At 34.4% G+C, this 131,043-nt stretch overlaps 12 protein-coding genes across 18 annotated transcripts; 6 read left to right on the top strand and 6 right to left on the bottom strand.

The window, feature by feature from the left end:
• The first annotated feature begins 6,656 nt into the window (after positions 1–6,656).
• On the top strand, positions 6,657–10,860 carry LOC145617763 (kelch repeat-containing protein At3g27220-like). The gene is made up of 7 exons (XM_081672515.1): positions 6,657–7,094; positions 7,569–7,757; positions 8,122–8,351; positions 8,439–8,609; positions 8,851–8,956; positions 10,085–10,291; positions 10,455–10,860. Exons 1-7 carry the CDS (start codon positions 6,882–6,884, stop codon positions 10,617–10,619), a joined length of 1,281 nt encoding a protein of 426 aa, XP_081528641.1. The 5' UTR covers positions 6,657–6,881; the 3' UTR covers positions 10,620–10,860.
• A 209-nt stretch (positions 10,861–11,069) lies between these two features.
• LOC145618328 (F-box/kelch-repeat protein At1g51550-like) lies at positions 11,070–14,639 on the bottom strand. The gene is made up of 2 exons (XM_081673104.1): positions 14,012–14,639; positions 11,070–12,393 (listed from the first exon to the last, which is right to left on the bottom strand). Exons 1-2 carry the CDS (start codon positions 14,559–14,561, stop codon positions 11,447–11,449), a joined length of 1,497 nt encoding a protein of 498 aa, XP_081529230.1. The 5' UTR covers positions 14,562–14,639; the 3' UTR covers positions 11,070–11,446.
• A 3,224-nt stretch (positions 14,640–17,863) lies between these two features.
• On the bottom strand, positions 17,864–24,265 carry LOC145617390 (non-canonical heme oxygenase HOZ, chloroplastic-like). Of its 2 annotated transcripts, none has more exons than XM_081672088.1 (9): positions 23,847–24,265; positions 22,684–22,890; positions 22,484–22,586; positions 21,972–22,051; positions 21,806–21,883; positions 21,443–21,534; positions 20,679–20,790; positions 20,442–20,567; positions 17,864–17,981 (listed from the first exon to the last, which is right to left on the bottom strand). In XM_081672088.1, exons 1-9 carry the CDS (start codon positions 24,138–24,140, stop codon positions 17,901–17,903), a joined length of 1,173 nt encoding a protein of 390 aa, XP_081528214.1. In that variant the 5' UTR covers positions 24,141–24,265; the 3' UTR covers positions 17,864–17,900. The 2 variants fall into 2 exon arrangements, with proteins under 2 accessions (XP_081528214.1, XP_081528212.1); XM_081672086.1 differs by lacking the exon at positions 17,864–17,981 and adding an exon at positions 19,615–20,195.
• A 20,228-nt stretch (positions 24,266–44,493) lies between these two features.
• On the bottom strand, positions 44,494–45,821 carry LOC145617530 (B-box zinc finger protein 32-like). The gene has a single exon (XM_081672239.1). The coding sequence runs from the start codon at positions 45,553–45,555 to the stop codon at positions 44,785–44,787; it is 771 nt and encodes a 256-aa protein (XP_081528365.1). The 5' UTR covers positions 45,556–45,821; the 3' UTR covers positions 44,494–44,784.
• A 10,489-nt stretch (positions 45,822–56,310) lies between these two features.
• Positions 56,311–61,773, top strand: LOC145617539 (RNA-binding KH domain-containing protein RCF3-like). Its single transcript, XM_081672249.1, has 7 exons — positions 56,311–57,084; positions 59,240–59,581; positions 60,029–60,280; positions 60,528–60,911; positions 61,001–61,080; positions 61,168–61,270; positions 61,413–61,773. Exons 1-7 carry the CDS (start codon positions 56,419–56,421, stop codon positions 61,551–61,553), a joined length of 1,968 nt encoding a protein of 655 aa, XP_081528375.1. The 5' UTR covers positions 56,311–56,418; the 3' UTR covers positions 61,554–61,773.
• A 1,174-nt stretch (positions 61,774–62,947) lies between these two features.
• Positions 62,948–69,562, top strand: LOC145616656 (GATA transcription factor 24-like). Its single transcript, XM_081671418.1, has 8 exons — positions 62,948–63,085; positions 63,611–64,157; positions 66,742–66,825; positions 66,904–67,037; positions 67,830–67,961; positions 68,602–68,707; positions 68,944–69,015; positions 69,149–69,562. Exons 2-8 carry the CDS (start codon positions 63,852–63,854, stop codon positions 69,209–69,211), a joined length of 897 nt encoding a protein of 298 aa, XP_081527544.1. The 5' UTR covers positions 62,948–63,085; positions 63,611–63,851; the 3' UTR covers positions 69,212–69,562.
• Positions 69,563–71,476: 1,914 nt separating this feature from the next.
• LOC145617452 (mannosyl-oligosaccharide 1,2-alpha-mannosidase MNS1-like) lies at positions 71,477–80,617 on the top strand. The gene is made up of 14 exons (XM_081672158.1): positions 71,477–71,888; positions 73,186–73,233; positions 74,090–74,254; positions 74,630–74,742; positions 75,787–75,852; positions 75,965–76,136; positions 76,696–76,785; positions 76,898–77,022; positions 77,138–77,203; positions 77,862–77,970; positions 78,047–78,145; positions 79,228–79,308; positions 79,392–79,562; positions 79,890–80,617. Exons 1-14 carry the CDS (start codon positions 71,739–71,741, stop codon positions 80,109–80,111), a joined length of 1,677 nt encoding a protein of 558 aa, XP_081528284.1. The 5' UTR covers positions 71,477–71,738; the 3' UTR covers positions 80,112–80,617.
• An 831-nt stretch (positions 80,618–81,448) lies between these two features.
• Positions 81,449–85,412, bottom strand: LOC145616715 (uncharacterized). Its single transcript, XM_081671461.1, has 4 exons — positions 84,926–85,412; positions 83,720–84,201; positions 81,794–83,590; positions 81,449–81,745 (listed from the first exon to the last, which is right to left on the bottom strand). Exons 1-4 carry the CDS (start codon positions 85,410–85,412, stop codon positions 81,449–81,451), a joined length of 3,063 nt encoding a protein of 1,020 aa, XP_081527587.1.
• Positions 85,413–87,516: 2,104 nt separating this feature from the next.
• On the top strand, positions 87,517–95,323 carry LOC145617783 (metal tolerance protein C4-like). The gene is made up of 13 exons (XM_081672534.1): positions 87,517–88,024; positions 88,153–88,207; positions 88,947–89,079; positions 89,220–89,275; positions 89,573–89,687; positions 89,772–89,829; positions 90,362–90,480; positions 91,469–91,588; positions 92,981–93,082; positions 93,188–93,260; positions 93,758–93,825; positions 94,725–94,785; positions 94,925–95,323. Exons 1-13 carry the CDS (start codon positions 87,736–87,738, stop codon positions 95,050–95,052), a joined length of 1,377 nt encoding a protein of 458 aa, XP_081528660.1. The 5' UTR covers positions 87,517–87,735; the 3' UTR covers positions 95,053–95,323.
• Positions 95,324–96,496: 1,173 nt separating this feature from the next.
• LOC145617662 (calcium-transporting ATPase 9, plasma membrane-type-like) lies at positions 96,497–109,272 on the top strand. Of its 3 annotated transcripts, none has more exons than XM_081672389.1 (34): positions 96,497–96,723; positions 97,176–97,447; positions 99,514–99,630; positions 99,733–99,772; positions 99,865–99,980; positions 100,056–100,187; positions 100,281–100,370; positions 100,587–100,656; positions 101,179–101,249; positions 101,370–101,453; positions 101,547–101,624; positions 101,704–101,775; positions 101,890–101,973; positions 102,049–102,131; positions 102,211–102,319; positions 102,387–102,442; positions 102,533–102,575; positions 103,120–103,203; positions 103,381–103,518; positions 103,699–103,764; positions 103,869–103,967; positions 104,183–104,293; positions 104,496–104,666; positions 105,447–105,506; positions 105,804–105,968; positions 106,068–106,184; positions 107,050–107,148; positions 107,250–107,387; positions 107,463–107,563; positions 107,698–107,743; positions 107,826–107,960; positions 108,053–108,160; positions 108,279–108,370; positions 108,633–109,272. In XM_081672389.1, the coding sequence occupies exons 2-34, from the start codon at positions 97,238–97,240 to the stop codon at positions 108,736–108,738; spliced, it is 3,291 nt and encodes a 1,096-aa protein (XP_081528515.1). In that variant the 5' UTR covers positions 96,497–96,723; positions 97,176–97,237; the 3' UTR covers positions 108,739–109,272. The 3 variants fall into 3 exon arrangements, with proteins under 3 accessions (XP_081528515.1, XP_081528514.1, XP_081528516.1); XM_081672388.1 differs by having other exon boundaries at positions 97,106–97,447; XM_081672390.1 differs by lacking the exons at positions 96,497–96,723; positions 97,176–97,447 and adding an exon at positions 97,454–98,827.
• A 465-nt stretch (positions 109,273–109,737) lies between these two features.
• On the bottom strand, positions 109,738–113,759 carry LOC145617965 (protein MANNAN SYNTHESIS-RELATED 1-like). Of its 2 annotated transcripts, none has more exons than XM_081672738.1 (6): positions 113,282–113,759; positions 112,844–112,982; positions 112,657–112,724; positions 111,478–111,563; positions 110,500–111,076; positions 109,738–110,286 (listed from the first exon to the last, which is right to left on the bottom strand). In XM_081672738.1, the coding sequence occupies exons 1-6, from the start codon at positions 113,471–113,473 to the stop codon at positions 110,008–110,010; spliced, it is 1,341 nt and encodes a 446-aa protein (XP_081528864.1). In that variant the 5' UTR covers positions 113,474–113,759; the 3' UTR covers positions 109,738–110,007. The 2 variants fall into 2 exon arrangements, with proteins under 2 accessions (XP_081528864.1, XP_081528863.1); XM_081672737.1 differs by having other exon boundaries at positions 112,657–112,727; positions 113,282–113,758.
• A 3,079-nt stretch (positions 113,760–116,838) lies between these two features.
• Positions 116,839–122,360, bottom strand: LOC145617450 (uncharacterized). Of its 3 annotated transcripts, XR_014107735.1 has the most exons (4): positions 122,009–122,360; positions 121,727–121,796; positions 117,936–118,044; positions 116,839–117,096 (listed from the first exon to the last, which is right to left on the bottom strand). XR_014107735.1 is itself a non-coding variant. In XM_081672156.1 (2 exons), exon 1 carries the CDS (start codon positions 119,093–119,095, stop codon positions 117,941–117,943), a length of 1,155 nt encoding a protein of 384 aa, XP_081528282.1. In that variant the 5' UTR covers positions 119,096–121,246; the 3' UTR covers positions 116,839–117,096; positions 117,936–117,940. The 3 variants fall into 3 exon arrangements, 1 of the variants encoding a protein (XP_081528282.1); XR_014107736.1 differs by lacking the exon at positions 117,936–118,044; XM_081672156.1 differs by lacking the exons at positions 121,727–121,796; positions 122,009–122,360 and having other exon boundaries at positions 117,936–121,246.
• Between the last annotated feature and the right edge of the window lie 8,683 nt (positions 122,361–131,043).

Raw genomic sequence — 131,043 nt, 5'->3', positions numbered from 1 at the left:
CATCCCTAACCCTAAACCCTAATCCTTAACCCTAACCCTAAACCCTAATCCTAACCCTAACCCTAAACCCTTAAGTTAAACCCTAATCCTAAACCTTAAACCCTAACTCTAAACTCTTAGCCCTAATCCTAAATTGTAACCCTAACCCTTATCATAAACCCCAAATTCTTTAACCTAAGCCATAACCCTAAATCCTAATCCATAACCACAAACCATAGCCAAATCATAAGGCATCTTAACAATCGTAAACCAAACCGTAAACCTAAACGAACCCTACCATAACCATAGATTGTAACCCTACGCTAATTCTAAACCTAAACCCAAACCCATACGAACAATCTAGGTGATGTCAAAAATGTTTAATTAGAAATTTATGTTAGGAGCAAAAATAAGAGTAGATGATAAGGATTGAATGAATTAACATATTCAATCAAATTAAATGTGAAAGATGGAGGGAGAAGTGGAAAATATTAAGGGAATTCAATTCAATATGTTGAATTAAAGAAAGGTTACTCGTACAAATTTAAAGAGCTATTTCAATTTTTGCAAATTTAAATTGAATTCTTGAAATAAGGAAGATGAATTTTAAGTAATTTTAATATTAAAAAATAGTTCAAATATTATTAAGGGCTTGTTCTGATTTACTGAACCAAGCCGAAGTGAATAGAACTGAACTAAATGAACTGATTGGAGCTGAACTGAAATTAATTGAACTGAACTGATTGGAGCTAAACTGAATAGAACATAATTGAACTGAACTTATTGGAACTGAACTGAACTAAAATTAAGCTGAAGAGATTAGGCTCTAAATCACTGCCGTTAATTATAAAAATTGTGGTTGTAATTTTTCAAATGACTACTATACAATTTTCATAGAGAAGTTCTACCATAACAAATGACAAATAAAATAATAAAAAAAAAAAAAGTTAATAGAAAGAAAACGGTTATGAAGAAATGCATATGAAAGGAGGACACGTGGCAAATAGGGGTTTGTGTTTAACTTGATACAGTATGATATCATCTCTAATACTTCGTAAAATGTTAAGAGTTGGACAGACTGACTAACCTACTAATGATTAAGTGTATATTTGATTATTTGATCACTGATACTACATCACTTGGTTAACAATTGATTTTGACTTGCAATATGATGGTGTACTTGGGAATTATGATGGTTGATTTAAGGCTAATTGAATGCTTTTTAGTACGGACTCGTGAGTTCTAACTAACTGGAGTAGCCCATTGAATGCTAGATGAATTGGGCTTAAAACCTTTTATTTTGGTAGTATGCATTTGTAAATTAAGAGGAAGCCCAGGTTTATCAATTTGATAAACAAAATTTGTTTATTAAATGGCAAAATGGTAAATAAAACAACATAAATGCCCAGTCATCATAATATTTTGGTAAATAATTGAAAATTTCATCATTTGGTGTACCTATCAAAAACTGTTTTAATTATCCGCCGGCGGATATTTTAGCAAAAGATGCTCGAGGAACCTTAAATTTTTTGAATATGTTTGTATTATATCAGTTCCTCCGAATATATGTATTAAGGCTTTAGAAGATGACATTGCAAACGTTAGTAGGGAGTATGTTCCCCAGTCTGTAATTTTGGGCTATCCACTAGGAAGCCAAAACAACTCTAACTTAATTTAATGATTTGCCCCCTATCTTTCAAAAAAAAAAAAAAAAAAAAAAAATTGTTTTAATTCAAAACTAGTGAGTGTCCCAAGCATTGTTTTATTGTAATTTTTTTTGTCTAATAAGGAAAAGTGATGTTATTGTTGAAGATATATAAAATCATAGTTTGTTATTATAGTCTCTTGTTAGTGCACCATGTATTTATCTTCCGATAGTTTGTTACCTTTATAAGCCTATTTAATGGCTCGTATAATTCAATGGAAAATCATCTAAAGCTCTTCAAGGCCAATTCTTATAGTTATGCCATCATTGGCATGATTAATAATTATGTCATATTTTAAAAAACTATCTTAAATAATCGGAAAAAAAAAACACACAAACACACACACATTTAAAGTATATTGTATTATTGTATAATACTACCTACATTGCTTTAGAGATATTTTGTGTACTACCTACCAACAACATTTTTAGGCTAAGATAATCTACAATTTAAGCGTGCTTTGGGGAAGTTATTAATCCGTGTGTAAATAATTAAGACTTTAAGAGAGATTTAGCTATAATGCTATATTATCCCTTTCATTTCGAAATTTTAAGAAATGATGTTATATGTTGTTGGATTGGCAATTAAGTTATTATTAATTTCACTTAAAAGGTAATTACATGTTTGATAGTATGAAGAGACAATTTCAATCTTTTAAATTACGAGTAGTAAATTGATTACGGGTTACATTGTCATACATGGATATGTAGTTATTGCATGAAATGAGATCATGAGATTGTCATTTGTCACATAGACTTTCTTATGAATGTAATTTGTAATTTTCATTTGATTATTCAATTAAGGGCATGTTCACATTTACTGAACTGAACTGATTGAAGCTGAACTGAAATGAACTGAACTGAATATTTTATGAGAGAGGGAAATTAGGAGCTGAATAATGCTTTAGGTATTTTTTCTTATGAGAACTTGAGAAGCATGGCCGATCTCCTAATGTACTTTTAATTGGTTTGATAACAATATAGTTAAACTAATGTGAAACAAACATAATTTTTCTACTCTTATCAAAATTTATTAGGTTTAAGTATTTAAGTAGGTTAAACTTGTGAACATTACTATATATGTAGAATAAGAGAAGTTGAGATTATTTTTACTTTTATTTTTTTCTTTTTTTTTTAGAAGTGAGATTTGGAATAATTATAATATTAAAGTTACACAAATTTTCATATGTGGCTGGTCGCACCGTGTAGCCGTCAGGATTACTTATTTTGGGGTTATTTATTTAAGTTACTCGGTCGGTCAGGGGTTACTCAGTCAATGCTCACTTATTCAGAGGTTGCTCTCACACACGCGCTAACCGACTGAGTTAACCCCGGAATAAGTATCCCTTTACCGACTAAGGGTCTATTCACATTTACTTAATTTCAGTTCAGTTCAGCTCCAATCAGTTCAGTTCAGTTCAGTTCAGCTCTTAATTTCCCTCTCTCATAAAATATTAATTTCAGCTCAATTCAGTTCAGTTCAGTTTAGCTCCAATTAGTTCAGTTCAGTTCAGCTCAGTTCAGTAAATGTGAACAGGCCCTAAGTACTTCCTAAACAAATAACCCCTAATTAAGTAACCTCGACCAAATAGTATGACCAACCACACAAAAAAGTACCGTTAAAGTTATTATTATTATCTATACATATTTAATGTCATAAGCACTATCATTACTAATTTTATCTAGATTTATGATGTTATACACATAAGTATTGTCTTCATTTTATTTAGTTGAAACATATATTCTATTACGTTTGCCATATAACTTTTAACAAGATCCCATATAATTATATATTATAAGGTCCAGGTAAAAAAATCATAAAAAAAGAGTCAAAATAATAAAAAAAAAATAAAAAAGAAAACTCATATGTGAAAAGTGTCAAAAGTCCAAATATAATAATAACATTAAAATAAAATGAAGCATATAATAGTTAATTTTAAATAGCAAAATTAGGAACAAGAATAAATTATGAGATATTTTGAATAATTGCTAGTTCATTGCAATGTAGTAATGACATACAACAACCTAACAACCTAATTTGATTATGCCATCATGATTTAATTCTACGTGAAACCTTTAGATGTCCTTGTATGCCAATTTCTAAAGCCATTTAGCAATTTTTATTCAATTAAATGTGGTTTTTGTTAATTAGAATATAGTATAGAAAAGAAAAAGTATGTTTACTTTTCTCTTTCATTGTTAAGTGTCCTAGTCTAATTACTTATTACCATTTCAAAGACATTTTTTTAGGGTATCATACCTAGTATACAAATTCTTAAATGGACCTGGTTCACACTAATTTATTGTGGACCACTAACATTAGAGAAACTATGGTTGTTTTATCAATACAAAAAAAAGTCACTGTAATAAAATAAAGGTCACTATGTTGAAAATAAAAGTCATTTTGGTAATATATAGGCTATAAGAGGTTAATTTTTTTAATAAAATATTTTATAAGGTCAATATTAATAATAAAGGTCACTATGTTAAAATAAGGGTCATAACGTCGTACTTCAAGTTCACAATTGTATTAATTATTATGCAACTTTTAATAAAGGTTACTATGTTAAAAATAAGGTTACTATGTTAAAAAATAAAGGTCACTATGTTCAATATAATGTCAGTTGCGTGTGTATAAACCTCGGGTCCACAATAATATGATTGTGAACCAGGTCCACGCAAGTATTTCTGCACCTAGTAATAAGCACAACTAATTTTCACAGTTTTGTCGGAATTAGCTGAAAATTTCAATCTTGTAATTTAATTTTAATTCATTTTAACACTAGTAACAACTCTATAAATACCCTTCAAACTCTCATTCTTAAACCACAACAAACTTACCATCTATCCTTTGTCCTACCACCCTCAATTTCAAACCCACCAAAAAAAACTTATCAATATGAAGTTTATATTTGCTATTCTAGCCTTGCTTTTAGCCATTATAACAATGGCACAAACACAAGTTCAAGGTTATGAACTCGACAATGCTAACTATGATGAGAACGATATTTATATTGATAATGCTGCTTATACTGATGATTTCAATCCAAATACTGCATCCCACTCCGGCCATGGCCATAATAAGTGTCTTAAGGCATTCCACAACCCTAAAATGCAAGCGTGCTCAAGAGATCTTCGAAAGTTCTACAAAACACATCAAATTTCCATCAATCCGGATTGTTGTTCAGCCTTAAAAAAGATCAGAAAGGCTTGCCCTATCTTCAAGTTTCGCCACCCCTTTCTTTTTGAACTTGTTAAATACCATTGTACTAGCCCACCTTCCCCTTCCCCTTCCGCTAAGTGAGAAATTAAACTAGTTGTTAATTTATGTTACTTAAGAGATTTAAGAAAAAACCTACATGCATAATGGTATGTATAGCATGCATGTCTCATGCAATCATAATAAATTATGTACTAGCGTTTTTTTTAACTAGTTGTAGGGAATTTTTTTTTGATTTAATCTTATTGTTGCTAAATCATGGACTTCGTAGTAGTGAGTAATCTTTTTTATATATGATATTTTAGTTCTTTTGCTATGTGCTTTCTAAATTGATTTTTCTTGTCAAAAAAAATAAATAAATTGATTTTTGTTTAAGCCATATATAATGGATGCTCTTGTTTGTCTAATGTCTATTTTCATATTATAGCCACACATAAAGCATTTTTAATACACGGAAATTATAAAATGACAAATTCTAAATTGATAATCAGCCTAGGGCCTGTTCACATTTTCAGAAATGAAACGAGCTGAAATGAATTTTTTATGAGAGAAGAAAATTAAAAGCTGAACTGAATTGATTGGAGCTGAACTAAACTGAACTGAAATTAAGCTGAACTAAACAAGCCCCTAGTCAAAGGTTGTGTATGTGAAGTTTTACTGTTTTAGGTACTGACTTATAGATCAACACATGAAACTAACAAAAACATAATTGAAACAATAATGACAACAAAAATCCTCGTCAAAAAAAAAAAAAAAAAAAAAAAAAAAAAAAGATATGGGCTGGTTGAGATCATTTTTTAAAATCAATTTTCATATAATATTTATGTTTAGATTTCCTTTATCAAAACTTATTGTAAGGAAAAACCAAAAAAAAAAAAAAAAAAAAAAAAAAAAAAAAACTTATTGTAAGGAAATTTTGTTAAGAACTATCTCAAAGATTATCTATTTTGCGAACAACTACCCCTTTTTTTTAAAAAAAAAAAATTGTAAATAACTACCCAAAGATGCGAAAACGTTGTCTAGCACTACTCATTAAAAGTTTCCATCTAATTTAACCGTTTGTAGGACCCACACTAACGTTTCCCCACCCAATTAACTCTCTTTCCCACTTATTCAAAGTCGTACTGTTAATCTCTCCCCCCCCCCCCCCCCCCCTCCCCTCCCCCTCCCCCACAAACATGAATAAGCATACTTTTTTTTGGGTTGGTAATGACCTTACCAGGCTGAACCCTCAAAGGTCCTCCCAACCCGGACTAATGTGATAGGCACTTTGGGAGGGGGGAAAAGGGGAAGGGTAATGAAATCCCCATCCCAAAGTGCCTCCAGTGCAATTTGATCCCTTACCCACTAGACCAAAGCTTGTAAAATAAAAATGCATGCTCTTAAAATAAAATAAGAAATGTTCAAAATTACTTATTTGAAACTATTGTCACTTTAAATCAGTTGGTCTAAATGAAATACTACAACATTAATAAATGCCAAAAGCACAAATCTCATGTACAAAAGTAATTCATTTGTAAACTTTATTCAATGGATAAAGAAGACATTGATAAACCATTCAAGGTAAACAAGAAATTCATAAACCGTTCACACACAACATGTGAGTATTCACCGATCTCAATTAGATTTCCTCGCTCAATTGATATCTCGTTGGAGCTAATTTTTTTTTTTTTTAAAGTTAAATAAACTTGAACTCAATCTTTATCCCAACCTTCCGCAATTCTCATTTCCGCATACCAAACGGCAAACACCCCGTTTAGGAAGAGAAACCAGAGCAAGAAAGCCGCGTAGTAAATAAACAAAACTACGTGAGTACCGACAAATCAAGTACCCCATTCCTGTGTGCCGCGCTTTCTCCTTTTCTTCTTCTTCTTCTTCATCATCTTCGATCTCTGCAACTTCACTCACTCTCTTTCTCTCTTCTTTCTCTCTCCTCTTACCTCAATCTCTCTCAATTTTTCTCTCTTAAATCATGCGATGAAATTCGGAAGACATACCCAGAAAAATTCATCATCATTGTCTATTAAACTTGTGATTTTGGTATCATTTATTGCTTTGATTGGAGCTGGGGTTGTTGTAGATCTCTTATGGGCGTCTTCTTCTTCGTCTACTGCTTCCGCTTTTCGATATGTTTCTGATAATTGGTCGTCTCAGCCATCTCTTAATCTTAACCTAACTTCTCTCCCTAAGGTTTAATTCCATTTCCTAATTCTTTAATTTTTGCCCTATTTGTTGTTTCTTGTTAAAATTAAGCTGCTTATGCTCCCAATTTCATTAGTTTTATTAATTTATGCTCTTATTTATCAATCTAATGTGATTTCAGTTTAATTGCCCTAGTTGATTCGATTAGTTAAATATGATATTGAATCCTAAATGTTATTGTAATTATATGTAAATAATATATGGGAGAAATGATTTTAAATTTGTTGATTATAGCTATTAAATTTTGAATGATTGTTTTGGCGGGGTGTTTGATAATCATGGATTATGTTGCTAAGATATTAGTATGAATACACGATTAGGGAAGGATTCGATTGATTAGCTATAAGTTGGTAATGTTGCTATTGAAATTAGGGTACATTGTGGAAACATTGTCAATTGGCTTGATTATCGTGTTCAAGTTTAATTGATTCTAGCTGTGCATTACCGATTTTCTTACTATAGGCAAAGGGTAAAGATAAAGGAAAAGATGGAACTCCAGAAAGGATTTTATCGGCTACTTTCGCGGACTTGCCGGGTCCTGAACTACATTGGGAGAAGATGCCTACGGCTCCCGTGCCACGTCTAGATGGGGCTGCCATACAGATTAAGAATATCCTGTACGTTTTTGCTGGATATGGAACCATTAATCTTGTGAGTATTTCTAGCTGTCTTGTATCCCATTAGTTGTGATATTTGATCTGTTTTTCTTTTCTGCAATGTATGATTACCTTATCTCGAACTTGTTAGCTTGATTGGAATGAGATGATTGTTTGGTATGGTGTGGTTTCTTTTTCTTGCCATGGATATAATATAGTATTAAGTTTGTCACTCTACAAATTCTTTTGGATGATGCATTTTGACAAATAAGCTAAAAAATACTACTGCTTTACAAGTGTTGTTATTTGAATAGTACGGAATATTAATCTTGATTCACAAGTTTGTTTTTAGTAGTTTCTCAAGATTTTGGGTCATGCCCTCACTCATCCTGTGTTGCTTATTTGCTTATGGTTTGCAGGTGCATTCCCATGTTGATGTCTACAATTTTATGGATAATAAGTGGGGAGAAAGTTTTCCTATGCCTAAGGAGATGGCTCATTCTCACTTGGGAATGGTAACAGATGGGAGATATATATATGTTGTCACTGGACAGTATGGTCCACAATGTAGAGGGCCGACAGCCCGTAATTTTGTGCTTGATACTGAAACGAGACAATGGAAAGACCTTCTTTCTTTGCCAGTCCCTAGGTAATTTTGTGATGCCCTTGTTCTCAGTGTCTGGTGCGGAATAATTTTTATCCTGCAATTTTAAGAATTTATAACTATTCTGTTCAGGTATGCACCAGCTACTCAACTTTGGAGAGGAAGACTGCACGTCATGGGAGGCAGTGGGTCTAATCGGTACACACCTGAATTAGACCACTGGAGTCTGGCAGTGAAGGATGGGAAAGCATTGGAGAAGGAGTGGCGTTCAGAACTACCTATTCCTCGCGGTGGACCTCACAGGTAATCTGATCATGTCCCTGTCAAAATCTCTCCTTTAACATAAGCAAGAAAACCATTGTATTTTCACTGAAAACTAGTAGCAGTAACATCAGCTTGTCAGTCAACTATTGAAACTGAATTGATAATGTAGGCGTTATAGATTTTATCCCATAGTTGTGTCATAATGTCGATGGATGTCTTCCCGTAATCTATTAATTTTAAATTCCTTAAATATCTGTGATTTTCTTCCCCTTTTTTCCAGGGCTTGTGTTGTTGTTGATGACAAACTAATGGTTATTGGTGGTCAAGAGGGTGATTTCATGGCCAAACCTGGTTCACCAATTTTCAAGTGCTCCCGTAGGCATGAGGTATTATGATTTAACTTCTTTCCAGAGTATAATGGATTTCTTGGTTGTTTAAAATAGTTTCAACCCTCTGTGATGTGATGTTTGGGGCATTGGGTGGTTAAGACCTTGAAAATTAGCTTGTTGCACAAGATTAAGTTCATTTTATTTCTGTGCACATGACACTGTGATTTCAATAACTATAAATCTGTTGTTTTGAGCTCTTGCATCTGCTGCGATGATTGTGGAATTTTTTTCTTTCATTTGAGGTCCTAACTTAATGTAACAACTTCAAGTTCTAATTGGTTTCTAAGTTTGTGTGCTTAGTACTGTATTGCCTAATTATAAGAAAAGGTGATTATCAGTTTGCACTGTGACTTCGCACTCAAGTGTTGGCACAAGGCAAAAATCTTTTAGTTGGCATTACAAGTTTTGTTAATTAGTTTACTGGTTTTCTTGTTATTTGACTTTAGAAAATTAGATTGAATAGCTCACTAATTTAGGCTGCCATTGCTTGAAACATCTTCCAAATTTGTCAGCCTATTGATTAATGAGAGTTCTGCAATATTCGAAACCCCACTGTTGGTTAATTATTTCTACTATTGGATGGATAGTCTCGTAGTCCTAGGGTTGGTGATTTTTTTTACCCGGGACTTCTAGCACAGAAGGATCTTGATGCTGGTGTTCAATCTTGGCCTCACGACTAAGGTCTGTTGAGAAGGACCTGGGCATGTCACCAGGAACTAGTCCAAATAAATGCATTTACATGTTCAAACTATTACCAGTGCAGGATTAGGACTTATTGACTTACCCATGAGTGTGTGTCCTCAAGTAGGTTCAAGGCCTTGGCGCCTTGCTGAGTCTTCTTACCTGGGACAAGCTGCTTAGTGCTAAATGAAGTTTTTTTTTTGGCATTCTATCCTAACTACTTAGGAGTTTTTGTGTAATGCTATTTGGAACAATAAGTGATGCTTGGTATTTAAAATTGACGGACTTCTAAATGTGATTGATTCATGATGTCCTGATTGGTAGTGTAACATGCATCTTGCTAAACCATGTACTGTTGCTCTGGTACAGTAATTCTTGACTTGTTTATAGTCTGAAAAGATAGGGTATTCTAGTCACAATTTTTTTTTTTTAATCAATGTGCAGGTGGTATATGCTGATGTCTATGTGCTGGACGATGAGATGAAATGGAAGACGTTGCCTTCCATGCCAAAGCCTGATTCCCATATTGAGTTTGCATGGACTATAGTTAATCATTCAATTATAATTGCGGGAGGCACAACTGACAAGCATCCTAACACGAAAAAGATGATCTTGAATGGAGAGATCTTCCGGTTTGATCTAGACACACTGGTAAATGCTCGTTACTATTGATTCTTAGGCTGAGTAGGAATTTCTTGCTATTCTACACACTATCCTGAAGTTTTCATTCTTACACTTTTAATTTTGCCTCAGGGTACTTAGTTACTTGCATTTGCTCATTTACAAACTTGTTTCATATTTTGGCATATTACAGAAATGGTCAGTGATTGGGAAGCTTCCCTTCCGTGTCAAAACAACTCTGGTTGGATTTTGGAATGGTTGGTTCTATTTTACGTCTGGTCAGCGAGACAAAGGGCCTGATGATCCAGGCCCCAGAAAGGTCATTGGGGAAGTTTGGAGAACTAAATTAAGCTTCTAGTCTAATCAATTATTTCCGGCTGTTAAATTTTAGGTAGGTCATATTCATCATGATTTAACCACTGTTAGATGTCCTAGTCTGAAGCTGTGGAGCAAATATATGTTCATTTTCTGCTGTTGTAATGGAAAGCGGGAGGATGAGAAAATTCAATTTGTTCATATTGATTCGTGTATATCTTGTAAACATATAAGAATCAATCAGAGATGGCTAGCCCTTTAAGTTCAAGGGCATTTTGTATTCATCTTTAAATACAAGTTTACAAACATCCCTTAATTTGTCAGAAACCATCTATTTTTTCTTACAGGTGATCTTATTTTTCTTGTGCACATCTTATATTCCTTGTTGGAACAATACGTTGATAAATCTGTAGGATATTTTTCTTTGTGCATATCGGTGCTCGATTTAGTAATTTGTGCCACAATTTTTTATTGTAAGCCATGCAAAATGATAGATCACTTACAAAATATTCACAATCTATTTATTTAAAGAGCTACAAAAATAATATACTGTATGTACAAGATTGTGCCTAGTAAACACGACATGAGTTGCCTAAAGCCATAGCTCATGCAATACTAGCATCAAATGCCTGAACATAAACCATAACCTGTCTACAACTGCTCATAACCATACTAAATTACAAATGTTATCTAACCATTTTACACACAAAACTGAAACCATCCCAAGTATGTACAACTTAAAAAGAGTTTCCTGTACCAAAATCTACCTACAACATCTAATTAAAATTGCTCGTATATCTACACGCCTCTCTCTGAACAACATACCGCATAGAGAGAGAATGGATCTAGTTGTGACGAGTTAGCTAAGGGTCAACCAGTCAAGCAAAGTTCCACAGCAAAGACGTCACCATCAAATCTAAGACCAGATGGTTCTGCTGGTTGAAGTAATCCATCGACCATTCCACCAAACACATACAATAAACGGCCTGTGTGGTCAGAGCATGCTGCATGAAAGGAGCGAGCCTTGGGTTTATATCCACGGGATTTCAGTCTTCTCCACATTTTTGATGAGAAAGGGTTCTTTGTTATGGTGTTCACATCTAACAACCAAAAGTCATTTTTTCTGTGCCTTTGGGAGTTTTCACCTCCATAAATAAGAAGTTTACCTCCTATGACGAGGGTCGCTGAATGACCAACTCTTGGAAGGTTGATTCCCCAAGGAGTGTTTGATAAGTCAAATCTAACCAGTACCCACTTTGGATGATCCTCTGAGGCATCGAAAATCCAGGCATCATTAAGGACATCATAACCCAATCCCCTTCCCCCAAAAAGCAGTGTTCGTGTATCATCAATACAAGTCAAAGTATGTCCCGAACGTGGTGGTGGTTTTGGGTGTGTAACAATCTCATGCCAAGTTCCATGACCAAAGTTATCTGACATTTCCAAGATCCACAAGTCTCCTAATCTAACACCATCTGGACCAATCCCTCCATGAATAAGCATTCTCTTGTTCTCCATGCAGCATCCAGCGTGGGCTCCACGTGGTGGTGGTAGTGGTATTGCTGAGCCCACATCAAGCAGCCTCCAACACAAGTTAATACCATATGTCTCATTTTGAACAATATTTCCAACCCAGGTATCATTTTGACGGACACCATGATCATTGATGCCTCCAAATAGTATGAGAAAATCACCACTTACGACACAAGTATGCCCAAAACGTCCACTAGGAATTCCTGAGGTCACTTTCTGCCATTTTGATATGGTTTTTAAATCGTAACCAAGATATGCGACCCAAGTATCATCAAGATGACGACCTGAATGGAAAAGAAGCAGAACAATGAGTAAATTTTTAACAAACCTATTTATCACTGTGAACAGAGCTTTAATGATGCTAAGTTGTAAAGTATCATCAAATGATTTCTGTTTCTTATAAAAAAATTATGGCAATGTTATTCCTGCATGTTACTGATGAAAGAAGTAGATCAGTTAAGCCTAGAAGTAACAGAGGCCTCTTTCACGAAATTTCTATAACAATTTCCACACCTTAAACATATTACGGTAAGACTAATCAGCAGGAATAAATCAGTGATGAAATTCAAAACAGCCTTTAGCAATTAGCACCAATAATTTGAGATGCTGATTTGTAGCCACAGGAGATTCACAATAAACATACACAGAAACATTATATAAGAAGAGTCAGTATGTTTACTCTTCAACTCAAAAAAAATGAAAACAGGTTCAATGATTACAGTGGTACTTCATCACCATTTTGATGTTAAAGGCAGAAGGGGAAAAAATAAATTAAAACACATCAAGGTAATAGAATAAAGCAAATTTATACTGCTATACTGCATAAAATTGTCCTAGTGTTAATGTTCATATTTGACCATGTTTCATTGTTTCCAAATTCTGCAGGCTACCGGCATCATTGCAAGAGTTCAAGTTTTGAACCTAGATTGTACATCACAATTTAGTGTGCAATGCGGGGTCCAAATAACATAGACACAACAACCACATACTTATAGTCCTCAAGTGACCAAAATATAACACACACACACACACACACACACACCAAAATATATATATATATCCCCTAATAGCTAAAAGCCTAAAATGTAATTGGTACACATGAAGGGATGAGCTTAGAACTTCAACCTTAACCCACGAAACTAAAACAATAAGCAGAACAACTTTTAGATTTGGATTCTGTTGCCATATTTACAGACTACAGGGTACACATTAAGATGTCAAATTACAAACACAACAATTGTATCACTCAATGGTACACATATGTCAAATTACGAACACAGCAATAGTATCACTCAAATTACACATTGGAGGGACACGACATTCATTAAATCATACCTATGATCTTAGAAGACTCATTTGCATCTGCTTTTTACAGTACATATGCATGTACTGATGTACACACAACTTAGGTTGACTTACTTGTTTGGGATACAATCAAAGCGCCGGGCAAGGATTCCATACCCATTTCGAAGTGTCAAGTGTCCAACACGGGTACATACGAATAGATGGTCGAACTAACATAGTCTATAGCATAGTTCTATCATTGTTCCAACTTCCAAAGCATGCCAATAAGTTCAACCTCAGCACCCTTTCAAGTTCACTGAACAAAACTCTCAACTAAATTATGCAGAAATACAGATCCTAGACAAATTACTCAAACATTACCTAATGCCATTATCCACCCAAACCCCTAAGGCCCTAACTAAGAAATGTCAGCTATTACCGAAATAAAAATCCCACATAAATAAAACTAACATTAAAATCTATCATATGGAAAAATGGGAATCCATCAGAAAAAAAACATGATCACAAACAATAATGAAATATAATCCTAATCCAATTTAATGATAGAAAACAACAAAATTGAAGAAAATTATGAAATGGGTATCAGAAAAAACTAACCTCCTTCACACCCACCACCAAATAAAACCAAGCAATTTGAGACAAAATTGAGAGAATGAGAAGCTCTAGGGCAAGGACCCAAATTATGAGCAACTGGGTCACTCAATTTTAAGCAAGAAACAGACCCCAATTGAGCTACCTGCTTGTACAACTTCATCCAAGGCATAAAATTAATTTCACCATTATTATTATTATTAGCAAAATACGAAGAAGATTTAAGGGCATCAACACAGGTGGGACCCCACTCTCTTCTACAAATAGACTCCCACAAACTATCAGATGAAGCTAAAGATTTGAACTTTTTGCAAGTTTGAGCAAAAGAAAGGATTGAATTAATGGGTAAAAGAAGTAGAATTGAGAAAAGATGATCTTGAACTAAGTTACAAATTGGGGTTTTTTCATTAGTGCTAGATTCATCCATGAATGAATAGGGGGGAAAAGGCAAAATAATGATTTTGTTGTTGTTGTTGTGAATAATTGAGTTGGGGTATTTTCTCTCTCCTAAAAAATGAGGAAATTTTGTTGGTTTCAGAGTAGGAGATGGAGCCATCAGTGCTCATTTTCTGGGTTGATTTGCTCATCAGTTCTTTGGCGTCTTCCACGCCTTTGCCACGGACCGCATTTTTGTACTAATCTATACTCTTGTATGTATAGATTATATATAGATTATTATAATATTGTGTTAAATTAACCAATCATGCATTATTTTCATGCATAAATTCTCCCATAAACCATCATGTCATATTCCTAACTTTTGGAATTTGTAACACCAAGTATGAGAATCTGAGTACCAATCACCAATTGTTTTAATTAATTTGGAATAGAATAATTATGGGTCGGTTCGATTTAAATTTCGAGTAAAACAATGTATTTGCTCCTATTAGTTAAAGTTGTAGAGGGGCCAAATTTCGAGTACAAAATTTTACATACGGATTACGTTTTTCACGATATAATGAGTCACAAATGACAATTACTCGTATGTAGATAGAATTTGATTTTACTAATTAGGCTCGTAGCACATAATTTACTATTTTGTTATTTACACTCTGTATAAATTGAGGGTGAATGAACTAACAGCATGTTTAATAGCGAAAGCCTATAATAATCAATAATTAAATATTTAAATCAACTAGTTTTAATTATTTCAATATAACAATCTTGGTGACATTTTTTATTAGTTGAGTCAAATTGAAAGGGGGCCTTCCCTATAAATGACCTTATTTGAGCAAGTTGAGCAGTTTAAAACATATCAATTTCCCTAAACATTGTAAAAATAATATTATAGGATACCTAACATATTCTCAAAGGCCCAGTAAAATATAAATTAATTTTGATTTTGTTTCAAGGAAAATTAAATTACCCTCACAAAATTCCCACCTAACAATCTAAATCAAATTTACTAGCCGTTAAAATTATATGTGAGTGTACATCTATTGTTAGTAGGAGTATGTATCTTCTTCAAATTATTCTAAATACTACTATATCAACCTCAAAATTTTCCTAATTACCTTAAGTAAATTTCAAAATTTACTAGCCGTTATATACATTTCCAATTTTACAGCAACTTAGCTAGCTAATTAGCTCCACAAAAATCAGTGACTAATATAGGACTAATATACTCTCATATATATATATATATATATATATATATATATATATATATATATATATATATATATATATATATATATAATATATTATGATCGTTATAATATCTTACAAGATTAACTGCATCTTATTACAGATTTTAATGAGAGAGAAAAGAGGGAAAATAAAATAAAAATCAAAGATTTAGTAAAATAAGAATGTCAAATTCAAGAAGATGTGCAGCTTGCAAATATTTAAGAAGAAGATGTCCTAAAGATTGCATTTTTGGACCATACTTTCCTTCAACTAATCTCGAGAGATTTGCTTCTGCCCATAAAATCTTTGGAGCTAGCAATGTTGCCAAGATGTTGAAGGTACCTTCTATTATTTATTACGGAGTAATATTTATATAAGTAATAAATATTTAAGAGTATCAATCTTAATTACTCCGTAATATATATTTTCATATTTTAGATGAAGTACTAAATATAAAGTATATTGATATTAATATTCTCGTGTAGTTTGATTATGACTTCTTATTTATATTTGTCGTACTTAATTAGGTTGGTTAAAAGTATCTTCTTTCTTTTCATTGGAATTTTGAATTCAATAATGTTAAAAGAAAGCAAATTTTGCTTTCAAAAATGACATTTTTTGTCATGAATTAAGTTAATATCACTATAAACCAAAATGTAGAATGATAAGTAAACCACAAGTTTACTTAAGATTTGACTTTTAATATTAAAAATATATTGTATTGAAATAGTACGTTCGAATGTATGCTTGACTTAAAGTACTGGTAGGAACAATTAGGTGTATAATACGGAGTAGAATACATATTTGTATGACGATTATGGTGGCTATTGATTAATTTCTAGATGGATTATTTTTTAAAATTAATTATAGAATTCCATAACGCTACATACTTTATGATAAATATATGACCATACATAAATTTATGAATTAGAGCATGTTTATGAATTATGAACTTAATTAAAAGTATATCAAATCAATTTATTACTAATAAACAAATTAGAGTAACACCTATTTTTTGTCTGAATATTATAATTTTGTCTATTCTACTTAATTTCAAATATGGTTTTTAGCCAAAAAAAATAATAGTTTTGATGTCAATGCAGCAACTTCCAGAGGAAAGGAGGAGTGAGGCAGCAGAGAGTCTGGTCCTGGAGGCGAGGTTGCGGGTTCGAGACCCGGTGTATGGAAGTGTTGGAACAATAACTCAATTGAGGCAACAAATAATGGAAGCTGAATATGAGTTGGCCAAGACACAAGGTCTCATAGCCTTGAGCCATGCACAACATGTGCATGAACAACAACAAATATATGAAGCTGAAAACAAACCCTTAATTTCTCAAATTCAAGATACCTTGCATTTTGATCATTCTTTCTTATTGAATGATTTAAATCAACAACAACAAAGTGATGATTACATTGGGGATTTGAGTGACATGATGAATCCTCTATTAATAATTTAATACTAATATTTAGCCCTTTATTCATTATATACTTGATAAAGTAGAAAAATGTGTACTTTTCTCATAAAATTCATATGCAACATATTTTTATTTATGTCATTTTCGTCAAAGTTACAGCATATTAAAGGGTGACACACAATGACAGAATCATAAAATTTTATTAACCTTGATCTGAACTTATTTTTCTTGAAATAAGTGAAAAAAAGGTGAACAAAATAGGGTCTTAATGATTTATAAAGATCATGCTAACTAAAACAAAAATGAGACAATCTTTTAAAGACAGTCAAAAAAAAGATAAATGAGACACTCTTTTAAATACGGCAAAAATAAAAATAAATAAATAAATAAGGCTATCTTTAAGAGATGAATATAGCATGGAGTACAAGTAATGATATTTTTACTCGATCTAGTAATTGAATTCAGTAAATTTTGGAAACATTATTTACAGAGCAAATTAACAGGGGACCATGTATATATGTATGTGTGTGTAACAGTAGATTCTAGAGCAAACAGATGCTAAACATATCCTTGTCTAAACATCTCTTTCAGCAATTTGATTTCTTGAGTGTTAATTGGTTCAAAAATACAATCACTCACAATAAAGACATATAATTAATATGAATGAAGACAAGAAAACACCAATACCCATTGACAGTTACCTTTATAACTGACCAAACTTGTAGGAAAATGGTGCAATTGTACCACCTAATATTAATACAGTTTGACAGAATTAGCAATTATAGGTTCATTTGTAGAGATGGATTATTTTGTTCTTAGGTTGGTCCATACTCCACAGATGATTGTCATTAGTGTTGGCGTTGAGCACGGGATTTTATAGACCCACACATCCAAGGCAGTGTGCCTCGTGCCGCTCGACCATGCCTTGTCTGAAACGATTCAGGAAAAAGTTGTGATATGTTGAACACATGCCGAACTCTCATAAAAGGAGCTCATTTGTAAATATTGTAAGTTGAATAAAATTAAACGGGGCAATATATCATGCTCATGCCAAAATTCAAAAATAATGTTTATGCACAGTCTATTAGTGCGTCTCTCATGTTGTGTAGGACTTGTACAAGCTTACACATATAATAATCAATTGAAATATAAAGTATGTTTAATACTTCGTATGTTTTCTAACATAAAATTAACAAGTATGAGTAAAATTTAACTATTTTGAAGAACAAATGTAACTATTAATCCATAAAAATAGGCTTTTAATTAGTAGAATAAATTTCCAATAAGTGAACATCAATTTCAATCCATAATTTTGAAAAGATTTTTTTTTTTTTTTTTTCCTGCATTACATTTTGTTTTTTATGATTTCCATCATAAACAACGATATAATTATTCATAAATAAAGTTTTTCTCACGTTTTAAAGTAGAAAAATTGGGTAGATATGCACTGCTACCTCTAAAAGCAAATTGCTCGACTTTCAAACTTGAGATAATCACAATGATAAAATGTCATTATCCAAATTGCTTTGTATTTTTATCATAGGCAATCTATATTGACTAAATGACATAAAACCAGTGACATTATACTTATCTTAAATTCTCAAGCTTATCAATTTAGATTCTAATCGCATCCAAAACTATTGCTACCTCACTACTTGGCCTTTTTTTACTGGAGTAAGATCTCACTAGATCATTGAAAGTCCTTCATTTTTTCTTTAATGACTGTCAATTTTTTCTAGTTATGATCATTAATCAAGTTTTCCATAATTAGTTTCTAGTATCATACAATGCACGGATCATTCGTCTTGTCAAGTAGAAATAAATGGAAAAAATTACACTAATCATAATATGAACTAAAGGAAAAAACTTTCGAGAAAAAATCTTTGGCATTGATTTATACAATAAATGGACATTTTTTTTTTTTGTAGGTAAGATGAAGGACACTATTAAGCAAGAATCTCCTACAAGTCAGTATAGATTAACAAACTAGACACTTTTGGAGAGGTAGAAGGGTAAAGGGATCTTTCTAATAAAGTGTCCAGGTGAGGATCAAACTCCCAACGTTAAGGCTAGAAGAAGATCGATGCTCTTCTTTCCGCTAAACCAAACTTAGTTTGATTTGTATAATAAATGCCTAAATGGACATAACAAAAGTGTTCTCCTTTCCACAAAGCTGAACTTAATTTGGTACAATAAATGAACATACGAAAGATGTGGTTTCTCTCTAAAAAACGTTCAAGTCGATATTATGGATATGATGGAAAGAACACGAAAGATTTGAGAATTGTTTCATTTTTCCTTGGTGAGGGGTTGTAATTCATTAATGGAATTGAAAATAAAGAGCTAGAAAGAATCAAATTCCATGTATGAGTAATCCCTAATGCAACACATTAATAAACAGAGAAGATTCTAGTCGGAAGATTCTCCATTTATCATCAAAAACTAGTTTGAGTGATGTTACGCTGAAAGGTATTGATTCAATACTTTTCACTAGCATAACATCCCTCAAACAACGGCTGCTGAGCACCTAGATGGCAAAAAATTATGAACACACACGCATCCTCGACTTTGACAGCCTGATAAGGGCCGAAATTCAACTTAACAATATGCCAATCAACAAGCTCAAAGTCACCGTTGATCCGAGAATATGATTAAAGATGGTACCTACTACCGACATGTAAGGGGGATCAATGCTTCAGCAAACAAGTGAGCATCTTACCTTACAAAGAACAAAATTTTTATTCTCGGAGTTTGATACACGCGTCACAAACGCCTAGAACTTAGACTAGTTATGGGAGCAGGATGAAAGATGTCTATTATTCTAAAATCTATACTTATTCTATAAAACAACTACTTTATATGAATAGGAGAAAAAGACACGCGCGTTGTGAAGAGCCCTAGCTTGTTAGCTGCTGTGAAGTTCATACTGCCACATCTTTAGCTAGACACGACAATGCAAACTCTCCCATAATACATTATTAAGGGGGTTCGGTTACTGATGAGAATTTCTCACTCGGGCAATTTAGCGTTTATTTCTGAATATTGTACAGCTGACCATTGTTAATTAATTGCTGAAGAGCAGATTTGGCTTCCTCAAGAGTCTCAACAACCTTTCCATCAAATGATATCCTCTGTATGTTGAACTGTAAGAAAAAAGAAGCCTTTAACACACTGTGCAGTGGACAGTGGTATTTCGAAACCAGGAGATTTGATGATATTGCTTATCACAAAGATGGGAATTATCTCAACATCCTTTTTTTTTTTTGGGTGGGGGGGGGGGGGGGGGGGGGGGGGGTTGAATAAGAAACAAAAACCAAAGAAGAAAGAAAAGGAGGGAACAAAAAAATACTGACATACAGGTTGAGTGAAGTTGAGAAGAATTGACATACCTGTGCCCCTTGACGAACCCTAACATCAGTTCCTCTGCTATCTATCGAAATGAGAGCAGCGTCATCTACCTCAATTTCGGTGGATAAAAGCTTTTTCAAAGGCTTTGAGAAGATAGCATTGAGTTCCTGAATATCATGACAATTCTTTCCATGTTACATATGCCTTCTCTAATAGAGTTAAAAAGTGAGGACTTTTGCATTAATTACTAAAGAAACAAGAAAATTAGCACAAACTACCTTTAGATACTGTTCACCTCCTTCTAGAGCAATCTTATCTGGTTTTAGGTCTTCGTATTCCTTAACATCAACCCAAGCGACTGTACCAAAGCCACCAATGAAATAGATATCACTGCATCCATTATTCAAAAACAAAAAATCAGCTACACGATATAAGATATAGTACTCATGATTTAAGTAGACTTTATCCACTAAAACCAACCACAGCAAATAAATAAAATACAAGGAAAGTAACCTACAAGTATCAAGGGTTCAGATCCTCTGCAATGCATAAAGTGACTGCTTAAAGGGAGACTGACAAGCTGATGAAAGACAGCCATTTAATATCAGAACAATGACATATTTTCGACTGAGCTAACTTACGTCCATTTTTTTTTTTTGGGGGGGGGGGGGGGGGGGGGGGGAACCCTTCTCATACTTGAAGACTATCGACAAATTGCAATATGAGGGAAAAAATTGATTTATCATTGTTTTTCTCCAAACCATAAAAAGGCAAGTCACACATTTAAAACTAGCAAGCCAACTCCTGATAGAAATACAATAAACAATGGACACATAGAAACTAGATACAGAGCATACTCCAATGTAGACGAAGGATGACGATTGGTAAAGATCAAACAATAATATCTCAAAAATAAACTGGTAGGTCCATTCAAATAAGAGATTGTCACAATCAGGAAAAAAAATATATATATATAGTTATTCTTATGAGAAATTGTGAGTTCCTGCAAAGTAAAAGAGTGATAAAAGAAAGAAAGTATTGCCTTATGCTTTGCATCCTGAAGTAGTGGAAGTTTCCCCACTGTTGAGAAGGCCCTTGTTGATGCTTTCTTATATACTGTTTATGAGCCCATTCCTGAAAGAGAGACAATAAAAGCAGTTATTGGTGAGCCATTCGCGACAAAGAAGAATCATTCTTCGCCCAACAAAACCAGTACATAAAACAACACAGAAAGGATGACCAACAGCGTATATTTGAGTATTTTGCTACCAGATACTAAAAAGAACTTTTTGGGAATCCTGCTACTATAATAACTCTTAGGCTATGGTGCATCAGATTTCCCCAAGTATAATCACACAGAAAATATAATTAAGCAAGCTAAGAGTACATTATAACTATCAATCACCTGTTGATCTTCCGGAAGTGGGTAGACATCGCCAAAAATTGTCACTCTTGCATTGGATAAGCCACTCCATCCAGGTATCTATGAATTCTAACGGTCAATAAATAAAACAAATGGAAAAGCGGAAAAGTTACACTATTAGACAACACATGGTATATGAAGGACAAACCTGAACAACAAGCGTACATCGTGGATCAGCCAACAAATTTCTTGTGTGGATAGCCAATGGTGAAAAAGAAAAAATTGGATCTGCAACAACTATAAAAGTTATGCTTCTTGGGCATAACACAAGCAGGAATCTACCAACATTAAGCTTCACTTCTAGGCTCTGTACGTATATTTCACTTTATTGTTTTCAGTTTCTTAGAGTTAGAGGGGGGTGGATGGAGGCATGACGACTAATAAATTGATCAAAAAAACAAATATTGAAATGCTCCTTTAGGCCAATCATATCAAGTACCATCAAACTAGAAGAGAACATAACCGACAATTTTATCCAATTGTAAATAGTTTAATACCGGAACTTATCATCCTGTTGTCAATTCATAATGCTATTGTCAGACAATAAGGAACTAACTTCTTCTGAGCTCCATAGTTCATTGTATTAGTTTATAGTATTTTACAATGGAGAGGTGCCTAGTAAACTACACAACAAAGGATATGCAACACACAGTCACTTACGTCCCATGGCATCAGGAGCAAAATCCACCAGAGAGCCAAATGGATAACCTTGCCGTCGATGATGCATACGAGACATAACAGTGCACAAATGAGCAAACCGAGCCTAAAACGAGAAACACAGAATATTAGCCCACATGTTTTTAGTTTCAATTTTAATAAGAAGGATGGGTGGGGGATGGGGGGAGATCACAGGAATTTACCTGTTCCATCAGATTACGAACTGCCAATGCTGGACTTGGTAACCCATGGGAGGATGTCGCACTTTGAACTCCACCAGAAATTGGCGTTCTGAAAAGTCCTGCCCTGGTGCCTCCAGATCCACTTCCTGATCCTGCTGGTGTTGACACCATCTTTGAGGCATCATTGAAGCTTCTCTTGAGACTTTGGGTTGGTTGACTACTAATAGCCTTCAGAATACGAAAGAAGACATCACAACAAAGCCAAAGCAGCCATTTCATACACTTGTTCACAGACTAATTAAGAAAAGAAAACATTCTACTTCTAATCACAAACCAGAGAAATCATATTCCAGCGCTCAGTCATAAGTAAGCCAAGGTATAGAATACAAAGACTGCAGTCTGACTTCCAGAGAATATGAAGTCCTTGTGAACGATTTGCTTATATTTAACATCATCCCACCCCCACCCACCTCTTCTCCCCAAGGAAATGCCACAAAATAAATATATAATTTAGTGTTCTTCTGCTCTCTTTAAGCAACTCATTCACTCAATAAACATCAGCCAATACAAAATTCTTTGCAATTTCCTCCACTTTAAGATCATACAGAATACAATAGATTGCACCCTCTTGCTGAATCACCATAGACACAATAATCAAAGAATTAACGCATTACACACACACTATCAAGGCAATAATTAGTCCAGTCTACAATTCATTATTTTCTCACCAACAAGGGCAACAATATAACATTCAATTTCGCAACAGAAAGACAACACTGTATTAGCTCACTCAGCTTCAAATCACAGGAGTAAGTTAAAGGTAAGTCACAGCCCTAACAAAAACCTTAAAAATATCCACCTTCCATCATATTGAAAATGTCAACTACTAAAAAAAATGCAAATTGAACCAACCCTTAGAGAAACATACATCATAAAACCACATTACTCCAAAAAAGGAAAGAAACTTTAAACCCAAGAAACACACACAATACCTTCAATCATCCCCACCAAGAAAATTATAAAAAAATCTCTCAAATTCCACATAACAATCATCCTTATGAACCAAACACATTTGAATGAAATCATTCAAACCACGTTATAAAATTTGAGAAATTTTCAGGGTTTTTGTTTTTTATTTTTTTTTTAATATGCAATTCAAAAAATTAAGAGAGAGAATAAATTACCTCGGGAAAAGTGAGAACATCATCAGAAGCAGTAGCATGGGCATCATCAGAACTAGGTTTATTCTCACTTTCACCACCTGAAACTTTTTTCGAAGCAGCCAAAACCCTTGATGACCCAGAAATCCCAACTCTCTCAGAAGTTAACCCCCACGAACCAAGATTCAAACTTTCGTTAATTCTCAAACACCCACTTCGATTATTCCAACGTTTGATCGAAAATTGGGGCAATTGACAACCTGGGTTGTTTTTTTCTGGGATTTTTGTCAGGAAAACAGAGCTTGAAAGGGTTTCCATGGCGGAAACTGATTAATTTATCTACCAAATAACTCGAAACTAAGAACTGAAAAATGATATGCTATGATTTGGAATTGAAACTCATCTTTTTTTAATATGCTTTGGAACTCTGAAGAGCAAAAAGAGTTCAGTTTTTCCTGGGAAGAGAGAGAATCTGTTGGCGGAAAAGCCCATATGAAAACGGGTAGGGCTATTGAAAAGGTTCGACCCGTATTTCATTGGACTGTTAGAACTTAGAATCCAAAATTGTTTGTGTTTGTTCAATTAATTTCTTTGGGCTCAACTCAATTTGATTCTAAAGTTTGATTAAACAAATTTCTTAAATTTTGGGTTTTTTGGGCCTGGGAATATTTAAGCTACAAATTGAATGAATTGAAACAACTAGAAATCTAGACCTGGACTTTAGTAGTATTGCAGTAATGAACGACGATATGTCTAGCACTCTAGCGTCTACTACTATGTCTATGTCAACTATGTTTTTTTTTTTTTTTTTGTGTTTAGAGAGCTACAAGGACGGGAATGAGAATCGACCTCATGATCACCTGGAATCGGAAGGAAAGCTCTAACACTCTAACCACTTGATTGACTTGAGCTATTCCTCACTCCCTGTCTATGTCACTATGTGTGTATAAAATTCAAGAAATTTGCCAAGTGTTTGATAACTCGATGATCCGTTTGGTAACCGGTGATAAATGATACTCCTATATTTTTTCCCATGATAATAAGTTATTGAGTTCCTCCCAAATTATCTCCTTTTCTTCACCAATTTCAATTCTATCCATTACTATATAGGATGCTATTGCGTGGTAAATTGGTAATGGTTATTATAAAGACAAATAAAAACACGTTTGTAGAAGAAATTGTATTACTATGGATTGTAGGATATTATTTTGCTTGCCAAATTACACACATCACCCCTACTCTATATTAAAACGATTATCAAGGCCATTTATTGTTTTTTAAAAATTTCCTCTAACTTAATTAAAAGAAAAAACAACATTTCAAATACAATGTACTAGGTACATCATTAATTGAAATTTATTAAAAATAAAATCCTCCTGATAATGTTGGCCTTTTGCAAGGATATACTGAAGATAAGCCCCTTCCATTGCCAACATGCATGCATGTAAGCCCATAATCCACTTCAATTATTGCCAACATTATCTTACATAATCTCATCCCAACTTCTTTACATGTCTTTACTATTTGTGATGACTTCACTCCTAGTTTCTTCTACATCTTCTTTTGTTGTCCAATCAATTTTAGCTTTCTACAACACTAATATATGACAAATTGACAACAAATTAGGCAAGTAATTTAGAATTCAAATTCACTGTTTAGCAAGTGTAGAGTCTCGTAACAAGGTTGCTTGGTGGAGAATTAGGATCGGATGTGGTGAGAAAGCTCATCAAATTGGAGCTCTACCATCTATATGTATTGGCTATATAGAATTATGACTATTTTTAACTCTATGATTTGACATATGCACTAGTGCAATTATGATGACTGACTAGCTTTTAAAGGGTGCTGGTTCAGTATCTACAGTCGTATGTCTATAGACATAGCTAACATAATTTGATGATCAACATAAAACAAATAAATAAATGTTTGTTGTAAATGGTGTAATATACGTGTTTGTTTTGAATTTATATTCTCAAAGTTGAGTTATAACCGTAATTATATTAATTAATTATAATAATATAATATGGTAGAAACTAGAAAGTATATAATGCTAGGTGTAAGATTAAAGCTAGAACAGTAAACTATTTCCTTTGGCTTTATTTCTGATTGAAGATTGTGATTAAGATGTGTATTAGTGAATGGAGAAAAGCTATGATTAAGATTTGACGCTTAATTAGACCCTAAAAAGCTATATAAAGCTACATTAGCTAGCCACAAGTAGGCAGCTAGTCAGATTAACCAACTTGGAGATTTGATGGTTTTAAATTAATTAGGTGTACTTAATGCATGTCTCATCCATGATAATCATTGATTTTTCAAAAATCACCCTAACAATTTTCCCTTGAATTACTATTAATTCTTTTATTCTTATTAATTCCCATTTTATATTACTAGCATTCTTTTTTCTTTTGGTAACTACTTTTGTTGTCATTGAACAAAAGTAAACAATAGAATATTTTATATTATCATAAAATCATGAATAAGAATCTGCCCTAAAACTGAATTGTAACTCGTCTTAAAAGTAAGAATAATTACCTAACAAGTATGATGTTTTCCTTAACTTTATTTAATAAAGCAAATAATATATGCTAATATGTTAAGCTCCCATATATGATGAATTGTCCCACATTTGATAAGAGTGGACAATTACATTACAAACTCGAAGTTATCTTACCTATTCTCAATATATAATATAAGAGTTCCGCCGTTTACATTTAATTGGAAATTGTGATTTTCAAGCGCTATCCAACCATTTAGGATTTCTCATATAGATAATCATTCACTGACTCCTTACATTCAAAAATCAAAATTACATACATATTTTTGTTGAAAATGGATATTATGAAACAAATAATGGGTGAACTAATTTGTATAATTTTTCTCCTAAATTAATTATTAAAATCTTCTCTTAAGCAATAAAGTTAGGTATTATTAAATTGTAAAACATATGGTATGATTAGGGTTACGTATGATATGATCAATGATGTCAAGAGATTAGGATACTAATCCTCTAAAATATTGGCCGAATTTGTGGATCATTATATGACACGCCAAATTCTTGATTAATTAATTAAACGTTTGTCGCCTAAGTTCAAACATGCATGGCATGAGCCACAAGCTGCTGATTAAAAGTCTCCCTCTAAACATTGTTTTATGAGCCTTTTTTAATCAACGTGTTTATTTAACTAACAAGTGGAACTAAGCTAGCTTTAATTTGGTGTTGATTACTGTTAATTATGCTTTGTTTGGACAATTTTGGTTTTTGGATTTATTTGGAAGTCCTTTCATTGTTTACTCGAATAAACCAAGTAATTAGACCAATTGACCTTTATCACAAATTGGATTATATAGTCAAACACGTATGCTCACTTTGTAAGTGTATGATATGATACGAGATTGATGCTTCCTCTTTGGTGCATGCTCGACACCATACAGTTTTTTTTTAATACAAAGTATATAGAGAGCCATAAGGACAAATGATAAGACGGAAGAATTGAGTGTTATGTCACAACTCACAAAGACTTACGTCACAACTCACAATGACAAGTATCATCAGCTCAACACCCACCGCATATATGATAGTATTATTATGTTCGATGTTTAAGGTGATGCACACTTTTTTCGGGGGAGATTGTCTAAAATATAGCTAGTCCTCCCAAAGAGTGAACTCTTTGCAATTTATTCCCAAAAATATAGTTAGATTTATGCATGAACGTTCAAGATATATACATAAAAGAGAACAAAACAATCGAGCATTTTAGTAGATTAAGAAGATCGATGCGAATTAGAGGAAAAATAAAATTAGAGAAAACCTAAGTTCTAAAAACTACCTAACTAGAAGTTGATTCATACTCCCTCCGTCCCCAAATGATAGTCACTTTTGCCATTTTTTGTGACCCAAAATGTTAGTCACATTGGCTTTTTTCAAGTACTATTAATATTATTTTTTTACCAAAATTCTCTCCCATTTGCAAAAATATTCATGCAAATTTAACTTTCCCATGTAAATTTTACTTTCCCATGTACTTTAATTACTTTCTCTCTTTACTTTTTTTTCATACCCAGTGTAAATTTACTTTTTCAATGTACTTTTGTTACTTCTTATTTATGTTTATTAATTCCCGTGATTTTCTACAAAAAGTAACTATCAATTGGGGACGGAAGGAGTATAATAATTCAACGTATGAAGTCGCTATTAGCCACAATTTCAAAAGATTAAAGTAAAATGCAATTCTTGTTAATGAAGAGTCAAATAAATTAGCAACAAATATCAACCGGTAGTTGAGAAAATATCAAGATTAAAATAATGAACTCCTAATTTTGTGGTGTTAATCTCATACAACAAATATTAGTTAATTAATATAATCTCAAAAGATCTCTTAATATTTAAATTCACCTTAAATTATATAGATTCTTATATTCCTTCAAATATCTTATCTAACGTGTGGATTGGAGCAATTTACTCCAGCTTGCACACATATTTGATCATTAGTGGGGGTTGAAAAGTTTAGCAATGTTAAGTAGGGTACGAACCATTCTTAACCATTCATTAATTAATAAAATATTGTTATTAAACTTGATTATATATATTTGATTAGGCCCATCAAATCTTCATAATCAAATTTTTTACGAGTAATTAAATCATATAAAGTCATTGGACATAAATTGTTGTAGGAGTAGTTAGTACTAATCTATTATCAAGCCCTTCTTTCTTTCCAGCCTAAGCATGCTTTGATTGAATATTATGTCCCCTATAAATTATAATTATAGGAAAAAATGTTGTACTATAGTTTATTAATTCAATTTTTTTGTATCTTAGAGTACAACATTGTTTAGAAAATCATGATGATTTCATGTGGTTGATAATTGTTCTCATTAGTCTTAGGAATCTAATGCTTTACATCACCTTTAGAAGTTGTTGCAGTATAATACTTGTACTATACCACTAAAATATTATTCGGAAAAATATCTAGTTGTATCGTAAAACGTCTCATTATTCGACAATTGGCAAGTCTTGTGCTTGACAATTGTTGCTCATCTATTGTATTCTCGAGTATTCTATAGGCCATTCCGGAATACATGTGTCTGTATAATGAGTAAAGAACATGCGCTGTTATTTTCATAGATAGGTGCGTCTACATTATTGTTGTGATAATTGAGCTTCGATGCACCCGAAAAGGGTGGAACGAGCCTCAAATTTAAACATAAAAGCTAATTTAAAACTAAAAGAGGCAAAATTAAATTAAAGTAAGCCAGGTATTTCTTTATTTTTGCATTTGAAGAAGTTAATTCTATTGTAATCAAAGATGTAAATGTTGAAAGTAACTTGTAGAGTTGCAAATATATTAATAATAACTTCAAACTAATCATGTGTTAGCTCCATAATAATCTACCATTTTTCACATAAATGGTACTACTTCTCTTATAGATGTATAACAGTATAAGTGCTTATATCATATTAATATGATCACTACTATATATAGACCTGGCAAATGGGTCATTCGGGTCGGGTATGGGTCGGGTCATTTCAGGTCGGGTCAATTTCGGGTCAAAAAGTTATCGGGTCAAGTTCGGGTCGGGTCGGGTCATTTCGGGTTTCGGGTTGATTTCGGGTCGACTGATAATCGGGTCGGGTCGGGTCGGGTATCGGGTCAACACTTCGGGTCGAGATCGGGTCGGGTCGAGTTTGGGTCGGGTGAGTTCGGGTCGGGTCAATTTTCGGGTCGGGTCAGTTCGGGTCGGGTCAATTTTCGGGTCCAAAATTCGGGTCAACTTCGGGTCGGGTCATATTCGGGTCGATGCATTGGGTTAAATTCAACTCTGTATATATATTTATTTATTTTTTGACGAGAAACTCACTATATTTATTATTTACTATTTAGTAAGGCTACTTTTTTCATGGAATATACCAATATAGTAATTGTTAGACTTTTATTGACGTTTTTTTTTTTTGGTGTTTAGATTGAGAATCAATTTCAGGATCTCCTGAAACTAAGAGGGATGCTCTAACTAATTGAGTTATACCTCACTCTCTTATTGACCTTAGTTTTAATACTCTTATTATCATTGTCACTGTTGTAATAATTTCTTTGTATTATTCTTATAATAATCTATAATATAATCTATGTTTTTTAAGTGCTCCATTAATTTTAACTGGACATACATTGATACATGTATGCAGGCATGCCAGTGCAAGAAATTGATCAATAATGGACTTCCTATTATAATTATCAGTAATTTACATTATAAAATTTTACCAATTGAATATTCTTAAAATATTTATTGTGGTGGCGATTTCAACAAGTACACACAATGACACAAGAGTGACAAGACTATATTTTTTCTAATAAAGACTTAAAGAGTAGTAGCGTGGATGGACACCAAGTACACTTACTCGCGTTGTGAACTTTTCTTAACCAATTCGATCAGATATATGTTATGACATGCTTCGTTTGAAATTAAATTTACTGCTAAATTGCAAATTAGGAGGTCAAACCAGCCAACATATACTCAATTTTATTTTTGTGACCGATTCAATCAAAAATAGGTTATAACATGCTTCGTTTGATAAAAAATTTATTGTTAATTAGGAATTCAAGTCAACTTAAACTCAGTTGTAATTAGTTCTTAAAATTACATGCTTTAATGTATAATAATATATGTGATCAAGTACTTAAACATAAGGGTGGAAAACGACACAAAATTTAATTATAAAGTTGATTAACAACATTATTGTAAACATATCCGATTCCAATCAATTTTTTTCAAACGAAACTCATAACAAGGTTTTTCCTGTTCAAGGTAATTTGATCTCAAATTCAAACTTGATAAGATTAGATTAAAGCTTTTTCGGGCTACTTAATAGCTCAGTCTCCGACTCTCCGGTCTAAATTACTTCATAGGATGTCTCATCACTATTAGTCTATTATGAATTAATGAATTATGAAGTATTGCAGTTATCAGTTATGCAACTATGCTTGTATCTATCTACTAGTCTACTACTCAATTAAACAACTAAACTAATGTAATAAATGAATATTACTTTTTGATTGAATATAAGATTTATCGTGCATTATATATTGATGTTTATATTTATAAAAAGAAAAAATTTATTAAATTATAAACTTATAATGACTGAGTGTTGGGTAATTGGTGCACAGTTGGCCAGTTGCACATAATATGATACTTCCTCTGTTTCTTTTTAGTTGACACGTTTCTTTAGTCATGTTTGCTGATGCATAACTTCAACCATTTATATCCTTAATCACCGATAATAAAAAATTATGAAAAGTTGATATTTTGAAAATAAATATCGTGACGAATGTTACAAGATCCCACATACTATATTTTTCATTACATATAAAACACAAAATACGGTCAAAGAGGAGTGTGTGAATAAAGTCAAAACGTGTCAACTAAAAAAAACGAAGGTATTATTAATTAAGTGAAATATTCTCATATTCAGATAATCATATGTAAGATTACGAACACACTGTTGATCAATTAAAAATTTTCAAAATTTCAATTTTAACAAAGTTACAACTTAAAAGTGAAAATTTAAGAGGGAAACAAAAATAAACATTTAACTTGGTTAAAAATTGTGGGAAATTCTTCCCCCCCAAATGGCTAAAACTCTAAAAGTATTTCATTATGAGGATAATTGGTAAATTATAAGCGGGAATACTCCCTCCAAATTTCCACGAGTGAAAGGATAATTGGTAAAGTGACGAAATTAAGTAAATTCTAAAATACAAAAAACAAAAATAAAGTAAAACAATAAGAAAGAAAAAAAAAATCTACAGCCCTAGAATCTTCCTCACTTCCTCAGCCGTTTTCATTTTTCATTCCATCCATTACTCCATTGAAGTCCAATCTCTCTCTTTTGTGTTCACTGACTTCACTCTTCTCTAATCTCTATTCTCTACACACTTAATCTCATTTTCCATTCAAGCGTTTTTTACTCAAGTGGCCTAGAAGATTTCGTATTCCCAGAATCTCAGGTAATTTACTTCTATTTCTTAGATCTGATATAATGTATATTGAATTAATCTCTGATGATTCGGAAAATAGTTTATCTGCTTAGGTTGACTGCTTTACTTTTAATTTAGAGATTAATGATCAAATCCTTTCAATTCTTTCATTATCTTTGTTTAACTATGCAAAGCATAAGTATCTCTGTGCTCACCTAGCTCCTGATCACCAAAAAGGCGAGATGACAGCTTTTTATGGTTGTAGCTTGTAGGTTTGCTGTAATTTAGAAGATGTGAATTGGAATCTGAGATTTTTGAGCTTTCTTCTGAATGTGTAGGAATGGCGTACAACAAATTAGTTTTTTTTAAAAAAAAAAAATTCAATTGGGGGTTTCTATGGGATAAATCTTAATGCATTAGATAAATTCTGACGGTATTTCTCTCTTATTCTAAATTTATTGAGTTTTATAAGAATGAATCATATTAATTTGTATTGCATTTTGTTTATTATATATAAATCTGTGCTTTATTTTTTGGGGTTAACTTATTTTTGTGTTAGATATGTTTTAGAGTGATTAATGAGATAGAAATTGATGTAATGATTGATGGGGTTTTGAGCTTATTTCAATTGTCCATTATGTGGTTTGGTATGCAAATGGAAGAGTCCATTCGATTGATTAAACAACTAAACTGCAAGCAAGCTGCATTCTAACAAACAAATATCTTTTATAAGTGTGTTGACATGGCCTTAATTTGAATGTATATAAAAACAGAAGGTTGATTTTCCCTTTTTGATTGGTTTAGATATTATTATTTTGTCTCCACTGCAACATTTCAAATTCTGTGTGGATATTAGTTTCAGAATTATGATTCAAATATTTGAACATTATTGGATAAGAGATGCTACACCTTATCTTAATCTGACAATAACTAATGATATTATTCTTGCTTATTTTGCAGCAATGGATGATCATATTATTTATGACGAGCCTATTATTTCACCAGAGGGTACAGAGGATGAGTGTACACCAGAGGAAGGAGCCAATGTTCGTACGCAAGAGGAAGAAGACGGTGATCCTGAACTTACAGTTGAAAACAACAATGTGAGCACTATGGAATCTGGATTTCAAGCTGTAGAAAAGAAACGGAGTCTAGTTTGGCTGGAATTCCTCACGTTTGACAAGACGGAATCTAGTGATGGGAAACAGAGGTCAATTTGCAAACATTGCCAGAAAGCATCCTTCATAACCGACCCCCATTATGGAACCCAAAATATGCAAAGACATCTCAGAAAATGCAGTGCATATGAGAAATATATGAAAAACCAAGGAGGAAACGCTTCAAACAAAGGTAAAATCTTTAACCAAATTGTGTACAGAAATCTGGTAGCTAAAGCAATAATAAAACATGGGTATGCTTTCTCTTGGGTTGAGCATGATGGTAATAGAGAAATTTATACATATTTAAGTGATGATGTAAAATTCATTTGTAGGAACACTGCTAAAGCTGATTGTTTAAAAATGCATAAAACTTTGAAGGCCCAGTTAAAGGAAACTCTAAGTAAAGTCTCTAGTCGTATCTCATTAACATGTGATATGTGGACCTCTTGTCAAACAGAGGGATATTTGTGTCTGACAGCTCACTATGTGGATGATAATTGGAAATTAATTAGTACAGTGCTTAACTTTAGTCATATTGATTCACCACACACTGGAAAGACCATGTATTCTGCTGTGTTGTCCATGCTTCAAGATTGGGGTATTGATGATAAGATTTTTTGCTTCACATTAGACAATGCCTCTAGTAATGATAGAATGCAAGACTATTTGAAGGAAACTCTACTTGCACGAGATGCTTTATTGTATAATGGTGAGTTTTTTCATGTACGATGTGCTGCACATGTATTAAATCTCATTGTTAAAGATGGACTTAAGGTCATTGAACATATAGTTGAGAAAGTAAGACATTGTGTGAAGAAGGTAAAATATTCTGAAACAAGAAAAAACACTTTTCGATCTTGTGTAAGTCTAGCTAAGATAAAAGAAACAAAATCATTGTGGCTTGATGTTCCTACGAGGTGGAATTCTACATACATGATGCTTGATAGGGCTATCTTATATCGTGAGGCTTTTAGGGAGATGTCTGAAGTTCAAAAATGGTGTCCTACCTCTGAAGAGTGGGATGTTCTTGAGAAGATTCGAGATGTTTTAGAACCCTTTTATGAGATAACTAAGATGTTTTCGGGAAGTGAGTATCCTACCTCAAATCTTTATTTTGGGAATGTTTGGAAGATTCTCATGCTTTTGATAGAGTTGGAGCACGATGATGATGATGTTTTGAGGACAATGGCAATAGAAATGAAGAGCAAGTTTGATAAGTATTGGTTTAACTCAGAACAAGATGATTATGGCATGTTATTTGCGTTTGCTATGATTCTTGATCCTCGTTGCAAATTATCAGTGCTAAAGTTTTGTTATGAAAACATATTTGGAGATGTTGAGGCTACCTTGAGAGTTAGTGATCTCCATCTTAAGTTGGAGAAATTTTATAAGCTATATGCCCAAACTGGAACATCATCAACATTGAACAACAACACTGATATGGCACATGCCTCACATTCCAGAGCCTCCATAAGCAGCACTTCAACTGGAAACCGCAAGCGAAAATTCGACTATTTTGCGGTAATTGTAATTGTTCTTCTGTTTTTTTAATCCTTTTGATTATCCTTCATTCTTAATCTATTGATTAGACTTTTTTTACATATTTGGATTCTGTTTTTCTTGTGTTTACTTTATTTAATCTGTCAATTATAATCCTTTTGATTATCCTTCATTCTTAATCTATTGATTAGACTGTTTTTTACATGTTTGCCTTCTGTTTTTCTTGTGTTTACTTTATTTTTTCTGTCAATTATAATCCTTTTGATTATCTTTCATTCTTAATCTATTGACTAGACTGTTTTTTTTTACATATTTGCCTTCTGTTTTTCTTGTGTTTACTTTATTTTTTCTGTCAATTACTGGTTTTTTTTAAGATTATAAGTTAAGTTTATGTTATAAGTTAAGTAGTTGTTATTAAGATTATAAGTTAAGTTTATGTTATAAGTTAAGTAGTTGTTATTAAGATTATAAGTTAAGTTTATGTTGTTTTGTTTGGTGATGTGTTTTATGGTTTGTCGTTGACTCGTTGTGTTGAATACAGGAATATGACGATAAAGAGGCCTCATCTTCTTTTGGTGAGAGGTCAATATTGGATGTTTACCTTGAGGACCCTAAACTAGATCGGAAAGCGGAGCTTGACATATTAGCTTTTTGGAAAGAAAATGAGCATCGATATAAAGGCCTTTCTCATTTGGCTAGAGATATTTTGGCCGTGCCCTTGACAACCGTCGCTTCCGAATCAACTTTCAGCATTGGGAGTCGAGTATTGAATAAATGGAAAAGTTCATCAATTCCTGAAAATGTGGAGGCTTTAATAACAACTCGTAGTTGGATGTACTCTTTTGAAAGTAAGTATTTTATTATATTTTTTTAAAATATGTATATTCATGTTCCTACATTTTTCAGAGTTGTACATTCTTGTTTCTTTATTTTTGCATTTATAGTGTATTACTGTATTTGCTTATATTATTGTTTTTATATTTATGTAGCAAATGAGGATGATGGATTTTTTGGTTCTTATGTGGATTGGGCGGCGACTCCAAGTGTTAAATGTCAACAATTTCAAGAGTCGAATATTGGAGTATAATTATTTAGAATATTTTGTAATTTCATTTGGTATTGAACATTATGTTATGTACGCATTATTATTGTACTATTTTTTTTCTCTAGACTGGTGAGAATTGTGACTTTTATTTCAAGCTTTAGTAAATTTTTTCTTAATTTTATGGACAAACTCCGTAGAATAGTCGTTAAATTTCAATCTTTTTACGAATTTTTAATAACTTATAAAGAGAATAGGCCGAAGAAATCGAGAAAAGTAATGCTCAAAATATGTAAATTACTTACACTGTTACACATTACAGATTAATAAAAAAAAATTAAGTCAGTTTAATTGCGGTTATTTTCTATTTCGGTTTGCTCAGGTCAAGTCTTTAGCTTAAATAGATTCTGGTCATTTCAGGTATAAGGTAATTTTAGTTAGGGTCACTTTGGGTTTCGAGTCTATTTGGGTCAATTAATTCAAGTTAAAGGTCGGGTCACTTTGGGTATCGGGTCAACTTCGGGTCGGGTCAACTTCGGGTCTCGGGTCACTTCGGGTCTCGGGTCAACTTCGGGTCGGGTTATTTCGGGTCTCGGGTCAACTTCGGGTCGGGTCATTTCGGGTCGGGTCGTTTCGGGTCGGGTCACTTCGGGTTTCGGGTCAAGGTCGGGTCAATTCCACTTCGGGTCGGGTATGGGTCGGGTCGGGTTGATTTCGGGTTTCGGGTCAATTTCGGGTCACTGTTTTCGGGTCGATTTCGGGTCATGGGTCGGGTCATTCGGGTCGGGTCATCGGGTCTGGGTCAGGATTGTCAGGTCTAACTATATATAGTTGTATGTTGTTTATGAAGAATTTGAAGATTAATCACGCTGGGCTAATTATTTTAATGCAGTTTTGTCTCCTTAACACTGTTTACATGTTATTTTAGTCCTGTAAAAATGACCCTAAAATTAGGTGAATGGTTTTTTAGCTAACAATAAGCTTTGAACTTGCATTGATAAAAGGGGTGATGTAATTTGACAATAATACTCTTTTATGTAGTTTTCATTGAAAATTATTATACGAAGTTTAATACTTGAAACTATAACATTATAACATCTTTAATATCTTATCATAGTTATGAATTGACATTGTGTTGGGAAAATTATTACCGGGTCACAAAAACCGCAACAAACTTGAACAAATTTCACTTCGAGGCCTGAACAAAATCAGTTTCTCAAAGTAATATTTCGACCCTAATTAAACACACCGGGTATCACGAAATTACTAGGAGATACAACGAAGACAACCACAATAGTGTGTAGTATATTTGTGGTCAAAATGTAAAACAAAATTTGTGAGATTATGATGATGACAAAAGTTTACTTGCAATTGTATTTTCAAGAAAGAAAATAAGGAAACAAGTTTTTCCTCTTGAAAAAGGTTCTGACACATATGTTCCAAAGAACATATTTATCTTAAATCAAAAATGAAACCAACAGCCTTGAAGAAACTGCCATCAACGAAAACAAGCAACCGTCGTTGAACAACCAACCCACACACGCGCCCGATCGGGCTGCTGCCGCTCGACCGGGCGGATTGGAGTGACGAAAATGGGTTGCTTTCGCGCCCTATCGGGCGGTGGTGGCCCGATCGGGCGAGAAACCCATCAATTTGCATCACCGTTCTCGCGCCCTATCGGGCGGCTGAGAAGGTTTTCAGATACACCCTCTCGCGCCCGGTCAGGCGACCACCCATACCGGGTGGCTGACCGGGCACATAGAGGGCTGCAAATCAAGCTTCTTTCGTAAGCCATCCTTCCTTCACCATTGTTCTTATTTTCTTTTGCTTTAATATTCTTACTTAATTAAATTACAACACCATTGCCTAAGTAAATTAATTAATTATCTTGTCATTTTGTCTAAATTCTCAAAATCATTTAACAATCCTCCCCCATTTTGAAAATTAAACTAGACACATTGCAAAAACATCATCATCATAAAAACAATTTTGTGCATAAATGAAAGTGTACAAAGACTTGAACTCCCACTTAGTGCAATACACATTCCAAGAATCCGTATCCATTCGGTGTCGTAAAACGATTGAACCAAAAGCAATACATATTGAATTCCTGAAGATATTACACACACAAAATAAATTACTTGATTACATTTATACTTGACACATAAAGCCATATGTCCCTATCTTTTCATAAGTACTTCAAAACTATGCCCAAATAGCTTCTTGAAGCGGCTAAACTTCGTACTTACATAGGTAGACTTCCAACATGCTCCTGTGACAAAGCACTTTATCAGGAATTCTATTAAGTTTAAAAACAACCTCTTTTCATCACAGTAAACCGGAACTTTACCTTGGACGATTAAATAAGTTCCCAATTACCAAATAAGAAAGTTAATCTTATTGAACTTAAGACCCAACGTCTTATTGGGCGTTAAGTTAAGACTCCCTCATTGGTAATTAACTAGGGCTCCAATCCCAAATTGATTGCCATCCTTTTATTCACGTCTCTAGCCAACGCCTTGGTGAAACAATCGGCTAGATTGAAATTCGTTCGAACATAATCAATAGTGATCACACTATTCTCGATAAGCCCTTGGATGTAGCTATGCCGCACTCCAATATGCCTTGACTTACCATTATACACTTGGCTATATGCCTTAGCCAAAGTAGCATTATTATCGCAATGTATCACAATTGGCGATATTGGCTTTTGCAACAAAGGTATCTCATGCATTAAATCCCTTAACCATTCTGCTTCTTTACCAGCGGAATGTAATGCAATAAATTCCGATGTCATTGTAGAGTCAGCAATGCAAGTTTGTTTCTTAGATGCCCATGAAATGGCACCTCCCCCATATAGGAATACCCATCCACTTGTGGATGAATGATCTCTATTTGAGATCCAACTTGCATCCGAATAGCCTTCAACAACCGAAGGGTATCCACTATAGCACAAACCATAATCCATGGTTTTCTTCAAGTACTTCAACAAACGACGAATCGCTTGCCAATGGAGCATACTAGGATTACTAGTGAACCTGCTCAATTGACCAACCGCATAAGCGATATCCGGCCTAGTACTTGTCATGGCATACATCAAACATCCTATAACTCTAGCATATTCCAGTTGTGAAACTGCATTACCTTCATTAGGTATCAACTTTATACTAGGATCCATAGGTGTTGAATAAAGAAAGACCGAACTTTCATTAACATTAAACTTCTTGAGCACTTTCTCAGTGTAATGAGATTGTGACAAGATCAACTTCCCTTGTTCTCTCTTTATTCTTATGCCCAAGATGACATCCGCTTCTCCCATGTCTTTCATGGAAAACTGAGAACTAAGGAAGGATTTTGTCATCTCAACTTGTGACAAATCCGTTCCAAAGATCAACATGTCATCTACATATAGACAAATTACGACACCTTGACCGTTGTCATCAAATTTGCTATACACACATTTGTCAGAATTATTCAACTTAAATCCATTAGACAACACAACCTCATCAAACTTTTGATGCCATTGCTTAGGTGCTTGTTTTAGCCCATACAGTGATTTAATTAACTTGCAAACCTTTGTCTCTTGGCTTTCCACAACAAACCCTTCCGGTTGTCGCATATAAACCTCTTCTTCCAAATTTCCATTCAAGAAAGCAGTCTTGACATCCATTTGATGGATCACTAGATTTTTAATTGCCGCAAGTGCAATTAACAATCTAATAGTTGAGATTCTAGCTACCGGTGCATATGTATCAAAATAATCAATACCAGGTTTTTGTGTAAAACCTTGTGCCACTAATCGGGCCTTGAACTTTTCAACAGTTCCATCAATCCTCAATTTCTTTTTGAAGATCCACTTGCACCCTATTGGTTTAAAATTAGGCGGTAAATTAGCTAAAACCCAAGTGTTATTTCCCATGATAGAATCCATCTCATCATTAATTGCTTCCTTCCAAAATGGAGCATCCCGAGACTTCATAGCCTCTTCATATGTTAAAGGATCATCTTCCACATTAAAAATGTATGGATGTTGTATTGAAACTTCATCCTTGATCCTTCAACCAAGTACACATGAAAATCCGGGCCAACAGATTTTTCTTTCCTTGCCCTCTTACTTCTCCTAGGTTGTGATATTGATGTAGATGCCTCCTCAAAATGAGTTTGGTCATCCACCTCTTGATCAAAACTTTGAGCATTGGTACTTGGAGTTATATCCTTTGGTCTAGGAATTGAAGAAAATCGATTTTCATCAAACAATGCATCCCTTGACTCTATGGTGGTGTGAACCGACCAAAAGTCATTTTGCTCTATTACATAGAACCTATAGGATTTGCTATGATCCGCATATCCTATAAAAATGCATTCAACTCCTCTTTCACCTAACTTTTTACGTTTAGGTTCCGGCACTTTTACAATTGCCCTACAACCCCAAACTTTGAGATGACTCAAGTTTGGTTTCCTTTTATACCATAGCTCATATGGGGTAACATCTTTCCCTTTCATGGGAACACGGTTTAACACGTAACAAGCCGTTAAAATGGCTTCACCCTAAAATCCATCACTTAAACCTGAATATGACAACATAGAATTTACCATTTCTTCTAGTGTCCTATTCTTCCTTTCCGCTACACCATTTTGCTGTGGTGTATATGCCGCGGTAGTTTCATGTACTAAACCTAAAGATTGGAAATAACTTGGGTCATAGTATTCACCTCCTTTATCGGTTCTTAGCTTTTTAATCTTTTCATTGGTTTGCAATTCTACTTCACTTTTGTAGATTTTAAATTTGTCAAGGGCTTCATCTTTTGAGAATAACAAATAAATGTAACAAAACCTTGAATAATCATCAATAAAAGTTACCAAATATTTTTTATTCCCTAAAGAAGGTGTGTTGTGAAAATCACACAAGTCACTATGCACTAAATCAAGCAATAAAGTATTTTTCTCAACAACTTTAGGAAATGGTTTCCTTGTGATTTTGGTTAACATGCATGTCTTACACTTCTCTATTCTTTGATCAAACATGGGTATCAAATCATGCTTAGACATAAAATATAACTTTTTATAATTAACATGACCAAGTCGCAAATGCCATAGAGAAGAATTATCATTAATAACATACACAATATCATTCAAAGTATTTGAAATACTTAACTTAAACATACCATTACACAAATAACCAAGTCCTACAAATTGACCTCCTTTAGACAAAATAAATTTATCTGACTCAAACACCATCTTAAAACCTAATCGATTCAAGATCGCACCGGATACAAGATTCCTCCTAAGTTCGGGAGCATACAACACATCTCTTAAAATAAGAGACTTTCCCGAACTAAAGACTAGCTCCACTTGTCCTTTGCCAAGCACCTTAGCTGTAGAGTCATTGCCCATATAGAGAATTTCTCCATCATCAACCTCCAAGAAGGTCTTGAACAATGATCTATCCTTGCACACGTGCCTCGATGCGCCCGAATCGATATACCACGAACAATCAGCCTGTACACAATTGATTTCAGAAATCATACACACATAATCCATAAATGAATTAAATGAAATTTGTGCACAAGATTTACCTTGTTTGTCTTGGGATTGGCTAGCATTGCCATCCCCACCTCGAGCCTTCTTCTTGCTCAATTTTTTCTTCCAGATTTTGCAATCTTTCTTGAAATGTCCGGGTTTCCACAAACCCAACAAGCACGTGACTTAGAACCATCACCGCTAATTTTAGGCTTCTTGCCCTTATTTTTGTTTGAGTCATTACCCCTTTTCCTCTCTTTTGGCTTGGCATCCTCCACTACATTTACCGTAGTAGAACTAGGATTTGCATCCTTATTTCCCTCTTGCACCCGGATTTCTTCCTCAATCCGGATGTGAGTAGCCAAACCTTCAAGGTTTACATCATCTTTTCTATGCTTTAAGCCATTCTTAAAATCTTTCCAAGAGGAAGGCAACTTGTCTATAATAGATGACACTATAAAGGTCTCATCAAGAATTATGTCATGTTGTCTAAGACTTCCTAATATTCTTTGAACTTCATGAAACTGTTCCATAATTGGCCTAGTATCAACAAGCTTGTAATTGTTAAATTTACTAACAAGAAATTTCTTGCTAGAAGCATCTTCAGCCATATATTTAGCCTCTAATTCATCCCATAGAGACTTAGCAGAATCATTAAACTGATAAACATCAAAGAGTTCATTAGACATACCATTGAGAATATGGCCACAACAAATATAATTGTCATTCTCCCACTTGTTGCGTTTCCTTGCATCATCCAAAGTTTCCTCCTCCTTCTCCTCGGGTTTCGGAGTAGCAAGAACATAAGCCACCCCAATTGTAGTCAAGAAGAAATGTATCTTTTTCTGCCATCTACGAAAATCAACTCCCTCAAATTTGTCCAACTTTTGAATATTTGACATCAATTCTTTCACCGTTGCCATTTTTGCTGAAAATATTACTTTGGATTGTTGGGAAAATTATTACCGGGTCACAAAAACCGCAACGAACTTGAACAAATTTCACTTCGAGGCTTGAACAAAATCAGTTTCCCAAAGTAATATTTCGACCCTAATTAAATACACCGGGTATCACGAAATTACTAGGAGATACAACGAAGACAACCACAATAGTGTGTAGTATATTTGTGGTCAAAATGTAAAACAAAATTTGTGAGATTATGATGATGACAAAAGTTTACTTGCAATTGTATTTTCAAGAAAGAAAATAAGGAAACAAGTTTTTCCTCTTGAAAAAGGTTCTGACACATATGTTCCAAAGAACATATTTATCTTAAATAAAAAATGAAACCAACAGCCTTGAAGAAACTGCCATCAACAAAAACAAGCAGCCGTCGTTGAACAACCAACCCACACACGCGCCCGATCGGGCTGCTGCCGCTCGACCAGGCGGATTGGAGTGACGGAAATGGGTTGCTTTCGCGCCCTATCGGGCGGTGGTGGCCCGATCGGGCGAGAAACCCATCAATTTGCATCACCGTTCTCGCGCCCTATCGGGCGGTGGCTGCCCGATCGGGCGGCTGAGAAGGTTTTCAGATACACCCTCTCGAGCCCGGTCGGGCGACCACCCATACCGGGTGGCTGATCGGGCACATAGAGGGCTGCAAATCAAGCTTCTTTTGTAAGCCATCCTTCCTTCACCATTGTTCTTATTTTCTTTTGCTTTAATATTCTTACTTAATTAAATTACAACACCATTGCCTAAGTAAATTAATTAATTATCTTGTCATTTTGTCTAAATTCTCAAAATCATTTAACACATTGTGAAGTCTACTTTGAATTGATTCAAAGCTATTGCAATTTATTTGAACTTAATTCTCCATAATCTTTGAGCCAATATACCATGGGTCCATGGTAGTACATCCTATTTAACTCATATACGGTGTACAACAATACTCTAGAGTCTAAACTTGATTAACAACATCAATTAGGTGAAGATATTGCACACGCTTCTCAAAAGAAAAAAGACGTACGAAGTAAGATACAATCATTTCGAAGACTACAAAAATCTATTTTATGGTCCTCTTAAAACCAAAATAGTCATCAATTAGTCCCTTATCATGTACTGTACTCCAAATTCCTTCAACCAAACTTATTTTAAGCTTCTTTTGTATTTCAAAGAGTATTCCTCCTCTTTCTCTTTCTAGTACATGTCGAGACTTTCAATCTTATATCCTCGATAAATAAATGAACATTCGATCTTAATGTATGATTGTTACGGACTAAATTAATGTCATGCTCTGTACGATGCAGTAACTTCACTATAGTAGATGGCATGCTAACTAGGTAGATGGGCTCCTCTAGTCATCTTTACAACAAAAAATGGAGCAAAATAATTAGAAAAGTTTGGTTGATGTCGATTTCTAATATCAAAAGTGTGTGGTTCATTGGAAAAACATGTACATAAGGCGAGATTAAAATTTGTCTACTACACGGCATTTCTATAGAAGTTGTCTAATTCACAATTTAAAGCCATGCCTTTTTCATTCCTCCTAGACAATTGCGCGCGATCTCGATCAATCACGCTAACAAGACAAATCCTTTAACGCTCCATTTCAATTCATCTCATGCACTTTTCATTTCGAGGTTTTTTCAATCAAACCCAAACTACGGAGTAGTTTATTAGTACTCTCTCTCCGTTCATTTTTTATTAGAGACTCACTTCTAATATCTATTACTCACATAATAAAGATAAATAGGTCTCTAATAAAAAAAAACGGAGGTAGTACTACATTATTATTATTTTTTATTATATATTATTCATTAAACATTCATTATTATTGAGATTATTATAAAAGGAGTACTATGATACGTCAATTACATCAAGCATGAAGTACCCCAGTAACCCCACTACCCATTTTTGTTACCTTCCGCAGATTTTGCCTTTCAAATTTAACAATTTCTCATTATAAACAACTTTGAAAAGAATAATTTTTTTTAAAAAAAAATGTGCATTAACCCTTAATAATTCAAACTAATCAGCATAGAATAATGTTGGTTCAAATACATTAACCATAATGGATTATTTTAAGATAATACGGAGTAATATTTTCAATTATGTTTTGCAAGCGTCATTCGGATTATCCTTGATCTCGTCTTTGATGTATGACTGTATGAGACTCGTTAATATTGATCCATCTACAAAGGTAGATAAGGATTTAGCCAAATAAGGGAGATCTATCTATGAAAAATGTATAAGATGGTTGCTATTGATTATTATTCCATATACTTCCGTATAATTCAACACTTCTAACTAAATTAGCCACAAATCTAATGAAATGGGTTAAGTAATCTTATATTAGTATGTTAACATTCTTTAACAACATCATAATGTTAACCATCACATTTCCATATATATGCTCAACTCAAATTTCCTTCTTAGTAATGTATTCGTAACATATGTGACAACTAAATCTCAACGGCTGCCTGTGCGAGTGAGCGGTGCAGGTAAAATTAACGTAACAAAGGATAACAAAGACGTACGAGCAATCCTCGTTAGTTGAACAAAATAATGATAATCACAAAATTACCATGATCTCATTTTTAGTTTTAGATTTAGATACATACATTCTCAAATAACAAATTAAAAAAAACCCACAACTCCATTTTTTAAAACCTACCAACCAATCTAATAATCTACCATTCCACATTTTCTTATACAAATAATCAATCCCAAATCCTACTCATCTTCATCTTAATCTTAATTTTGTTCTCTTAATAATATTCAAGTGGAACAACTAATTTAATTTTTTTTTTCTTTTTAAATCACAATTAGCATTCAGCCCAACCTTCCTCGTGATCCTCACGTGATCGCCTGCGTTTAATAACACGCGCGAGTTTGGCTTCGGTAGCCAAGATCAGCTTAGTTGGCACTCCCGAGATCTGCTCCAACCTTCTCAGATCCTGACACGTGGATGCCGCCGATGAAACCCTAACCGCCACCCAAAACGACGCCGCTAAGGAAACCCGAAAGGGCCAAACCGTAATTCCATCCAAACAACCACTAAGCAACTCAACCGCCATGTTCACCACTTTACCGTAATCCCTCTCAACAACACCCATCTTTTTGCACCAATTTACCAAAATACCCTCCACCTTCAAATCCACCACCACCGTACTCCTCTCTCTCCTTCGCACATCCACCTTCGCTCTCTTCCTTACCGATGAAGTCGACGATGACGTCATCTCGGCGGCGTCTTCCGCCGCATCTCCGGTGCTCGAAATGCAGGAAGACGACGATGAGAGAGAATCATCATCGTTATCGTTATCATCATCTGCCACGTCAGCAAGCTCGCCGGAGTTTGTCTTCGTGGGAGAGCAATCGCGGCAGAATAAGGTAGACGGAGGAGGAACTCCGGCACCGGTAAACCGTTTTCCGTCGGTTTTCCGACAATTAGGGCAAATCAACGACCTCACATGACGAGCAACAAGGAAATTCGCGCAGTGAACCTTTGAATCACAAGTGTAGCACAAAAACGCGTTGTCGGAAGGACAATAGAGCGACGCTTGACCACTGCAGAGCTCGCAATTTCGATTCGCCATTTTTGTAAAGCTTCACCAAAATACAATAGTATGAAAAAAGTTGAAACAATGAAGGATTTGAAGATGAGAGAGAAAGAGGAGGAAGAAGAAGAGGGAGAATATATGGTAAGAGCGATAAGAGAGGAGGTTTTGATATGGAGAGAGAGAGAGAGGAGAGAGAATATTGAAATAAGGGGACACGGGGCGAGGAGAGAGAAAGTGAGATGAGTGGTGGAATGAGGAGAAAGAATCAATGAGTATTTTTTCAAATTATGTGGATTAGGAAGGTTTTATATGTATTTATACAATTGAATTTAATGAAATAAAAATAAAAAAAAACAATGAAGGAAAATGAAGGGTATGTGGAAGAAAAAAGAAGGGCTTCTAATGTCCACAAATACCTCGTTTCTCTCGAAACACTCAATATTTGAAAGGAAGGAGAGAAGAGAGATGTTTGTTTTGGTCTTTGAATTATTTTATTTATTTTTGATTTTGGAATGTGGTTGTGTTATTTGCCACATTAGTTTTTTTAACTGGTTTGAGAGGGGGCCTACTACCTCATGAAAAAAGAATGGTGGTTATTAGTGTTTGTGTGTTTTTGGTTTGAATTTTTCAAAACTCTTCTTCCATCCATTTAAAAAAAATATCTATGTGTCATTAGCTTTAGTTATGTTATTTATTGTTTTTGTTAACATAATATTGAGTCAAGGCCATGTGGCAACAATCGTGTGATGTGATTAGAGCTTAGAAGTATCTATACTTAGTATTTAAAAACACAAACCATAATTTTTCATATGACACATGTCATCACAAGTCACTCAATACCACATATGACACATGTCACCCCTTTTAATCTTTTTGTTTAAGTCTTAATGTATTCCATAACTTGCAAATTCAATTAAGAAAATGAAGTGTTTCATTTCCACAATAATAAAATAAAGTTGAACCAATTAATATACTTCACATAAACATATGAATTGAATTATATAAAAATTGTCTTTTTACTTCCTAGACTTAAAACATAACCTAAACTAATATGTCATTTCATATCCTACAATCTTCATGTATATATACGTAACTAAATTTCATTATCTTTTTCCATTGTTCTACCCTCATTCTTTTTTTCCCTTTAAGTTTTAGCAATGAAACAATTACTTCGTATTCATATCAAAAGTTTCAACTATTGAAAAACATACCTACATATGAAATAACTTAGGTAAGAACCCGTGCATCGAACGGGCCAAAAGGCTAGTTGTTTATAGATAGGAGTTACGGACTTTCAAACTAATACTCGTATGTGTAAAAGTAATTGTCGACCAAATTAGCATTTACGGTCTTAATGAAGTGTATGAGTAGTTTGCATTTAAAAAAAAAAAAAAAAAAAAAAAAAACTGAAATCATCAACCAATACTCGTACATGATTTTATAGGTATAAAATACTCGTATATTCTGTACAATTTTTTCTATAGCCTAACTGGTAATTATATGAATTCGGTTAAAGATGACATAAAAAAAGATGTGTTAAATGTTTAAACGTAATGGTGCGCGATGAATTAAAATTTGTACCGGATTGCTAATTACACATCACATTGATTAATGGTCAACAAAATTCGTTACCGCAATCATAATCAAAGGGTAAGTGGTTTTGTAAATCTCCCCATTCAATAACGTGGAGAACTTACCATAAATTTAGGATATATGTTGCACTTGGTTGTAACTTGTCACAAGATAATAAGATATGCGAAGTAATTTAGCTGTAAGTCTGTAACACATTGCAGATTTACCACGTGAATCTAGACAACATTAAGCAAATCAAAAACAAACTATACAATGTCCGTTATCTTCGCCATTTAATCTAGAGATGTTAAGCGCAATACACATTGACAACTTCTCCATATCCTATATTCCTAGTAGCTTAGTTATGTTTAACTTGGCTATTTTCCCTTAAATTAAGGTAAACTTGTGTATTTAAATAACAACACGTGTAAACCTGTTTTATTCTATTGAATGACACATTGATCACTTAAGAAACTTACCGAGTAATTTGTAATTTAGTAGTCTGTATCATTGTTAAACAATGTAGAAACATAAATAGGTGTAAACATCTCCTTGAATGTGGAAAATTTACCTTTGATTTAGGAGGCATATTGTAGTACTAGATTTTGAAAGGAGATAATTAAGCTTTGATTAACACATTGCATGTTTCACTTATAAACTTTTTTTTTTTTTTTTTTTTTGAGGGAAAGAATTCACTTCATGAACATAGTATTTGTATGCTTATTCACCTCAAATTACTGTGACTTGTGAGCTAGATACGCAAATCACGTAGCTAATTACATGGCTTCCGTTATCTCTGCCATTTAATCTAAAGTTATGAAGCAACATACACATTGACCAATAATTCTCCATATTTATTAGTACCTATATTTTGTAAGGGGTGATTGTTCATTAATTTTTTTTTTAAAAAAAAAAACAGTAATCCTATGACTTGGTTTTCTTACTTGAAATGAAGGCAACATTTAATTAGTAACTCTTCTTCATTTACATTTATCGTAACTCTAGTACGAAAGATGCACGTAAACAAGTAGAGTAATTTTTTTAACAGATTGAAATGTGAGTCTAAAAAGTTATTATTGTTTTAACATTGAAACAAAGGTTAAAAAAGATGAGATGGAAACATCAATCAAAAAATAATAATTTCATGAAAACAAAAAATAATGGATCCAAGTGTATGATTCATAACAAAAATTCAACCGTCCATAGTTCCCAAAGAAATTCAACCACCAAAGAAAATTAGTTAGGTCTTAGGTGCATATTTGTGATACATATTTATAAAATTTATTTTAAAAGATGATTTGAACAAATATAATCAGTCAAAATAGCCACCGAAAATATCTAAGAATTAAAAATATAAATTTGAGGTTATTATGAATTGATGTTAAATTCTTGGTTTATTTTACAAGTGAAAGTGGGACCCAATAAATGAACACAACGTGGCAATTCCTTAATCCATGTCATAGTCGATGATGATCAAATGGGAGACGCGTCAACTAATTTGGACACAAGCAATGGAAGCTTCAGTATTACTAGTTGTTGTATATACTCCCACCACTTACTAATAACATTCATTTCATTCTTTGGAAACTTTTATTTTTTTGCCTTATTCTCTAAATTTGCCCACACTTTTTTTATTTTTTGGAGTGGTGTGGGACAACCCTTCTCCAACTTTTGTGATCATTGTTTCATATAATTTGCTTGTAGAGTTTGTAATCTTATGACATAATGTTTATAATAAGTTATGGGGTTATGTTGTGGTTGATATTTACTCTTAAAATGTGTAGAAAATGATGTTTGTTTTAAGGTGTGAAAGTTCAAAATGGTGCATGTGGTTGAAAAATGTTTTAGACATTACACTTTTTTAAGTCCTCTTAAGTGAAACTTTCTAAGTAGCTTCCTAATTTTAAGATTGACGTTATGTATGTTTTCATATTTAGACAGGACTAGGAGGCGGTAAAAGAAGATTTTATGGACTTGTATGCTAGCAAGAGGTAGATAAATGGAAAATATGAGGAAAAAGGATCAAGTTGCTCGACTCTTAAAAAAAATTCCCGGAAGCTAAGGTGTGTTTATGTTAAAAATAGAAAATACATTTAGGGCCTGTTCACATTTACTGAACTGAGCTGAATTGAACTGATTGGAGCTGAACTGAACTGAACTAAACTGATAGGAGCTGAACTGAACTGAACTGAGTTGAGCTGAAATGAATATTTTACGAGAGAGGGAAATTAGGAGCTGAACTGAACTGAACTGATTGGAGCTGAGCTGAACTGAACTGAACTGAAATCAAGTAAATATGAACAGGCCCTAAGTCGTTTATTAAGGAATTTACGATGACGTGTCAATTTGCAACTTTTTTGTTCCTTACACTCCAACTTTTTACGACGCATCTAGCATACTAATAATCTAGTATTTGATCGATAAACAATATAATAATAATAATAATAACACTGGCGTATCGCATGTGACGTACTTTGTATTACGTATACATAATAAGTTTCATATCTAAAAACTTCACCAACTGAGTTAGCATACGTATTCAAAAACATCGTAAGGTCCTGAAACGTAAACAAATTAAATGGGAAAAATGTTATAATTAGCACTCAATTATTGTTTGATTATAGATTATCATAATTAGTTGGTCTGTTCAGCCAAGTAGCCAACCCCAAATGAACACAAATCAGTGAATCACATTATTCCTGAAATAGCTCAATTTATCTCAACCTATGATCAACTCTAAGCATCTACTTTTATGAAAATTAAATTTAGCCAACAAAGTAGTATTGAAGTACCTCCCCAATCCCCATTTGGTATTACTCAACCACTAGAAGTATAGCATAAATATAGAAAGAATGAAAGTAACATGAAGAATAAACAAATTGTTTAAAGGTGAAAGATTAAAAATAAGAAAGAAATACAAAGTGTCCACATTTGTTTCCAAGGCTATAGCCTATAGCACATTGCTTTGAAATTAGTCCCTAAAATTCTTTCTATTCTTTCTATTGAACAAGAAAGTGACTGACCCACAAGGCCATACAACATTTTTTTTTTTGGTTAAAGGGAGCAATATATTAAGTTAAGGCGTAGCTAACATCAGTACAGCACATACAGATAGTATCAAAAGGAATACAAGCCATTACATCCTAGGGATATTGCCACAACATGCCAAAGGATATTTTTACCTTTCATTATTTATTTTATTATACAATAAAATATTAAAAAAAAAAAAAAACAGAACATGACATGACGTGGCAGGAAGGCAACGGACCGTTAAGGTTGATCCAGTCACAAATCACATGAGAAAGCAACTGAAGGAATAACCACACATTAGATAAAGATTTCCAAAATTGTGAATTGTGAACAAGGAAGAAGTTTTAAGAAAATATCATTTTCTATTCAACCATCACTTTATTGACACGTGCTTTTATATGTGGCAAGACTGTTGTTTTGTTGCTTAGCTGACCACGGAATCTTACGGTGTTGGTTGCTCACAACATGAAAAAGAATTACACATTTTTTTTGTTTCATATTTTTCTTAACCTGGCTAAAATTGATATGGGTTGACTTATACTTGTAGTATTTATATTATTATTCTCAATAATTTTTTAAATAAACAATTAAATACTTCACATCAAATAACTAATCACAATGAGTAAAAGTAATTATATTAATTTTATAAAACTTACTTCCTCCGTTTTCTTTTACTTGCAACACACCTTTTAAGCACGCAATAATGAGCGATTTTATCAATATAATTTTTACACGAAGATTAGAATAGAGTTAAGTATCATTTATAAAAATTATAATGAATAATTTATCCGTTTACATTACATAAACACGACCTCAAAACACGTGCCACAAGGCTGTGTTGCAAGTAAAACGAAACGGAGGAAATATATCATTACCTATTTAGGGCCTTTTCTCATTGACTGAACTCAGATGAGCTGAGCTGAACTGAACTGAACTGAAATGAATATTTTATAAGAGAAGAAAATTTGGAGTTGAACTGAACTGAGCTGAACTGAACTGAATTTTAACTTAAGAGAACAAGGCCTTAGTATTTATACATACGAGTATAAAACTATCTCAAACAATGTTATAAGTTATCTTGAATTGAGTAAATACTCTATCAAGTAATATCATCGTTATTGTAAGCGGTTCTGTGCTCATAATTTCCGACCCGAAGGTTGACCCAACTCGTCCCGAAAAACTTTTTTTCCTCGATCCGGCCCAAACTGCTACCGAGTACATCCTTTATAAACCATGGCAAAATTACACTCATTCAATTTTATTTCTAATTATACTCGGTGCTTTTTTTTATATAAATATATATAGATGCACTTTTAATAGTTACCTTTTATTCCATATATATAAAATGATAGAAAAAGTAACACAATATGTGTATTAAGAAATTCTTGTAATTTATAATAAGTAAGAAAAAAGTGAATATTCTAAGCACCACTCACAAGGGAAAATAAATTCGTGTAACATTCTACAACAATTGTATTGTTCTTGCTAGCTTTTCATGGTAAAGAAGAGAAGGTTGTAATAACTTAAACTTAATCTTGACATTTTATGATTGACACTCGCTATTAGGTATTTTATTTTTAAACGAGAACAAATAAATGGTAAAATAAGTGCTCACAAGTCACAACTTGTGATATGTGTTGGTTGGTTTCCTTATAGTTACACATTGTTCAAGCTCTTATCGGTCTTGAAAGACAAGTTAGAATCAATAAACTTGCTAATTTAAGTGTGGTATGATGAAAAATGTCTAAAAAAAGAAAGTGTAATTTAAAATGCAAGCTAATGTATCTCAATACTCTCAAATAATGCTTTAATTGATTTAAAGAGTGTACTATATGTTGGTTGGGTTGCACAAATGAATGGAGTGACCTATTTATAGGCATTCAATTTTGTAAGACCGAAACCAATTTAGTTTTGTAGTATTTGAATTGAATTTTCTTGAGAAGTAATCTACAATCTACACATCTTATACGTTCCCATAATTTATATATGAGTACATATTAGAGATTTAGAGGTTCTACTTATTTACTATCCTAACACTCATAAACTTGTTTAGACTATATTGTAACTTTAGAACCTTTTGACGAGCGCTAAACTTATGTTTTGCACAAAGTATACTTTTGTGACTTTGCATAAGGATTTTATTAGATTAACATAAACAACACCACAAATCCGTTATGAACCAGACAATTCTCGCGGGAGAGCTAACATGTTTCGTACGGTAGATCACATAATAAGAATGCAAATATCGGGGGGTTCATTTTGTGGTTGGTACATTAAGGTGGCCAAGAAATAGTGAGGAATGATTTTTTAATGGGGCCACAAAGTTGCTTTTTTCTGTTTCTTTTCTTTATTGCAAATTTTGATTTGGTCCACTTATATAGACTAACCAAATGGGAGCCACAAAATCATTTCCATGTATGTCTATGGTGTTAATAATATCCATAAGATTTTCATTTGAATTTTCTTTTCTTTATGGTTCGTTTCTGGTTTTTTGCACACAGATTATTCTGTTCTATATTATTTTTATTTTATTCTATGGTTTAAAACTTACCTATAAACTTTATTTATATCATTATTGTTAATATTTTATACAACCAACACAGTACATTACACCTCATTACTCAAGCACAATATGTGTTGAGGAATTGTGTTAGGTGGATGGTGATGCATGTCTTTTTTTTTTTTTTTTTTTTTTTTTTTTTTTTTTTTTTTTTTTTTTGGTGAAAATGAATAGGAGTAAGAAAAGACTTGTATGATCATTATTTGTTTCGTTTTGTTGAAGTTTCTTAGAGTTTCTATGGTTAGGGGTGAACCTATCTTAAAAGATATCTTAAACTATGATGCAATTATTTACATCCATTTGTTATTATTGGTGTGTGATGCAACATTTAGATTTAATCTTAGCCATGTATTATGAGTGTATCATAAGTACCAATTTCTTACTAAAGTTTGCTCTCCTCTTCTTTCTTCTCTATTTTAGCTATGGTTTTAATGTTTTACCAGAAACATGTACTGATTAGTTTATATACCTTTTTCTGTTTTTAAATAGTTGCTTGTAAGTTGTAACATATCTAATTTAATTTTTACCTATACATAAGGAAAATTAAATGTGGGATATATATATTTCGAAATACATGCTATTTTTTTAATTATTACCACTTATGATAAAACAAAAGATATTAATAATTTAAGTATACTTATTACTCATTGACAATCATGAAAAGTAACTTGTTGATCTATTGTCCAAAAGATAAGAACAACTATGACAATGCATGGATACATAAAATCAACCCAATTTAGGACCTGTCCTTTTCAGCTCAGTAAATCTGAATATATTAAATTTCAAGACAATATGAAATGGGCCAGGAGAATTAGGTCCACAAACAAGGCTTTGGAGCTTCCATACTAAAACCAATTGGGGTATAAGGTATTCCTCTACCTTTTAAAAGTGGAACCTTCTCTCATCTTTCTCCAATGTGGGACACTCACAAGTGGGTTACAATGAGTTTCAACAGAACATCCCCTTCGCTTAATAACTTATAGACCTTGTTCCACAACTGTCCACAAGTCCACAAGAATAAAATATTTTAAGTCAAGATGTATAGATCAGATAATGTATAAATCTTTATTATTTAATTTCCATTACAGTATAATTTTGTTTTTCTTCTTGGAAAGTTATGAGTTGTTGTAATTTCAAGTTTATTTCGTAGTACTTATATTAAAAATAACAAGAAAAAGAACATGGCAAAGTCACTTAAGTTGATCACTATTTCTCTGCTGTTCATGCAGATTCACAAATAGCTGAGACAAGCAAGTCACCATAGAGTCAATCTTCCAGTCACAACTCGCAAGATGATCATCATATCTATATGAAGCTTATTAATCTTTTTAATCAATTTCAGCTAATCATAATTTAACAGCGACAAATGATCAATTTTCGTTAATCTTTATGTATTCCAGGTATCGTAATGAAGCCATAAGCCATTACATTTTCAATGGTATGTACTATGTAGTACGTGTTCTCGAAGAGGTTACCTTGTATATTTTCAATGGTATGTACTATGTGTTTATGGCTAGGAATATAACACTTCAGTTTCACAATTTACTTGCACACAAACATTAATATTATTTTGTTTTTATTACACCAAAGCCATCATATAAATGATTAAATGGTAAATTCTAATTCTAGCTGCTTGTTTATTTTGATTATATGGTTATTATTTTGAATTTCAGCTTCACTAATTAAATGTTCATAAATCCATCATAATAATTACAAATCCTAGTTGAAATAATGTGACATCAAAGTAGTGAAGATGATGATTGATGTGAATCAATGTATTACTACTGAAACGAATTTCATAGCTAGCTCTGTTGGACCATCATACAGTATATTAACTGCACTTCCTAGTTGTAATTTGCAAATAGGTTGACATCACTATCTTTGTGCAAGTTTAAACAATTTGCCAACTTGTTGGAAGGATTATGAAAAAAGAAAATAAGGTACTAAAAGTAGAAACACTGAATTACTACCACATCACCACTACTTAATTCTATGAATTGATATGTGATTTTGTAATTTTATGCACTCTCCTTTTGACTATTAAAATAAATAAATACTCTTTGTAAAATTGTACTAAGTATGTTTGCAAGAATTGCATCACGACTTTACCTGATGTTATCTTTAACTACCCTAATTAATTATTGTATTACAGAGTAAATGGTTATAGAATGTTGATACTATACACTACAGATTCATGTGGGTGTACATAGAGGTAGGTGAACGAAAAATGTTTTTATTACTCATTTGATATAATTTTGCTTATTTTAGATCTTAAAATGAGCAAAAAAATAATAATAACTAAATGAGCAAAATATACTTAGGTGAACCGTGAACCTTGCACTCAAGTATATGTAACAATTTTCACATATAAATTATAATGCTAACAATGACAAAAGTCCTAACGAAACAACTTGAAGTATTTAAAAAAATAAAAAATGAAAATGAAGGGGTATTAAAATAGACAAGGGCATAATATACATCATGGTTTGGTTTAGATCTTTAAAAAATTACTTAATGAGTAGTACATACTGGGCCCTGTAGTCCATAAAGCTTGGGCTACCCGTTTCCCAATCCACTCTTTTTGGGCCTCTTCAACGCCCAACAATATATGCCATGCTAACAGCTAACTCACACAATCACACTCAGTCATGCGTTGGGTGCTTGGGCATCAATGGTAAAGCGTACTCGGTTGTCGGGGAGTCTGTCTTAAGCAACCATGCACAAGTGCTTGACCCATGATCTATGCTCGCCTTCCCACTTTCCAATCTCCATATCGTACCAACCATGATAGCACGAGTGCACGACTCGTGCTTGTGCTTGTGCTAGGCCGAACCTAGTCACCTAGATCATCTCCATGAGGTTCCCCATAGAATATACTTGGTACTTAAGTTGGCAATTTCAAATTACCTACGTACTTGTCTCTTCATGATACAAAGTATTATACCAAGATCTTGTCCATTTATCAAATTTAACCCGAATAGATGTAAGTTTTTTTTTTACTAGAACTGATTTCATCTTAAAGCATATTTACAATTAATTACTGTACTTATCAAATTAACTATTCCGTGTCTCCGTGTTTTAGTATAAAGTATTTAGTATTAGTATATTTTTGTTTAAAAGGTAAGATGATAAAACCTCTCACAAGTCAACTTGGTCTGGGTTAACGGGATAGAAATTTTGGGATAGTGGGGGAAAGGGTAAGGGAATCCTACCCCCAAATTGTTAGTAGTGGGGATTGAACCTCCAACCCCTTGGTCAGAAGGTACTCTCATTTCCATTGTATGAATGTATGATTCATTGAGGAAGTTTGGGTAGCTGATAATCATGACAACACATTGAAATCGGCTCGACACAAACACGAAACTAGTACAAGAAACCACAAAATCGACACGACACGAAATAAAACCAACCTGAATATAACCCATGTTAATAAATTGAACAAATTATACAACCATCTTACAATTCACATATTTTTATTAGATTTTATTTAACACAAAATGCATAAAAGACCAAACACGAACATGAAACGACACGACTTTTTGCGAGCTTTAGATTTGGGTACGGTTCGCTATACTTTTTTAAGAAGGAAACCAGAAAAGATATCCAAACCCTGCCGTAAAACCCAGAGCCTCTGAGGTTTTGACTTAAAAGTCAACCCCCACTCACACACCCCCTTTCACTTTCTCTCTCCTCCATGTTCGTCAACTCTGCTCCACTTCACTCCTTCTTCTTCAACAATGGAACCTCAATTCTCTCTCAAACGCCATCATTCTCTCTCTCACTCTAACCCACCATTATCATCTTCCTCTTCTACTCCACCTTCTCAACATCCCAAACCCTCCGAAAATGGCGGCGAAACCCATTTCCGAATCCTCTGTCCCTCCGCAAAAGTCGGCGGTGTCATCGGAAAAGGCGGCGCCGTAATCCGACAACTCAGGGATGATACCGGTGCTCGAATTCGCATCGTTGATGATCTTCCCCCATTTTCGCGCTGTGATGAGAGGGTAATTCACATAATCGCCGATTCGAAAAACCCTAACCCTAATTTGAATTCTGGGGAGGAGAGGGAAGAAGGGTCGGTTGCGCAGGCGGCGTTGGTGAAGGTGTTTGAGAGGATATTGAAGGTGGATGAAGAGAGGAGTGAGAAGAATGAGGGTGAGAAAATGGAGGATGAAAGGAGAGAGAATAATGGGAATGGAAATGGTGGGAGTAGTAGTGGGAATGGTGGGCAATCTGGGCATGTTGTTTGTAGATTGTTGGCGCCGAGTAATCAAGTTGGGTGTGTTCTTGGAAGAGGTGGGAAGATTGTGGAGAAGATTAGGCAAGAGAGTGGTGCTCAAGTTAGGGTTTTGCCTAGGGAGCAGCTTCCTGCTTGTGCTTCCTCTGGGGAGGAACTTATTCAGGTGAAACTTCCCTAATTTTCGGCCTTTTTCGGTTTCTATATTGCGTAATTTGATAATTTATGATTTGTTTTAGTGTCATTTGGGTTGTGTAATCTATGAATTGGTTTGATTAGGTGATTTGATCATTCATTCATTCTCGTGGATTCGACATTACTGTTATAATTCGTATTGGCTTATGTACATTACATACCTTAATATAACCCCTTATTGTATTCTCGTTGTGGCAACATGTGATTAATTCGATAGAATACCTGCCTGATTTTGACCTTAAAAAAGTGTACATGAGACAGACAAATGTCTTGGTTTCATTAGGCTCTCATGGATGATAAGCTCAGGTATCCTAAATGGGATATATATCTTGTCTGCATATACTCACTTGTAGAATATCGTATCACAATGGATTGACGTACTGTAATTAATTTTCTAGCGTGTGTATATTTCCTGTTGACAGTTTTTTTCCTAAATCAAATTTTAATGTTGAGTATCTTGGATCCATCCTTTAGATAGTATTGTTAAGTGATTATTAATTTGTCATGACATTGATGATTGATAGCTTTATCTTACTTGTTTGGTGATTTTGTTTAAGTTCTATATAAAAATAACTAATTTGACCAAACTTACTTTACTTATTCGAGGACTTGCATAGTTGCATATCTCTATAAGTAGGTTTTGGGATTTCGTGTGAACGGTGTGGAGTTTTTGGGATATGCTGATAAAGTTATCCACTGTGTGCTTTAGGATGGAAGGCATTTCATAATTGAGATCATCATGTTTGAGTGTTGACGGATGACGGTAACCTTCAGTCTGTTACTCTGTTCTATTTTATGTGGGAGTTGTGGGATTGTACTTGTTCCAACTTTCACTGTTTCACACATTTGACAGTATTTCCCACTTTAGTATATGCATGTCATGCCCAATGAGAAGTGGGGAATGAGGCTTTGCTGCAAATATTTGTTTGCTAAGACATCCATTTTTATTGGGGTTAAGTTAAAATATATGTTGAATGTGAGGGTGTAAGTGTTGCTTGAAGTTTAGGAGGTGGGAAGATGCTAGGGAACTAGGGGGAATGACTGCAGGAAAAACTGGTTAATCTATTCTGGAAAAGTGCTAATTCTGATAGACCATGGGATATGTTTTATCTGCTAGGAATTGAAGGAATCTAAAAGTTACAATTTTTGGTTTAGAAATTACTGAGATGAGTATGCTTGAATGAATTTGTAGTCACCTTGGACCGAATTTTCAATTGGAATTCTCCAAGATGAGAAAAAAGTGACCCCTGTTGAAACTTGAAAGTAGGACTCAAGATGTGAGGTGAATTTTTGGATGTATAATGAAAAGGCACCCTAGTGCCTTGTAAGGAAATTGACAGGATTATCTTTGGGAGCATGACATTTTTAACAGTATAAGAAAGGATAAAAATGACATGGGAGGTAAGGATAAGCTTTCCCCCGATATTTTTATCTGTGGACGTGATCGTTCTAAGTCTTTGTCACATCATTTTACCTATACCTTATCCCCTTTTCTATTAGAATATTACTACTGCTTCTACCGGTGTTGCAAATTAGGAATTTACTCAATGATTGGTTTTTGGACTTTAGAGGTTGATGATGATACAGAGATGTCATGGCCGAGGAATGCTTCATGCCTTTAATAGACTACTGCCTTTATTGTCTGTTTTATACTGGGATGTTGATTTGTCAAAATTTGAGATAAGCGGTTCATAGGTTTTCATTAGTCTGTGGTATAGCTTGAACTGACTTTGGAGAAATGCACTTCGTTACCAATTATATTGATTGTGTCTCATGTCTTGCTCTTTACTGTGTATTAGGTAAGTGGATCACTCTATAGGCGTAAGTGTATTTCCACACTAATGTATACATTGTATTCATCAGAGTAATTTTTGTTGGGTCTTATTGTGAAGAGGAAGCTATGATCTCTTTTGATCAATGTCTATTTTTGTCGCTTTGTAGGAATATTTCTTAAGATCAAGAAGTGCATTGGATGACACATGACAATAAGCCTGAAACTTGTCACTTTTGCTGAATGACATCTTGTTCATCATTTTTCATAGTTCTGTTTTGATTGTAAAATTGTCCCATCTATGTCTTCATTATATCAATTCAACATTCATATTTATACTTTGTCTGAAATTTAGATGGCAGGGAATTTTCAAGCTGTAAAGAAAGCTCTCTTGTCTGTTTCAAGTTGTCTTCAGGAGCATCCCAAAGCTGATATGTTTCAAGGACCAAATATTGCTAGTCAGACAGATTCTTTTCCTCAAAGAGGTGCACATGCTGCTGATCATAGCCATAGGATAGCTCCAGAAGATGATGTTGTTTTCAGATTGCTATGCCAAGCAAGTAAAATTGGCAGTTTGATAGGAAAGGGTGGGTCCATTGTGCGGGCAATTCAAAATGAAACTGGGGCATCAATCAAGATAGGAGATACCGTTTCTCCTGATTCAGATGAACGGGTTGTATTCGTATCAGCACGAGAGGCATGTAAAGATAAATTTATTATTGTGCACATCTTAACTGTTGAGTTTTGTTAAAATATTGTGTTAAGATGTGATTTATGTGAAACATCTTGCTTTTCCCTTTTTACAACTTGTAATTACACTCATTTAAAAAAAGAAAAAAAACCCTTGATCGTGAATGCTTCAAGTCTTTTGTTATTTGATATAGGTTCTTTCTGTGCTTGAATATTTGGTGTCAAAATAAAAATCTGAATGTTTCAATTTATCAGGAAATAGTGCTTTGAATCTTGTTGAAGGAGCAGAGCTAGTCAGCTAGGTATTACCGTTAGATGAACTAATTTCTTTATCTGTGATCAGTGTCATTGTCAGCATCAAAAATCAATTTTGTAATAATATAAGTTGTATAGAAGGTTAATATCCCAGTGATTACTCATTTGCATTTTCAATTTCCTTTTCAAACTGTTACAGAGTATGGACCTGAAACACTCTCCTGCTCAGGATGCTGTCATCCGTGTGCACAGCCGAATAGCAGAGGTCGGATTTGAACCAGGTGCTGCAGTTATTGCCCGGCTTCTTGTCCATTCACAACAAATAGGTTGTTTGTTGGGTAAAGGAGGCCTAATTATTGCTGAAATGAGACGACTTACTGGTGCTAGTATTCGAATTTTTGGCAGGGAACAAGGCGTGAATCCTAATATCCAAAATGATGAAGTTGTGCAGGTAATATTTCGGTGAACTCGGAAGTGGAACATTCTTATAGTTTTGTAGCTTGGGGTGAAATTTTCCTCATTTATATTCATGTGGTAGACCAAAAGGTCTCCTCAGTTGAGCTGTTAATGACTTTGTCTGCCAATGTCCTCTTACCTCATGGTTAAGGTTTTCTTGCGCAAACTTGCTGCTGGTCTCTTTTTTTTGGTACTCATTGAAGAGCTTTACTAAGATATTGGTCATTCTACATACTTAACAGGTTATTGGGAGTTTGCAGTCAGTTCAGGATGCTTTATTTCAGATTACTAGTAGGCTTCGGGATGTTTTGTTTCCACCGAAACAGTACCTTTCTCATGTTAGTAGCTCGCCTTACTTCACTACCTATCAGGAATTACCATCTCCTTCATTTCGGCCTAGACATGATCAGGCTTCTCCTGGTCATTATCATTCACCAGTTGGATTACCTCATGCCTATTACAATCGTTCTGCTGGCCAAGGGCAAGCTCATCCATCCTTTCCACATGACATGGATAGAGTTGATGGACCTAGTGGTGAACATGACCATCATCAGTATGGTAGTGATAGAGCTTCTTATGGCCTGTCATTTGAGAGGCCAGCTTCTCCTAAAGTGTGGCATCCCCAGGTAATAACGGAATAACCTGTTGCTTCTTTGGTGATTGTCAATATGTTTTGCAAATGATCACTGAATATTGCATAATATGCGTTGTCCAGGCTGCTGAGTATGGGAATCCAAGCAGATATTCTGACACAGGGGCTGGGTCTTCAAGTATGGTTGCAAAAAATAATGAAAGGTGAGGCTGAAAGAGTGTATGGCTTATGATATCTTGTTTCTCCGCTCTAGACTATCGAGCTTATTTTTGTTTTTCTCCATGGTGCAGTGGTCAGATGCCGATGGTGACATCTGTAGAAGTTGTAGTTCCACAGGTACTACTACCTCATGTTTATGGAGAAAACAAAACTAATATTGGACATATAACACAGGTGGGTTTAGAACAGTGAATACAGTACTGCTGTAATAAGATTTCTGACATTGAACTTTGTCAAGAGTTTATCTTTTGCAGTATTATCTAAGGTATAAATTCTGATTTTGGTTCTGATATAAACTCTGGTTTCTTGATTTTAGTTTTCTGGAGCAGATGTAATTGTTCACGATCCTAATCCTGGTGCTACTGAGGGTCGAGTCATAATATCAGGAACTCCAAGTCAACTGCATACTGCTCAAAGCCTCGTTCAAGCCTTCATCCTATGCGGTCAAGCATTTTGATAACCCCCTTATACAACTCGCATGCAGTCCAGATAATTACAGTTGAAGGCAAGATGTACATTATTGAGCTAACCTCTTTGTAACTTAACCTCAATTTTGTTTGTTGAATTAATGTTTTTAGACGTTTCAGTAAAAAGGAGCTGAAGCTCCATCATATTGAATCATTGATGTATATTTTCATAGATTTATTAAATTGGCCAATTGGTCTTTCATTTTTTAATCCTATTTCAAGTACTTCTATTAGATATCCAACAAATTTGTGGGTGATGTTGCATCAGATTTTTGGCAAGGGTTTAAGTTCATGAACTTGTGTATTGTTGAATTATTGATTTCCATTATCCAATCTTTATATTAATATCAATTTTATCACTTTTTGGCAACGAGATTATCGATTCACCATATACTAAGTTAGATTTCTTGTCATTTTCAAATATACATCATAATGTAACTTCAGTCAAGTTGAACACACGAACAATATAAACATGTTTTATGTTTAATTTGAGAAAATTATCTTTCAAAAACCAAATTTCGTGAACATTAAAAAATAATTTTCAAGTCCAACAAGTCAAATAAGTTTCAATTTAGCCTATTAGGGTCCAATAAACTCTAAGGTTCAATAGGGGTTAATTTCTGAGAAAATATTAAATATAATTTGTGTTTCGTACTGTACAATGAAGGGAGTAATTTATACGTAGTATGCATAGAAAGAAGAAAACAATCATACGAGATAAATGATGCATTTTCAAATTCCTTTCTTTTTTTTTGAAAATAAAATTGTTATCTGTCTCAATATTTTACTCCAATTGTTTCAATTCAATGAACCTAATTTGATAACCTACTTTCTTAATTTTTGTGAAAAGAGTAAAATTTTTACTCCCTCCATTTCAATTTGTTAGTCCCATATACTATTTTGGGCGTTTCAAAAAGATCTACCCATATTGAATGTATTCTACTTTAAACTTAATTTTTATTTCCTATTATATACGTATTAAATTCTGGTTGGTTAGACTAATTGATTGTGAATTATGACATGACTCTAAGTAAAGAAATTACTCCCTTGATTTATGAAATTATGGCTATGCTTTCCTAAAAAAAATCAAATAAATTAAATAAGGCAAGATTATTTATGATTTTTTTTTTTACTTTAATGCTAGATTTCAAATATTCTCCTTTTCTTATTTTATGTGATTGATTCCATATGAGACTATCGTATTGAAACGGAGGGAGTATCATATTATAAAATTTATTTTACTCAAAAATATTTATTAACTCAATTTTTTATTTATTTTTGGTAAAACAAATCTTTACTCAAAAATATGAGATCACCTTAAACTATTTATTTATTTATTCATGTAAAAAAAACATAAATCAAAACAATTCTGGCCGTTGATAATTACGTAGATCTGACCATTGTCCAAACATGCGTGTCACATTTACGTAATTCTCCTTTCTCTCTCCTCCATTGAAGAACTCTGAGTTCTCAATTCAACCGGTTTCTCAACTTTCTCTCCTCCATTGAAGCAGCTTATGTGGTAAGATGATTTTCTGTAAAATATTTCTAAATTCGACAAATATCAATTTCATAATCTAGGGTTTATCGCTAATTTAATTGTCAGTATTGTCAATTTAGGGTTCTTGTAAGCTAGATTATTAAATTATTGATTGTAATTACTGAATTTATGGAAGCTTACAATGAGCGAATTTATTGCTAGGTTTACGTTGATATTCTTAAGCAAGATGATTTTTTTTGTGTGATTTTCTAGCCTAATTTGATAATTGAATCAATTTTTGGTTGCTAATGTGTTGAGGGCATTTGTTTATAACCCTTAAATGTTAAGATGGAAGTATAAAGATGAAATTTTTCTCCCTGGGCCTTGGACAGACGCCCTTCTTATCCCGGCTCGAGGCCGGGTTTGAGTCGTAGGCAAATTAATGTTGAAAATGAATTGGCTTTGTTTTTTGTGTTAGAGTTCTTGCAAATTGATAGCATTAGTATTGTAACTGCATTGATTTTTTGGTAGAGCTGTTAAAACTGAAATGTGCATATATTTCCACAGAGTTGGGCAAGGTGGTGGAGGCCGAGGGAGAAGGAGAGAGAGAGCGCGAGTGAGAATGAGGAAGTGACATTTGGGTCCCAATGTGGTGTAATGAGGAAGATATGTTTGTGTATGTATAAAAAGTACAGTGCTTGTATTGTTGTTAACATATATTAAGTGGGAGGAGTGGAAAAGAAGGCAGGGGACTGTATACTAGATACTATTTATTGGTTGGTGTTGTTAATAAAGGGTTGTTGTCAATATGGATGATTTGCATGGAGACGACGCCCAAATACATATGACTGAGGCTGAGCAACAAATGCATGTACATTATATGCACGACCAAAGTCATGGGATGCATCATATGAATAATGGGAATGTGATGGAGGATGATCATGATGATGGTGTTACGGGTGTAGGTGAAGGCATTGATGGGGAGCTCCATAATGACCCTGGAAATGTTTCTGATACCCACGGTGGAATGATGGTGGCTAATGGCGATAACAATCAGCTAACTCTTTCATTTCAGGGTCAGGTTTATGTGTTTGATTCAGTCTCACCTGAAAAGGTAAGTCCTTTTTCACTTTGCTGATTATTTGACATGGTGCTTGCTGTTCTATCTCCTGCATAAGTGCATCTGGTTGATAGTCATCCTTGCTTATTATTTTTGTGAATTTTGTTATCATGCCACATGTCTACATGTATAAGAAATGCACTCTTTAGCACCGTGACTTGGTGATGAATTATACGTGTAATTTAGTGACACATTAATAAGTATTCATTGTATCAGAGCTTCATTAGTTGTGAGATATTTCCTCATAACTTGATTGAGAATTGACTTATCAGATGGTAGTGGTTAAATAATTATGGCATAATCCAAGTGTTTTGTGGGAGAATTTAGCTGAATAAGCTGAAAATTTTGAATTTGAAGCTCCACTTGCATCCTCCACAAGGAAAGAAAAGATTTTTTTTCCTGTAATGGTGATGTTTTGGCTCTAAGGGGGATCTATTAATGTTGAAAAGAAACCAATGGAGATAACTATTTCCTTGGGCCAATTAGATTGTTACTCTTACTTTTAGAATGCATATCATGGATATTGACATTGATTGATAGAAAAATTAGTGTATTAAAGGTTCTCTATGTGTTCTTGGGATGGTTTCTTTTTGCTATCTATTTTGGAGGGAAGGGGGATGAGATAATTTCGTTAAAGAAATGATGTATAGAAATTCAAGAGCATATATCAATATGATTTTGGCTCTGGTTGTTGTCACGTCAAAGGCACCATCTAAAACAGTTTATTTTGGTCTCTGTGGGGTAAAAGCACATATCAATATGGAACTTCATGGTTTCCAAATTTTGGAAATTAGCCTTGGTTTACACTTGTACCACTTAGTTGTAGGCTATTCACCAATCTTTGTCTTAAATTTGATTAATAAGTTCACCCACATAGATTTCAAATTGAGAGGGGTTTTAGACTCTTTGTGTTTCGGCAAAAAAATAATGCTTTTTTGGAGAATTTAAAGAGGCTTCACTTACCTTTGTGATTTATTAATTTTTATTCATTACAATTTGTCTCATGTTGAAGTCACACTTCTCACAAAAGAATTTAGGAACAAATACCAATATGATTAAACAAATAAGCCATTCAAGAGTTACATCCCAAAGCCTCTTTTATTGGCTTCTCCTAAAACAAAGAATATAAAATTTTGTATATAAAATTAACTAAGGTAAGCCTACTTTCTATTTCTGCTACAACTCGGTTTGCTATGGAAGGCAGGAAGCATATCTAATAGCTAATAAAAGTAACTCCTAGTAAAGGACAAACAAGATTCTAAATCCAATTTGATGTCAAACCCTTGTACTTGCTTGTTGCGTGCTGAATAAATGCGGAACACTTGAATGTGATGCTGACTTTACTTGTTAAATAACAATAGGCCAAAACTCAACTTTATGCTTAATTATTGGCTTTTTCGTGTTACAACTTCTATGCATGGAACTTCATTGCTGCCGCCGTTCTGTAATTCATTTAAGACAAAATAGCATTTTGGACGAAATGTTGGCTACTCATTAAACGGCAAACGACAATATTCATTTAATTTTGGTATTTGAAACCAGTTTACCTATAAATTAGGTAGCAGCTCCAATACTCCCAGATAGATCAATAAATCGATGTACCAACTGTACTAAAAATACTAGTTGTTAAATTAATCTGTTTAAATTAATCATTCCCCAAAAACTGTGAAGGTCATTACAGTAGTCGAATTGATTATTTTGAATAGTCTATTTGCTTCTGCATCAAAGACGACAAATGTGCTTCAACATAAAAAAAATAAAAATAAAAAGCCAAATGAATTTATAAAAAGAACTACCAAAAGTTCATAACAAATAAGCCAAAACAAGGAAACATAGAAATATTAATAAGTAGTCAGATTTTGCTTTCAGAACGGCATAGTTGTCAATTGTTGCTCCCAGGGGAAAAGTGGTTGACTGTGGGGTGACTGCGGGGAGGCAGGGTGTTAGTCTCTCTTTTTGTCATTAGCGTCTAAAGTCTAAACTGTTTTAGGCAGTGACACATCTGATTAAACTTGAATGTTTACCCAATTAAGCTTCCTAAGAAATTTGAGTTCTCTTCTTGCTATCTTCAGACGGCAGCACCTTAATCTTTAAAATTAATGGAACTGTTTGATTTCATCTGGTGCTTCTTCAAATTTTTAATGGTCTTTGCTGCTGTAAAAGCAACATTTCTTTGCACAGTTTGTTTAATTGCTTTCTCTTTGAGATTTGCTCCTTCTGGCTAGCCTATGGTCTATGTTGCCGTTCACAACCCATACGAGACATAGTGTAAGGTTTTGAACTGCAATGGGCAAAACAGGAATGCAGTAATATTGTTGAAATCTTTTGTGTACTGTAGTAGCCAAAAATTTAATTGGATGTGCATATGGCTCAAACCATTGTCTAATGCTGGATTTTGAGCATTATTTCCCTGTGGTTCATTGAGCCTTGACTGATTAGGATGGTGAAATTGTTCTTCTTTTTCTAATCTTCCATGGTTCATAGCAGATATTTTCTTGCATATGGTTGCATGTTTGATTTCGTATTCCCGCCCTATTTCTTTTTGAAGAGTATATAATTCATATGTAATCTTATGCAGGTTCAAGCTGTACTTCTTTTGCTAGGGGGTCGTGAAGTTCCTTCAACTGTTCCTGCTCCACCGTTGACCTCTGCAAATAATAGGGTAATGTTGTCATATTAGCATTGGGCTCTACGATTCATTTGTCTCTCTGTATACTCACCTATTGGATTGTTCAATCAGGGGGTGGCTCCCACACCACAGAGGTTCAATGTCCCTCAAAGATTGGCATCACTACTCAGATTTCGTGAAAAAAGAAAAGAACGCAATTTTGACAAGAAAATTCGGTACACAGTTCGCAAGGAGGTGGCTCTTAGGTAAGTCATTTCTTTGTGGGCACCTAAGTGCTTTATCTTAGTATTATTCTGTGTGCTAAATTCTTAAAGTTTGACATGGGAAAATCTTATTATAAATTTGTGTGGGATTAGTAGCTTCTCTCTCCCATTAGGATACAAATATGATAATCTTTGGAGAACTTTATAAAGAAATAATTTTTAGACTTTGATGTTGAAAGGGAATTTGACATTGTAAAGGTTGATTCTCCTTTTTGATGCACAATGGCTAATCCAAAATTGCAAACTCATGTGTTTGGTAGGATGATTTGAGTTTCCTCTTAATAATTTAGAATCAAAGCCTAGAGGTGTGATATGTGTGAATAAAACATGGATGAGATGTTATTTACATGAAATTGAGGGCTAACATCTAAAATTGAGTCAATGAAGTGTGAAAACAAGTAAACCTTGCAGATTAACACTTAGTTTTGTGGATATAATGAACTCAATGAGAATTTTGCCCTCCGAATGTGATGAAACTTAAACCTCTGCATTTTTCTGATTTCTTTCCTTCCTCATGCACCCTCAAGCATTAGCTGTGTTACTTCAAGAATGCAGTTTAAATCTATCTTTAATTTCCAGTCACTAAATCATTTTTGGATGCAGAGGTTTCGCTCATTTGTTGTTATTTTGTATTCTTTGTCATTGTTTATAACATTGATTTGATTCTTTCTCATCAAAAATCAAGGGAACATAGGATCAGGAAAGAGTGGAACTGGAATATGTGATTCTACTGTGATAACTGAGTCGCTTACTTAAATGCTTTCTCTTTTTCAGAATGCAGAGAAACAAGGGTCAATTTACTTCTTCAAAACCTAATCAAGATGAGTCCTCCTCAGGTGCAACTAGCTGGGAATCTAATCAGAATTGGGGTCCTGATGGACCTTTACCCATACAACAAGAAGTCTGGTGAGTAATGAGGTCTATTTCATATTTTCATTATGTTGTAGTATACTGTCCTTAAAGTTGCATATGTTAAAGTTGTAAATGTAATCCTTTGATTTTTTATATTTTTAAATTTACATTTGCCTCTTTCATTATATCATGGTTGCTTTAATGGCTTAACCTTTTCCCAAGATGCAATTGATGTCTTTTTTGGCAATGTTGTTGTGAGTTGTGTGGGGGAAATGAATGTCAATTACTGATTTGCTCTGTAAGTTTACAGATTATTTTTCAAACTCAATGCACCGGTTTGTCCAGTATTCTGGACTTTGAGGTCCTGACACTCTGTCCTTGCTGCTGTAGAGGTTCAATCATGGATTTTTTTTATAAGCTTTTGAAAAAGAGATTCATAACTAATGAAAGGGAGTAGTATGTTTTTGGTCTCCATGATTCTAATTTCCTTGTTTTTTAACTACCTCTTTTGTCAGCGTTGTGGCATTAACATTCATTGCTTTTCATGCATACCTTTTTTGTGCTGCTGTGCGTATACTAACACCTTAATGAGGCACTATGTATCGTTTTAATAATAAACTGCTACGAAGTATATTTTTGTAGGCTAAACTTATTTATTTATTTTTATTGTGCTGTTTGCAAACATATACTTTAGCTGCCGACATTGTGGCACTAGTGAGAAATCTACACCAATGATGCGGCGTGGACCTGAAGGCCCAAGGACTCTTTGCAACGCTTGTGGACTTATGTGGGCTAACAAGGTATGTAGCATTTTTCAGTTGTTACTATCCACTGTGCAGGCATCATGTTAAATTGTTAATGCTTGCGAAGAATTGATTTATGCTGTGGTATGTCTCTTTCCTATTATATGCAGGGACATAGAGAATAATAGTATCTTTGTTGAGTCGTCTATACAGTTCTTTCCTTTTTAACTTGCTTTTCTGGATGCCAGCTAGCTACTTTAAGATTAACTTTGTTCTTTCTTGGAAATTTATAGGGAACTCTTAGAGACCTTTCGAAATCAGCAGTGCCGGGTGGACAGAATCTTCCTTATACTAGAAAGGAGGAGGTAAACTAGTCTTGGGAAAGGATTTCTGAAATTATTTGAGTTTGCCAGAAATCTGGAAGACCCGTCAGCTTATGTACAACCTAGATCTTAATCTTTTTTCCTTTTTTGTTTGTTAATTTGTTTTTGGTTGCAGAATGGAAATTTTGAGGCCGGTCAAATAATTAGAGTTGCCGGAAATGTTAGTGATTCAGCATAATGACCTATTTCATGTGCAATCAATGCAGTTGTCGAAGTCACATTAAATTCTAATGGACTGCTGATCTTTAATTCCCTTTTAGAGGGTTATCAATTTGGGCATGGCATGGAAGATCATTTGACGGGATTAGCCTTGTAATCTTGTAGTGTTAGATTGAGGTTTGTTACTGAAAGCAGACGAAATGTGTCCTCTTCTTGTACGCAATTTCGATTGTATGATATTCTACAATTGCAATACTAATTATTTGCTGGAAAGCTAAAGAGTTAGCCTCTTGCTCTTTTTGAAAAACTATTTATGAAAGAAGATACCTTATTACAGTATAGGAGAAAAAAAAACAGTGCATTGGTAATTTGTCAATTCATTCATTGCATCGCTTGCTTGTGGTTTTTTTGGTGATATATGAAGTACATTGCCGCAGCTCGGACATTAATATATGGTTGTGTGTCTTTACTCTCAAGATTAAGGGTGTTGTGGATGGTAGGTTCACATGCAGGAAGGAAGAGAAGGCGTTTATACAAGAGCACAAGTAACTTCATTTCTTAATAGGCATCAATGATGCAATTAGTATGTTAGTCATTTTCGTTATCAAGCAAGTAGGTGGTAAACTTACCTTGTTATTATATGGCTATTTGAGTACTTGTTAAAATCGGTTCAATTTTCAACGTATAGTTTTTGAATATTGACACTATTATTTATATTTATTACGAAGTACTCCCTCCGTTTTTAAATACTTGCTCCATTTCTCTTGGACACGCATGCTGATGCTAATCTTTGATCACTAATATCTTTAATTATCAATAAGTATAAATTCTAACAATTGAAAATTAATAATCTATTCATTGAGATGATTCCAACAAGTACCCACAAGACTATATTTTTTCTTATGTATAAATCACAACTATTTGTCAAAGTAGGACAAATGAATAGTGCAAAAAATATAAATGGAGCAAGTATTTAAAAACGGGAGGAGTAGTAAGTACAGTAATTAGGGGGCGTTTGGTTCAAACAATGGTATGAGTTTGGAATGAGGAATGAAACCTGGGTGGTATGGGATTAGAACTTGATACTTGATTTCATGTGTTTGGTTTTTATCTAGGAATGATAGTTTTCCTTATAATTTTAAACCTAAAGGTATGAGTATGAGCCATACCCACCTCTCCCCTTGGGTTTCAAAAACCCATACCTTGGGGGTTTGAGGTATGAGTTTGAAAAATGAAATTTCAAGAAACAAACACAAGGTATGGGTTTTGGTCATTCCAAACCCATACCTTATACCTAATATGTTTAAACCAAACACCCCCTTAAAGATATAGAGTTCTCATACTTAATTTTGTGTTTGTAATGTACCAGTCAAATTTGTGAGCTACACATGAAATAAAATAATGATAATAATAAATTACCAATAATAATAATAATAATAAATTATATTCTTGTAAAAATAAAATAAATAAATAAAATTATACAAGTGACATTTTTGTGGTAGGGTACATGCTTTCATTTAATCAACAAAGATAATTTTGTTTGACATAAGATTACATTTCTAGAAATCTAGTACAACTAATCAAATTGGAGAATGAGTACTAGTAGTAATTAGTTGACTTATTGACTTGTACAAACATACATACAACTAATTTCCATCAACGTGGTAATCTCCCATTGGAGAATGTACACACATATTCTTGACTTATAACTCACGATACAAACAAACATAACATCAAATACACTTCCAACAAAACCCATCCACTCTACATTATTTTAACCTTTCTTTAATTCCTCCATCTAATTACACTATTAACGCTTAGACAGTTAGACTATAAACACATGTACACGCTACTTCCAATCACGAAAAAATACATACGAGACAAAAATATATGATAGAAAACGAAAATTTGTGTCCATAATCTAATTAACAACCCACTATTACGGGTATTATTTTCTAGGCGAACGAATCGGTTTAACTTGAAAAGTAGTGGAGTACTAAATTACTAATTACTCAATTAGGGGCTGTTCACATTTACTTAATTTAACTTCAGTTCAGCTCCAATCGGTTCAGTTCAGTTCAGCTCTTAATTTCCCTCTCTCATAAAATATTCATTTCAGCTCAATTCAGTTCAGTTCAGTTCCAACAGTTCAGTTCCAATCAGTTCAGTTCAGTTCAGTAAATGTGAACAAGCCCTTAGCAATTACACTATTTTTTTGAATAAAAATAAAATAATAGAATAATAATTTTCTTTCCTTCAATTTTGGTCTTAATAGATTCCCGTCTTCTGCTTATTTCATTGTCATCATCTTTTTCCTCTTCTCCTAAAGAAATTCGACAATTTTAAATCAATTTGGGGAAGAAGAGGGAGGATTAACCCTAAAATTCCCGTCAAAATTGAAGGAAGAAATTAAAATCAAAATTAAGGATTTCATCGACTTGAATCGGTCAATTATCTTGAATTAAGCTCTCTCTCATGATTTTATTGCTGGATTTCAGTGATTAATTTATAGTTTTAGGGTTTACGGAAATTAAATTACAAGAAAAATGGCGAGAAGTAGATCATCATCTTGGTGGAGGTATGTAAATCCGGCGTATTATTTGAAGCGACCAAAGAAATTGGCTATGTTGTTCATAGTATTTGTTATTGGCACTTTGTTTGTTTGGGATCGCCAGACTCTACTCAGAGAACACGAGGTTATTTACTCAATTATTTGATTTAATTGAATTATATTCTTTGTTAATTTTTTTGGGTAGATCTGTTTTTGCCTTTTCATTAATGGTTTTATTTTGGATAATTCGTTTTGATTGATTGATAATTGGCAAAATTGGGTGGAGATCATGCTGAAAGTTATAATCTTTTGAAGTTTGAGATGTCAATGCTGTTTAATTATTAATGTTGTGTAATGTTGTATTGTTTGTTTGAAATGTGATTGATGAAGTGGATCATGATGACATGGAAGGTTGGGAAGTGAGAGAAAATGTGTTGCAAAATAGAGATAAGTAAGAATTATAGGATGACTAGAGAATTGAGATTTGAGCTGTTTTGGGGCTAAAAATGGAGTAGTGATGGATAAGGCCAGTTCGCGGTTAGGTAATCACTGGTATCTATGGGTATGTTCTAATTAGAATTTAGAAATACTTGGGTGAGTTCAGTTGTTTTACTTAAATTTTTTTATTCCTTAAAATCGCTTCTATAGTATTGACAATTTAGATGAATTTGCTAAGTATCTTACTGATGGATAATGTGACATGGCAATAACCAGAAAACAACAGCAATGAAGTTGCAGAGAACCCGTGCCATTTAGACTCCCGTGATGCTCACATTGGTGGCTTTTTTTTTTCTTCTAATCATAGTATTGGTTGGGGGGGGGGGGGTCTTGATTAGGGATTTTTTCTATTGGGTGTGTCTCCTTGGAGATGCTTGTTGTTTATTGGCAGTTTTGATGAATTAAGGCTTAGTGTAGTTTACACATCCTAGGTAGTTGGAGGAGAGATCATGTAAAGATCTGGATGGGTTGGAACTGAATCACGGATGATGGATAGATCTTGTAAGTGATGAAGTTGCAGAGAACCTGTGTCATTAATACGTCTCATTGGGGCAAACCTTGTGTGTTCATATAATGAATCAAGCTCTGTTCTTGTTGCAGTTGAAAGAAGATTCATTAAAGAGAAAGTTTCATTTTGATGGATAATCAAATTACCTTACATTGGCCAAAACTTAGTGGTTTGTTAATAAATTGATTGCTGCTTCTGACGAAGCTCAGATTTGTTAATTTGATTCATACATGATTTTAGTGGTTGATATTTGATTGGGCAATTAGATAGTCTTTTCAGCTGAAATACAATCAAAGTTGCAAACTCTCTCTCTCTCTCTCTCTCTCTTTTCCCCCCCACACCCCCCCCCCCTCCTCCCTATAACTTTTTCTAATTTTTTTTTTTAAACTTTGGAATACAATTAGGCATTAGTCTGATTAAAAATTGATGATTGCAGGAGGAATTAGAAAAGTTGTATTCAGAGGTCAATCGGCTGCATGATGAGGTAAATTAATTGTTGTTTTTTGTATAATTTTCCCTATCTTATGTACTTGCTAGTTTGTATGACTTCATTGTATTGTCATCCTTGAAATGGCATCACTTCTCTATGGCTGATTTCTTCTGTATGTAGAGAAAAACCTTTGTTTATTCTCATTGGTCAACCTATTTTACTGCTGCTATCTTCTTTATGATTCATATCACTCAAAAATTTCTGCCAGAATTATTGACGTAATCATTATCTGGCTATTATATGTTTTTAAAATCTTTTAAAGTAAGCAAATGATATACTTCCTCCTTTTTTTTTTACTTGCAACAATTTGACTTTTACACTATTCATATGCTCTATTTTAACTAGCTTTGATGATTTACAACTGAGCAAAAATATAGTCATGTGGTATCTTGTTGGATTCATATGTATTTTTCCTACTCCCTCCGTTTTTAAATACTTGCTCCATTTCTCTTGGGTACGTATGCCAATGCTAATCTTTAATTAAATATATCTTTAATTATCAATAACTATAAATTCTAACAATTGAAAATTAATAATCTATTTAATGAGACAATTCCAACAAGTACCCATAAGACTATATTTTTTCTTATATATAAAGCACAAACATTAGTCAAAGTACGATAATTGAATAGTGCAAAAAATAGAAAGGGAACAAGTATTTAAAAACGGAGGGAGTATTTAATTTCAAATGTTTATTACTTTTACATATTAGTAATTAAGTGATTGAAATAATGCATCGGCAAGCGTGAAAAGAGAAGTGTTGTAAGTTAAAAAAAAAAACCCGGAGGAAGTGGTATTCATTTTTAGTATCATTTTAATTCTTTGTGAATTGATTTCTCGTTCTTTACAGCTTGAAGGGGTAAAAAATGTTAGAGGGATAAAGAATGATATTCCGGCAAAAAAGGTTGTATCAGATGATCCTCTTGACGTTGAGCGAAGACAAAAAGTGAAAGAGGCCATGCTACACGCTTGGACTTCTTATGAGAAATATGCTTGGGGGCAAGATGAACTTCAGGTATTCCTTGGTGATGCTTAGAACATGTCACTCTTATATCCTTAGTAGTCATCGAGATGTTTGATTAATTATACATTGTTGGATATGTGAAAACCATAAAAAAATGAGTGCATCTATTTAAGATTTCAATGTCACTATTTCAGTTCCATGATGAAGGGGTACTTGGTTGTATTAATCAATTATTGAACGCCTGTCAAAAGACAAAACATAATCTACAAAAATAGCCTCTACTATCTGTTTGTTTTGAGTGGTTGATCATTGTTGTCTTGAGCTATCTAAAGAATTTATTGGTTTTCCAACTCAATATTATTGTCACTTTTAATTCACACCTGTCCTATATTGTGCTTGTATCAATAAAGTTCATTATATCTACAGCCCCAGAGCAAGAGTGGTGTCAATAGCTTTGGAGGTCTTGGAGCTACACTGATAGACTCATTGGGTACATTGTATATTATGGGCCTGGATGAACAGTTCCAGAGAGCTAGAGAGTGAGTTCTGGTACCCTTTTATATCATGCTTCTCTGACATTTTCTTTCTGAGGGAAGGTTCACCTTTCTTGTCTCGGCTCCCTTGCTTTTGAGATTGACATGCGACTGTTAAATTGTCTTAAAATAGATTGATTAAAATTGTTATATGTTCAATCAGATTTATATGTGATACGAAGTATTAGTTAGTGCTTTTTATTTTTATATGTAGTTATATATATTTTTATATTTATTTTGAGATATTAATGGGTAGGTGTGTGGGTCCTTATACTTTTAATAGTTTTATAATAGCCATATGGGATCCAAAATATTGCAACCAGTCAATGTCACGGGTGCTTTTCTCAATAACATAAGTTTTTTGTCATGACGGTGATGCTTAAAATTGAATCTGTATATTTTGATTTTGAAGAATTTAAAAAAGTCGGGATGAACCGATGAATCTTATTTTTTCTCTCTCAAACTATGAGGAGGAGAAACATCTTTGCAATCAAATGTTGCTTATATGTGTAGGCTTTGTTCTATTCACCTTTTTTATTTTTTATTTTTTATTTTTTTATTATTATTATTTTTTTTTTTTTTAGGGTGTTCTTATATGTGTTTTTAAGCTCTGATGTGGTGTAGTTTGGTCTAGTCTGATTTTAATTTCTGATTTGACTCATTATCTTTTATTTTATTGTTTGATTTGAGCTGAATTTTTCCAGTCTCGTCTAATGCGGTCTGGTCTGGGCTGATTTTAATTGGATTGAGTAGTAATAAGAATTAGGTGAAGAAAAAAACACCTTAATGTTTTCAATCCATCACTCTTTACTTTATTGCTCAGGTCTTTTCATCTTTTTGAAGCCCACTTTTACTTTTCCCCATTATTTTGAAAGATCATATGTTCATGAATTTAGTAATATTGGCTCTCTTCATTTTTGTGCTTACCGGGGTTTTTTTTTTAATTTTTTATTTTATTTATTTTATTTTATGAATGTATGTTACTTTTGACTGGTGTTTATTTGTGTTGTATGATTGCTCAGCTGGATGATTTGCATCTTCTTTTGGCAGGTGGGTTGCCAATACGTTGGATTTCAACAAAGATTATGATGCTAGTGTCTTTGAGACAACCATAAGGTTGCTTTTATAAGGTTTAATGTCATTTTTTTTATACAATGTTCTCTGCATTAAAAGTGTTTCAAACTTGCTTATTTTTGAGACCTATTCTTTGTATTTCATGTTAATACAGAGTTGTAGGGGGACTATTAAGTGCTTATGATCTCTCCAATGACAAGATGTTCCTTGAAAAAGCCCAAGACATTGCTGATAGATTGTTACCTGCATGGGACACGTCTTCCGGTATACCATATAACATTATTAATCTGGCGCATGGAAGACCTCATAATCCTGGGTGGACAGGGGTAAGTTGTGAGGATATGAATACTGTTACCATTTTGATCCTTTTATGTGTACATGCTTCTCTGCTGTATTGAATTTTAAAGAAATATTTTTCTGGTTCAAATGACTATAAAATTTGTTTGGCATTTTTGGATAGCATGCTGTGAGTATTATCCCAGAAAATCCTATGCATAAGCTACTCGGCATCTTATCATTTGGGTCTTGTTGGCGATGTAGCAGTCTTTAATATAAGTGAATTTGAAAATGTTGTTTGCCATAATGTGTATAATTACTATCACCACCTGGTGATAATCCTGAGTATCTTTGGGTCTGGGAACAGTGGGAAGGGGTTAATACAGGGAAGAGTGGAGAGGCCGTTTAGCTATTGCTTATGTAACTGATAAACTATGTGATTTCATTGGGAAAGAATCAGAATAATATGCTTTCAATTTGTCTAAGTTAATGCTGCTCTTTGGAAAGGCTACATGATGAGGGTCTTGATATACATGTCCTTTTCATGGGAAAGGGCCTTTTTGTTTTATTACGAGAATTTAATTTTTCATCATCATTTTTTTTTGCCAGGGCGACAGCATATTAGCAGATTCAGGCACTGAGCAACTTGAATTTATTGCTCTGTCTCAGAGGACAGGAAACCCTAAGTACCAGCAGAAGGTAATTCGTCAAATGTAATTGTGGTTTTTTACATGTTGAAGGGACGTACTCTACAGAGCACACTTTCCCATTGTTTTAAAAAGTCTTGTTTTCATTTTGTTTTGATCTGTAGGTAGAAAATGTAATATCAGTGTTCAATAAAACCTTCCCTGATGATGGTCTGCTGCCTATATACATTAATCCTAATAGTGGAGAGGGATCACGTACAACTATCACTTTTGGTGCTATGGGTGACAGGTACGGATTGTTTGTTTTTTGTAAGCTCAAACTGTCTTTTTGAAGGCATATTATTTCTGTTCTTCTGGCTTTTTCATGGATAATATTGTTATTTAACCCAAGGATTTGGTTGCAGCTTTTATGAATATCTACTCAAGGTGTGGATACAGGGGAATAAAACTACATCTGTAAACCTCTACAGGTATGTTTCGCTGATATCTACTTGCACATTACATTAGTTTCTTGTCTGGGAATAAAGAAGATAGTGGATCAAGCTAAACAAGTTTTTTCATACTCATATATATTGAGTGCTGATTCTCTTTCTCATACAGGTTATGGTCTTTTAGTGATTTATTCCCCGCTCTTTGCTTTAATACTATGTTTTATTGACCCTTGGTTTGTAGATTTGACTTTTGATCAAGGAGGATTTTCTTCTCTTAAGTTTTTATTCTTGATGATTAATAAAGTCGTTTGTCTCAACAGAATCTTTGCTGCAATTAAGTTTAATGCATTAGCACCTTTGATGACTTATTTATTATAATGCCTTGTGAGTTATACTTTTGTGAGCTATCATGCATAACCACCTTTGATTACTTATTTACTCTGTGACTATGCTACTGAGGAAGAGAATGGTGTTTTGTGAATCTTATATTATTTCTGTGCTATTTGTTTAGTCATTTTAGCCTCTCTACATCTCAGGGACTCATGGTCACCATATACTGTATTCACTGAAGTGGAACCTTATATTTTTTATATTTTAGAATACTTTATTCTTGTATATGCTTTCAGATATGATCTTTTTTGTGTTCATATTTTATTTTTATTGTTTCTCTTACATCATGCGATAATCTTGGATACAGAGATATGTGGGAGAGATCTATGAATGGGCTTTTAACTCTGATTCAGAAGACAACACCATCATCATTCACATATATTTGCGAGCGAAATGGGAATTCTCTGCATCATAAGGTAGGGCTTTGGCAATGAAATAATGGCTCTTGCTTTGAAATATTATTCGTATTTCTAATAAAATTTATCTGTGCAGATGGATGAGTTAGCATGCTTTGTGCCCGGAATGTTGGCTTTAGGATCCGCGGGTTATGGTCCAGGAGATTCAGAGAAATTCATGTCACTTGCTAAGGAGGTATTTGACATTATGTTTGACACAATGCATGGTTCAACTTTCTCAAACTACTTTTAGGTGTAATATCTAGCTAGTTTCATGTAAGAATGCTATGTGCCGATAAGTTATGAGTGTTAAATTATTTGCAAAACTACTTCAACTTTGCTGACGCTAGATAAGTGCGAAATTGTCCATTCATTCATTGCGTAGTAATAGGACCTTTGAAAGTCATTCAGTAATATGCGAAAGATTTTGTATATTTTATGTTTTTTGCATTGACACTGATATAGAAGATGATGGTGAAAGTGATTTGATATATTGATGCGGTTTCTTTGCGCAACATATCATATCAGCTTTACCATTCATTGTGATGGTGGTTCTTGACAAGCCTGAAAATGGAGAAATTATGATGCTTCTCTTTGTTGATGGAAATTTCATTGATGCCAAATTAAATCTCAATATATGAAAGTGAGAGTATATGAGTTTGAAATTCCCATCTTATTATGTGGGCCAGTGCATGGCCAAGTTTATGAACAATCCTCTTGTCGATCCTTTTGTAATCAGGGTATGTAACTCTATTATGAAAGTTATTGAAGTACTCCATTTGTTTCTAAGTGCATCGCTTGGTTAGGCACATAGTTTTAATAGTGTTAATTTTATGGATATTACATTGTGCAAGCTGTAAGTGAATTATTTATTATAAGAAAGTGAATAAATGTTAGTGGGTGAACTTTTCTAATAAAATGACAGTGTAAGTATGTATTGAGATCATGGAAGAGAGAAATATGTAAAATAATGAGAAGTGGGGTTGGTGTGAGAAATAAAAACTTTGGTGGGGTGTTACCATATATGGAAGTGATGCACTTATTCAGAAACAGCTGACTATGGCATTTGATGCACCTATTCTGATTTGTAGAAGTACTTTTATTTACACTTTTGGTGTACATTAAGGTAATGTGTTTGATGTGACAGACCTGAGTACCTGACTGCTAAAAGGGCCTTGGTCTTTTATTTCGTGATAAAACCGTGCAAAATGTATCACCCCCTCCCTCTCAAAATTAAAAATAAGAATAGGGTACCTGATTTGTTTTTTGGTTTTGTAGCTGGCATGGACTTGCTATAACTTCTACCAGTCGACACCTACTAAATTAGCAGGGGAGAATTATTTCTTTCACTCTGGGCAGGTGAGTCTTCTTCTTAGTTACTTTTACTTGAAAGCCGGAGTTCTTCTCTTGTTTAATGTACTTTGGATGTACATGCAATGTAGGATATGTCTGTGGGCACATCATGGAACATTTTGAGACCAGAAACGGTTGAATCACTTTTCTATTTATGGCGTCTCACTGGAAATAAGACATATCAAGAATGGGGCTGGAACATATTTCAAGCTTTTGAGAAGAACTCTCGCGTAGAGTCTGGTTATGTAGGGCTCAAGGATGTAAGCTTCTAGAACTCTTAACTTCTTCCAGATTCCATACTACAAGTTTGATAAACAACCCATGTTTTTATCAAGATGGCAAACTTATAAATAACAGCCAAAATGTGCACTTCATGGTAGAACAGCTGATGCCTGATGGTGCAGATTTTTGGTCATTTATTTACAAGTTTGCCAGTTGATAAACAACCCATGTTTATCCAAAAAGATCAACTGGGGCACCCTCTAGTTTGAAATAGTTTTCTTGATGCTGAGGGATTATATGTTAAATTCGTATTGTTTTATCTTTGAGTGAAAGTTTTGCTGAGTAGTATGCTTAAATGTTTTCAGGTAAATAGTGGTGTTAAAGACAATATGATGCAAAGCTTCTTCCTGGCAGAAACCCTAAAATACTTGTATCTTCTCTTTTCACCCCCAACTGTCATTCCCCTAGATCAATGGGTCTTTAATACTGAGGCTCATCCGTTAAAAATTGTTACCCGGAATGATAATGGGGAGAAACAGTACAGACCTGTTATTCGACAACGTGCTAGGAAGGAAGGTCGAAATTGACTTGTGGACAATTTTGAGGTAGTCAAAACTCCGAGAGTAGATGTTGTACCGAGATTAAATACCTGTTTCAACTGTGTTTTGATTTGAGGCTCAGGGCTCAACATTCAGGGTTTCTAACTGACTAGGAGGCGTTTGTGCCCTAGCCCATAAATGTACTAATGCTCTGGATTGGCTTCATTTTTCAACGTATAGGTGTGTAAAATAGAACAAGTGTAACTTCTTTGCTGTTCATTGTCATGCTTCACGAGGCATTAAGCGATGTTGCCATGGCTGTAATTTAATCTTATCTATCCCCTGTAGTTCTTAGACGCGTTATAGGTTTTTCCATTTCTGACAATAGTTGCATCCCAAAAGGAATACAATTATCTAGTTTCAGTCGTTAAGCATACTCCCTATGAATGTAGGAATTATCATATTACTTTTTTATTTTTATTTTTTTCTGAGATGTACAATGAAATACGGCTTTTAACTTTCAAGACACTACAATTTTTTCCCGATTATCTTTAGACATTGTCAATTTGTCATATCTTATACTCTTATGTGCCTTACTACCTACATTGAAGATTGATGTGAGATTCCATGATTCTGAATTTCCTTCTTACAACGCTTAAATCTCTTCCATAATACTGAAACAGTTTATTCTATGAAAGGGTATGTTGTATGCAACTTTTTTTTTATTCTTGTGAATACTGTGATTGTTCTATGTATGTAGATGTCAAGTTTGTGTTTTGTGATCATGAAGTTCATTCATTCAGCCTGTTTCGACTCCCAGATCATGAGAATTTGCTCATTTAGTGACATTGCATAGTAAAATATATGCACATATTGATTTCGGTAAATAAATTGTGACTTAATGTCATTTGTTGCTCTCTAGCCCTTTGCCTTGCCTAATCCTAGCAAGATTGACATGTAGTGACCTAACGATTATGGAGTACCCAACTTAAATTCTTCGCCCAAACTTGACTAAGCATCTATTTCGAATTATGCACTATGGTGTTTAATTCTAGGTGGACCTCTTTACATTTACGCATTTAACTACTCACATGCTCTGCACATGAGAATGCGAGAATGAATATTCAATGTACATAACAATATTTTTAACAAAAGTATAATATTTTATTTATCTTTAAAAATCGACTTGACCTAAAATCAACAAACTATTGATGAACAATAGATTTGTATAGTTTGCAAAAAAAAAAAAAAAAAAAAAGAAGATATGCATAAATCCAAAATCAACCAAATTATTCATAACTATAATTTTTTATTATCGGATTCAAAATTAGTTTGAATTATCCTCAATCCTTATTATTGAATCCACTAACTCACATTAGTTTGAATTATCCTGTCCAAAAGGAAGGGTGATCAGCTGAATTACCTATGCTTCTCCATACAGCAGCAGCAGCAGGACAGTCCCTCAAAGTGTGTAATAAATTCTCATCTAAGTTGCCTTCACATCTGGTGCATCTTGGATCATCAGTAAGCCCTCGTCTAAGTCTATTGGCATTACATAACACACGATTATGGAAGGCGAACCAGAGAAAAACTCTCACTCTTTGCTGAACTTTGACAGTCCACGCCAAGTCCCATTTGTGATGCTTTGGAGTCAGATCTTCATCCTTTAACAGAACCATAGCCTGTTTGATTGAAAATTTTCCAGAGCTTGAACCTTTCTAGAAGCGTACATCTTCAACATTTGGACTTTCAGCCACTTTGTGTGATGCTATTAACTTCAGAACTTCAGAGGGTAGTAGATGCGCAAAAATATCCCACATCCACCCTGCATCTTTGTCCCAGAGTTCACTCACAATAGCTCCTTCAATTGAGTTTGGGATTGGTAAAATCGCCAAGTCCCTTAAGGGGGAGTCAGTAACCCAGCAGTGATCCCAAAAAAGAGTACGACAACCATTACCAATAGCCACCATAAAACCTTTTTTAATCAAATGCGCATTATCAACAATGCCACGCCACACATTAGACATGCTAGATGTTGGTGTGAACATATCAATATCACACCGGCCTCTACAATATTTAGCACGAATCACGCGAGACCAGAGAGCAGTAGGTTCCGCAAGCACTCTCCAGCCCAGTTTCATGAGAAAAGCAGAGTTAGACTGTCTTGTAGAACTGATTCCCAATCCACCTTTACACCTTGGCAATTGTACTGTCTCCCAAGATAAAAGATGGATTTTTGCTTTGTCTTCATTGCCTCCCCATAGAAATCTACGAGTCTTCTTGTCAATAGTATCACAAATTGCTCTTGGGATCTTTGCAGTTTGCATTGAATAAGTTGCAAGGGATGTAACAGTTGACTTTGTAAGAGTAATCCTCCCTGCCATCGATAGATATTTAGACTTCCAACCCGAAAGCCTTCTATCAATTTTCTCACATAAGTGGACAAAAGTCTCCTTGGTGACTCTAGAAGTGAACGTAGGCATGCCTAGATATGTGCCAAGATCTTCAGTTGACTCCATCCCCAAAGCCTCACTAATTGCTTCAACATTATCCTGCGTGACATTCTTAGAGAAGTAAACCCGAGATTTTTGAAGACTGACTTTCTCACCCGAGGCTGCACAGAATCTGTCAAGACAGTCCCGAATGACCACAGCCTGCTCAATGGAAGCTTCCGCAAATAACATGATGTCATCTGCGAAAAATAAATTGGAAAGACTCGGCCCTCCTCTGCTTGCAAAAATTGGTTTCCATCTGTCACATAGCACTGCCTCTTCGATGGTTTGGTTTAGCCTCTCCATACATAGCACAAACAAATAAGGTGAGAGCGGATCACCTTGGCGAATGCCTCTCGTGGGATGAAAGGCATCAGTTTTTTCTCCGTTCCAAAGCACTCTCATATTTGTTGAGGTCACACACTCCATAATAACCTCAATCATGAGCCGAGGGAAATTCATTTCAGTCAAGGTGTCACGGATGAAACTCCACTTTAGCCTATCGTAGGCTTTTTCAAAGTTTATTTTTATCGCCATGTAACCTTTCCCGCCTTGTTTTCTCTTCATTGTGTGGATCACTTCTTGTACAATGACGATGTTGTCAGTAATTTGTCTTCCCGGAACAAAGCTAGTTTGGGAACACGAGATGACCTTAGGAAGGAGACTTTTGATTCGATTGACTATAGCCTTAGTAATGATTTTGTATGTAACATTACAAAGGCCTATAGGTCGGAATTGAGAGGGGAGCTCAGGGTTATCAGATTTAGGAATCAAAACTAGGAAGGTATCATTCGTAGAGTCAGGAAGTCCTTTACCTTCAAGGACAGACAATACCATCGAGTACACATTCGGGGCTACAACATCCCAGTTCTTCTGATAAAACAACGCTTGAAATCCATCCGGACCAGGTGCCTTAAGAGAGCCCATATTCTGAATCACAAAATCAATGTCACATTTGGAGTATGGCCTGCTTAATTTGTCCAAATCCGAAGTCGAAAAAGGAGAACACATTCCAGTAGGGATATTATATTCTCCCTAACCACCATCATCAGTAAAGAGATTGCGAAAATAATTAACAATTAAATTCTTCACCCCTTCTTTATCATGAATCCATTGATTATTCTCATCTTTAATTGCAACTATTTTATTTCTCCATCTCCTTACCACTGTACTCAAGTGAAAAAATGTGGTGTTACGATCGCCATCAGATAACCAATCGACTCGAGCCTTTTGGTACCAAAGCAACTCTTCCTGATGGAGTACTTGATCTAATTCTCGTCTAAGCTTAGCTTCCATCTTGATTAGACTAGAATTTCTTTGTCGAGAGAGGGAGGATTGGATTCCCTTAATACGAGCCATGAGTGATCTTTTTTCCCTAAATATGTTATGAAAGACATTTTTATTCCACTCCTGCAGATCTTCAGAAAACGATTTGAGAAGCGGCACCAGAGGATCATTTGGACACCACTTTTCTTTGATGAATTCTTCGAATTTTTCGTGAGTTAACCAGGCTGCCTGGAACCGGAAAGGTCTATTGATGGCAGAGAGAGGGGCAAATCCATTGGGTGAAATGAACAGGGGAGTATGGTCTGAATGCAGCGCTGGCAAGTGTTTTACTCTTGCCAGATCAAACCGTAGACCCCATTCTGAATTGCATAAAGCCCTGTCTAGTCTTGCACTTCGATAAGTATCATAGGAGTTTCCCCTGGCCCAGGTATTAGGAATGGCAACGGATCGGATTCGGGTCGGATGTGGCTAAATCCGAATCCGATCCGTTTAGTAAACGGACCCTGGACTTGGATCCGAATCCGAGTCCGAATCCGAAAAATCCGAGTCCGAATCCGATCCGACTCGTAATTTTCGGATCCGAATCCGGTCTGTTTATTCGGACCTCCGAAATGGTCCGAATATTTTTTTTTATTTTTATTTTTTGTAATGTCATATATCTATAATTGCTTGTATTGTCATACCAATTAAAGTATAAACATAACATATTTAAATTATAAACTAAGTTACATAACAAAATTTTGCTACAAAACAAGCAAATAATTGTCCCAAGTTATAGAGCATATGCTTACACTCTCGGATTCGGACTCGGATTGGACTCCGTCGGACTTTGCGTAGGGTCCAAGTCCGATCCACCTCCTATTCGGATTCGGATCTATTTTATCGGATTTGGATTCGGACTAATTTTAAACGGATTCGAATCGGATTTTTTTTCTTTCGGATCGGATCGGATTCGAATCGAACTCGGATTAAATTGCCATCCCTACCAGGTATGCGAAGGTCCGGAGAATTCGAGTTCAAGAAGTTGGGTGTCCTCAATCCACGCATTGAATCGTTCACTCCTTCTGGTAGTTTAAGAGCAACTTGAATTTCTTTCCCAATTATATCTTGTCTCGTTGAAATCCCCAGCAAGGAGCCAAGGTTGGTGATTATTTTCTGCAAATTGTCTCAATTCAGCCCACAGTTCAGTTCTCTTCGAAGGGTCAGGACTCGCGTAAATGGCAGTAAAGTACCACGGGATTTCCCCTGTTCTAGTGATCACCATTGTGATGTACTGATTGTGTTTGGTAATTGGATCCACTGTCACCAACTCCGGTTTCCAAAAAATCCAAATTCCTACACTATAGCCTTGAGCATCAACTCTAGTATGGCCATTGTAGTTAAGGATGGTAACTAAGCGTTGGGCATGATCACCCCCCATATGTGTCTCAACAAGAGCAAGGACACTAGGTTTGTTAACTCTAACAATCTCTTTCAGAACAGTGATGAATTCTCTACTTCCAGTACCTTGGGTGTTCCAAATCATACAAGTGATTGGGAACGAGGTAGTGTTTAGGTTGTGATTATTCATAGACATAAGAGTATTAGGGAAACTGGCATTATGTGCATCAAAAAGATGTTGCAAAGCTTGCTTGATGTCAATAGGTAACTTGAGTGTTACCATCAACTCCGGCATCATCTGATTCGTTACAGACCATGAGTGTATCTCCATCTCCACCTTGTGAGTCAGGGGGTCTGCAATTACCAAATAAGGGTCCTCCATCTGATCGGTCGCACATATGATCTTGTCTGGTGGCAGGTGAAGGATTATTGGTGAGTGCCGTAGCTGAGACATGGCTTAGGGAAGATGCTTCTTGAGATGCAGAGAGAAGGACTTCAGGGATGGCTTGGGATGGCTTAGGGGAGGCTTCTGTGTTTGCTTGAGAGATGGTCGTAGGGTTAGGTGCTACAAACGCTGCTATAGGGGTTAAGATAGAATCATTCACAGGAATATTAGTTATATCTTTTAGGATAGATTTATTTTGAAGATTCTGTTTTTTTGTATCTTTTCCTTTTTTTGTTGAAGCAATCTTTGGGGCTTGATCTTCGGAATAAAATCCCACATTAAAAGAGGAATTATTTTCCTTATTTTCAATATCAATCTTTTCCTGCGAAGAGTTCGCCAAATCAACTGTTTCAAAGATACTCGGATTTGAATTATCAGTATTCAAATTATCCTCAAGATCAACTATTTCCTTATTCTGTTCCGGATTATCCTCCCTTAATGCTGCAAATCTTGAACCCTGTTGACTTGCTTTCTGACTACCAACGGGCTTAGCTGGGCCTGGGTTTGACCTGGCTGGTTGCTGGGGCTGCTTGGGTCCCTCTTGTGGCTTTTCCGGCCTCGGAATTCTCCTCCTTGGTGTGGTTTTTTCACCATCATCCAAGAGCCAAAATCCTCTTCTTCAACTCTTGGAATGGGAGGTGCATTAACATGATTACGTTCCATATTGATTTCACCATCCATATCTTTGTCACCATGGGTAGTGCATTTGTCAGATTGATGACCAATTTTTCCACAATTAAAGCAAATCATTCTCAAGCCTTCATATTGCACCATCCACACCTTTCCTTTAAGCCAGAATTTTGAAAGTAAAGGTTTGGAAAGATCCAATTCAATGCTCAGTCTTGTGAACTGACCTCTCTGAGCCATAGCAGTATTATTATCAACTCGAATAACTTTCCCAATTTTACTCCCAATCTTGAGTAGGAATTCTTTATCGAAATACTCCACAGATAAGTTGGGAATTCGAATCCAGGCAGTGAGAAATCTTAGAGGTGCATCATCCGGGATGAAATTTGGAACCCATTTCCTAATGGTGAGATAATTATCATCAAGCATCCATGGCCCTTGAGTTAAGACATGATTGTAATCATCCACACTAGAGAATCTAGCTATGAAATAATCATGGTCAATGTCAGTGAGAATCAATCCACCTTTCAGTTCCCATTTCTTCTTTAACCTTTTCATCAATGCCATATATCCAATCTTGCTATTGAACATTTTGATGATGAGGGTATGTTTCCACGGCTTTCTTATTCTCATTTTCTCCTCCTTGGTGAGCAAAATGACAGGGCAGCGGGGGTCGTCTACCACCCCCTCTGGTGCTTCATCATCATCAGAGTACTCATCATCATCGTCAAGGAATTCAGATTGATGGTGGTTATTCCCCTGCATCTGGTCAGACCTCACCATATCCCTGAATGACATGGTCTTAGGCTGTTGGAATTGAGAATTTTGTAGAGGAATTTGTGATGGAGTTGAATCCTTATTGATGTTGTTTTCAATTTCACTTTAATCACTTTAGCTAGTATTTGGGCTCGGACAATATTACGCTCTCATGGAAAACGCTCTCAACCAAGTTTCCTCCCAAGAGGAAAATGACCAATTTGCTCGCTCAACAAAAAAATAAAAAATATCGTAGTTAACACATATACTACATCTTGTCGAACTAAGTCTTAATTGAAACAAGTCAAACAAATTCGTTCCAACATATTGTATGAACTTATGAAGTAAATTTTCACGGAACAACTTTCTTACACATTTTTAGATCATTAATCATCAAGGGATTATTAAATCAAATCTCGTTTACATCATTCCTATTACCCGTTTACGTATGTCGGTCTAAAACTCCAAGCAAAAGCACATAACAAAATGCAAAAGTGTTGTAATGTGACAGAGGTTGGAGCTTGGAGGGAAGTAAGAATAATGCTTCATTTCATTTAGAAATGCTTGCTTCATTCTTAGTCTAACCGCCAACTTCTACTTTTCAATCTTCAATCTTCTTCTTCTTCTCGATTTTCTTGAAGATAATGCAGCAACAGTAGCAGTAGCAGTAGTACCAATAGTAGAGATGCAGCGGCGGCGCTTTTTCTCTCTCCTCCCTCGCCAACCCCTCCGACCACCGCCGCTAACTCCGCCGCATTCTCTCTCTCTAATCTTTTGTTGTTGCGACGATTCCAATTCTTCGTCAACTCCTGCTAAATCGGGTGTTGAACAAGGGTTTCGAAGAATTCCTAATACTAATATTTCTACCAGTTTTTTACAAGGGTTTTTGTTTTCTAATCCCTCCTCCAAAAGGGTTTCTCCCTTTTCCCAAATTCCAATTGATTTTAGTCATCATCAGCTTTCTTTTCATCGCAGTAATTGTTTCTTCTACTTTTCTCTTAATTTCATTTTATTTATTGTTGTTTGAAATGTATTTTAATTTTGGATTATTGGGTTGTTTTGTTATTAATTTTGTTCAATTTGTCTTTTTATTGGGGTGCAGATTTTTTTACTAGAGCTAAAGAAGTTAAAAGGATTGAAGTAACTGATCAACACAGGTAATTTCATTTAATTTTATTAATTTTCTTGTTTATATGTTTTTTCTTGAATTAATTTGTAATATTGGCTCATGAGTTATTGATAAAATTATCTGTTTTTGGTGTTAGTATAGTGGGTTTATTAATCTATTATTTACACATGATTTTAAAAAAAAGCTGCAGCCTTTTATTTTTTTTTTATTTTTATTTTTTATTTTTTTTAATACTAGTAATACTATTGATAAGCTGGATTTGTTCATTGGTTTCTTTAGTGAGATCAGTTATTAACTTGAATAGATTCTACTACGTATAAAAGTTGATATTTGATGAAAACAAGAGTATATTTTGGTACCAACCTTAATCATGTATTTGGGTGATTACAGTGATAGGTTGCTTGATCGTGCCTAGTGTGTTAGGTTCTTGGAATAAACACAATAAATTGATGCTCTAATAGGGGTTTGTGTCATACTAGCTATGTACAGATATGCCCTTAGCTAAACACGATAAGGTTGATAATGAAATCGGCTCACATGTGCTTACTTAGTGGTGCTGCAAGTAATAGGCCTTTGGTGAGGCATAAGATATAATTAATGACGTGCTTAACAATTTGTACAATGTTACATGCATTCATTCACACATAATGATTGCTCATGATGATAGCTTTTGACTTGGAGATACTTTGATATCATATGTTTTTGAATGTCTTCATTTTGTTGCTTCTTGTCTTCATTTATTGATTACCTTTCTGTTATTACTTTAGTCAGCGAGCTGTCACAACTGCATTATGGTGCAATTTTCTTGTATTTTCTCTCAAATTTGGTGTCTGGATGACGACTTCTAGCCATGTTATGCTGGCTGAAGTTATACACTCTGTTGCAGATTTTGCAAATCAGGTAAACCTGTTACTCTTTTTTCTTTTCCCTGTAATCTCCTGTAGCAATGTATGTTATTTATTGAAAGTATTGGTGCATTGAGATTGGCTCTATCCATTGATTATTGCATGCAGAGAGACTAATTCATCTTCACATTGTAGGCGCTTCTTGCATATGGTTTGAGTAGTTCAAGGCGTGGTCCAGACGCTCTTCATCCGTAAGTTTTTCATAGAAAGTGACTCCGTTGATTTTGTGCTTCATTATATTCCATAAAAACTCACTGATTTGCGGTTAATAGCAAGTGTCTGCTACTGGGAGGAAAAGTTTCAAGCACTGATGCTTTCATGTTAATTTATTTTGGATTTACTTAGATGACATAATCAAAATAGGCTGTGTTATATTAAGTGTATATAAAAAAATGTGTTAGTAAAATGAAAAATAAAAATTGTGTTAGTGGGTGATGGGCAAATACCTGATAGGCTGATACGAGTTTCATTGCTTTTGTGTTGCATAGCTATGGTTACTCAAAGGAGAGATTTGTCTGGTCCTTGATATCTGCTGTTGGCATATTCTGCCTTGGCTCGGGTGCAACTATAATTCATGGATTTCAACACTTGTGGGATTCACAGGTATTACAAATTATTAATAAATATCACTGCATTATGATGATTTGTCTGCAACTACTCTAAATTCTGTTTTGATAATCTTTCCAGCCCCCAGAACACATTAAATATGCAGCCCTTGTTATAGGTGGCTCCTTTATTATTGAAGGTACAGTCACTTTCAATTGAGATTTCTGGTCATTATTTGATTTGTGGTTATTCGCAAGAAAGTAGGTGTGTGGAAACACTTTCATAGGTGGATGTGTGGAAACACTTTAAGAGATAGAATCAGAAATGAGGTTATTCGCAAGAAAGTAGGTGTGGCGGGCATTGTAGATAAATTAAGGGAAAATCGTCTGCGTTGGTTTGGACATGTAAGACGGAGACCCGAGGGTGCACCGGTGCGAAGAGTGGAAGAGTGGGACCATGGAGGGATTAAACGAGGAAGAGGGAGACCAAAGATGACTTGGTTGGAAGGAGTGAGGAAGGATATGAAGTGCATGGATTTACGTGAGGATGAAGTTTTGGATCGTAAGGGATGGAGGAGAAAGATTTATGTTGATGACTACACGGAATAATCAAATTTGGTTCATGTTAGCCGACCCCACTTTTGGGATTAAGGCTTTGATTGATTGATTGATTGATTGATTGATTTGATTGCTTGTTTGATTTGTTTTTCTAACACATCAGCAGTTGTTTAGGTGCTTCTCTAGTTGTTGCAATACATGCTGTAAGGAAAGGGGCAGCTGCTGAGGGAATGAAGCTTAGAGACTACATTTGGCGTGGACATGATCCAACTTCTGTTGCAGTCATGACAGAGGTAAGTCTTTGTTACTGTGGCATTATAGATGAAAATTTAGATACATGTGCTCTAATCTATGTGATATGGTTAAAGTGTAATACTTGGATTTAATGTATATCTATTACTCCATATATCTATGCTTCCTAGGTTTGTAAGTTAGCTATATGTTAGATTGTTAATGAAATATGCATTTGATTTAGAATGTGTCTTGTTTTGGTTTCTGGCACTTTCCTCAATACTTAGGGATACTATTATTAAAAATTAAGAGTAGAACCCAACAAATAGAATTGGGGTCTGATGAAATTTGATTTGCTGAAAAGGTCCATGACTTGGGAAATTTTTATTTTACTTCCTTAAATGAGATATCTGGTCCCCCCTCACCCCCCAACTCCCCCCCTCTGCCTTTCCTGTCTCATATAGACTTGAGAATTCACACCCTGAGAAGAGAAATTCTTTCTTTTGTTATGTTCATAGATATGGGACTCTTGTCTAATTTTCCAGTGTATAGGTTTGATTTATCTAAGCTCTTGTTAGGGGGTTGCATCTTATCTGACTTTGTTTCCTGTAATTGATGACAAACTGTATTCTTAATTGAGCAAATTGAAATTTTGATTTCAAAAGGGCTTGTGCTACTTCTGTAGTCTGCTGATACTGTACCTGATTTACTTTTATAACATGCTTTCCATAAATTAATTGGTTGTATTGGCCTATAATCCTATAATATTGATTGTTCTGCTTAAGCCCTGAACTATTATTTTCCCTCAAGCTCACACACTCATGTGAATCACTTGTAACACACACTTACCCGCTCACTCCCACTCTTTGGTACATGCTTTATGTCCTCAAGCACTGTATAGGCTTCACTGACTTTTTTCTCTTTTGTTTTGGCACTGCAATTTATTCCTATTATCTGTCTTTCTTGCCTGAAGGAGGGCTTTCTGTGGTGGGCCGTGTTGTCTGATCTACCCCTCATCATGTCCCTTATTCATTAACTTCGAATTTGCAGGATGGTGCTGCAGTAACTGGCCTAGCTATTGCAGGCGCTTCCCTAATGGCTGTGAATGCCACTGGGAATCCAATTTATGACCCAATTGGTTCAATAGTTGTTGGTAATTTGCTTGGAATGGTGAGTAAAACCTCTCAACAAATTTCTAGATGTGGCTTTGCTTTAAGTGCTTAAAGCCATTGATGTTTTGTTTCTTCTGGTGTGGCATGGTATTATCATTATTTTTGATGTATGCAGCCCTAGCCCCTAGGAGCGACATTAAATAAAACTTCCTATAATGCTCTTTCCGTTTTTCTGATTGTTCCAATTTGGCTTTCACGTTTGCCTATGCACAACATTATCAATCAATATTAATTATCCATAATGAAAATTTATTAAAACTTGATCTATTGGAAATTTTATAAGACAAATCTAAATGTACCTTACATAATAACATCTGTTACTGTATTATGCATGTTAATGGTTAGAGTAATACTACCTCCATTCCTTTTTGATGGTTGCTGTTATCGTAATTATACATCTTTAGGTAATTAGGAGAGAACCACATAAATATATAAGCCTTTCAAATCTATAAAAATAAAGCTTAAAAACGCTACACCGTTCCTATGTGCCAGTGCCATACTCAACAAGTGACAGAAAAGTGTGAAAGAGCTGATTGATCTCAATTTACAAATGTGAAAGAGTGGGTCTGTAGACCACAGAATTTAAGCAGGAAACAGCACCATGAGCCTGAGCCACAAAGAAGCTATATATTATATACAACTTCTTACATAGGAACCGGAGCAGATACCCAATCTTGAAAGGTCTTATCATTCATCTCCTACCAAATTAATTACAATGTTTAAAAAGAAAGCAGTAATATTTCTTTCCCATTTATTCAACTCGCAAAACTCACATGATGAACTTGAAAGCCATCTCAATTATACATAGCAGTTTTTTGGCATATTTAGGTTGACATAAGTCAAGGACACTCCAACTCATACTCATATGCAAGTTATACAACTATGAACTATCTCGTATTGGAGAGAAATACGTGGTGAAAAAAGTTCATACTGAGCATCTGCAACAGTGTCTTTAATCATCACAAATTCACAATGTATTGTATTCCATGAGAGGCACCAAAAATATTAGGGAGAAGTCTTTAATTGTTGGAACTTGGAAACTCTTTCTTTCTAATGTTTGCATATTAGACTTTTAGTTAATCGATGGAATGGAGTGTAATCCTTGGAAAACAGCCTCTCTAATAATCTATGACTACTAGGGGTTACATTGTGTACATGAGAACCTCCCAATTTTGCCTGTGGCAGGAGTAATACTGGGTTCTAAATGATGTTTAATGGAATTGAAATCAAAATTTCAGGAAAGGAGAAAAATTATAGAACTAGTCTGATAACAAATGTTCTTATTAAATTATTGTTTTGAAGTGGTTAATGCAGCAACTTGTGGCTTATGAATACTAGAGTTTGTTTCTCCTTCATAAATTTTGTACATTTGTTTGTGGAATAATTGCAGGTTGCCATTTTCTTGATCCAAAGAAATCGTCATGCTTTGATTGGAAGGGCAATTGATGACCAGGATATGCAAAAGGTCTTGGAGTTTTTGAAAAATGACCCAGTATGTCTTCTTTGGGTGCCACACTTCTATTTGAATCACTGTTTAACTTAATCAGTTACACTAAGGCATCTCCTTTCTCACTGCATGTCCTTTAATCTTTGAAAGGTTGTGGATTCAATTTATGACTGCAAAAGTGAGGTGATTGGACCTGGGTTCTTCAGATTTAAGGCAGAAATTGGTAAATCTTTACACTTAATTTTTACTGTTGTACTGCATGATTTACAATTCAGTTGAGTAGCTGTGCATTATAGTGGATTTCATGCTCACCAAGCGGCAGTGGATACTTTATTATTTTTCTGCCTTATTAACTTTTATCAACTTTTGCTACCTTTGTAGCTCATAAACAAGTTACTTGAATATTGAACGCACTCTAGTCAGGTGTCAGCCAATATAATTTAATGTATTTTGGACAACAAATGGGTTCATGTAGTTATAATTACAGCCATGAATATTTTGTTCAACACATTTGCTGCAAATGTCTACAGTGCATACAAAATGAGAGACAGTAATGTTCTAAATAAGCGTATGATGCTTTATCAATTATGTGCTGAACGATCTATGTTAAAGTTACTGGATTTATATGACTAATCTTTCAAATACCCCTTTATGTTTCGTCATGTGATTAAGATTAGCTGTACCAAAGTGAATTAACCATGAAAGGTGTTTGTGCAACAGATTTCAATGGTGCCGTGCTGGTGCAAAATTATATTAATCGTGCAGGGCGTGAACCATGGGCTAGACAGGTAATTTTTTAAGAGCCTATCATCCTTTTCTTTTATACTGGTTCTTTTTTTTTTAAAAAAAAAAATTTCTCTAGGATGAAGTTTTGGATCGTAAGGGATGGAGGAGAAAGATTTATGTTGATGACTACACGGAATAATCAAATTTGGTTCATGTTAGCCGACCCCACTTTTGGGATTAAGGCTTTGATTGATTGATTGATTGATTCTCTTATTATGTTCACTAAATGTACATGACCAATTTTAAACTCGATTATAGGTATTGGATACAAGTACACATATTTAACTTGGCAAGACTCAGATTTTAGAATTATGGGAACACTATTGATTTGGAATGGATGCAGGATACGAGATTCTAACTTCTAAAACCATTACATATAATAATCCAGATCTAATTATCAAGACTTTAAACTAAATTATTAGAATTCCAAGGGGCCTAAATTCCAAACCCCAATAAGTAAGTCCACTTGGACTCAATTCATTTTCCTAAAAACCTTTAAGATCCATGCATTATGTACCATTTTAATCTAGGAGCTCTACATTGCTCCTCAAGTGGAAAATCTATTACCTGTAGGTTGATTGCACTCTCCTAAGTCTCTCTTCTTGGCCCCTTCGTTTGTCTTACCTGTGGATGTAATTCACATGGAATGTTCAGTTGTAAGATCAATTGCCGTGTATGGATTCTATACCCTTGTCCTTGCTGTGTTGTACTGACTCCGGTGTGACACCATAATGCCAAGTCAAAGTAACATAATTGCTATACATATAGTGTCTGCCAATTGATGAGAAACATCTGTATATACTGTCCTTGTTTTTGTGTGTGTGTGTGTGTGGGAGGGGGGGTGGGGGTGGGGGGAGAGTTCTGTCTATATACTTAGCTGAGAGTTTCTCACTGTGTGCAGTTCCGGGATGCTGCAAACGGAGAAGATGACTCTGAATTGCTCAAGGTTATGTCGAACTATGGTAAGTAAATGTGGACTAAACTTTTCTGAAATGATCATGTCCGCAGTCATAGAGGATATTGTGCATGTCTTAAGAGGGTAAATGCAGAATGTAGAACTATGTAATCACTTTAAAAAAGCTAAATTATTGTAAATGGCAGGTGAGGAAGTAGTGACTGCTCTTGGAAGTGAAGTAGATAGGCTGGAATCAGAGATCCAGAAGCTTGTTCCTGGGATTCGGCATGTTGACATTGAGGCTCATAATCCTATCATCCCACCTTCACCTTGATATATTCAGTACTTTCATCAATGATTATTTAGTTTTGGTCACCTTCTCTGATTTGTAATTACCAGAATTTTGTGAGTCTTAACTTGTGTACATAATGCACGGGAGATATGTGGATTGATTGCTTTAAAAATAGTTTGTTTGATAGTTCACACTATGTTTAATACCCGTGGCTGTGGTCATGAATGAATAGCAATAGGAAGAATACAAGCTCAATTTTGTGGTCCTGTGATTCAATGAAAATCTGGAAGTATTATGGAAATTACAAGTTTGATTGGAGAATTTCATGCCGAAAGGCGCCATTTTCTAACATTGTCATCCTTTTGTTCTCCGTAGAACAATCTTAGCTATGACTAAAGTCTTTAATAGATGCTTTTAGGTCTGCTCACCTTATGACTTTAGTTAGAATTTTGTATGGTATACTCTAGCTCGTAATTTTCTTGTAAAACCGCCGCAACTAGGAATCCTGTTTCCACACACCCTCTAAGACGGTGGATTGTAGTGAAACTGATGACAAACATACAACAATGGAGGTCAATCATTCTCTATATTCTAAGTTGGAAAGTTTGAAGGACAATAATGTAAGTTAGGTGTGACCAGACTTCAATTTGGCCATTAGTAGGCCACTCGCTTAGTGACTCACTAGTCTAGTACTCAATCGCCTCTCTATAATTCAGTTCAATTCGATTCAACTAAATTGAAGTTACGTCTTAATCCTTGGAAAAAATAAATGAACATCTTGACGTATCGTGCACTCAATAAAACTTTGGTAGTACATTTAAGGCTTTTCATAGAAAAGATGGAAAATGTAAGGTTTATATTATTTCAATCCAAATATCCAATCATATGTTGAATTCATTTCATAATCTTCTTTACATATTTCGTTTTTGTCTGCTTTATAATGCTGTTAGCCTCCTAAGATACAAAAGTACTTACTTTATTCTATGTTTTACAAACCCTTTTTACTACTCCCTCCGTATCTTTATTACATGCCTATTTCTCATTTTGCACGGGAATTAAGAAAGTTAAAGATTCCTTAAAACTAAAAATTGGGAGTACAAATATGCATGTGGGGTTAGAGAGAGATAGAGAGAAAGAAAAAGGTGGTTGAGAATTAGGAGAGAGAAAGTATTGGGAATTGATGTAAAGTACAAAAAAGAAAAAGAAAAATGATAACAAATCATCAAAACAAGAATAATATTAGCAAAAAGTACAACCTATAAATAGAAACAGACATTTAATTTTGATCACCCCAAAAAGGAATACAGACATGTAATAAAGGGACGGAGGGAGTACCTTAATTTCTCTTACCCTACTTTCTCCCTCCTTCATCGTAATGATAAGAAGTCTAAGAACATTAGAAAACGGAGGTATCATCTTTTTCTAATCGTGCGTACCACGGGTTCTAGTACTGTACTGTACTTTAAAGGCGGGAAATTTCTTCGAAACTTCACACTACAAAATAGACTCAACTTAACTTCAACTACTGTATTCCCCACTTTCTGTATTGTAGCAGATTCATCAATCAATTGTCATCGCATTCATCACCACTAATTCAACCAACTAATATCAGTCCAACACTAATTCAAATAATCATCAAAGAAATGTACTTTCAGAAAGAAACACAGAAGAAAAACCAGAGAGATTGGCGGCATAATTTTTGCTATGTTTGCGGTAAGTTTCTTTAACAAAATACCCACTAATAAATTTTAAATTTTGAATACAATAAATCTAAATTCAGCATTTTTAATTAAGTAAAACTGTTACTATTAATAGAATTAATTATATTTATTATGCAATTTAATACGTGTGTTATTTCTCCTGTATTTTCTCTCCTTCAGCCATTTTACACGTTTCTCTAATCTGGGATTTTTTTTTTGTTTTTTTCGAATGATCCGGTTTTATTGTTGGTTAATATTCATCCAATAATTATTTTTGGGATTTTTTTTTTTAATTTTTTTTTGGGGTTTGTATTTTTGTTTGGTTGTTTTTGGGTTGAGTAAGGGGGTGGTGGCACTGGCTCTGAACTAATTTGTTTACCCCCAAAAAATTATAGGGCGGGTGCCATCTCTCCTTGAGAAGGCTCCTTAATTTTTTTGGGGTTTTTATGATTTGTTTTTGTGTAGTGACCATCAAAGATATTGTTTGAGGGAAAGATATTGTTTGAGGGAAAACAAGGCAATTAATCATGGCGGGTGGCCTTGAGCCAACCGATAACAAGGAGATGTTGCCTCCGGGAAGTGTTGATGTTGAGGCGGGTGTTGCTTATGACAATGACCATGAATACGAGGCAGTCGAGAAAGAGGTGTTGGACGAGGACGAGGAGGAGTACTTTGATGACCCTTTTGATATTGCCAATACAAAGAATGCACCTCCTGAATCTCTTAGGCGTTGGAGGGTAATATTTTATTTGATGTTTTTTAGAAAAAAATGTTTATATGTTACCCTTGTTACATGTAACATGATCTTGTTTGTTATTGTGTTTGTTATTGTGTGTTTTAATGTAATTTAAATGGATTAAATGTAGAGTTAGATGATTGGATTGTATTAACTAGGAGAGGATGCCCATGTGATTTTGTTCATTGTGGGGTTCAATCAATTTTGTGGTGATTGTGATGGTTATATGAAATTATGAATTAAGGAAGTTAGTGTTGAAGGGTGTAAAAGACTCCAACAAACAAGTTGTGTCCAACAAAAAAAAAAAAAAAAAGACTCCAACAAACAAGACAATGATCGATGACAAGGATTATTTTGTAGAATTCTTGCAGTAGTATTTAGAAAATGTTGTTTCTTTGAAGACAATCATTGTAGCCAAGCAACCATGACCACAATTTGCCTATTGTTTTCAAGAAACAACCATACAAGGCTGGATGGGTGCCTACTTGGAACGGGATGGCCAATCCATATCTTTAGAAAAAAGAAGAAAAGTGAAAACAGGAGGAAAAAGAAGGCATGTGACCATAAAATAGAGGAGACTGAAAAATGTCAAGAAAAAAAAAAAAAAAAAGTGTATCATTGCCCATTGGAGGTTTTTCTGGCACCGTGGGAAGGTTTTACTTATACTACTAAACCATTCAGGGTCACTATTTACTACGAAGCAGTTAAGTGGTATCTTGCACATACATTGAAATTTACAGGAAAAAAGTACAAAAAAAAAAAAAAAAGTTGGCATTTTTAACTAAAATGGCGTAGTATGTATGATGAAATACATACCCGGCAGGGAGTGGTACTTCCTCTCCATTACTGCTCACAGAAATTTGCTGGGTGCTTTAAGAGTTTCAAATGTAATATTTACCCCTAACATATCAAAATATGTGGAGAAGTTGCTTGTATGAAAAGGTACCTAGGTTGCCATGAAGATGATACATCTTGATCAAAGATATAAGAAATTTGGGGTTTTTTCATATGATGAGAGTTGTACATATTGGCTTTTGCATATTATATCAACATGTATATCATGCTTTGCAATCATAGAGGGAGAAATTTCAGGTGTTGCAGTTGATGCATGGATCATGAAAAGATACATCTGGTTATCAATGGTAGAAACAGACTGATAAAAGGTTCTTCCTTGGGTCCTGTTTCCTCAGCAATATTATTTTTGGGTTGGAGAAATGGAATTTGTGCTAGAGGATGGCAGTATATAACACAAACTTCTGCAAACAAGTTACGATTGGATTTAGTTAAGGCATTGTGTTATTGGACTTGTTTCTAGTGAGAAGTATCAATTTTGTAGATGGAAGTGTAATGTGGTCTACTGGAGCATGAGAACTGAAATTGAGTAAACATACTTAACTTGGATGTTGATTTCTCAAAGTGAACTGCTGATTTTTGGGGTCATGTAACAAATGCCATTGCAAATATCTTTCTACTTTAAGAAGAAAAAAACCCCTTGCATCAAGATGGCTTTGTTTATTTCATGCAAAAAGTTTATTATCTTTTAAATACCTGAAGAGCTTTTTGACTAGTGAGCCATTGATTTGGTTTAAGCTAAAGAGTGGATTCTGCTTTTACACATGTATTCTCTAGATTTCAAGATTTTCAGTTTCGCTTGATATGATAATATTGCATTCATCACTTGGACTTTCTAATGTTCTTTTAGGGATGATTATATTTCCTCGGTATGCTTTCCTTTAAGAGGTGAGACGGGAATTATTTTGGCATGACATTAGTATAGCAATGGTAATGTTTAAAGGCTTGAGAGAAGTTCAAGTTGAGCAACATACGTAGTGTAATGGAGATTTTCCATCAATGTTTTCCAAGAGCTTTGGGGGTAATGTCAACCATGTTGGCAATGGCTACTGGATTATATTCCTTTGAATGAACATATTTAATTAACTGTGTTGTTATCCTTGACACAAACTTCTTTTTGTTGTGTTTCTGCCTTGTGCTACGGTGTCACAAATTCACAATAGATAATGAGGGTGCTTGGAACATCATGTTTCTGATACATTTCCCCCATTGCAGCAAGCAGCACTTGTGCTAAATGCCTCCCGTCGATTTCGCTACACCTTGGATCTAAAGAAGGATGAAGAGAAAGAGCAAAGGAGAAGAATGATAAGAGCCCATGCGCAAGTTGTGAGAGTAAGTATTACCAGACTTTTTTCCAAGATTGATGTACTTGTTTTATTATTGTTGTTTTAATGTGATATATCACTTTTGTTGTTTCTTCTGGTGGTTCATTAGGCAGCAATGCTTTTCAAATTGGCTGGGCAACGAGATATTGGTAATCCCTAGATCCTGTACAACACAGCCTACACTTACATTTTGATTCCTGTGACAGTTGCTTATTATGTTCTTTCCATGATATTTATTTAGTGCTAGACCCTTCATTGTCACCTCCCATATCAACTGGTGATTATGGAATTGGACTTGAACAACTTTCTACAATGGTCAGGGATAATAAACTTTCAGCTCTGGACGATTATGGAGGAGTAAGTAATATTATCTACTTCTGCCCTTTACGAAATTATAATTTTCCACTGACTTTACAACCTTGTGACTTTCAGGTTAAAGGACTAGAAGATAAGCTTAGTACAAACTTAGAAACAGGAGTCTCAGGGGAGGTGGATGATATTGTAAAGCGAAAGAACTCGTTTGGTTCAAACACATATCCTACCAAAAAGGGAAAGGGCTTCTGGGTAATTAGTTTGTCTACTTTATGTAAACAGTTCCAAAGCATTTTTCAATTTTTTCAGAAATTATTCTGATTAGATAAAATCCTTGTTTTGCAGTCTTTTCTGTGGGAATCTTGGCAAGATTTGACCCTTATTATCTTAATCATAGCTGCAGTTGTATCACTAGCATTAGGGATTAAAACTGAGGTGAGCTTGTATTTCTGGATTTCTGAAAGAGTCTTTGAACACAAATAGCTCTCTTGGAATTGTGTCTTGTACAAAAGAATCCTACTTCTGTTTCTCTTGGGAAATATGTGTGATTGGCCTTTGGACAGTCATTGACTTATTAAGTAATTTATTGCTTTCTCCTTGTATTTATCTCCTCTCCAAGGCTGAAATTTTGACTCTAGTTTCTAAGTGCAGGGTCTTAAGGAAGGATGGTATGATGGAGGAAGCATTGTTTTTGCAGTGTTACTTGTCATATTTGTTACTGGTATGAATATTGCCACTAAACCTTTTTATTTTTGTTGTAAACTGGTAGATGAGATATAATGGCACAGAGGGAGTGAAGCTGGGTTTGAGATGTCATGGCTTTGATTTAGTGTAGCTGATGTTGAAGCTTACCTTACAATCAATTCATTATTGTTAAATAAAGCACCTAACTGTTTTTGGGTGCAAAAAAGTTGACAATGTTCCAAAATGAAGATTTTAGATTAAAATAACTGGTTAGGTATGAAACCTGAATTTCTGCTCTTTGATCAATTTTGAAATTCTTTTGGTGTAATAACTAGTTTAATTTTTGGAATGCAAGTCGGGGGTGGGGGGGGGGGGGGGAGATGGATATGGATACTGTTATGACATCTATTTAGATGTGTCTGTGCGTACATTTAGTTTAGTCATTGCCTGCACAGTTCCAATTTATATGTCATAAACTTGAAATTATTAACTCTCCTGCTTTAAATATATGATATGAGTAACTGCATTTATTCATTCAACTTAATTTGATTATCAACAGCCATCAGTGATTATCGACAATCTCTTCAGTTTAAAAATTTGAACGCAGAGAAAAGGAATATTCAGCTAGAGGTGTGTGATTCTTTAACAAAACATACAGCACACTTTATATATCTTGCTTATTCCGTATACAAATTCATTGAATTTAATATATTTTTGTACCTATTTAATCGCACAATATTGTTAATGCAGGTGATTAGAGGTGGCAGAAGGGAAAAGATCTCTATATTTGACATTGTTGTTGGTGATGTTGTGCCTCTTAAAATTGGAGACCAGGTGCACACAGTTACTTTATCTGTTCACTTGCTGAATCTAGCATGACTTGAGAGTTGAGAATACTAACTTTAATTTCTTATTTTGTGAACCCAGGTCCCTGCTGATGGAGTCTTCATATCTGGTCACTCCTTGGCGATTGATGAATCCAGCATGACTGGAGAAAGCAAGATTGTAAGCCGGTTCGACTACTTTGAATTTATTTTGGTATTGCTAGTTTGATATTTTACAAGATGTATGCCTCTTTTCACAGGTTCATAAGGACAAAAAGTCACCCTTTCTTTTAGCCGGTTGTAAAGTGGCAGATGGCTTTGGAAATATGCTGGTATGAGTTTTTTTTGTATTCATTAATAGTTTTATTTGAGTCTTAATATTGGGTAATTTATATTCTATGATGTATTGCATTGGTTTGAGTATTAGCTACTTTTACTGGTTCTAGATTACTGGTGTTGGAATAAATACCGAGTGGGGATTGTTGATGGCAAGTATCTCTGAAGACACTGGTGAAGAAACCCCTTTGCAGGTTTTTTTTCCTTTTCCTTTCCCTCTAGTTTGTTTTCAGAAGAGTTGGGCTTTTAATAACACATATGTTAATTAGGTGCGATTAAATGGGGTGGCAACTTTTATAGGCATAGTTGGGCTTTCTGTTGCTGTAGCTGTCCTGGCCATTCTGGTGCTACGGTAAGTATTGTATGCATCAGTTTACTGACTAGTGGAACATCGTCCAGTGGGAGTTGTAACTTCAAGGATATTCTTGCAGATATTTTACTGGCCACACCAAGGATCCTGATGGTAAAGTGCAATTTGTTGGGGGTAAAACAAGCTTGAGTGAAGCAGTTGATGGAGTGATTGAGATTTTCACCATTGCGGTAAGATTGATTCTTCTGATGTTCACCTAATATAGTGGTTCATGTTCTTGAAAATCGCACATTTCAGGTCACGATTGTGGTTGTTGCAGTACCTGAAGGACTCCCCTTAGCTGTTACATTAACGTAAGAGTGCCGTTTTTCTTTTTCCCATCTTGGTTATTTTTGGGTTTTTTTTGGTGTCTCAGTATTTATTTTTGTTATTTTTCCTGACAGCCTAGCTTACTCGATGCGCAAAATGATGGCAGATAAAGCCCTAGTATGTTTTTTTGCTTTCCTTTTTCTGGATCTTAAATTTGGGAATATACTTGTAATGTGCATCCCAGAAATGTGCTTAAATGTGGAGATAAAATCCCACTTTCGGTTCATGTTGTTTTGTTTACTCTTTAAGATAATATTTGTGTTGTATGTAACTGCATGATATCGGATTGATATGTATTGATATCTGTATTATGTCAAAAACTTGCAATCTTAACAATTCACTGCTTTGATATTTGAAAAGGTTTATGTTGTTCGTGCTACTTGACTACCAATTAATAGAGCATAACTGGCAGGATGCATACTTACTCATTATTTGCTGCAAGGATTTATTAAGCTGTAGTTTATAATTTATCTGTCCTAAGCCTTACGGTTATTCAAAATTTCATTGTGAAATATTGATAAACTAATGTATGTGCAGAAGTTTTGAGTAGCAATTTTGGTTTATTGTCATGTCAATGATCTTTACTTGATTTTTCATAGGTTTTTCAGGTTTATTTTATCACTGTATAAAATTTATATCTTTTTATTTATTGTTTTTACAGGTGCGCAGGCTTTCAGCTTGTGAAACTATGGGTTCTGCAACTACTATTTGCAGTGATAAAACTGGAACACTTACATTAAATCAGGTGAGTATTGGCTCATATATCTGTAGCTTCATACATAGTTATTGGTTTTTACTCTTTTCTATTGCAATGGGTGGAGAAGAAGATAACTTTAAGTTCTTTATTAATCAGTAAAGAGAGGAACATGTGGAGAAAGCCTTCTGTTATTGTTTAATCGTGTGCTGAATTATTTTCTTATAGATGACCGTAGTGGAAGCCTATGCTGGTAAAAAGAAGTTGAATCCACCAAGTGATGCTTCCCAGATGAAGAAGGAGCTCTCAACTCTTGTAATAGAAGGTGTTGCAGTTAATACCACTGGTAGTGTTTTTGCTCCTAAGGTATGATCTTTTCTCAAACTTTTCTTTCTTGTTTTTTACAAGTTCGTATTTAAGTATTGGTATTCTGTTGTTTTAATAAGTGCAACAGAATGGAATTCACTCATAGGCATACTTTCTATAGTTTTTCCTCTTTCATTTGATATCTAAAATGATGTTAGCTTCTATTAATCTCTTCCACAGGAGGGTGGCAATGTAGAAGTTTCTGGATCTCCCACAGAAAAGGCTATTTTGTCATGGGGAGTAGAGGTATGTCTTTAATAAATTATAAGAATTCAGTATCTTATTTCCAAAACATGTTTATTCCCTTATATTATTTATACTTATGCTGTAAATTTGTCATATATTCAAAGATGGGCATGAAGTTTGATGCTGTGAGATCAGAAGCCATTATTCTCCATGTTTGCCCGTTCAATTCAGAGAAAAAGCGTGGTGGAGTTGCATTGCAGCTGGTACTTGCCTCCCTGCATTTTTCTGTTATAAATTTACTCTATTAGATAAATATGCTGTGTGTGTTACTGACCTCACTGTTTTCTAAGTTAAATGGTACATATTGCTCTATGTATATAATCCCTCATTTAAGATTCCAAACTATTTACTATATTGCTTATTGTCTAATTACTGTTCTCATGCTGTTGTAAGATTCTAACTTTTAATATTGTCGCAGTCCAACTCTGATGTTCATATTCACTGGAAAGGGGCAGCTGAGATGGTTCTTTCTTCATGCACACAATTTTTTGACGTGGATGGCTCTGTGCAACCAATTAAAAATGAAATGGTATTAATTACTCTTATGTAGCTTATTTAGCTGAAGATAAGTTTTCCTTCAAAAATTGCGTTTAAAGTTCTCTTGGATTGAGTTGTGTAAAACTGTTTAATTGAATCTTGATGCAAAGTACATAGTTCTCTTTAAAATCAGCTGTTAATATTACTATGCACCTCTGGTCTCTGGATACTTACAGTGTAAATTTTTTCTGCAGTCTTTTTTTAAGGGAATCATTGATGATATGGCAGCAAAAAGTTTGCGATGTGTCGCCCTTGCCTATAGACCCTATGACAGAAATGATGTTCCAAATACCAATGAGGAGGAGCTAGAACAATGGACTCTACCAGAGGATGACCTGATTTTGGTAGCAATTGTTGGCATAAAGGTATAGATGTGAATGAAGTACTTTGCTGCAGACAAAATTATAAGCTAAGAAAGATTTATTTCTAGAATTGATTTCTTCACTCACAATTGTATGTCTTTGAGTAAAGTAGAAAGCTGCAAATAATCGATATAATGCTACCATATGTTCTTAGAAGATTGATATAATCTGCGTTTAATATAATTTAAAGCTATCATCTGTTCACACTAGAAGACTCTGATCTGATCTGCCTTTATAACACTGAATGTCATACGAAGTATGTTTAATGTAAGATTAAAAGCCATGTCAAAAAAATGTAAGATTAAAAGCATTGTGATTGCGTTTAAGTGATGTTAGAATGGAAGCAATATCTGATCTTAGATCTGGAAAGGGAAACACCTGGGAGAAATTTGAATGTAATGTGTATATATTTTCTTCAAAGTAGCTCAAAGTTCTCATAAAATGTAGAGATGAGGATGTATTTCATTGAATCTTTACTAGTTCGTGGGTAAAGGTTTCAGTGTCTTTATCAGTTATGCGATTGTTAAAAATCTGATATGATAGTTAAACTGACTGTCACACTGCTGAATGACTGAAGGAGCAAGACTGTGACAGAGAAGATTTTTTCTTTCCCTAGCTGTACGCGAATAGTATTTGTTGAAGGGGTGGGGTACAGTGTGCAGTGTGATATTCTTAATAACCCTTTCTGGCATTTTATTGTGAATCTCAATTGATAGAGGCAATGATTTCAGAAATTTTGAATTCCAAATTTTCTTAATGTTACTGTTTATTTTGTTTGTGTAGGATCCTTGTCGGCCTGGTGTTGATGAAGCTGTGAGACTCTGTGCAGCTGCTGGTGTGAAGGTACAATATCTTATGCAATTTTGGTTTGTAAAATATATTTTTGTGAGCTTAAATGAATGATAAAGATAACTATGTTGTGAGTGATCAGCAAAATCAATTTATGTGACTTTTCTTAAGAGAGACTATGAGTTGGAGAAACCATCTGTTGATATATTCTTCTTCACCAACCCCAACGGGGTAGCTAAAACAGGCAGCAAGATTGGCACCGATGTTCTCTAATCTCTACTAAGAAAAGAACTAAAAGACTCACTAATACTTTCAGATTCAGCATTTAATTAAATTGAATTGCAACAACAGGTCCGCATGGTAACTGGGGATAACATTCAAACAGCAAAAGCAATTGCTACAGAGTGTGGGATTCTTCCTCCAGGTGCTGATACTGCAGAACCTGTTGTCATTGAAGGGAGAGCATTCCGTGCACTTTCAGAAAAGGAACAAGAGGAATTTGCCAAAAAAATAACAGTATGTCTGAATGGCATGAACATTTTATCTTATTTATGACTAATCTCTTCCTTCTCATTATAGAATTATATTCTTAGCCTTTTGCTTTCTTGTATACAGGTGATGGGAAGATCATCTCCAAATGACAAACTACTGCTTGTCCGTGCTTTACGCAAGGGAGGTGATGTTGTAGCTGTCACAGGAGATGGCACTAATGATGCCCCTGCTCTTAATGAGGTATTTCCCCGGTCTTCAAGTAAATAGTTCTCTTTGCTTTTATTTCATACACAGACTCTATTTTAAGAGGACTTGGGTTTTATTTTTGTAACAAAATATGAGCTTGCTTAAAGGATTCCTTATATGCTATGGGTAAAATGGAAAATATGATGTTTGTTGCTTGCTTTTTTCATTGAAACCCTCTTCGCTGCTTTGATATCGTATTGGATTGAACATCTTACGAATTCACCAAAGTAAATACTCAGGTGTGTAGGACAGCTTCACTCTGGTTTTTGTTTTGTTATTTCTGCTTTTTTTTTTTTCTTTTTTTTTCTTTATGTATTTCTATAATCAAAGTTGTTCTACACATTTGATAAGTGGTTTTTATTATGGCAACTTAGATGGAAAGTTGGAATAATATAGTCTACGTGATCTCCTTAGTTGAAACTTGAAAGACAGCATTCCAGTTTTATAAGTTACAAGTTTTGTATGAAAAGATTTCATTACTCTTATTATAACAGTACTTGTGAGGATAAATTTATAATTCATTAACTGTTGTACAGTTGTACTACAGAGACTTTTGCTGAAAATACATATCAATTATAGAGTACAACTTAATGAAACTGTTCAAAGTAGTTTATTTCAATTGATAGTCATAAATGTTTAGTATGGGTGATCCTGTTCACTCATTACTGTATAAAGTCTTATCAGGAACTCAGGAAGGTTGATTTATTTTTTAGCTTGACATTGATGTTAGTTCATTTTATATGAGGTGAAGTATCTATTGAGCAAATATTTTTTTTATGATTTTACTCTTTTAGTCATTTTTAAGCCATCCAGTCTCAAAAGTTATGCCATGTTTAGTTGATGTTACCTCGTACTTTAGGCAGATATTGGTCTTTCCATGGGCATTTCCGGAACAGAAGTTGCTAAAGAAAGCTCTGACATCATTATCTTGGACGATAATTTTTCATCAGTTGTAAAGGTAGTGTAACATGTATCTCTTAGCTTTTCATGTAGTCTTTCAAGAAAAGAACTTACTGGTAGTCTGGTAGAGTAAGCAACTGAAGTTTTATATGAATGCAGGTTGTACGTTGGGGACGTTCTGTGTATGCAAATATTCAAAAATTTATACAGTTTCAGCTCACAGTGAATGTTGCAGCACTTATTATTAATGTTGTCGCTGCTGTTTCCTCGGGCAGTATTCCTCTTAATGCTGTGCAGGTAGTGTCTCTTGCTCTCTTTTCTCTTCTACTAATCCCCACTATCTCTCTAAAATGTTTTATGACGTTGATGCAGCTTTTGTGGGTAAATCTCATCATGGATACTTTGGGAGCACTTGCACTAGCCACTGAGCCACCAACTAACCAACTCATGCGCAGAGCTCCGGTTGGCAGAAGGTGTTACTATGAATTTAGACTCACAGATTAATTCTTGAAAATAATTGTATTTTTTTCTTTGATATCCTTTAAAATTCTGCACTATCGTAAAGTTGATCTATGGTGATTATGACATCGATCCTTTCTATGTTTAGGGAGCCTCTGGTTACGAATGTCATGTGGAGGAATCTAATTGTACAGGTAAATATCTCTCCATCTTAAGCTCCTAGTAAATTTTAAGAAATGCGCGTGATATTATCATAACCTTGCTTTGGTCTTGCAGGCACTATATCAAGTTGCTGTCCTCCTTGCTTTCAATTTTGGTAGCAGCAACTTTTCTTTGTTAAAAGAAGGCAACCTTGAGCATCAGAATAAGTTGAAGAATACATTGATTTTCAATGCATTTGTTCTGTGTCAAGTAAGCTGAAAATTTTGTAATAGTAGATCTTTTCTTAATTCATCAATCTAATGAGATGTAAACTTGGAGCTTAAATTCTTTTCACGCTGCAGTTGTTTAATGAGTTCAATGCTCGGAAGCCAGATGAATTGAACGTCTTCAAGGGTATAACTAGCAATCACCTGTTCATGGGGATTATTGGTGTTACACTTGTGCTACAGGTAGGTGGTTCTGCTGCTGTTAGCCGCTAAATTATTTTTCGATTTCTGTACCTCCTTGCCATGTCCATCTGAGTTCACCTAATCCTGATTCTAATAAGCTACCTTTCACCTTCAACAGATAGTCATCATTGAATTCCTTGGGAAGTTCACAACAACTGTTAGACTGAACTGGAAACTGTGGCTTCTTTCAGTTGCCATCGGCCTGTTCAGGTTGGTATCTTTTCGCTAAGAGCCTAGCTAATTGCTTAACAGTTTTTTTTGGCATATAACATAAATTGGCGTCCATATTGTATTATTGCTCATATGTGACTCATTTAAAAGTTTAGAACATCCCATGTTAGTTGGGTAACTAGTAAGGCAATCAAAACTTTTCTTTCACTAACTACAAGTATCAACAGAAACACATCTCTTGAAAGGTTGCAGTCATGCAGGTTCAGAATATCTAATGCATTTTTCTTCTTTGTTTTTTCAGCTGGCCTCTGGCTGTTATTGGAAAGTTCATACCAGTTCCAAAGACGCCCTTGTCCAAAATGTTAAGGAAGCCATTCCAACGATTTAGAACTGCACGTAATGCGTAAAAAAAATTATGACTACTTTTGGTACATACAGTAAGAATCCAGGAGCCAAAATACGTCAATCTAAGCTTCCGCCATCTGCTTTCCTGCAGAGAGCAACGATCCCTCACTACGGAAAGCCAAGTGACAGGGCCGGCTATTAGGCTGTGCAAACAGCCCAACAGCACAGGGCCTCACAATTTTTGGGGCCCCAAATGTCTGACAAACTTCATTAGTATAATAAGAAACCAACGCTACTAAAGTCATGTAATTGAGCATGGCATAGTTGGTATAAGATCTCTGTATAAGATCCTTGAGGGACAGGGATCGAATCCTGCTGCCTGTGCAAGTGTGCATACATTCATTTTATTTTTTCTTTTTCTTATTATGATTAATTTTTCTAAGGCTTTTTTCCCCCCAAAATCTTAATAGTTACCTCTACATAGTATATTTAATGTATATATCATATTGTCTATAGTTATGTCATTTTAAAAGTGAACTACCTATTCTTGTAAATAGTAATGAATGCAAAAGTGTCTTACCGAATATTCGTATGAAGTAGAGTACTTCAAATATTATTTGTGACTTAAAAAAATAGCTAATGGTTTACAGTGTTTAGCTATTGTTTTTTTTTTTTAAAAAAAAAAAAAAAAAAAAAAAAAAATTAGCTAATGAAATTTACACTACTATATTGTGTAAATAGCACAGGGCCCCCTAAATGTTTAAGACGGCCCTGCCAAGTGACATTCTTGCAAGCAATCGTTTTAGGAGTAAGACAAGTACGAGTATAACTCAGACTCTCATTCCTACAAGTCTAGCAATATTTGTGCTGATATTATCTGTAAAAACAACACTGACAGCTGAGCAAAGTGTAAATGCAAATATGGCAGTAAATACTACTTCGTATTTGACTGGTATAGTTTCTTTTTGTTTGAATTTTGATTTATATAATTCCAGAATTGATGATATTCTTTTCTTACAAAAGTTCTAATTTTGACTTAGCGAGGGCACAAAAATTTGGCATGTAATAAAGCCACAAACTGAATCAAACTAACATGTTGAAATCACACTGTTTACAAATTACTACAATACAACTTAAATAAATATATTACAAGCTGTATCTCTAAAGATCACGTAACCTCGAGTTTTCCTGAGGTTACCCTGAATTTAAGTATGAAAAATCACTCAACCATTGACTAATCAAAATGGTTTGACTCACCTGTTTTATCAGAATTCTGAACACTATTACGAAAGGTATGGCCACTATTTTTTGTCTCTGGTTCTGAAAAACTATCAGCAGAAACATGAATAAGCCAAGTGGTTCTGCTTGGTGACGTAATGAGAAAGGTAGTTATCCGGGGAAGCAGAAGAACCAGGTATATCGGCTGGAACGAGAATTTGTGTTTTGCCTGAAGAGATCCTCTTCCCGGCAACATTGGCATAGAATAGGCCAGAAATGGCTGGTACAAAAACATCGCTTTCGGAACAGATGTAGTAATCAATAACTTCTTCTAGTGTTGGGGCTTCTGGATTAAGGAATTGGTCCTTTTTATCCATAGGCATTATTCCCTCCTGCAATAATTGACGACAAAAGCTAGTTAGATCAAATTTGCATACTACCTACATTGTTCGCATTGTGAAGAATATGCGGAGTACTATGTTTTGATATGCATTGATGAGAAGTCTTAATTTAGTGGTTTTAGTTGGAAATGGTGGTTATGCACTACAGGGCCGTTGTACTTAATAAGTTAACATTACCAAAATAAGAGAATTCCAAGAAGTTACCTTTGTGTAAGTTCTGGGAAAGAGCTCCTTTAGTGCATCCAGACTGCTGTCCCATCTTGATTGTGTCAAATAGATTGTGGTATCCTTGCCAAAACCAATTTTTCTTAGAAACGTAGCAATTTCTCCGGCATTAAAACAACTTTTTGTAGCAGAACCACTTTTATCCTTGCAGCCCTTCTTTTCTAAAACATCAACCCTTAAATCCACAGCCACAAAGCGGCCGTCTGACTTTCGACTCAATGTTCTCAATCGCTCCACCATTGAGTCCACGACGCCACGAACTTCTGGTTGCAACTCCAAAGTCCCAAACATTGCCATGCATGCAGCAGCATCAATTTCAGTCTTTGTTTTATCTTTTTTCATATTTACTGATGGAAAATAAGTAGCTACCCTGATGTTGCCCTTTTCTTTGAACACTGGTTCAATATTTTCGGCAATGTGTTCTTTGGTAACACGATTTGGAACCTTCACAACAGCAAGTTTTTTTGTTGATATTGAAGGAGGTTGCTTCACTACCCTGACCACCCCATCCAAGCTAGATGTAAATTTCTGAGAATCATAGACGTCGTCAAAATCCCTGCAATTGGAATGGTTGAAAAATCAACGAGTGTGCATAAATTTTAAAAAAAGGCTACACTTCTGCTAGATTTCTATACTTTTCCTGTATTAAATTAATTAATTCATGAGGATTAATACACAGCCGGAAAGTGCAATTTGCCACTTCCAAAGCTATTCAGCAAACAATAGTTCCATTTCAAAGTTTTCACCTCCTTTTCTTTGTGCAATGATAAAATTCTGCATACCTCAATTCCACATTTCTGATTCCCAAGGTACTACAGAGTGTGACGGAATGGAAAGCAGAACCAAAAATGCAGCAAAATGGAAAGGAAGAGCCAGCATAACATTGATATTGTCAACAGCATAAAAGGAAGAACACAACTAAAGAAACGAGTTATGTTACAAAATATGATCACCGACCTCTTGTCCCCCAACTTGCTTCCCCTTATATCAGGAACTACAAGAGTTGCACCAAGGTTTCTTGCCACTACCACTGCATCAGCAATCTGTGTCAAACGAAACTTTACTGCATGAGACTCAATCAATTATTGAGATTAATACAACTATAACATAATAATGTCTGAAATGGTAAATGTATGTTGGCAGGCTTTACCCAAATCTAATTACATTATCAACTCACAAAACCTAAGTGACACAGTGAAACTGAAGAGAAGCATGGAATTCTTGCCATGTTTCCAATCAAAGCAACTAAGAACTAACAACCTAAATACAGGTTTCTGGCTGCAATCATGTGATTCTTCAGGCATGTCAATATGAGTGATCCAACACTTAAAAATCTTGATGCTACACCACTGTCGCAAATTCTGATTACAAATCTGGTAACAGAAGCATCATAGGCTTATAATAACAAGAAATCTACGTTTAAAGAGTAGTGGAATATTCTCGACCTAGATATCCTACTAAACACAATTAGGAGCAGTTCCAATTCTAAATTTCTAACGAGTGTGCATAGCAACAATCTACAAGTTTTGTAACACAGTTCAGAGACACGAGCAACAGTAAGGGTAATAATGCTTTCCCATCAGAATTCTCCTACAGTTGGTGACTTGGTGGTGTTGGGAATACAAGATTTAAAACAAGAATAAATTAAAAGATGATAGAGACCATAGGCCTAACTGACAAATTGACATTCCAAGGTTAAATTGGCTGATTTCGACTGGGAAAAAATCGCTTTATCACCAATGTGTATTGATGGTGATTTTCCCAAAACTTCAGATGGCCGCAAAAGCTACCAAACTTAAGATTAATTGAGCTATCCCAACAAGATTCTAGGACAAATTCTTGTACATGACAAGACATTTAACTCTAACAAACAAGGAAACTCTTCTTCATTTTATAATTCTATTATATTCCATACTGCTAGAAGAAAGTGATGAGATTGATCAAAATTATTGATCAGTCAACATCCAATCTAAAACATAATTTAGAGATTATAGTAAACAATAATTAAATACATAAATCACCTACCAATTTAAGGGAAAAATTAATTGCAATTTCAACAAGAACTTTATGATATCATTAATTGCAATTTCAAGAACTTTAAAAATAAATAAAAGGAGGTGGAATCAGGTTAGTCACCTGTGAGACATGGAATTCTGGACCATCTGTCAAGGAGAAAGTAACATATCCCTGAGATTGGTCTCCTTCTTCTGTAAGAAAAAAAGAAGAAATTAATATTATGACATCATAATTCCATTTTTCTGAGATCCAAATATTAAATCAAATTCATAACTTTTTGAAGGTTGCAGAGTTCAGAAATTAATACCCAAACTTGGTTGGGCCCAACAAGGTTTAAGCTCAGGAGCATCTTCCTTCCATAGACCACTGCTATCAACTTCAACAGCAGATTGTTCTGCATACTTGGATCCTTCAAATTGGGTTTTTGAAGTTGATGACATCCTCACCTTTATAATATAAAATAAATACAAAACTATAAGATCTCAATAATTCTATTAATCTACCAAAAACCAAATTAAACATGTACATTAGGCCTAAAAATTCTACTCGTTTTACGATTCGATGTCTACTAGCTTAGTTGGTTTAAGTCTCGTGGTGGTACCCGAGACATGGGATTGAATCATGTCTATATCATTGTCAATTGTAATGTATAGAACATAAATCTGACATTTTTACATGAAAATTAGCAAAAGTGCAAAACCCATCAAGTAATAAAACAATTAAAAGAAAAAATTGAAAAACAAACCTGAGAATTGGAATGAAAATGGTCTCTTCTGATCATATGAGCAAGCATAACAAACATGGTGACAGTAAGAAACCCAGCAAGAATCTGTCTTGGATCGACCATAATACTTGAGATCCAATTTCCAAACCCAAAAAGACAATTTGATGATTCCTTCTTTTTATCCCTTGGATAATCTCTCTCAGATCTCTGCATTTTTCTAAATCTGTAAAATTCAAACAACAACAAAAACCCAACAAACCCCAGATATAAAGATTGCAACTTTATGCAAAATTTCAGCAGAAAAACATTGGAATTCAATGAATGGATTAATTGGGTTCTTTGAAATTGAAATGAATGATGAGAATGAGGAGAGAGAAAATGGTAGGGAAGAAGTTGAGTTAAGTAGAGTAGAGCAGGTGAGGTGGGAGCAGAAGAAGAAGAAGGATGAGCAAAAGAGTGAGTGAAGTAAGACTTTGAAGAAAGACCACCACCGACACCTCAACAATATTTACAACAACTTGTTTTGTTTCTTTGTTTATTTACCTTAAAACTATTGCTCACATTATTTGCAAATTGTAAACCTACAAGGCTACAATACTACTGTATGAGTATATCCTCATCCTGGCATCTTTGTCGTCGATCCTAACTGAACCAGAATCTCTATTATATACTCGGGTTATTTTTTCTTGTTCTACTTTTATGATATCTATCTTGTGAAATTTAACTTCACCTACAATTCTGCAAAAAGGGTCTTAGATATTTTTTTTTTTTTGTGGGGTTTTGCTATAGATTGTGGTTATAATGGTCGTAATTTGGTTACGGGACTTACATTCGTAATACTCTGTATGTATCTTTTATGATGTTCGTATGTGAATGTGATCCTTGATTAAGAAACTACATTAAGTGGGATTAGTGCATTTAGATTGGGTTAAAAAGTCGTAATCATAACAAGAATGTGGATTGCAATAATTTTTTTCAACCTTCACTGAATTCCATGGAAATCATTGACATCGATTATGTGTAAATTTCAAGACATCAAGTACATTATATCTGTTTTTTACTGCTTTACTTTTGGTAAATGAAGGCAAACCTTTTTCCTTTTTAATTTTCTTCCGTCCTATACTTTGTTTTTTCTTTTGGTTTTTCCTTTTCTTTTTTGGGTTATGATGTTATTTTCCCTCAGCTTCCTTTTTACGGAATATATAAAATTATCAATGCAAATGTCCTTTAAATTGTACTTTATGGTATTAAGGTGTAACACTTTACCCCATTTTATTCTGCTTCCTGACATCAGAGACTAGTAAATATACTGCTCAAAATTGTATGCATATGTAAAACGTTATTAAAGTATAATAACATTACAGTACATGATTAATAAAAGCCTCATTTGGAGCTTAAATTTTAAAGCATTTTCACAATTCCGTAAGTAATCTCATCAACGAATTACTGTTTTCTTTGTCTTAACTAATCTCTATGCCATCAAGCCGTATATTACAATAATATGACACAATTTGAAACGGAACGTGACTTTAAAAAAGATGGGCACTTAACATATAAATATGTCATCAATTCCGATTTTGTATGAAAAATACGGTTTTGAATAACGTCATATACTAACCCAACTACAATAGTTGGGTAGCCATTATATTTTAAAGCCATAATAACGTCATATACTAGTACTATACAGAGTAATATTAGGTTGATCAGTATTGTGATTTGTGACAAGCCTAAGTCAAGGCCAGATTATCAAGGATGTTCATGCCTAAACACTTTAAAAGCAACCCAAATAAATTTTGTTACTAATTTAATTGGAAAAGTTAAAGGTATGATTAGCACTATTAGAGGATAAAAAGACATTGAAGTGAAGGTTGAACTAGATATATAATTAAGGCGAAGAACATAAAAACTTTGACATGAAGATAACTAATCCTTATCTGCAATTGTTCTTCTCTGCTTGTGACATTGGACCATGTCTCAACTCTCAACCATATATGGAGTATATCTTTATGTATGTTTACTGAAATTAAGGGAAGTCTATAATCATTGCTTAATTATTACTCAATCAAGATAGTAATTGTTTTTCTCATAAAAAAAAATACGTAGTAAATTAAATAAAAGCGGTATTAATATTATTATTACTACTACTAATACTGAACACTCCTTTTTACGATCCAAGATTCTTGGTCCTTTAAAAAAATAATTTATTTTATTAAATAATAGATCAGAGATTGAGGAAGAAATTGAATGTACAAGCATACCTGTATTATTCGCATGCATCCTATTGCAGGAAAAACAAAATTAAAAATATGTAGATCCAAGTCAAACTCATTACCTCTTATTTTTAAACTCCATTTAAACATTAAATATAAACAAAATTTAATAAAATAAAATAAAAACCAATTCTAATTGAAGTTACAATTACGTAATTTAGATTGAGAAATTAAACAGAAAACCTATAAAACAGCATAGTGTAACAGAGGGCCCACTCCATGTGAATCTTCTGCAATACTAAAATATAATGGTTTGTTATAAAATTAATTTAAGATGCATTATTTTTAAAAGTTGTATTGAAGGGAAAAGACAATATACTTGTTTAGATTTGGATTAGAAGCGTAAGTGAAGGCGTACATCTTGCTATCGTGGTAGATTGTCAATCCACTTTCTATCATTATTGGACCTACCTTTTTTTTTTTTTTTTTTTTTAAGGAATTTATTGGACCTACTTGTAAATACTTGAATGAGATCTTTCTTTTTCATTCACGACCTCTCCAAAATATATAACATTACTAATACATACTTCGTATTGTATGTCATAAATTTCATACACAACTTATAAAAGGAATTGGTGACAATTATCATATTTGTTTAATCAATTGGATATTACACGATTAATAATTTCTCTTTTAAGGTTCTATACTTCTATCTATCTATGACATGAATGTTGCAAAATCATCACTTTAATAGCATGAGAAAATGTGATAACGGATCCCATCCATAAAGTATGTTCTAATTCTACGGATTAAACCACCAACCACAAAATTTGTTATCCTATAAGTGTACTAGAATGGGTCTTGATAGGAAAGTTTGGATGTCTGATTTTCCTCAACATGTTTGTAATTTTGATTTTCAATTGAGTAATGATGTTTGAGTTCCCTCTTGCGGTTTTGATTCAAAAAATAATAATAAAAAGTTAGTGTACTAGAATGTAGATAGTATTTTTGTATATGTTTTTTTTTTTATTACTTTATAAGAAAGAAAGACTAGGCATTGCGTACATAAAAAGGCAACAAAACTCTTAACATTCAAAACCTGATAGGATAAAATACAAGCTTTTAAAAAATGTGTGAAATAAGAAGACCTATCTAGTTTTTCCATGGCAACACCTCCTGTTGAGTTCAATCAATACCTAAGTATGTAACCCTTGTCCCTTAAATAGGGGCAACTACAAGTCTACAATTCCTACATGAACATATAAATGTAAGGATTTAAGGTGGTGTATTCCTTTTAGTTGATTAGATTTCAATATGTTGGTTGGATTTATTGTTTTTCCATTCCAGCAATTAGTAAGCCCAACCCGGTTAAAAAGTACATAATCTATTACAAAAGTCTTTAATCTGCAATGTATTTTGCTTATAAATACATTATGATAAACAAAAAGTAAAAAGAAAGTTTTATTTCCCAAAATCCAAACTTGCATATCTTCCATAGCATCAGCGAACAACTCACTTGCATCTCCGGTAGCTAGCTATGTCTTTGGAGTATATTTCCGCAAGAATATCATAGTGAATGAATGGAACTCCAAAGAGTCCAAACAAACCCTTAGCTTTCTTATGAGTCTGCAATATAAGAGAAGATAATGCAAAATATCAGTTTCATTAAACAAATCTGCTGAAGTGCAGTACAAAGTAGGCGTAACATAAAATCCAGACAAATTAGGGTCTAAATCCTGCATATGAACACCACAGCCAATGCAAATTTGCAGCATTTGAGATGCAATTTCATCAAATTACTTTCTCTAATCAATTTCATAGATGCGCTTTGCACAGATATTGATGAATAATTTTTTATAATCTGCAATGCAAATGAAGAGCATGGCAGAAATTGAAGAGCAGGGTATTGAAAACAGGGGTAAAGATAGATAATTGAAGCGATGCCAAATAGCCACAAAATCAAAGCACAAACAGTTCAACAGAGTAAATATAATGCAGAAGCAAACCGTTTACCACATGCTAAATATAACAATGAAGCAAGCATTTGGCAATAACCTTAATAACATAGAAGCAGGCTGGCAGGCAAGTATATCAGATTAACTTTCTACCTTATTATCGACTAAAAATTTGAAGATAATAAGGTAGAAAGTTAATCTGATATACTTGGGATAAAAAGTACGAGTAGTTTTCCACCCTATTGAAAACATTTCCCCTAAATTAAAAGAAAAACGCGTTCCTTCTCTCATAAGAGTATATGATTATACTCTCCACCTCTCTCCTTTTGGAAAATGCATACAATGGAGCACTATTTTCCATGAAACCAAACAACGAATAAGTTCCATGAAAATGGATTTTCCTACCAAACGGAGCCTCTAAGTATAAACATTCAAGTAAATTAGAATTTAACAAAAATGGCAGAAGAGATTAGTAAGATATGAAAACCAGAGAGTGAATTAATTACTCACCGAGCTTAATTTTTATGCTTAAGACACTCCAATGAGGCAAAGCATGGATAATACATGCTGGCAGCACCAACTACAAGATCTATCCCTCTTATCTCAGCAATCTTCTCAACTGTATCATTCATGAGATTGAATGCAAATAAGGATGGTGCCACATAAATAAAAACAACAGGTGCCTCAGGATGGAAGGCTATTGGCGTTATAAAACTACTATTGGCCACAAATTGGCGTAAACATTCCTCAGCAACGGGTAATTGGCATAAAGATATGCCCGGTTCTTCGAATGCAAGCTGTGGAATCCAACCTTGGGCATCTAGTGAACTTCCATTGTGTTTCCAAATCCATAACCCACGAAGCGTAGAGTAGCAGAGGTAGAGACATCCTTGAGATCCATGCAACATTCCACGGCCCTTTATAACACGTTGAGGTATGCGTAGGGAGTAAGCACTACTTACTTGCTCGCCTGAACGGAATTTAACTCCCACAACATAGCTCTTGCTTGTTATGAAAAACAAAGTGTTGTCAAGAAATACAGCACCAAACAAGCTCCAATGTGCTAAACAGACAGCTTTTTTGAGGCAGAATTCGGACTCAGACCATTGGTCCTTGCTAGAAGAAAAAACCTCAGCCACTACCCTTCCTCCTCCTAGCTCCTTGTTGAAGCTGATAACTCTAAAATTACACTGGGAGGAGAGAAGATAATCTGAAAGATTGATGATGGTGCAATACCGAGGTTTGGAAAGTCCTTGAACCCTTCGAGCTAAGGAAGGGCACATAGGCAGGACAAATTTTTCTCTGGTGGCAGGGTTGTATACATGAAAAATAAATGTATCACGCGAGCTGATAAGTATTAGTCCCCTGTGCATGGCCCAGTAGATATTCTCCATGGTATTTGAGACCAGGTTGCCATAGTCTACGGTTAAGTTTCCCAATGATAACGACGACAAGCCAATGCCATTACCATTGGCATCACACCTATCCTTATGGTGGTCATTGATGTCTACGGTAGCAATTTTGGTTTGACCATCGAAAGACCAACTAGTACTCGTGTAATCAGCATTCAGCAAGGGATAAGTAACAGGACCCGTACTCTTTCTCGTCAACACTCCAATTAGGGTGACCGAAAGGCAACTGATAACGCACAGTATTGAATAAAAGGCCATAAGGAGGGAGCCTTAATCCTTTCTGTGTGTTCAAAATGTAAGAAACATGAGAGTGCCATGTCTTAGATACACATTTGCATATATGAAGAGGTTTGATAGGTAGTTTCAACATAATATGTATCCAAATTTCATCTGGTAGTAGTTCGCCCAATCTAATATCCTTACATTTGCCCATCGATTCTTCTTCTTTATTCAGGCAACCCAATTGTTTTTTTTCACTAGGAAACATAGTCATTGCCAAATTAAATTTTTAGTTATCAAACCACGCAATAAAGTTGCAGACTTTATACCCAGAAATCAATCAACAACGTAACATTAGCTTTATTCCTTCAATCAGCCCAAAAAGAAAGAATCTTTAAACCCCAAAAAAATCGTTTATTTTCTAGACATCACAAAGTTAAAAACCCAATTCATAAAACAAATAGGTGTCAATAAATAAACCCTAACCCCAAAAAAGCTTCAGTCTTGGGAGTTGGCGCAGAGCCGGAGAGGGAGAAGGATATTCAGGAGCGTTGTGAGCCAATTGAGGTTAAGAGAACAGAGGAAATTGATGACCAGCATTGTTTTTTTTTAAGGTCATATTAATCATCTCATATAAATAGATCCTTCAATTTTGGGAAGTAAATAATTCCAAATTAATTAGGTTAGCACGATTATTTTAAATACTACGACTACGTTGTATTTTTTTCTTTTGATAAATTAAGTTATTAAATAAAATATACATATTGTTTAAAATATCTTAAACAAAATTGAACTACTTTATAAAATGATATATAATGGAATATTACGTTACTTTTTTTTAAGGAAAGATAGCATGAGCATCTTATTAATTTAAATCAAGTTTTATTTGTGGAAAGTGTTCAATACAAACATAATCGGGGTAGTTAATCATCTGATTTCAATTTTGTAATTATTTGACCTTTTTTCGCCGGTACATAAAAATTGTCGAGATGTTTACCATGTTCCCTAATACCCTCAAGAAGTCCTATTGAGTCAGTGGAACCATCCAATATGCCCTTAAGCGGTCATTTTACCCGTTCGCAACTTGCACCGATTTTGTAAACTCAAGCCTATCACAGACGTTTATGACAACATATAATGATCATATATGGTTTCAAACGGCATTATATGACCCCGAGTAGTATCCCTTTAAGTCTCAAGACTTTTCGCCACCGGGTCCCTAAACCTCAAAATTTCCTAAAATACGTGGATATATAGCCTTTAATTTTGTAATTTTTAAACCTGTTTTCGCCCCGATATAAAAATTGTCAAGATGTTTGCCATGGTCTCTAATACCCTTCGGGAATCAAATTGGGTTGGTGGAACCATCCAATACGCCCTTAAACGGTCATTTTACCCGTTCACAACTTGTAATGATTACATAAACTCAAACCTACCAGGCACATTTATGACAACATATAATGATCATATATGGTTTCAAATGACCTTATATAACCCCGGGATATATCCTCTATGGTCTCAACACTTTTCGCCATCAGCCCCGAAACCTCTAAATTTCCTCAAAAAGAGTGGATTATAGCCTTTTAATTTTGTAAATTTTTGACCTTTTTCGCCCGGAAATAAAAATTACCTAGATTTTTTACCAAGGTCCCTACTACCCTCTGAGAGTCCAATTGGGTTGGTGGAACCATCGAATATGCTCTTAAACGGTCAATTTACCCGTTCACAACTTGTAGTGATTTCGTAAACTCAAGCCTACCACGCATGTTTATGACAACATATAAGGATCATACATGGTTTCAAACGGCATTATATAACACTAGCCTTCTCTAAAGCTATATATCATAAATCCATTTACTTCCTATATTTCTAGGCTCTTCCCTAATCAACAATCTATTCCATGTAATCTTTTTTCTTACCCTTTTATTATTTGCATCTAGTTTTGTTGGATTATCTCCAATAACATATCTTGTATAGTTGTGTATAGGCAATTAGGATACCAACCAATATTATAGAACCAACTGACCCATAATTAAAATAGGCTAGAAGATACATATCACAAACTCCACAAATCCAATCGTAAAAAAATGCCCACAGACTCTATAGTCAAGTTAACTACTCTACATTTTTCTTTTTTTTTCTTTTTTTTTTTTTTTTTTTTTTGGGGGGGGGGGGGGGGGGGGGGGGGGATTGAAGTACAGTGTAGTTACTAATGCATTAAACATGTAGTAAGCCTATAAATTGCAAAGTAAAGGACTCTTAATCCAATCTGTCTCATGTTTGAGGTGGATGAAAACTAACATACTATGATAGAAACAGTATGTGTAATGGCTTAAAGGTGTCAAACAACCAAGTTTATTTTCATTGACATGATGTTTTGAGAATCTAATCATACTGGTTTAATTCATATTCAATTTGATTGAGATATATCATTGGACCTTATTAATTTCATTACTTATACAGAATTATGAGACATGAGTAATCAGGGTATATACTAAAGATTGAATTAAACACTCAAGAATACATAATTACAAAATTGATAGCCAAAGAAATTAATCACAGCACATGATAAGCAACATGAAACATAACACTTCTATTGATGAAAAATTGCTGAGAAAATATGCATTACATAGACGAAATTACATCTAAATAAACATGCAATAAACATACCTGAAATTAGCCTCTTTTCTGGATCTCTTTCTTTTTGACAAGAATTTTTTCGAGAATATTGAAATTAGATCTGCAATTATAGACGAAATTGAAGGGCAAAACTGAGCTTAATTCAGCAAATTGGAATTGGAATTGGCGAAATAAACATATAAAGATTAGAAATTGACAAAACCCAGCAAAAAAATCAGCAAATCGTGTAAATTAATTTGCGAAACAGAGAATTAGAGTAAATTTAAAGGGGAAATTCAATAGAAAAACAAAAAATTATGAGAAAAACTTTACCTTAGAATGAGAAGTTTGAATTTGTATGGGTCGATTAAAATTCTCAAACAAAATTGACGAATTGGGCAAATTAAAAGGGAAAATTCAGCAAAAAGAAAACGAATTAAATGTTTATGGTTCTTCAAGTAAAAATTTGAGGATGATATTCAGAGAGATTAGGGAGATTGATGAGCGCACAATTGGGGCAATGTCATATTTTCAGTAGTGATAGGTTAGGGATTTGCAGAAGTATAGTGGGAGTCGTGGGAGTTTTGAAATATTTCACAGAATAAAAAAAACTAAGTGGCGCGGTTTTTTTAGCTGTAACAACGCTATATTGCAGTGCTTTTTAATAAGCGCTCTAATTTTACACGGAAAGTGCATATTTCAGCACTATTAACATGTTGCGCGGCTACCAATGCGCCTTAATAGACTGTTTTTGTAGTACTCCCTCCGTGTTTTTTTAAGTGATACATTTTTCATTTCCGGCCGTGTTTTTTTAAGTGATACATTTCTTTTTTTGGCAAAACAATACATTAAAATATTATATCTCTCTCCTCTCATGGTCCCCACCCAAACTCACTACTACTTTTTTATTATATCTTTCCTTTCACATATATTACTTTTCAATGAATTATTAACCCCACTATCTTTCTTTAACAATTTTTTAATACTCTACTACCCCACTTACCTCTTATTTTATTAAGTCAATTAAATTGCCTAAAACTATGTGCCGGTCAATATGTATCACTTAAAAAAACACGGAGAGAGTAGTGTTTTTTCGTCCGGAAATAAAAATTGCCGAGATATTTACCATGGTCCCTAATATCCTCCGGGAGTCCAATTGGGTCGGTAGAACAATCAATATACCCTTAAACGGTCATTTTACCCGTTCACAACTTATAGTGATTTCGTAAACTCGAGCCTAACACGGACGTTTATGACAACATATAATGATCATATGTGGTTTCAAACGACATTATATGACCCCAAGATGTATCCATTAAGGTCTTAAGACTTTTCTCCACCGGGCCCTAAAACCGCAAAATTTCCACAAAAAGCGTGGATTATAACCTTCAATTTTGTAATTTTTTGACCTTTTATCCCCCGAAACTAAAAATTGCCGAGATGTTTACCATGGTCCGTAATACCCTCCGGAAGTACAATTAAGTCGGTGGAACCATCCAATATGCCCTTAAACGGTCATTTTACCCGTTCACAACTTATAGTAATTTCGTAAACTCAAGCCTACCACGGACGTTTATGACAACACATAATGATCATATATGGTTTTAAACGACATTATATGATCCCGAGATGTATCCGTTAGGGTCTCAAGGCTTATCGCCACTAGGCCCTGAAGCCTCAAATTTTCCTCAAAAAACGTGGATTATAGCCCTCAATTTTGTAATTTTTTTACCTTTTTTCGCTCGAAAATTAAAAATTGTCGAGATGTTTGCCATGGTCCCTAAAAATCCTCTGGGAGTCAAATTAGGTCGGTGGAACCATATAATAAGCCCTTAAACAGTCATTTTACCCGTTCACAACTTGTAATGATTTCATAAATTCAAGCCTAACACGTACATTTATGTTAACATATAATGATCATATATGGTTTCAAATGATATTATATGACCCCGAGATATATCCTCCAGGGTCTCAACACTTTTCGCCATCGGGCCCCAAAACCTCTAAATTTCCTAAAAAAACATGGATTATAGCCTTCAATTTTGTAATTTTTTGACCTTTTTTCGCCCGAAAATAAATGCCGAGATGTTTACCATGGTCCCTAATATCCTCTGGGCGTCTAATTGGATCGGTGCAACCATCCAATATGCCCTTAAACGGTCATTTTTACCAGTTCACAACTTATAGTAATTTCGTAAACTTAAGCCTCCCACGGACGTTTATTACAACATATAATGACCATATATGGTTTCAAACGGCATCACATGACCCCGAGATGTATCCCTCGGGGTCTCAAGGATTTTTGCTACCGGGCCCCGAAACCTCAAAATTTCTTAAAAAGCGTGGATTATATAGCCTTCAATTTTGTAATTTTTTGACCTTTTTTTCGCCCGAAAATAAAAATTGTCGAGACGTTTGCCATGGTCCCTAATAGCCTCTGGGAGTCAAATTGGATCGGTGGAACCATATAATAAGCCCTTAAACAGTCATTTTACCCGTTCACAACTTGTAATGATTTCGTAAACTCAAGCCTAACACATACATTTTTAACAACATATAATTATCTTATATGGTTTCAAATGGCATTATATGACCCTGAGATATATCCTCTAGGGTCTCAACACTTTTCGTCATCGGGCCCCGAAACCTCTAAATTTCCTCAAAAAGCGTGGATTATAAGCTTCAATTTTGTAATTTTTTGACCTTTTTTCGCCCGAAAATTAAAATTTGTTGAGATGTTTACCATGGTCCCAAAAACCCTCCGGGAGTCCTATTGGATCGGAGGAACCATCCAATATGCCATTAAACGGTCATATTACCCGTTCACAACTTGTAGTGATTTCGTAAACTCAAGCCTACTACGGACGTTTATTACAACATATAGTGATCATATATGGTTTCAAAGGGCATCATATGACCCCGAGATGTATCCCTTAGGGTCTCAAGGCTTTTCGCTACCGTGCCCCAAAACCTCAAAATTTCCTCAAAAAACGTGGATTATAGCCTTCAATTTTGTAATTTTTTGACCTTTTTTCGCCCGAAAATAAAAATTGCCGAGATGTTTGCCGTGATCTCTAATATCCTCCGGGAGTCAAATTAGGTTGGTGGAACCATATAATAAGCCCTTAAGCAGTTATTTTACCCGTTCACTACTTGTAATGATTTCATAAATTCAAGCCTAACACGTACATTTATGTTAACATATAATGATCATATATGGTTTCAAATGATATTATATCACCCCGAGATATATCCTCTAGGGTCTCAACACTTTTCGCCATCGGGCCCCGAAACCTCTAAATTTCCTCAAAAAACATGGAATATAGCCTTCAATTTTGTAATTTTTTGACCTTTTTTCGCGCAAAAATAAAAAATGTCGAGATGTTTACCATGGTCCCTAATATCCTCTGGGCGTCCAATTAGATCGGTGCAACCATCCAATATGCCCTTAAACGGTCATTTTACCAGTTCACAACTTATAGTGATTTCGTAAACTCAAGCCTACCACGGACGTTTATTACAACATATAATGATCATATATGGTTTCAAACGGCATCATATGACCCCGAGATGTATCCCTTAGGATCTCAAGGCTTTTTGCTACCGGGCCTCGAAACGTCAAAATTTCCTCAAAAGCGTGGATTAGCCTTCAATTTTGTAATTTTTTGAACTTTTTTTGCCTGGAAATAAAAATTGCCGAGATGTTTCCCATGGTCTCTAATACCTTCCAGGAGTCCAATTGGGTCGGTGGAACCTCCCAATATGCCATTAAACGATTATTTTACCCGTTAACAACTTGTAGTGATTTCGTAAACTCAAGCCTACCACGGACGTTTATGACAACATATAATGATCATATATGGTTTCAAAGGGCATCATATGACCCCGAGATGTATCCCTTAGGGTCTCAAAGCTTTTCGCTACCGTGCCCCAAAACCTCAAAATTTCCTCAAAAAACGTGGATTATAGCCTTCAATTTTGTAATTTTTTGACCTTTTTCACCCGAAAATAAAAATTGCTAAGATGTTTACCATGGTCCCTAATATCCTCCGGGAGTAAAATTGGGTCGTTGTAACCGTCCAATATCCCTTAAATGGTCATTTTAACCGTTCACAACTTGTAGTGATTTTGGAAACTCAAGCCTATATCACATACGTTTAGGAGAACATATAATGATCATATATGGTTTCAAACGGCATTATATGACCCTGAGATGTATCCCTTAGGGTCTCAAGGCTTTTCACCACAGGCCCTTAAACCTCAAAATTTCCTTAAAAAGGGTGGATTATAGCCTTTAATTTTGTTATTTTTTGACATTTTTTGCCTAAGAATAAAAATTGTTGAGATATTTACCATGGTCCCTAATACCCTCCAAGAGTCCAATTGGGTCGGTGGAGCCATCCAAGATGTCCTTAAACGGTCATTTTATCCGTACGCAATTTGCACTGATTTTGTAAACTCAAGCCTACCACGGACGTTTATGACAACATATAATGATCATATATGGTTGCAAACTGCATTATATGACTCCAAGATGTATCCCTTAGGGTCTTAAGGCTTTTCGCGACCTAAACATCAAAATTTCCTATAAGAGCATGGATTATAGCCTTCAATTTTTTAATTTTTTGACCTTTTTCGCCTGGAAATTAAAATTCTTAAGATGTTTACTATGGTCCCTAATACCCTCCGAGAGTCCAATTGAGTTGGTGGAACCAACAAATATGCTCTTAAACGGTCAATTTACCCGTTCACATCTTGTAGTGATTTCGTAAACTCAAGCCTACCACGGAAGTTTATGACAACATATAATGATCATATATGGTTTCAAACGGCATTATATGACATCGAGATATATCCCCTAGGGTCTCAACAATTTTTGCCACGGGGCCCGAAACCTCAAAATTTCCTCAAAAAGCGTGGATTATAAGTTGTAACTTCTTATTGTGTGGAAATTGTTAATTTAAATCAAGTTTGTGGAAATTGTTCAATAGAAACATATTCGGGGTAGTTAATTATATCCCACATAGGAACTAAGTGAGCTATGGTTTATACGTCTGCCTGGCATGAGAAAAAGCACAATTATCAAAGAGTAGTATCCTAAGGCCAAAAAAAAAAAAAAATTAAAATAATTAAAAAAAATATTAGTTAATTTCTACTATTTGTGAATAGTTTATAAAAAAATCTATTCTATGTAGACAAATTGATTCATTACAATACTCTAGTGACTAGGTTAGAACCCGTGCGATTGCACGGTTTATATGACATATGTTTTTATTATTTGTACATGTAAAAAAATGGGTTAATATAAAAAAGAATTATGCATCTTATAATAAAATATTTGTAATTTTAAAATTTTAGATTTTCATCAAAATTATGATATTTATCTGTTCAATGTCGCCTAATACACATTTTAATGTAAAAGTCTATTTATTAATAGTGTGCTATTTACAATTGTTTCATTTTTTTTTTAGAATAAATTGATAGATTGAAGTTGTACTAATTAAAGAAGCTTCTAATATTCAAAATGGCCGCTAAAGCTACCAAACTTAAGATTAATTGAGCTACCCCAACAAGATTCTAGGACAATTTCTTGATGAGATTGATCTAATTCTATTACTAGTATATTCCATACTGCAAGAAGAAAGTAATGAGATGGATCAAAATTATTGATCAGTCAACATCCAAACTAAAACAAAATTTAGTGATTATAGTACTTAAATACATAAATCACCCACCAATTTAAAGGCAGAAATTAACATTGTTGACAATGCCACGGAAACAGTAATAAAAATTGATAGGTAGCAGCAGGTTAAGGTGCCCCAATGCAAGTTGTGGGTATAACAGTGACTAGCAAAATATTCTACAAATACATGAATAAACGAGAAAGGCTAGCTTGAAATTAAATGAAAGGTTACTATCTTTTTAGTATAAGCACAAACACAAGAGAACTGTAACATTCATTTTTCATCATTACTAATGCATATAACTATAGAACTATAGAATGTTTAAGTATATATACAGTTAAAAGTTCAAACTGCTCATACACTTGCAATGAAACCTGGTATCTGCCTTCATATAGAAAAAAAACTTTTTATTACAAGAAGAAACATTTGATAACAATGATGAATGAAATGTAGGAAGACATGCAACCCAACATGGCAGCAAGAAACAACTACTTAGACCCAATTTAGGAGATAGTCCTGCTAATAGGCTACCATTGAACCTCCCCTCTCTTTAGAATCCTGACTGAGTTCAATATATATATTTCTTCTAGGCTTCTACAATTGAAACTTAGAACAAGTCAAAGACGAATCCCAGCTAACAAGCTGCTTCCTACTAGTGTACTTGCTTTCCCAACATTCTCGCCATTTGAACATTATAATCCACTTAAGCTTGCAAGAATGGGGGACTATTAATCTATGTAAGATCCTTAACACGGCCTCTTATAGATAGTCACAAATTTCAAAAACCAGAACATTTACAGGTTAAAGATGACGGATGGTGTTCATCAAAGACATGTAGAAAAGAAAGATTGTGAACAAAAGTAAAGAAAACATGCCAATGGAAGGAAGTACAAAATAAAATGAACCATTACAAATCCAACACTCAGTTATAGTGTATCAGAGAATCTACCAACTCTGTTGAATATGAGAAGTTCATTCCTTGACAGATAGTAGCAATAACAAGGATCTCAAATCTATACGAAGATAGCAGCTGTAAAACAATACTCCGTAAGAATAAACAAAGGTTTTTCTCTACATACAGAAGAAATCAGCCATAGAGACATAATGACATTTCAAGGATGACGATACAATGAATTCATACAAACTAGCAAGTACATAAGATAGGGATACAGGAGGGAAATTATACCACCAAGTAATAAATAAGAAGAGATTCCAAGGAATTTAAAACCTCGGACCTTTGGTAAAAGAACTGAACCTTCCTCGACAAAATGCAGAGGAATAATTAACGTAGAATTATTACACCATAAACATAAACATAAACATTATGTTCAACATGTTAGAAATTACAATTACAGAAAATTAGAAAACTAATTACAATGAAAATACAAACATAATAGGACGAGATTAATCTCTGTCCTTAGGATAATATTAGCCCCCACTACGATGCTGATGGGAATTCCTATGCTAATTTACCCCCAGGATTATCCTATTTCTAAGAATGAAAACACAGCATAATTTTCACTCTCCATGAACGTGTTTTTTTTTTTGAGAAGAACGTTTATCAGAAAGAATATGAAAACTAATCATTTTTTTACTGCCAATTAAACCATTATATAGAGATAAGTATGGCAGTTTCCCCCAAAGTTTACTTACTTTGGCGGAGATTGATTTAATATAATTTGCTTACTTGTCTTCAAAAAAAAAAAGTATGGCAGTTATTTTTGGGATAAAATAACTGCCTCCCTATATTATCCGAAAATTAAAAAAAATATTAATTAATTAATTGGCACATGTTAGTCATAATTAATTAACCATCGCGCGCGTGCCACGTGCTAAGTGCTAGTCTATGATTAGTAAATACTAGGTTAGATTCCGTGTCATGCACGGTAATTTCAATATTTATCATTAGTTTAATACAATTATTTTATTATAAAAAATAATATCAAATTGCAAAATAGGATGAAAGTTCTGTAATTACAATTTTTTTGAATCTTTAAAGAAAACAGAGGAAGAAATGCATGCACGACTAATAAAAATAACCATGGGTTACATTACAAAGTTATAGATAATATTACATCATTGTATTATATGACTTTGTTCTCGTCATAAAATAAATAAATATATAAATCTTTGTTGAATGTGTAAAAATGAATATACTTGCCAAATAGAAAAGAAATATTACTGTAAAGTAAGTATTAAATTAAATATTTCTCTAAGAAGTTTTGAAAAAAAAAAAAAAAAAAAAAAACCTTTTGGAGAGGAAATTTTTAACCAGGTTATGACAAGTGTCATTTCTAGTTTCGCCTTTAGTATAGGTATATTGATTTTGATAAATATACTACTAATCATTTACTAGCAAGCCCATGATTAAGCCCACACAAAAAGAGGGCTCACAACTCATAATACACATAGTACACACTAGTTAATAAACAAGACAATCCTTTCATATTCTTTCTATGTGGGACATTTCTCCCACAAAACTCACTAAATGAAGACTATATACAACACAACATGAATCAATCAAAGATGGATAGATATAACATATAATCTGAAAACTATCTAATTGACAATAATATCTAATTGTCCTGCGGCTTAAGACGGTAATGAGGATAAGAATAAGGACGGTGTGGATTGAAAAGGTTGGAGTTCTCCACATATTCTTAGGTGCACACTCATGCACCTAGAAATAGGTGTAACAACAGCACAATATGAACATTAGCTTTTCAGAAAGTGAACATAGGCATAAAAAAAGTGAACATTAGATTTTCAGAAAATGAACATAGGCATAAAAATGTGTGATTTTCGATTTCTTATGTGGTGACTTTGTGATTAACTTCGATTGATTAGGTTATACTACCTCCATTAACATTTAGTTGCAACTTTGGGGTATTATTTGAGAGACATAAAATATTCCAAAGTTGCAACTAAATATTAACGGAGGTTGTATATGATTTTCTTAATTCTAATGAATTGAATTTTTATCTGATTTTCTACCATTTTTAATCAATGAACATAATCACGCAAAATATGAACATATGCATAGGTTCCTTTAAATGTGAACGTTAGCTTTTCAGAAAGTGAACATAGGCATAAAAAATATGAACTTATGCATTTCAAAAAGTGAACATAACATTTCAAAATATAGCATAAGCAATGGTTTTCTCAAAGTGAATATAAACATTTAAAAGGTGAACATATACGTAAAAAATATGAACATAAACATTTAAGAAAGACAACATATGCATAAACCGATTTAATTAATATTTCATGAACAACACTACATATTTACATTATGAATATTTGAAATTATATATGAACATATAAAATATTATTATGAATATAATGCATTTAATTATGAACATAAAAATTTGAAGCAATAAAAAATAATATGATTATGAAACATATGCATTATAAGTAATAAATGTTCATTTTTTTACGTGTTCATTTTTTATTATTAAATGTTCATTTTTTTCATGTTCAAATTTTTTTACTAAATGTTCTTTTTTTTATATACTAAATGTTCATTTTGTAGAGAGTAGTGTTAATTTTTTTTTTTTACGTTATTGCACCTATCTAAGGTGCACAAGGGTGCACCTTAGACTAATTGGGAATTCTCCACACACACACAGAACGCATAGACAGCAGCGGGAACGGAGGCCCAGACGGCAGCGGCACGCAAGGCAG

This window comes from Chenopodium album, chromosome 26 (assembly GCF_948465745.1).
Source record: "Chenopodium album chromosome 26, dcCheAlbu1.1, whole genome shotgun sequence".
Taxonomy (NCBI): Eukaryota; Viridiplantae; Streptophyta; class Magnoliopsida; order Caryophyllales; family Amaranthaceae; genus Chenopodium; species Chenopodium album.
Note: the sequence above shows the minus strand (reverse complement) of the source record. Positions and strands in the feature narration are given on the sequence as shown.

Bases quoted from the DNA above. Each gene is read 5' to 3' on its own strand.
- LOC145617530 (XM_081672239.1), bottom strand. From the start codon at position 45,555: ATGGCGAATCGAAATTGCGAGCTCTGCAGTGGTCAAGCGTCGCTCTAT.
- LOC145617452 (XM_081672158.1), top strand. From the start codon at position 71,739: ATGGCGAGAAGTAGATCATCATCTTGGTGGAGGTATGTAAATCCGGCG. The intron at 73,234-74,089 runs GTAAATTAATTG...CGTTCTTTACAG, and splicing joins TCAATCGGCTGCATGATGAG to CTTGAAGGGGTAAAAAATGT. The intron at 77,204-77,861 runs GTATGTTTCGCT...TCTTGGATACAG, and splicing joins ACATCTGTAAACCTCTACAG to AGATATGTGGGAGAGATCTA.
- LOC145618328 (XM_081673104.1), bottom strand. From the start codon at position 14,561: ATGGCTCCATCTCCTACTCTGAAACCAACAAAATTTCCTCATTTTTTA. The intron at 12,394-14,011 runs GTTAGTTTTTTC...TTTTCCATTCAG, and splicing joins TGGTGGTGGGTGTGAAGGAG to GTCGTCATCTTGATGATACT.
- LOC145617783 (XM_081672534.1), top strand. From the start codon at position 87,736: ATGCAGCGGCGGCGCTTTTTCTCTCTCCTCCCTCGCCAACCCCTCCGA. The intron at 89,830-90,361 runs GTACAGTCACTT...GCAGTTGTTTAG, and splicing joins TGGCTCCTTTATTATTGAAG to GTGCTTCTCTAGTTGTTGCA. The intron at 91,589-92,980 runs GTGAGTAAAACC...GAATAATTGCAG, and splicing joins TTGGTAATTTGCTTGGAATG to GTTGCCATTTTCTTGATCCA.
- LOC145616715 (XM_081671461.1), bottom strand. From the start codon at position 85,412: ATGAATAATCACAACCTAAACACTACCTCGTTCCCAATCACTTGTATG. The intron at 84,202-84,925 runs GTTGCTCTTAAA...TATGCAATTCAG, and splicing joins TAATTGGGAAAGAAATTCAA to AATGGGGTCTACGGTTTGAT. The intron at 83,591-83,719 runs GTAAGGAGATGG...GATGGTGGTTAG, and splicing joins TTTTTCACTTGAGTACAGTG to GGAGAATATAATATCCCTAC.
- LOC145617662 (XM_081672389.1), top strand. From the start codon at position 97,238: ATGGCGGGTGGCCTTGAGCCAACCGATAACAAGGAGATGTTGCCTCCG. The intron at 103,968-104,182 runs GTACTTGCCTCC...ATATTGTCGCAG, and splicing joins GTGGAGTTGCATTGCAGCTG to TCCAACTCTGATGTTCATAT. The intron at 104,667-105,446 runs GTATAGATGTGA...TTGTTTGTGTAG, and splicing joins TAGCAATTGTTGGCATAAAG to GATCCTTGTCGGCCTGGTGT.
- LOC145617965 (XM_081672737.1), bottom strand. From the start codon at position 113,473: ATGCAGAGATCTGAGAGAGATTATCCAAGGGATAAAAAGAAGGAATCA. The intron at 112,983-113,281 runs GTTTGTTTTTCA...TATATTATAAAG, and splicing joins ATTTTCATTCCAATTCTCAG to GTGAGGATGTCATCAACTTC. The intron at 111,077-111,477 runs GTCGGTGATCAT...TTCCAATTGCAG, and splicing joins AGCAAGTTGGGGGACAAGAG to GGATTTTGACGACGTCTATG.
- LOC145617390 (XM_081672086.1), bottom strand. From the start codon at position 24,140: ATGGAAACCCTTTCAAGCTCTGTTTTCCTGACAAAAATCCCAGAAAAA. The intron at 20,791-21,442 runs GCAATACTTTCT...TAATGGATGCAG, and splicing joins TTCAGGATGCAAAGCATAAG to TGATATCTATTTCATTGGTG. The intron at 20,196-20,441 runs GTATGTCAATTC...TTTTTCTTACAG, and splicing joins GGGTTCGTCAAGGGGCACAG to TTCAACATACAGAGGATATC.
- LOC145617450 (XM_081672156.1), bottom strand. From the start codon at position 119,095: ATGGCCTTTTATTCAATACTGTGCGTTATCAGTTGCCTTTCGGTCACC.
- LOC145616656 (XM_081671418.1), top strand. From the start codon at position 63,852: ATGGATGATTTGCATGGAGACGACGCCCAAATACATATGACTGAGGCT. The intron at 67,038-67,829 runs GTAAGTCATTTC...TCTCTTTTTCAG, and splicing joins CGCAAGGAGGTGGCTCTTAG to AATGCAGAGAAACAAGGGTC. The intron at 68,708-68,943 runs GTATGTAGCATT...GGAAATTTATAG, and splicing joins GACTTATGTGGGCTAACAAG to GGAACTCTTAGAGACCTTTC.
- LOC145617763 (XM_081672515.1), top strand. From the start codon at position 6,882: ATGAAATTCGGAAGACATACCCAGAAAAATTCATCATCATTGTCTATT. The intron at 7,095-7,568 runs GTTTAATTCCAT...TTCTTACTATAG, and splicing joins ACCTAACTTCTCTCCCTAAG to GCAAAGGGTAAAGATAAAGG. The intron at 8,610-8,850 runs GTAATCTGATCA...CCTTTTTTCCAG, and splicing joins CCTCGCGGTGGACCTCACAG to GGCTTGTGTTGTTGTTGATG.
- LOC145617539 (XM_081672249.1), top strand. From the start codon at position 56,419: ATGGAACCTCAATTCTCTCTCAAACGCCATCATTCTCTCTCTCACTCT. The intron at 57,085-59,239 runs GTGAAACTTCCC...TCTGAAATTTAG, and splicing joins CTGGGGAGGAACTTATTCAG to ATGGCAGGGAATTTTCAAGC. The intron at 60,912-61,000 runs GTAATAACGGAA...TGCGTTGTCCAG, and splicing joins CTAAAGTGTGGCATCCCCAG to GCTGCTGAGTATGGGAATCC.